Below are 144,179 nucleotides of genomic sequence, written 5' to 3'. Positions count from 1 at the left end.
TCATTATTTTACATGCAAAAATTGTTTAAAATTCGAATTTTTTTTTTGATAATTCTCAAATTCAAGGTTTTTTCAGATTTTTCAAGCATAAACTGCAAAATTTCAAGCTTTTCCGGGATTCAAGTTTTTTGGCAACACTAATTGTTCACACTATTATGTACATAATTGATATAAATAATGTTTTGAATTATATCAGCTGCAAGACTTAAAATAAAAAACATATTATAATTCAAACCAAGACTGTGCATTGAACAAAACACACATTTAGATTTAATTTTCCACTCTTTAAAGCAAAAAGGCTAACTTGAGTGACCAAAACCTAGCCTGATATTTTAGTATACAAAAAGCAATTCAAGCAAAAAACTGAAAAATCACTAAATTTGCCTGAGATTTGAAGTCTTCAAATATTCATAGTCTGAGTGTGTGGCAACTTTTAGTTATTAATTTGCTTGAATTTGAACTATTTTGATTAACAATATATAAACGTAATAAATTTACCATCCCTAAATCTAGCGTATATTAGATAGGTAGTTTCAAAAAACAGAAACTGTGTATATTAGTATGCAACGCATAAAAATCAACTTAAATTGCCAAAAACCATTGTTTGAAAAATGAAAAAGTATACAAGTATTTTAATTTATGTCTTATATCTTGTTTTAATTGTGTCTGTATACACTTAGATATTACGTGTAGAAACAATGATGTTAGAAAATTATGCATAAAATAAACTTAATCTAACTTAAGTCTTCAATAAAAATTGGTGGAAAATATGAGCATTCTCGTACATTGGTGTGCATAAGAATTAATTTAAAGTGCAAAAAAAACTTCTTAAAAATCAAATGTGTCAAAACCAAAATAAAGAAACCTTATTTCTTATTATTATGTTATTTTAAATGTTTTTGTGCACACTAAATTATAGCATTTAGTAATAAAACATCTGTAAAAATATTTAGGTATAAAAACAAGTAAAAAAAAACTAAACTGTAAAGAAATGACATCTTAGTCATCTACTTTGCATTACTTTTGTACAATATGGAAATAATTTGCACTTAGTTTATTTACTAAATAAATATTGTATAACTAACTCACTAAATCAAAGCACTTTTTACACTTTTTTTTAGATAATAACTTGATTTTGTATATAGAAAGTTATTATGAAATTGAGGAAAAAACCCTAGTGGAGTGCTAATTTATCTTTTTTACATTTTTTTGCTAAAGCAGTAAAGTCTGTTAAATGTTTTAAAATGTTATACAGAAAGTTAAATCGAAATAATAAAATAATTTAACTTGAAATATATTTTTGCTCAGCGGGCCACAAAATTTTCCTTTGCGGGCCGCATTCCACTCAAAATAAAGCGTGCTCGCGGGTCGCATTTCGCCCGCGGGCCGCAGTTTGTCGACCCCTGGGTTAGGGGTAACAGTGATAGTAAAAAAAGACAAAGTAACAAAAAAAAACACTAATAAGAAAAACAAAAGTTACCGACCGAGAGTAGGGGTTAGGGGTAACAGTGATAAAAAAGTATAAACTTATTAAATTCAAAAAAAAAGAAGAAAAAAAAAGAACAATTTAAAATAAACTAGAAAAAAGATAAAAAAATATCGACTGAGGGTAAGGATTAGGAGTAATAGTGATAGTAAATTGGTAATAATAATAACTTAAAGTAAAAAAAAACTAACTTTTTTTTAACCCGTGCAAAATTGTTTGTGCAAAAGTGACCCTTCGTGTATATTTGACCCTTCGTTCAAAAGTGTCCATTCGTGCATATTAGACTCCTACCCACAAAATCTATACTTCAACAACAGTTTTGTTTTATTTGTAACGATTACTGCTTTATGATAACTTAATATGAAGAAGAATAAAAATAGATAAGGATATTTTTCCAAAAAGAAAATAAGTGCTCACTTCGTGCTTTTAAACTTTCATTTTCTTATAAATAATAATTTACACCATCATTTCCTGTAAGCTGATATTTTTCAGCAATATGCTTGCAATAATTTTAGAAATCCGTGGAACTATTTATAGAGTATTTTTCTAAAGTAAAAACAATTTCATATGACATTACATATATATCTGCGATAACCTGAAACAGTTTAAAGTTCTTATTCTTAACGCATACAAGGCTACTTAATAAAAATACTGTAATACTTTCAATATTAGTTATAGACGTTTCTTTATTTGTTATAACAGCGATCGGCGGTTATTTAAAATTGACGGGTTCGGCCAACTAATATATTTTTAGTGAAATTCAATATAAAAATTCTTTTGTAGTAACTAGTAATTACTAATTAAGATTTTATCATAACTTTATTTATTTTAACAGAGCTATTATATATTATACTCCATTAAATCTATCCAATTTAAAAGATCTACTTTTTTGACCCTTATCTGTCAAGACTTAAAGCCAGACGACTTAATTTTTTAAAGAAATCATAGCATTTACAAGTATTAGACTTACGTCTTACTCAATTTATAGAAACTGTATTTTTTTATTATTTTTAGTAAAGTGTAAAATACAACCAAAACTAAAAGTTATGTTAAAGTATACAATTGTAAATATTTATATTTGAATTTTCAGGGATAAAATTGTTGAATTTTGTGCTAAATGAATATTAGTTGTCTAATTATAGTTTTCTGATTTGAAATGGAAAATTTGAGTTGATAAAACTTAATTGTCAGAGTTTAAGTTGTCTTGCACCTGAGCACAATTAATCAATTAATATCATAAAAAACAAAACCGGATTCAGCAGTTCTTTAAGTATATCAACAAACTTGATAATTTATTCAATTTTAATAGTAACTTTTTAACAATAAAACATTTATAGTAGAAAAAATAGTTTTTTTTCTATAGGTATGCTAGTTTTAAACTAAAATAATTTGAAACATCTCATTTAAGTTCTAGGTTCTTTTAACTACAAGGTGTCAGAACTAACATACTTTAGTTTATAGGTATACAAATAATTTAAGGTTTAGTAATCATGATAGTATCTTAAAAACATATACACTATAATAAGTATAATATCAAAAAGATAAATTACAACATTTCCTGATTCCTCATTTCAATATTACAGCTTATATCTGTGAATAGAATCAAAATCTATAAGAGTGTACTGGTATTAATCTACATAGGTAGAAATTACACTAAATAAATGTTTTTCAGTATTGGTCACCCTAGATAGTAGTAAAGTTACCATAGTTTGAGTTTTTGTAAATCTAGCTGCCATAGATGCTAAAAAAATATTTCTTCTTGGTCATCATGCAATCTTAATCATGCAAAATAAACTAAATAGTAAAAATTTTATAACCGCTAGACTTACGGAAGCTCCATGACCTTGTTTAAAAACAAAATATGATTCTCCTACAAGAAGTTCTCTGATAACTAGTCCAATATATAATAGCAGAATAGACTAGTGTTGTAAATCTTGAACAATTACAAGTGTTCTTACTTTTTCCGCTGCTGGACTACTTAATTATAATAAAAGCTTTTGTACCAGAATATTTAATTTACACTCGGTGGCTTTTATATACTTGCGTAGATAGACTTACTTTTGCCTTATTAATAGAACATTCGTTTTTCTTTTATACCTAGTTTAGGTCAATAGTCTAGTCTAGTTTAATGTTTGTTTATAATCCATTTATTATTTTTTCTAACTTTAGTTATTGGTACTTTGCAAAATTATTATGTAATAACTTTAAATTATGTGCTTTCTACTTAAATAAATTTTGTTGCATTTATCAGTTGTGTTGTTGTTAAAAGAACACAATACTTTTTAATCAGTATAACTTAAACATAAAAAACTTAATAAATTAAGTTTTGCTGTTAGATATCACAACTATCATTTATGAACCTTATTTAAAATAATTATTTTAAAATGGCAATATTCGTCGGTCTGAAAAAGGCTTACTAAAATATTTTTATTGTATTTATAAAGTATTTATTTTTTACATACTATCTCATGTTTTGTCTAAAAACAACTTCTGATAATTTACGAATAAAAAAAGCCATATCTCACATTCAAACACACATTAAACTAATAAAAAGCAACTAAAAACTTAAATAGATTCATTCAGCCATAAGTTTAAAAAAATGTTTGTAAAATTCTAAATTAAAACGATATTTTTTTTTAAACCTTATGTATAAGTAATTTTTTTAGTATCATTAGTTTTTTCTTCATTGTATTTTAAAACTTTTTTTTTGTATTTGCTGACTGTGTTTTTACCCTTTATTAAGCTGTTTTTTATAAAACTAAGGAAAACAAATGCAGTTTACACCAAAATTTTTTTAAATCATAAATTTTTATTAGTTTTAGAAAATTATAGTTACAAAATACTGACCATTTCATTACAATAGTGACATTTTAATAACTTCTTTAACATTTTAATTTTACTTATAATGATTTATGTTTTTTTATTATTGAATCTAAATACTAAAATTTAATAATCAAACCTTTATCTTTTAAAATTTGGCATTATAATTTATAAATCAAATTACTTTAAACTAAATAATCTTATTAATAAAATACATTTAAATGTAAAAAAAAAATAAAAGAAAAATTTAAATTGACACAATGCTAACATTTTAATTTGTCAATAATATCATTTAAATTAGGGGTGGGCAACGTTTTCAATCGACAGGCCAAACAATTTAGTCTTTAGCGGGCCGAAACTTTTCGAACTAGTCATTTACCGGATCTAGGTTCCGGATCCAGCCTGATAATTCCTTTTTAGATTCGGATTCGGCCGGATCCTGTTTTTAAAAAGTTATCAGGATCCGACCGGATACTAATTTTAAATCGAGAACCGGATCCAGTAGGATTCTTATAAAATAGAAGTATTGGAGCCGGCCGAAATCTAACTTTATGGATACGTCAGATCACTTTTTTGAATCCTTATATTTCACAAAAGTTTCTGAAGTCTGACAACTTGAATTGTAGTTTGAGACATGTCAGGTGTTTGTTTAATGTCTATTAATAGAATTAATAACCAATGAACTTCACCGCACGATCAACAACAACAGCATCCGAGACAATCCTACGACCGGTTTCGTCCTAATTGGGACTGATCAGGTCATAGAATTGACAAAGTAATTGACAAAGGTAGATATGTAAAACATCAGGCTTGAATAAACACTTTGCTTGGGGTAGTTTGACAAAAGGATATTCCAACTAAGTTTGAACAACAAAAAATATTAGGACAAAATTGTGAATTTATTAGTATATATGAAATTAAAGTTTATTGCAAACAAAATACAAATAGAAGTACTTTTCGGACACGCTCTTCAGTATTTTTTCGTGTCAAAACAAGCTTAAATAATGACGTACTGATATAAACTAATAGAACTAAGTATTTAAGAAAACAAATTAAATTTAACACAATAGTAATAATTAACAAATTAAGGCAATCGTTTAATCAGAAATAATATAAATGTAACACAACTTTACTAATCAACTAATTTAAGTTCAACGAATTAAACAAAATGGTCGAATAAACAAATTTCTTTTGTTTACAGAGATCCGGCTTTAAGCTTAAAATGTATATAGCTTCTAAAGTTTTTAGGTGAAATTCATTACAAGCCACTGATATTATTTTGAAGTTTTCCACTTTATAGTTTTCGACACACTTAGGATTAGTAATCAGGTGTTGGCCAATCGCTGAACTACTATTTAGTTTTTTTAAATCATCAAATTTCTTTTCCTCGTTACATGACTTTATCTTGTTTAAAAGGTTTTTTGGTATATGTTGGTTGATTCTTGAAATCAAATTGTTACTCGTTCTACCCACGTATGTTTTTTTACATAAACATACAAGTTTGTAAATTACATTGCTGGTGTTTAGGGTGGGTAATTTATCTTTGTTTTTAATCTGAAACAGTTTATTGGTTGAGTATACTATTCGTAAATTAACAGATCTATAGCCATTTTCTACTATTTTCTTCAAATTATTATGCACAACTGTATTCTGATTGAATGGCAACTTAAGGTATACCGGACACTTTTTTGGACCAAATTTTATTGACTCAAACCTTGTCTTTGTTTTTTGTACTGTGTTCTTTATTATGTCTAGGGGGTAACCTAAAGTCGCAAAGATTCTTTCCACATTTGATAATTCTGTTTCTAAATATTTTTCAGAACAAATTTTCATTGCTCTATATGTAAGGCAACTGATTAGATTTAGTTTTTGTCTCATTGGACTGTATGAATTATAAGGGACATAGTCCCCACTGAAGGTACTTTTTCTAAAAATGTTCGTATAGAACATTTGATTCTCCCTATTGACCATAACATCTAAGAATGCTAATTTGTTTTCAGTTGCCTTTTCCATAGTAAATTCAAGGTTTGCATGCATACTGTTCAATTTTAATAGAAATTCATCTCTGTCTTTATCGTCTGTAAAGATGGCAAACGTGTCATCTACATAACGTTTGTAATAAATGGGAGAGATATCTTTTATGAGTTGTTGTTCATGGAAACCAACAAAAATGTTTGAGAGAATAGGACCAAGTGGCGACCCCATTGATATACCATCAATTTGCTTATACATATGATTATTAAAGCTAAATTCTACTCCACAACATGCTAATGTTAATAATTCTTTGAAGACTGCTGGTTTTAGGTATTTTGGAGCTAATCTGTATTTAAATAGTTCATTCACAACTAAATTAATGCACTCCTTAATCGGTAAGCTGGTAAAAAGAGACTTGATATCGAAGGAACACATACTAATGTTTTCCTGACTGATTTTTAACTGTCTAATATCATCAGCGAAACTGAATGAGTCTTTAATACAATAGATCGAGTATACTGATTCTAATGGTTTCAACATTTCCACACACCATTTAGCAATCTTATGTTGCGGTGAATTAATCATTGAAAGGACTGGTCTCAGAGGTACTTTTGCTTTGTGTGTTTTTGGCAACCCATACAGTCTGGGTCTGCATGACCCGGATGGGCGTATAGCGTCATAAACGCTTGCAGTGATTTTATTATTATTTTTCAAAGATAGTAATCTTCGTTGAGTTGCACTTTCTATTTTTTGGGTATTATCACAATTATTCGCTGGACCCAATTTTACAAATTTATTGGTGTCCAGTAGGATATCATTCATTTTTGCCAGGTATTTATCTTTTTGGAGTAACACTACTCCACTGCCTTTGTCGGGCTTGGAAATAAACAAATTTGGATTATTGACTAACTGTTTTGCAGTTTTACTGAATTCGTTGTAAAAGTTGTCCAATTGAGTTGAAGTTTTGTTCTTATCTTTGTTTTAACAAAATAATATCAGTGGCTCGTAATGAATTTCACCTAAAAACTTTAGAAGCTATATACATTTTAAGCTTAAAGCCGGATCTCAGTAAACAAAAGAAATTTGTTTATTCGACCATTTTGTTTAATTCGTTGAACTTAAATTAGTTGATTAGTAAAGTTGTGTTACATTTATATTATTTCTGATTAAACGATTGCCTTAATTTGTTAATTATTACTATTGTGTTAAATTTAATTTGTTTTCTTAAATACTTAGTTCTATTAGTTTATATCAGTACGTCATTATTTCAGCTTGTTTTGACACGAAAAAATACTGAAGAGCGTGTCCGAAAAGTACTTCTATTTGTATTTTGTTTGCAATAAACTTTAATGTAAAAAATTGTGATTTTTATAATGGAAAAACCATTATTTGAACATATATGAAATTGAAAGCTAATTTTAAACATGTTTTTCAAGTTATACTCTTACAGTTTTGTTTTGTAAAACCATGATACAAAACTCTACAAACATTTTGTACTATTGACCCTTTGCGGGCCGGAAACTTCTATCGCAAGCCGGTCATTTTAGCTCTGCGGGCAGTACGTTGCCCACCCCTAAATTAAACAATAAACAATTTTTATGCTGTTAGCTGCAAATTCTGGGCTCTTATGATCTCTAATATTTGGCTATCGTTTGCTTTAAGTGTTAACTAAAGCAAGGGCGTGTTTTGAATGGTTTCCTGTTTCCTGTAAACCCCCTGAAAAATAAAAAAGAAAAGAAAAAAGAAAAAAAGATTCTTAGAATATTTTTAAAACGTTGTTTATTGACTTTGTTTTGGTTATTTGATAAACTTTGAATAATGAATGTTGAGTTTATAATACTGAAAAATAAAAAGATTCAGTAACAAAAAATACTCGTTTTCGCCCAGCTAAAATAGATTTTAAATAAAATTTTAATTGTGACATCATAATAGGTAAAAGTTTTAAAGTAGCATTTTTTTTCTAGGAAACTTTTTACTAAGATGCTCTTAGTTCCCATTATAAGTTGTTACTTAGTGTAAACAGCTTTTGATTAAGTTTTTTTTTTTTTGAACTAGTATGTACAATTTTACTTAAAAAGTGTCCAATATAATCACTAAAGTTTTATTTTACTTAGTTTATTGTATGTAATAATGTTGTGTGAAGCTTTTGTGTTATGTTGTTATATAAATGTTATGTTTGTACTTAAACATTTAAATTATTTGTTTATTTGTCAACCAACTGGGTTTAAACCTTAAAAAGTTCAATTCAGAGAGTCATTTTTCAAAATCATCTTTAGACAACTAAACCACCTGGCAATTTATTCTTTTATCATTTAATTGTATTTTAATATTTTTATTTAAGTTGTTTTATTTTTGTATATCTATTGGCAACAAAGTTGATTCTTGATTTTTAAAAATTTTAAACTCAAAGAGATTTCAAAACCATCATTAGTATACCTGCACCATCAGGTAACCATTTGAATAAAATTTAAAGATATTTTAATTTAATTGTATAAGTCTAATTATTTTTTTTAGTGAAATTTCAACTTTTATAGATTTAATTACTTGAAAAAAATATTTTCATTATAAATAGATATATAAACGTAAAGAGTTCGAAATTTAAAAGAAAAGTTTGTAAGAACTCCATCTATACTTTTATTTAAATAAAAATTTAAATTCTCTTTAAATTTTATTTAAGTGTTATGAACTTACAAGTTGTATATGAAAATTCAAAAATATAATTTAAAACAAAGATATTACAGACAAAAAATAATTAAAACTAGAATAAAATTTTATAAAGATATTTTAGTTTAATTGTATAACTCTAAACATTTTTTCAGTGAAATTTCAATTTTTTTAAATAAAATTACTTGAAAAAAATACTTCTATTATAAATACTTTTATTATAAATAGATGAAAAATGTTAAGAGTTCAAAATCAAAAGAAAAATTTGTAAGAACTCCATCTAAACCAGGGTTTCCCAAACTCATTTACTAAATCGCCCCCTTTTCAGAAATTTGAAAATAATCGCCCCCCAAGATTTTAAAAAGTAGTTTTTCTCTTGAGTACAAACTTTTGAGCCAAATAATTTGTGTTCGAAATGTAATTTAGTCTGGTATTTCTTATGCACGCACTTTTGGGCTGTGTCCAAAGTAGTTTACAGGGCTTGAGAAAATAAGTTGCTGTTGTTTTCTTATAAGCCTAGTAAAGTGTATTGAAATACTTAAATATTAAAAAGCCTTGTGTTATCAATCCTGAATAAATATCAATTGTTTTGAAGCTAATGAAACTTTTAGGGTAGTGGTGAAAAACTTTTGTAGTCAGCAATTCATATTTACTAAAAAATCTTTTCTTGTTTCAACTCGTTAAAAAAATGTAATTGCGGGCTGCATAATTAAAAAAAAATAACATATAGAAAATTAAAACTCGAGCATAATTTTAATAAAATGATTTACTATTATTGTGATCTAGGAAATACTATTGTGAAATGAAAACCAAATTAAAAGTGTATTTCAAAATCATAAGCATCAAAAAACTAAATTTTGTTTATTTTGCACAAGTAGTTTTCAAATTACTTAGCGGGTCGAAATTTGATTGGATCTGGACCGTACGTTACCGATTTGAAATCTTAACTGAAACCTGAAGTTATCACTGTCTCTCATTTAAGGAATTTCGGACATTTAGAAGTGAATACTAAGTAACTTATTTAAGCCGCACAAAATACTTAAATTATTTTATAGATAGGCATATTCTAAAATTAAATACCAGAGATTAAAAAACTACAAAAGAATGAACAGATAATTTTACACATAATAAAATAAATATTAAAACACCATTTCTAATCCAGTTGTAGAAAGTTTTACCGACTGGTTAATAATCTAAAATGAAAAGTGGTTTTATGAATAGCTTCTGTTAATGCAGTAAAATTATTAATTTCAATGCTAAAATATATTATAAGCAAGTTAGTTGCAGAATTAAAAATTTAATTTTAAACTATATGTTTTGTAGTAGAATACCATTAAATAGTATTTGACTTGGAATAACCTTTAGGAAACTAAACCTTAATTTTAACATTTTTTTCTTAATTTAAATTCAAAAAAAAATCAAATGTTTTGCAGTTAATTCTGTGAACAGAAAGTAATCGATTAAAAATTCTTTTAATTATGTTTAAACTTTGTTTTGTAACTGTAGCAGTCTTTTTGATGGCTTATTTAATACTGTTTGATTTTATTTATTCTCTAGTTATTAGCCTACAATAATTTACCAGAAGAATATAGTGAAAAACTAAAAACTAGTGTTGAACTATTAAAATAAACAACTTATTCTAATTGCTAATATATTAAAAAATAAGATAAAACAAAAAACAGTTGTATTAATAGTTTAAAATTATTAGATATATAAATTTTCTAACATTAATAAATCAAGTTAGAAAATAAATTTGAGTTTAATAATCTTTTAAATGAAAAGTTTGAAGTCATTTCAAATAGAGATATCAAATCTATACTCTTTTAAAACCGAAAAATAATTTTTAAAATAAAAACTTTAATGGTTATCAATATTTTTTTATTTATACAGATCAAACAAGTATTAACAAAAATATGTCAAACAAATTTCTTTCAAACAAATACTTTAACTACTATGCTATAAAAAGTTTTAGTGTAATGTAAATCGACAAATAAAAACTAAAAACTAATTAGGTCAAAACAAAGCTATTAACATATTTAAAACATAAACCATTTTATAAATACAATAGACTTCCTCTTCAGTTCGCGCTTTGAACAAAATCAAAAAGTTTAAACTCAAAAATTATTACCATTATTTTTACAAAATGATAAATTTAGATGTCTTATATGCAATAACGTTATGAATATACATGAAATCAACTAAAACATAAAACAAATATTCATAGAAAAAAGATCTATATAAGCTAATAAATATTGTGTATTTTTTTTTAATACTTAGTTAGTAATAGACTTCATTTAAGTTAAATTTAAGAAAATATAAATTTGCACTTTTTTTTGGGTTAAAAATGCAAACTCAAGAGGAAGTCTACCGTAATTAATATTTATTAGGCATTATGCAAACCTGTTAAAGAATAAATAACTTATAAGAATTTTTAATATAAAAAGACTACTTAAATACAATACAAACCAGGTTAAATAAGAAGTATTTTAAAAGATCAAATAAGTAAAAAAAAAATTCATAAAATAATGTCTGCTACTGAATTCTAATATAATGCGAAGGATGAAGTTCATGAATGCTTGCAAGTTTTTCTAATCTGATTCTAAATCAGTCATATAAAGCCTCAAGTCACCTCCTTTACAAATATCTAGATTATATACTTTTCTCAAGATGATGATAACTAAACTGAAAGCTTTCTAAACAACGTAGCTAGAAGGAAATAAACTATACACAACAATCTAAATTTTTCTCAAATGATTGAATACTTTTGCCTTAGTTTTTGTTAAGTCCAAAAGCTTTCATATCGTTCTTTATAAAAAATTAATTTAAGTTCAAAGTCAGCTTGTAAGTCTGAGAAGGTTTTCTGTGAGTCGTTTACTTCAAAAAGATCTGCCACGAAGGGATACATATTTTTATCTATCTGATAGCTTTTTTGTGTCAAATCGAAATTTTACTACTTAATATGTTGAAATTGTTAAAAATTCCAGATTTTTTAGACTTTTTTTTGCCTAAATTGTCAAGTTCCAGGTTTTTCTAGGTAAATTGGCAACCCTGTTTAGTTTTATTTCTTAGTCTAACTTAATGAATTTTCAAAAAACAATTGGAAATATTATTAGCTGATAGTTAATATCGATAAAATAGATTTTTACAAACCATTTATGATCCTAAATAACATATATGTAAGGTTGAAAATAGTGAGAGGATTTCCGATCGTCTATGATCTATGTAATTGTTAAATAAGAAAATATACAAATGAAAATATGTAACTAACTTGAAAGTAGGAGTCATAAGTATTTAATTTTTTTCTCTATATTTTAAATAAATACAATAGACTTTTTTGTTCAAGTTTTACCTCAGGCTCAAATATTTGATAGCAAGCTAAAATTAGTAAAATATCAAGATAAAAAGTAAAAATTTTACGACAACCCAAAATTTTAAAATCGCCCCCTTTTCGCCCCCTTACTAATTATCGCCCCCAGGGGGGCGATATCGCCCACTTTGGGAAACCCTGATCTAAACTAACATTTAGTTCAAAATTGAAATTCTCTTTATATTTATATTTTAGTTTTAATTATTTTATAATATTGTTTCTTGATAAAAAAGCTAATTTTTATAGAGTAAGTTAGTTATGTCTGCGATATTTTTGTTTTAAATAACAGATTTGAATTTTGATATACAATTTGTAAGTTCATAATTTTTTTCTGGTTCTTTTAGTTTAAATTTATCTAAATTTAAACAGTATAATAAATAAATATAATATTTTTCTATTACTACTTATATGTTTTTTTTCTAAGCACAAATAAAGTATTTTAAACACAGAGTTTTTCGGCTAAATATTGCGTACTTAACTGGCAGTGCATACCTAAGAAATGCGTACTTAAACAGAAAATTAAAAAAAAAAGTGAATCCCCCTTGAAAAAAGTCTAGACACACCCCTGAACTAAAGTAATGATAATAGTTAATTAAACGACAAAAAAGTGCTCAAACAAAAATCTAGTCTAAGAACCGTGTGTACCTAAAAACCTTTCGGCTATAAAGTCGCACACTACTTTGATACATGTTAACGTCTACAACAAAATGGAAAAAAAAATCTCAAATATATTCAACTTTTATTTAACGTTTCGTATAAATTACTAAAAACTTAGTCTGAACTCTAGATCAAGGTAACTTCTTTTAATGTTTGCCCGTTTTTCAGAAAGTTAAAAAACGATTGACCTCACCCATTACAAACCCCAGAGTATATAGTATAAACTAGATGACCATTTTATTAATCACAGCCTTTTGCACGTTTGAATCTTATCGCTCACTGAATTGTTCTTACGGCCCTTTTTAAAAAACCGTGGTCAATATTAAACATTTTTTATATTAAACCATAAATTAAAAAAAATATTCCGATACCGTACAACAAAGGAACTATAAGTTATTCACAAAATAAATGTGTTATATTTGCAAAATTTAACACTAAGATAGTTTTTTGATCATTGAATTTGATTAATTTTATAAAGTGTCATATAAAAATCTTTAAAAACAAACTTTTAGTCAGCCATTTAGGGTATTTAGTGGGGAAGGGTCTAAATTGCACGAAGACAAAATTGCACGAGGGGACTAATTGCACGAAAACAAAATTGCACGAGTGCACAAAAATGCACGAAGCCTAATTTGCGCGAAGGCACAAAATTGCACGAGGGAACAAAATTGCACGAAGACGATTTTGCACCAAGGGTCAATTTTGCACGAATTACATTTTTGCACGAGAGTAAAAAAATACAGATAAAAAGTAAAACTAAAAACATAAAAATTTGTTTAATAAAAAAAAAGATAAAAAAAGTTACTGACCGAGGGTAAGGATTAGGGGTAACATTGATAGTAAAAAAAGAAAAAAAAAACTTACCGACCGAGGGTAAGGGTTAGGGATAATAGTAGTAATAAAAAAAAAAAACAATATAATAAAATTAATAAAAAAAATAAAAAACAAAAAAAAATTTACCCATGCAAAATTGTCTGCTAGTGCAAAAGTGTCTTCGTGCAAAAGTGACCCTTCGTGCATTTTTGTACGCTCCTGCAATTTAGACAGCTACCCATTTACTGTGTACCTGACGCGGATGCGTATCTCTTAAAGTGAATACTTTATCAATTGAACAAATAAAGCTTGTGCTACCCTATTAAAAATATTAGAAACGCCACTTAAACAGATTATAACTTGTATGAGTTATAAATAGTGTACTTAAAATTAATTGAAAAGATTTTCGATTTAAAATTAACCTTTAAAAAAAAAATATATATATAATTTATTGAACGACAAGAAAAGACGCTTAAAATATTTGGTCCTAGGACCTTGTGCACAAAAAACCTTTCGGTTATTAAGTCGTACACCACTGTTACCTTTTAACGTCTTGTCCAAGACTAACCAGGTTATAATAAAAAACACTAGTTGCTTTTGATAATTTACACTTTACCGTTTCAATTTTTTCTGACAGAATTAAATTATTATCCTTTACTACTCCTACATATTTATAACTTTTTAAAATTTTTACAACTGTTTTACCTGGGTAGGTGTCTAAATTGCGCGAGCGTACAAAATTGCACGAGGGGACAAAATTGCACGAAAACACAAAATTGCACGAAGATACTTTTGCACGAAGACTAATTTGCACGAGAGCACAAAATTGCACGAAGATAAAATTGCACGCAGACAAAATTGCGCGAAGGCTCACTTTTGCACGAAGACACTTTTGCACGAGGGTATATTTTTGCACGAGCAGACAATTTTGCACGCAGACACTTTTGCACGAAGGGTCATTTTTGCACGAGTGACAACTTAGCACGGAGGGTCAATTTTGCACGGGTTTTATTTCCTTCCCAGGGACGGGTCAAAATTGCGCGTAGACATTTTTGCACGAGGGGACAAAATTGCACGAGAAGACTAATTTGCACGAAATTTTTTAATAGTATTTAAAAATAATAAATTAAGAATTAAAAAATTTATAACTTAATAATAAAAAATACAAAACAAAACTATATAATATTCAAAAAAAAAATCTGAATTATAATATTTATTAACTAAATAACGAAAAATAAAAATCAGAATTAAAAAAATTATAACTTAATAATAAAAAATACAAAACAAAATTATATATTGATCAAAAAAATAAAAGAATCTGAATTATTAAATTTAATAACTAAATAACGAAAAATTAAAAAAATTAAAAAAAAAAACAGAGATAAAAATTTTATAACTTAATAATAAAAATTACGAAACTAATTACATATTATTCAAAAAAAAAAAAACTTGAATTAAAAAATTTAATAACTAAATAACGAAAAATTAAGAAAAAAATATTAAGTAAAAAATAAAAAATAAAATAGTGAAAAATTTAAGTGAATAAAAAAATATATATAGTACTTTTAAGTAAAAAAAAAATATTTTCCAGTAAAAAAAAAATTAAATGTTAATTAGATTCTTTTAAATAATAAAAAAAGTTAGAATATAAAAAATCAAGTAACTTAATAATAAATAAGTTTTAAAAAATCAAAAAATATTTAAGATTTACAAAAATTAAAAATTAAATAATAAATACATTAAATAAAAGTCAAAAACAAAAGTTAATAAGATTAATATAAAAAGTCAAATTAAATGAAATAAATAACTAAATAAATTCAAATGAAATAATAATAAATATAAAAGTCAAAATGAACTATTTAAATAATAAACAAAAATCTATCAAAAAAATTTATATAAGTAAAAATAAAAACTAGATTATAAAATTAGATTCTTACCGTTATTAAAATACAATTACCAAAAAAAAAGATTTGTTTAAACCTTTTTTTTTTGTTAAAAATAGAAATTAACTAATTGTAGCTGTTGTATTATTTTGTTTGTTTCATTTAAGTCTAAAGCTTATATTTTCTTTTTCTTCTAAAAATGTAAAAATAAAATTGCTTCTGACAGTGCTTTTTCGCAAGTCTTGGTTAGATAAAGAGAAAATACAGAGCAGGAGAAACTTAAGAGCTAATTAGACTAAAACGCGTGCAAATACTGATGCAACTAAGATAAAGTTTAGAAAAATATAAAATAATGATATATAAATTAGGTTTAAAACTTTTATATAAAACAAAAAAGTACAATTTTAAGTATAATTTATGGAATTACAAAGCCGTAACAGAACTTTTTGTACAATGCATAATAAAAATTTCAAAAGACGGATTTTCTCTTTTCTAAATTTATTTAATTGTTTCACTATTTCGCATGCTCGTTTTTTCTGTACAAAAGTATCTTCGTGCAATTTTGTCCCCTCGTGCAATTTTGTACACTCGCGCAATTTTAACACCTACCCATGTAAAATTTTATTTATTAATTATTTTTTTATCTTGTTTTATTTCATATTTGAATTTAGTATAATTATAATATAAATTATGTTTACATCAATACATGTCTATTTTTAAATAAGGATTATTTTAAGTATGATAAAAATCTAGTTTTATTTTTATTAAAATAAGATTTTAATTTATAATAGTTTTTAAACACATTAATTTAATTTTAATTAAGAAAAGGCTATATATCAAAAAAAATTAAATAAAATTAATTCAAACCTAATTAAATTAAAATGAACTACACTAGCACATGCTTATTATTATTTTTTATAAAACATAAAGGTTTTAACATATTTTTTATTTAGTTATTTTAAGCTGATATTTTTTGTGCAAAATTGACCCTCCGTGCAAAACTGTCTGTCGTGCAAAATTGACCTTCCGTGCAAAATTGTAACTCGTGCAAATTCGACCTTCCGTGCAAAATAGTCTTCGTGCAATTTTGTCCCCTCGTGCAATTTTGTGCCCGCGTGCAAATTAGTCTTCGTGCAAAAGTATCTTCGTGCAATTTTGTACACTCGTGCAATTTTGTTGTCGTGCAATTTAGTCCCCGCGTGCAATTTAGTAACCTCGCGCACTTTTGTCTTCGCGCAATTTAGACCCGTTCCCGTTTTACCTGGGTAGCTGTCAAATTTGCACGGGCGTACAAAATTGCACGAGGGGACAAAATTGCACGAGTATACTTATACACGAAGACACTTTTGCACTAGGGGATAAAGTTGCACAATGATAAAATTGCACGAATATACTTTTGCACGCAGGGATACTTTCGCAAGAATACACTTTTGCTTGAGCAGACAACTTTGCACGATTTGTTTTATTTTTATTATTTTTCTAATTTTTTGTTAACTTTATTTTTATTTTTAATTTTCATGTTACTATCACTGTTACCCCTAATCCTTACCCTCGGTCGGTAACTTATTACTTTTTTATTTATATTATTTTTCTAACTTTTTTTTTTTAATTTTTTTTTTTACTTATCACTGTTACAACTAACCCTTACCCTCGGTCGGTAGCTTTTTTTTTTAATAAATAAATTAAGTATTTTTTTTGATAATTATTTTTATTAGTTATTTTCATTTTTTATTTTTACTATCACTGTTACCACTAACCTCACCCTCGGTCAGTAACTTTTTTTATGTTTGTTATTTTATTAATTTATCTTTTTTTTTCTTCTGATTTTTTGTTATATATTTTTTTCTGTTTTTTTTACTCCCGTGCAAAAATTTAACTTGTGCAAAATTGATCCATGGTGCAAAGTTGTCTTCGTGCAATTTTGTGCCCTCGTGAAAATTTGTTATCGTGCAAAAATATCTTCGTGCAATTTTATGCACTCGCGCAATTTTGTTCTCGTACAGTTTAGCCCCCTCGTGCAATTTTTTTACCTCGTGCAATTTTAATCCGTTCCCGTTTTACCTATCTTGACTCAAAATTGATATTTTTTCAAAAACTGGTTTAGTTGGATGAAATCATAAGATTAGATCACACAAATAGATCATCAGACCCAAAGACTTCGGTAGACTGAGACCGGTTTCGTCGTTATAAGTGAGCTTGTCTCACAGCATACGAAAGTCCAGTCTTAGGCTCTGTAGACTTTTGCTGATGTTTTCGTTTAACTAGCTGAAAAAGTATATTTATAGTTTTATCTGTATTTAATTTGAGTTTACTTTCTTCCAGCCAGCTTGAGACTTTTTTTAATTCTAATTTGTCTCAGTCTTGTAATATGTGTTTTTTATAAATGTTTGATTTAGTACGGTATCATCTGCAAAATTTAAAAATATTATTATTTTGTAAGTCGTTAACGTCTATAAAAAACTATAGAGGCTCTAGGATTGAGCCTTGTGGTACTTCTACGTCGATTTTTTACCTACAAAAGTTAACAACCTGTTTCTTTCAGCTAAATAAAACTTAATTAACAATCGCAATTTCCCTCTTATACCATAGCATTCTAACTTGTTTAGTAAAATATTTTAATCAAAACTATCAAATTACTTATATAAAATATTACTGCATATTTTGTTTCCTCCTTATAAAATCTGTTCACAACCCCTTCTACAAAATTAGACAAAGCCATGGTGGTAGAGTTACCTACTCTAAAACCAAAATGTATTTTTTTATTATTTGTACTTTTAGTAAAAAAATAACTATATAAACTGTTGGATATTACTTGTTCAACTATTTTATTAAAATAAGATAAAATTGAGATTGGCCAAGTTACCTGGTTAAGTTTTTGATCCTGACAATAATGTTGCTATTAATTTTGCTAATTTTAAACTACTTGCATCTTTACCTTTTTAATACGCTTGATTAATTGACTAATTACTTTATAAACGAGATATTAGATTTATTTGTTCCTCTACTGATAGTTGTTTTAAACATGATTTATTTAAAAAACATTTTTTTTTTGGTTTTTTATAACTTGACTGGATGTCTTATGCAACCTATGATATTTAGATAATAACTAATAAATCGGACTAAACAGGAATTAAGGCCCCGTCATCATAAACAGGAAAAACAATTAGAAAAAAAAAATTAAAACAAACAAGATTAAACTTATAAAAAATTCAGTTATAAAATGAAAGTTAATGTAGGCGAAACTCAATAAATTTTATTAAGTTATTTGAATAACAATTTCCAACTACACAAAAAAGGGAATTCAAGCATACATTAGAAATTAATCAAAAAAAACCATCAATTATCAAAAAAAAAAACAAAGATGATCAAAAAAATACTCAACAGACTGTTAAAAAATATAAGACTTTTTAAAGTTTCAATAACCAGACACCAAAGACATAAAATAACTTAAAATAAAAACACAAACTTAAATACATAAATAATAAAGGCACATAAGATAAAAAGAAACCATCATGAACAAGAAAAAAAATTCAATCCGTCCTACTGCTAGTCAGTTAAAACTGACATCAGAAAACATTTTTTACAAATAGTATACAAACATTTCAAACAGGAGAATAAACAAAATAAAATAACATGTTTGAGCAATTTAAAAATATCTTACAATTGCATGAACAACATTTAAAAATTTTCCGAAGACAAAAACGAAAATACTTAAAAAAAACAGATGAAAAAAAGAAGACACTTTGCAACTGTCCAACACAGAACAAAAGCCCCCTTAATAACAAATGCTGGGTCAAAAATTTCATACTAAAGCAACTCAGCTCAGCAAACAAATCAGAAACTACCTGGGGTCAACAAGTGGCATGTTCAAAAAATATGGTATGACCACAACAATGACGTTAAAACAGGTAAGGAAAAAGATAAAAAACTGTCAAAATATAAATAAAAATTTAACATTTTCTTTTATATAGTCTGAAAAATAAATCATCGCTCTGGAGAAATTAAAACCCCACACAGTATTAGTAACACCTGTCCTCTTGAGAAATTTGCAACTGCCAAGGCTCCTATGAGAGATAATTTAAACAAACGAATCGAATTTTTATCCATCAGTCCTTAATTCAATAAAGAAATTTTAAAATTTAAGTTTTGTCTGTACTGTTAGTATACTACATGTTTAAAATGTTATGTAGCAAAGTTCATTTTTAAACATTCTTTAAAAAAATCTTAACTAAGTTTACATATTTCTATTCTCGTAGCAAACTTATAATTTCAACCTTAAATCATGTTCAAGCAAAATTTATTTAAAGAATTTTGAAAAGTTACTACATAGTGTTAACGATAATATGTTAACTTTTATATTACCAACCCTAAACAGTAAGGTATTAGTGTTGGTTATAAATGTTTATCAACATCGTAAGTTGAAAAAAAACAGAAATGTTTAATTTTTTTTTATTGTTTATTGAACGATAAAAAGCGCTTAATAAGTTTGGTCTAAGGTGTACAAAGGAACCTTTCGGTTATCGAGTCGTACACCACATGCTTATAAATTTCCTTACGAGCTATTACACATAATTTTTTTATCATATAAATATTTAAATCTTTAGTAATAAAACAACCAATTAAACGAAATGAAGGAAAAGAAAACTAAACGAAAATTAACTGAATTTTATGTTTAAAAATATACTTAAAAACTTGTATAACAACATAAGAACTAAAAAAAGACTATATATAATTTTAAATTAATTTATAAAAGAAGATAAACAATACTAGTAGCAAACATGTGAATGCTAGAATGATAGGTTACAACTTCTCTTAAGAAGGTAAAAATGTAATACGCTGAAATGTTTTTACGTTTAATTTTATCAGTATTTTGTGCTAAAAGTGTAATTTTTCTTTTTTATTTAATAGTTTTCATTAAATCAGTATAAACAACTAAAATAAAACCTACTTTTGAATTTAGTTTACAAAAAAACCCAAAAATATTGAACTTTTAAGTTTGTTTTTTAAACATCTTTAGTCACCTAGTTTATGCTCTTAAAACAGAGAAATTTTATTATAATTTTTCAACCGTAAGCATTTAAGTTTAACAAAGACTAATTTCAGAACTTTTATCTTTAACCTATAATTCTTGTTTAGATACTGTAACTTACTCAATATCAAAATCATAACTTACAATTAACACCTCTTAATAGATAACTCTACTAAAATTCAGCTAATAAAATAATTTTTCCATTACGGTATATAAAAACTTATATCTATAATAAAAAAAAATCACTAGTATTTAAAGATTGCATTTCTTTAGTGTAAACTTAAACCTAATTTGCTGTCTTCAAAAATATACTTTTTATTTCGTTTAAAACATTTCAAGCCAAATAAAAATGTTTGATATTTAAAATTTTAATAAGTATTAAAATATGACAAATGGTAGTTGTTTTTAACTTGGTTTCTAGAAAATTAGGCTAAGAGCTGCACCTTTTTGAATTAAACTGGGTTTCTTCTTTTCATAACTAGTTTTTTTTTTGCTTTTAGTATTTAAGAAGGTAGTTAAGTTTCAATGCAGCCAATTTATTTAATTTTTTTTAATCATAATAAGTTTAAAGTTTACGTCAAATTTACACAAAAATACCTAAAACACTTAACTTCTCTTTTAACTTTTTTAATGTGGCATGGTATAACTTCCACTGAAAATAAAAAAAGTTTGTTGAAAACTCTAAGTATTTGAGTATTTTTTTGATAACAATTTTATAATAAACTCAGGTTTATTTTAAAGGAATACTGAGAATCAAAGGATTCAAAAATCCATTAGAAAACCTCTAATATATTTTATCAGGCTGTAGTACACATAATAGAGAAGCTACAGCAAGGTTTATAAGTTTTTGTTATAGGGACTACAAAACTTTTAAGGGTTTCGCAAGCAACATTTCTAAAAATATTTACATAAAAAAAGCAATTCTTAAAAGTAAATAAAGTTCTATTTTTTTAGTTTCTAAACAAGTATTTACATGTTTCTATAAACACTACATCAGAAGTCTTTTACAAGTTGCGGAAGATTTTTCTTAAAAAAGTTGCTTGCGGGTCAAAGTGATTAGAAAAAAGTCTTTTGCGCGTCGCAGTCATTTAAACTTATTGCAGTAACAAAATTAAAATAATTATATCAAACAAGTAATGTCATTTAACACGCAGTAATAAAAAATTAATAAATTTTAAATTGACCGCCTAATTGTAAAATACTACAACAAAAACATTTTTTTAGTCTAAAACTTCAAGCATAAGTCTGTGCTTTTAATTAGGTTTATAACAAGTTAATAACACTCTCTAAAGTTTTTTTGGGACAGTTTAATTTGCATTTATATCATTAAGACATATGATATATATTGGGTCAGTTTAATATATGTTCTCGAAGAGCCTCCAGCAATTTTGAAATAACCATATTTTGGAAATAACTCACGTGTGTTTGAGAAAATAGTAAACGTTTCAACAAAGACAAGGTAAATCCAAAAATTATACTTGCTTTGAAACCAGTATTAAAAGTTCAGTTGGAAGATCCGATACTAGATTTAAATAAAAGTTGCATAGTATGCAAATTCAATTGTTTTTGTAAAGAAGATATATCGGACAAACTTCGGGGCATTTCAAAACTAAGATCAAGGAACATTTACCTGCATGCGTCCTAAAATTTATAAAAGAAGAATCTGAGACTAAGACAACAGCAACCAAAAACGCAGTTAAAAGGTTTTCGATTGCAGAACATTTAATAAATAACAAAGATTGTGCTAACAATTATCAGACATATAGATTATAAATAAATTATCATTGTAATAGTGTTTTTGATGATCTTATTAAGTTAGTTAGAGGCTATCTACATAAAAAAGATATAAATATAATAAATTATATAAAAGATAATTTGGTTACAAAGTGTTTTTATTTATATAATCATTTTGTTTCCTTTGTTAGTGTTTTAGTTTAATTAAATGATTGCTTTACATCGATTATTTTTTACTCGCATTAACTATCTTGTTAGCTTTAATTTTTTTTTTTTTAATGAAAAACTGTTCATAATTTTATGTTCTGTTTTATTGTTAGTTTCTGAAAACAATATAAAAATACATAATAAACTGTCACAAAGAAACTTAAGAGTGTTATTTACTTGTTATATATGTTTTCTTTCATTCAAAAAAGTATTCTTTTAGCTATAAAGTATACCACAGGACGCATATTTTATTCGCCGACCCTTGCACTATACTAGGGGTTGGTAGCCTGATATAAGTAGCAGGCAAATTTTCTTACAAAAATTTGCTCGTGGACCGCACTGTTCAGAAAAAGTCTTCACGGGCCGCCGTTGGTAGAATATTTTAGTAATAAATATTACAAAAATACTATTTAAAACAAAACAAGCTATACAACAGTAATTACCTGAATTAAACCCTTGTCGTAAGCTTTCACCACTATTTTTTTTTCTTTTGTTTTAAAAAGAACGTTTTTAGTAGAAATTTACCTCGCAGGCCGCAGTTTGCCTACCATACGTAAGTAAAATGGTTAAAAGATAAATTACGATATTTAAGTTCTCTTTGTGTAGTTTTTGCATATCATCTATTGACAAAAATTCGAAGAACTAGTTATTTTGAACTGAAAGTTAGCATTAACTCGCTGCGTTTTAACTTATGTGGCTTCTAAAATACATAAAGTATAAAATAACCAAACCAGTTTTTGAAACAAGATATCCAGCTCTATTTTTTTCACTTAAATAATTTCTCAGTAGTCAATAACCGTTGACTTCCTCTTTTCATCCCTACTGTGTGTTTGAATTTTGTCCTAGGTAACAATTTGTTTTGTATTTTCTAGTTTTTGTCTTAAATATTAACTAATTGACCAATAAAAAATTTATTTTCCATGATTTTATTTCATTTATGCACTGACGAGTTCTTTGAGCGAAACTAAGCGTGCTTAAAATTATTTTTGAGAAAATAAAAATATATTTGTTCTTCTTCTAATTTTTTTTTAACAATCGAAACTATAGTATCAATCATTAAAATTTTATCATATTCGACTGTTTATACTGTTTCATATTTATAAATGTAATTTCTACTTCTTGTTTGATAAGACTGATTTGCAAGCCTATCAAGACATATTTTTCGAAATTAGTCTAACTATGAGAAAAACTATTTAAAAACCGTTAACTAGTTTTTCAAAAAAGATTTTATTTTTGTCTCCAAAACTTAGTTTATTAAAAATATTAAACTTAATAACCAATAATTTACAATAAGGCAAAAAAAATTATACTAAAACTCGGCATTAATAAACTTTGAAGCGCTGAAAAATTAAATTTACACTATCTTAAGGAATGTTTTACATAAAATTGCCACGCGAATTAATTACGTTTTACAGCGATTAATGAACTTTTCTATTAGAAAAATTAAAAAAAACAATTATCTTCCGTTTGAATACGCACTTTTTAGGAAAAAGTGTGGAGATGAAAGCTTGCAATTTTTAACTTAATCCTAAAAACTCTAACAGTATCTCCTCATTAAGAAAATATTCTTTGTTTTACTTATCCCATGTTTAATTAGCTGGTCAATTGAGAGTCAGTTGGCCGTACATGGTAATGTTATCCATCAAGGATAAACGGGTTTATGAATTAAATTTTCCTGTAAAAATTTATTTTTTTAATATTTCAAGATACTGACTTAATCTCAAATCTTATTAATTTTTTTTGTTTTGAAAACATTACAAACATTTGAAGTTTAAACTTTTAAAATAATTCTAAAATAAGAAATTGAATAACTACAATAAATAAACAATATTTATATGTACTAAAATTTTAAAATAAACATATTATATTTAAAAACTAATAAAAAATATGTATAAAAAATAATCTAAATAAAAACAAATTATACAGTAATCTTCCTTTATTGTAACAACATATGTTTCTGTGTGTTAAGGAATCAACATACTTCAACTGGGTTCTGTAAAAAAAATAATTACTGTAGTGAAAGAATAGAAGCATACTTGTTTTATTTATATTCAAGTGAACTTGTTTCACTAGGATCTTTTGTTAGCAAACGATTGAAAACATGTATACACCTATACTTTATTATATGCTTCTATTCTTACATTATAGTAATTATTTTTTACAGAACCCAGTTGAAGTGTGTTGATTCATTAACACACAGAAACATATGTTGGTACAATAAAGGAAGATTACTGTATAATTTGTTTTTATTTAGATTCCAGTAAACTTGTTTCACTAGGATCTTTTGTTAGCAAACGATTAAATCTATATTTTGAACAGTTAAAAATTAACCTAATCGTTTTACACTTTTAGTAACTTCACTAAAATGAATGCTTATAGTGAAATTATATTTTTTAAGGGAATTTTTGATAATCTTGATTTTGATATCATTGATTTTTTACATAATCTGATTAGGCTTAACGTATGAAATTTAAAACCAGGACTTCTTCGTATTCTTTTGTATACAGTATTTTTGGTTGTGTTATAAGTGCGTTTTCAAGCGGAAGATGGCTGTATTTTAGACGTTGTCATTAAAAACTTTTTTAAATAAAGAATTTATGTAAAAAAAAGTTAAATTCATAATATCTAAAATGTAGTACAATAAGAAAAATTCAATAATAATTATTTGGAAAATTTACACAATTTTCCTCTAGTTAGCAAAAATAATTAAATGAAACTGATATACTAACATTTAAAACACTTTAAACATATTTAAGTAAAAATCTAAACAGGTTAATAATGTAAATAAAAGTGTAAATTAGAAGTTTTGGTTGATGTTGTCAAAATGGTGCTCAGCGTCACTTTCAATGACGTCATAATCTTCTTCGTCGTTGTCGTAATGGGAATTGACGTGGTGGCTCCGCTCTTGCTCAGTATCGTCAGGGAGAAACTTGTGAGGGCATACCGGACATTCTATTATGAGGTCACTATCGTTTGTTAAAGTATCCTGAAAAAATGCTCTAAGTTAATGGTAGTTAAGTGATTCGGGATAAATAAATAACATGCAGTTTTTAAAGGTCATTAAAAAAGAAGTAAATTGCGTACAAAAACTAAAACAATAGTTTATTAATTAGTTTTTATTTCTTAAATTTACCTATACAAACCCATCAGAGCAGCTATAACCTTTTTAGCTTTAACGTATTTAAACTTTTGTCAACAAAAAAAACCTTTGAAGAATATTAATCTACTGCATACTTTTAATTAAAAAAAATACCTGGTTAAAGGAATTTTGGTTAGTACCCAGATATTGAGATCTATTTTCAACTGTAGAAGTACTTTTGACTCGGGTCCTGATAGTTGATTGGGTTTTAGGCCATTTCGCGTGCAGATGACTTCCACTGCGACCAATTGCTGGGCTGTAAACTTGTTGCTCTGCATCACTTGGTTGTGCTATAATTTGTCCAGATCGGTTAGACGGAAGTTTTTGATGGTTGGATTTGTTGTTAAGAGATTTGAGGTTGAGCTTTACAAACTTTTTGCGACTTGTGCTTGTTTGAGAGGGTTGTACATCTATGATAATCATTAAATCAATTTAAAGTGTTGCTAAAAAATCTGAATGGTTCAAACAGGTTGGATAAAACATTGTAGGAATTTTTCAAGATGTTCTAACTCTACCTCATTTTTAAATTTTTCAAATTTCCTTAAACATTTTAAGAACAAATTTTCTCATATTTTTTTTCTGTTGACTACTTACAGTTATAATATAACAATTTTCATATCCTGCTGGTAATACTAACCTTTTATGCTTTGTTATTTATTTAGATTTATTAATGTACTAATAAAGTATTTATTTAAAATCTGTAGATTATTTCATAAAATACATCAAGTTTATTATATCTTGTTTTTAAGTACATTTACTTAATGAAATGAACTAAACACTTTCTATCTACACAAAATGACATACCAATTTAAGTCAGCTTTAAGTAAAGGTCTATTAAAGCCGGGTCTTTTTTACAACAAAAATCTGGCCAGTTGTAGATCTTTTTTTCTAATTAAAATCCAGCCGGATTTAGATAGCTAATAACTAGCAAAACATTTAATACTAAATTACAATTCGATATAACTATTTTACTTGTTAATTACCTATTATATGTTCTAAGTAATAAATTACCTTTAAGCTACTAAAATTTCTAAAAACAAATTTAAGTTTTCAGTTAAGTTTAAACTTTGTAAACTTGAAGAATTTTTTTTTTCAAGCTTGAACATTCGAAACCTCTTGAACTCACTACTTTGATCATGTATATCTTAAAAACTAAATGAAAATTTGTGCTGTAAAACTTATCTGGTAGATAAAATAAAAATATGCAAAAAAAAAGATAAATTTCTAAACTATTGTGAAACTTTTCTTATGGTTTTATACAATGAAAATTTAATTGTTAAGATAATGAAAAATGAACAAATTATGAACAATATTAAAAATGAGTGAAAAGAAAAAAAAATAAAGAAAACAAATAAAATTGAATGAAAATAATGAATAGACCATCTATACATCTATAAAAGGAAACAAAATAAAAGTTTCGTATTCATGTATGTACAATTTGGAGGAAGAAATCATAATACACAATCATGAAAGTCTTAAAAACTGGAATAAAAAACCAAATGGTGATAACAAGTCTTGCAATGGCATATCAAAAGATAACTGTCCCGTGAGCGGGAAGTGTCTCACCAAAGAGTATTTGGAGCAACAGTCGGCTATAAAAATTAGAAGATGATGTACATTAGGTCCACAGGGAGACAATTTAATAAAAAATACTAAGAACACATGCAGTCCTTAAGATACAAAACAAACAGAGAAAGTACAAAACTAAGCAGATTTATCCAAAAATTTAAGATGACAACTAAAATTAAAGAAATAAAAGAATACAAAAATTAAAGATTCTCCACTCCACAAATCAAGATAAACCAGGCAAAATATGTACTCTTTGTAACCTAGAGATGATTAGAATTGCATTTACAGACAACATTAAATAAACTTGAGGTCTGAATTAGTCCAAAAATGCAAACACTTTTCAATACAGCATTTGAAATCTTATTTGTCTAACTCTAACTTTAATTTACCTAACTTTGTTTTTAAACGTAGTTTTGTAATTTGTTTTTTATATTTTGAGTTTTTATTTTTTTATTGCTGTTGTTTTATACGTTGATCTTAAAAGCTTGTTATCTAACTTAAACTCAATTACTAAATACAATCTTTAATTCTATTTAAACAACTTAAATGCCTAATTACTAAACCAATACTATATATAGTAAATATCCAATGTCATTTAGCAGTTTATTTATTTGTGATCATCGTGCAAACGTGAAACAATTGTAAAGTAATAAACTAAGTAAACTTTTGTTTTAATCTTTTTTATTATCTGATTTATGCTTAACTTAATATTTACAATAGTGGATGTACAATAGTGTTTTTATATAACTCCAAAGTTAAAGGAAATTCAAGGATTAATAAAGAAATTGATCAAAATTCTTGGATATACAATTATTTCATTTTATATTTTTTAATTCCTTGATCTTTGCCACCTTGTAAGTTGATATAAATAAGAAAATAGTAATAAATTTTTAAACAGTCTACACCAATAAACTTGAAATTAAAATCTGTAACAAATTTTTTCTCAATTTAAAACTTATAAATTTATAGTATAGACTGTAGTTATTTATTTTTACTTTGTTCATCAGGACTTTGTGGTCCATTTATATTTTCCGCTTGTTTTCTCAAGTTTCCAAAAGCCTCATCAGCAGCTTGCGAATTTTCGAAACTAATTTCGTGATGACTAGTTGTTGGTTGAACAGCTTCTTCACTGTCACTTGCAGGGTTGTGAATTTTTCTGTAGTTTACAATTCCAGTCTTACGACATATTTTACGTTAAAGATGAAAAAAAACAAACCTTATAACACTTGGAACTAATGAAACAGAGTCCTCGTTTACAGAACTTTCATCAAGTATTTGTCTGTAAATAAATAAATGAACTTTAAAATTTAAGTATTAAACGATATAAAAAGTAGTAATAATATATAAAAGATTCGATTGCCAAACTAAAAAATACTAGCTTTTTCCGTTAATGTATCAAATTAAAATCTATCCTTAACATTTTTTTTTGGTTTTAAACAGTTTCTAAAAGAAAGTAAGGTATTTATGAATGTTCCTTGATAAATGATATAAATACTATTCAAAAAAATGTAAAATAATAAATAAAAAGCCTTTCTGTGTCAAAGTACACAAAAATCAACACCTATTGTCCATAGTACTTAAAGTTGAAAACTGTCCAGATATGTTTGATGTAGAAGTATTCATTTCGTTTAATGCAGCATCTATAATTTTGAAATAAGTTTTTAGAGCACAGAAACCTTTATTGTAAATTAGACCAGTAACCTACAAATGTTTACATTCTAATAAAAACGTTATCACTGAATAAAAAAGTGTGTAAACAACTGTTATGTTAGGCAGTACAATAAAATTCGTAAAACATTTTAGTCACTTTTTTTTGCTCAAATAGTTAAACATGAAGTTAAAAATGAAAAAGTTTTCTCTTTTGATATTGCTAAAGCTTTTTTTATTCAATAGCGTACATTTAATTTTTTAAAAGGGCAAACACATAAAGAGTTTTTTAGAAACTTTGTAGAATTATTTTTAAATAATTGAAAATTAATTAAATAAACTTTAAGATTTAATAAAACGTATTTTAATAACTAAAATCTGTAACTGAGATACAAAAATTAATTACTAGCATTGAATTTGATTCAAACAAAAATTTCAGTTTAGCACAACAAGCTTATTAATAGATTTTTTCAACTAAAATCTATACTTTTAGACAATTTTTTTCATGTTATCGGGGTTGCCACTCGTTAAAAAAAATTTGATGATGACAAAAAATATTATTTATATGATAGATTTTTTGTGTCAAAATTGAAATTTTAGTACTGAAAATATTAAAATTATTAAAAATTCCAGGTTTTTTGATCAAAATTCCAGGTTTTTCCATGTTTTTTTCAAAATTACTCAAATTCCAGGTTTTACCAGGTTATTTTTGCCTAAATTGTCGAATTCTAGGTTTTTCAAGGTTTTTCCAGGTAAAGTGGCAACCCTGTGTTATTGAAGTAGATAATATTACGTTATATAAAAAAACTTTATACTTTTATATAATGTAAATTAATTTATTTACAACTATTAAAATTTCATTAATTCAAACACCATATTTCTAAATAAATTACAATAAAAATTAAAGCTTTTTAGTTTTGTATAATTTAAGACTAGTATAAGGGATAATTACAAAATATTTAATTTTTTTATTCAACTTTTAAAATATGTCTGAAATGTTTTTAGACTAATTTAAAGAACTGCAAACTTAAAGAAGAACACTTTTTTATTGATATAAAACAAAGAACTATATTTCTTCTTAAAAAAAATTAAACACTTAAACTAATAAATAATGAAATATTCAGCAATCTTTTTAAGCTCTAAACTGTGGAAAAAATAGCCTAATCTTAAATTGTAAAATAAAAGAGGTCATAACAAAAACAACTGCATATTTAATTGTATAATATAATAAATTATTGAAATAAGTAAATAAATAGTGACATGAACTTTATGAGAATAATTAAAGTATTTTGATAATTAAAACATAACTGTAAAGACATATGAACATTAAAAACAATAGGGAAAACTAAACCTATTGAAAACTTTGGTTCTTTTTTAAGAAACGTTTTCAGATCAGGATACTTAAACAAATCAGCAATAAGTTTGTTTTGCACTTCAGCTCTCCTTTTAATTTCAAGCAACTCAACGTTCAAATCAGTCATTTGTTGCAACAACGATGTAATTACCACTGATGATACGGTCTTTGTATGTACAGAAGTGGCTGTAGAATCCAACGTAGAGGGTTGCTCGAAATTACTGTGATTTTACATACATCTTATTAACTACTATATGAAAGTAAAGCTTTTTTTAGGTTATTAACAACTTAACTAACAAAACACATATAACTAGTATATTGCAACTTTTTTAATAATAAAATCATATACAGTAACCTCTCGCATCTTTACGCACTCGTGACGTTACGCACTCTCACTTAGTTACGCATTTTAGAGTTCTAAAAATTTCAAATTATTATTTTTTTTAATACTGCACAAATTAGGTTTATCAAAATATCCATTAACACATCTTCAATACAATGCAATGCAAGACAAGTTTATCCTTATGTGGGCAAAGGTCAAATAAAAAAAAAATTGTTGTAATATCACCACTTTTTATTAAACATTTTTCTTATATTTTATATATTTTTGTTCAAAAGAAGAAATCCATTACAGCACCAAATGCATATTTTTGTAAAAGGCTATAGAAAACAATATTAATATAGACACCAACGATTTCTTAATTGTAAACACATGCTTAATTATAAATTGAGTTTGCTAAGTAGAATAGAATATAAATGTTAAGTATCAAATAAGTCACATATAAATAAGGATAAAGATAAAATCTACTTATTATCAAAATTAGTAAAATTTTTCTACAAGTATTATTATTTTTATAAACTTAAATCTTTTTTTTTTAATATATGTATAGTTTTATCTTTTATTTTCATATATATAAATAAAGTAAACAAGTTGTTAAAAGTAGGAAAGTCCCTAGTCTGCTTTTAACTAAAAGCAATATCAAAAAATAGCAATTCTAGTTAGTATATTTGGTACCTCTCGTATCTTTACGATCTCTCGTATCTTTACGCAATTTTTCTGTGGACACAATGTGCGTAAATAAGCGAGAGGTTACTGTACTTATTAATTAAAATAAGGTTTAAAAAGTGTACATTTTGACTTCAAACGCAAGTACTTGGAAGAAACAATGCAGTTTTCCATGGGCAAACCAGAAACTCTCTGATACTCCATTGCCTTTTGGAGTTGCAAAATATTAATTTCCTTTTCACGCCGCAGTTCATCTTCCAACTCTAACAAACGACTTTGGAGCTGTTGAACATTTTCAGCCGACTTTTGTGAACATCGTCCTTCCTCGAATTTCTTTATTGTTGCAATAAAATGCGCTTCCTGATATGGATAAAAAATATTTAGTTTTCACTAAACTTAAAAAATAAGAAATTTAAGATAAAAATAAACCATAAAAATCTGTTGTTTGATTAAAAAAATAGTGTATTGTTGCTTAGTTTGTACAAAAGCATCATTACCTACTGTAACAAAAAAAAAACTAGGATGCAAGACGAGTTTTAATATACTGTTTAAAAAACGTATGAAGTTTCTAATTAAATCAAAAAAATGAAGATAGTGGTTATTTATTAGGCTAGCTTTGAAAAATATATAAACTTTCTAGAAAATAAACGAAAATTTGATAGAGCACTCATAAATCTTCTTAATGAAAAAAATTAATGGAAAATTTAAAATGATGAAAGTATGCATTAAAAATAGATTATACAAACTTTAGTTTGCAATACTTCTTCCAGTTTTTCTTTTTCTTGACTTGTATTTTTTATTTGAAACTCGTAACTTTCTGCTTGTTTTTCAAATGATTTCTAAAAAAAAAGCTTTTCTTTATACATTTAATACGAGTTTAACAGGGTTTCTTTTTTTCCAAGACAACAAAAACAAATTAGTCATATAGTTATATGTATATACTTAAACAACAACTTATAAATAAAACATCTAAACTTTAAAAAAAATTACATATATTAAATCTAACAATATTAAATTTTTAATTTCTAAGGCAAAATTTATTTAAAGTTTGTAAAAACAAAATAAAAACTTTTGTTAATTGTACACAAAATATTTAGTTTTTAGTGAATGTAGAAATATACATTTTTTAAACTTGTAGGTATGAAAACAACAAAAAACGTATTGCTAGAAAATATCAATTAACAAACATATTGTAAGTCAAGTTTATCTTGTAATTGCTTGTACTTTTCTTTTAAATCAATATTTTCAACTTGCAATAATTTAATTTGCTGTTTTTTTTCATTTGAAAATTTCTTACTAACTATCAAAGCTTCCGATTGACTCTGCTTTTTAAAATCGATCTGTTGGGAAAAGTAACATCCATTGATTTCTAATATATCTTAAGTTAAATTTAAAGAACTAGTATAAGTACCAAAAATTATTTCTATAAGTATCAAAAAGGATAGTATAAATTTTCATGGTACTAAAGTTTAAATATAGTCTAATCTTTAAGAAAATTGAAGTAATAATTAGAAACTCAATAGTTCACTTTAGAAAATAAAGTTTAATACTACTAAAAAAATTAAACACAATGTGGTACAATCAAAAGAGTTTGTTTTTAATATATCTCTAAAATAAAAAGCTTATGACTATTCTCTTAAAACTATTCAATGTAATTTTATTGATCAGTTATTTTAGTTATAACCAAACTTGACCGTAGTAATATATAAAGTACACACGTGTGTATATTTTTTCTTGCTTGTATGTATACACTAGAGAGGCTCACCACAGTAAATTGTACTCGTCAATATATATTATGGGAACGGGTCACTTTTACACGAGCGTCACTTTTGCACGAGGGGACACTTTTGCACGAGGGTCACTTTTGCACGAAGGGTCACTTTTGCACGAAGGGACACTTTTTCACGGCGACTCTTTTGCACGAGCGTCACTTTAGCACGCAGGGTAACTTTTGCACGAGGGGACACTTTTGCACGGAGGGTCACTTTTGCACGAGGAGATACTTTTGCAAGCGACATTTTTTAAAAAAATTAAAAAAAAAATTAACTTAAATAACATTCGCTTTTAAACGCAAGTTGTTTTGAATAAATAAAATGTGGTAGTTTTTTAATGAAATTTTAATGTAAAGTTTTAATTTGAAGTTTTACGTAGAAAAATATAATAACGTACCACAATTCATTATTAATTTTTTATTATTATTCATATATTATATATTAAACAAAAAATAGTTAAAACGGGTAAACTTTTAAAACTATTTTTATAGTGGATCAAAAAATTTCGGCAATTAACGTAACGCTATTTTCTTATGTTTAAGGCCACTTTTTTTTTTCAGGGAAAACGAGTCCGTGTTTTTAATTAAATTATGTATTATTTAAGCTGAAATTTTTCTGCAAATAATAAAGTCTAAATTTTTACCCTTAATTCACTAAAATACTTTGAAACGTAAATTTTTAATGTGTATATTTCTAAACATGATCCGATGACCCAAGTATTGCTTTTTGTTCTCCGTTGTCGCCCACATTGTCAAAATGTGTTGTTGATACCACACGTTAAGAAGCAGATATATGATTTATGGAGGTATGGATGTTCATTAAAGAACAATAAATAAAAACTTAAGTTTACCCTTCTTAAGTGTATTTTGGAACTAAAAGTCAGAATTTATCTGTGAAGTTTTTAATTGACTTTTGATTATGTCATCTTTATTTTATATAATTTAACTTTAATTTCAAATTTTCTAAGGTGTAGAGTTAACTGTTTAGTTTAGTTTATGTTCTGTATAGTACTTTTTAAGTTGTTGATTGTACTGTGACTTTTAGCTTCGATGTAAATTTAGAAATCTTTGTCTAAATCGTTTTTATAATTGATGAAGTTTGTTTTATGATTTTGGTAACTAGCGTTAGATATTGTGCTTGTTGAGTCTATGTATAACTTTGTTGTATTGTCTGTTTTTATTAAGCCTTATCAAATAATAGTCTTCAAAAAAGTTTTCCTTAAGACCTTCATAGAGGAACTTGGTAAAGTTATGCAGTGTGAAAATTTTTCAATGTTGGAATATATTTGATTTGAAAATTTCAATTTTATCTTTAACAAATTGACTGTAATCTGGTAATTTATTGTATAACAAGGGTGGGATTTATCATAATGGTGATTGATTAATTTAATTAGTTCTTTTCCAATTTTGTTTCTGCTGTTAGTGAAAATTGTATAACTTTATAACTTTTACTAACTATGTTTGTTTATTATTGGTATACTAAATAAATTTTGATGACTAAATACTAGTAATGTACCGGACTCACTATCCGGGTCCGGCCGGATATTGCCGTTTTTGTCTGATATCCGGATCCGGCCGGGTTCTAATTTGAAAAAAAGTCCGGATCCGGTTCCGGCCGGATTCTATTTTGAAAAAAAAGTCCGGATCCGGGTCCAGCCGGATCCTAACAGAGATCCGACCAGACCCTGATCTAGTAAGTAAAAAAGAGCATACTGAAAATATTTTTTCAAAACTTTTTTTAAAATTAATAAGAGTCATTAAAGTCAGTTGAAATTAAACACCTACCGTGATTGGCTCATTTTGTACACGTGACTAATCTACATTTGTTTACATTTAAACTATGAAATAAACATTTCAGAATTGCAACTCTTTACATATGTTGTAAAATTGAAAACTTTGGAATGAATACTTGCATTATTTATTGTTTAAAGTTGAGCTCAGAGAATATTTAGAGTTAATACGGTTGAATGTACGAGCCAATAAAAATCATATGCGAAATGTTTCAAACTAAATACTGATGCAACAAAACATACATCAGAACATGACAGGCAATTTATATGTAAACAGTTAGTTAGTCTGGTGTGCAGCTTAAAGCAACAAAATATCTTGAACTTTTTGTGAATGCTTATTGTAAGTAGTGTTTTGTTTTAAAAGTGAATATTTCAACTGGTGTTTAATTGTTTAAATATTTAAGCCAGGTTTATAGTTTAATAGTTTATTAAAAATTTTACAGTTTCTTGCTTACTAAAAGTTTTTTTTGGATTTTTAATTTATTGTTTTAATTTTTTTGATATAGATTTAAACAGCTTCCAGTTTTCAAAGTGTTACCAAAGTAATTAATAATTTTGTATATGCTAGTATTTCTTGTTGTGTTTTATATAAAATATTCATCACTCAAAACTGTCGTGTCTGATTATAGAAAGTAGTCTCAGTTAGAATTTAGTATTTGTTAGATATTAATTAAATAAGGTAGGATTTAATTATGATGGGTAGTACTAATAAGTTAAGTGTACCACAATCAGCCCACAACTTTACTACCGAACTGTCAACCTTTGCTAGCTGTTCTACTGATTATTAGATTAAAGTATTTTTTTCAGTTTTTGAAAACCTCATTCTGACTCAGGCTTGTTTATACTCACTCTACCTAGTTTTATTGACTTAAACAGTGGCAACCCTGCTAGTTTGAAAATTTTTGGGAATTTTAGAAAATCTTGGACTGCCTCAGGCTAGTTTAGTTTTTTTTTTAAATCAGGCTAGTTTCATTTTAGATTTTGAATGAGTTTGAGCTGATCCAGTTTTCAATATTTTATAATTTTCTAGTGTATTTTTTTCAAGAACTTGATTTCAGATTTTTAATTGTAAATAACACATAAATTTGTAAACCTTGTGGCTAGCTGTTCTACTTATTATTAGATTAAAGTTCTTTTTTTCAATTTTGAAAAACCTCATTCTGACTCAGGCTAGTTTATACTTAGTGATGTACCGGACTCACTATCCGGGTCCGGCCGGATATTGCCATTTTTTTCTGATATCCGGATCCGGCCGGATTCTAATTTGAAAAAAAAGTCCGGATCCGGTTCCGGCCGGATCCTAATTTGAAAAAAAAGTCCGGGTCCGGTTCCGGCCGGATTCTAATTTGAAAAAAAAAGTCCGGATCCGGTTCCGGCCAGACCCGAAATTGTGGGTCCGGTACATCACTACTAAATACTAATACGACAGTATCTAATTAAATTGAAATCAAAAGTGAGGTAATGCAATGTTTTTAAGACTTATAGACCACTACGCACCTAATCATATGTAGAAAGCTGCGAAAAACACATATTGCTGGTTACTAGTTGCCCATATAATTTATAAACGCTACTTTAATTTAAACTTTAAATTTATCACCATTTAGTGTGCATTTTACAATCCTTGTTTTAAAATTTGTTTTACATAAGGGAAAAGCCAACAATCTATCTGAATGCTAACTTTTTAATTTTGTTGCAATTATTAACAAATAATCGATGTTAAGTAAAATCGAACTTTTATTTAAGAAATTTAACTACTACTGATTTTTTGTAACAATTTCCTCTACCTTTACTTTTGATAATTTTTAAAGGAAATTTATGTATAACTACTCTTGTAAAATTAAGTTTTGAAAAGGCTATTTAGAATATTTTGTAATAAGTACAAAAATACAAATTTTCGTTTAAAGTACTTTACTAAGCATGATTACACTAATTTTAACAATTATTAGTAAACTTGTGTTAGATTTGTAAATTATATGTCATTTTGTCTTTGTTGGGGTATACTATATGCTAACAATTGCCATTTGCGTTTTGTGTTTGTAAAAAGTCTAATGATTATTCTGCCTGTGTATGCAGTACTCTGGTAACAACTTCCACCTACGATGCCTCAGTCGTATCTTTAGAATTGGTTAGCAACAAAAGATCACCGGTAAAGAAGTGTTGAGAAGTATTGATCTTACTACTGTATACATTAGCCTAGTCCAGCGCAGACTTCGCCTTCTTAGCCAGATAGGTGACGAACGAGTTCTGAAGTATTTGTTGCACAGCGAAGTAGTCGTTGGCAAATGCAGCTGCAGTTGTTCAACTTTACTTTTCAAGGACGCCTGCGAGCAAAACCTAAATTGCTTGAATATAATCATTGATTAGTTGAGAAGTTTGCTAATGACCGCGACAAATGGCGATTTTTCAAATAAAAAATATTGAACGAAAAAGAAAAGCAACACTATAAGACACCGAAGTATACTAAGAAATGAGAATTAATCAATTCACGGCCGTAGCAAAAAAAAAAATGCATCAATATTAAATTTGATTTTACTGTTTGTCGTATTTAATAGTTATTAGTTCGATATGTATTCTTTAAAAAACATTTATAAAATTGTTACAAGTAAAGTTAAAACATAGTTTACATATTTGTTATTTTAAAGACTTTAAATGATTACTTGAAATAGAACAAAATTCTAATTTAAGTATAATTAAAATAATAATTTAAATTTAAATAATTCTAAAATAAAAACTAAGTTTAAAATTTGATGTAATAACACTTTTAAAGTTTAAGTCTAGTTTAAGCAATTAAGTTGAATGTTTAAGACTGAGTACGATACCAAAAACAATCAACTACAACTTCAGTAAAAGTTATTTAAAAGTATATTTAAAAGTACTCAAATATACTATAATTGAACTGTGAATAGTAGTTAGTTAACTTTATTTATTATGTATCGTAACTTTTAGCTGTTATAATCTTATTCTTCTACAGTAAATAAATTTTAACCATAAAATATTTACATCGGTTAAAAATATAAAATTTTAAATTAGAGTTTTGCTTCCTTATAAACTATTTAAGTCTACTTAAATAAACTCAAATATCATTTGATAAATGTACTAAGATTATTTGTTATCTAGTTTATGTATTATCACATTTATATAGTTTTATAATATAAAATCAGAAGTCTTTATATATTTTTACACTTTAAAACTATAATACAAATCAACATTTTATAAATTAAAATGTATTGTCAAAGTTTTGTGTAAGTCTAGCAACAAAAATCCTAATAAAAATGTTACTTACCATTTCCTCGAATATATAAAGTATTCTGAGTATACTAAATTTCTATTAAACATACATAAACTTCCAAAACATACTAAAGTCAAACTACAGAAGTTAAAAAATATATATTTTACTTTCTATGTGAAATAATTTCGGCAAAAATCTAAGTAGCCAACCTTAAGTAGCTGCACCTTGCTCTGTTCTTCCTCCAAGTCAAACTTCAGTCGCTGGCACTCGCGACACTTCTCGTTGTACGCCTCCATCCACACCACTTCTTTTGGTAAATTTTCTTTCCTTTGCAAATCTTCAGGCATTTTCCAAAGGCGTGGGGCGGGCTGTTGCATACTCTTAAATTTTAAAATAAGAGATAAGTTTATAACTATTCTTAAGTCTCTTACATGTTAAACAGTTATTAAAAACATGTTTGGTTTAAGAGAGTTTTCAAAGTGGGCATAAAAAATAGTATAGTTAAATAAAAATGTTTAATTATTCATAATTTAACAACAACAAATTTACAATTGCTTGAAAAAATTTTGGTTTAAAAAATAGGGTCTGTATCAATAGTTTTTTATAAAAGTTAGTTTATTAAATTGATTTAAATTTTTTATAACATGTTAAAACTTAAAGCTTTTATATAAAAGGTAACGCAAATTTTTATCAAATAAATGTCGCTATTTCACTATGGTTTTTAAGTTTCAATAGTTTGTACTTTTAGATATTATTTTTATATTATGTAGTATTTTAACCTTAAAAGTATTTTCAGGGCACAACTCAGGTTTTTGAATTTTTAGTACATTCTCCGCAACAGAAAAATAAGAGCTACTGCTGTTTATGGGTGTTGTATGGAAATAGCTTTCTGGAGGGAAAGATGCATTAGGTGTAGATAGGCTAACATTTGCAGAACTAGTTGATATATTTGTAGGATATTGCTTTAAACTTGTGTGTTCATACCTGGTAAAAACATACTATTATATATTATTACATACCAAGTTATTATAATTTTGTAACAAGGAAATATTCTATGTAAGTGTTGGTAAATTGAAAAAAAAAATTATAACTAATTAGAAGTGATAACTTATTTGATTTTTAACATAGCAATCAAGATAACTATATTTAATAATAGAATAGTATTATAAATGGTAGTACTAGAAAAATTCGGATATCTAAAGCAAATACGAGATGTTTTTGCCATCATTCACTACGCACTAAGCTCCTTAGATCTGAAGCATTTATCTGTGGGTACAGCTAAAAAAAAATTGTAGTAGGAAATATATTGAAAAAAAAGATAGTATAACAAATTCTAATACTAAATTGTAACTTTTTGTCATTTTTCACTAATTTTTTCTTTAAACTACTTATTCAGGACTACAAATATTGTAATATATAAGTCAATGACTATTAATATTTTACATTTCTTAAAAAAACTGTTTTTTAAATCAAAAAACTATATATATCTAAACTATTTAAAAATATATTTTTTTATAAACTTTTTTATGATAATTGATAAACTTTAAGACTAGATATCTTCACTATTTAAGGAATTTTGATACATAAGTCAATGGTGGAAAACAAAACACTGTTTATTTAAAAAAAAAAATTTAAGCCACTAGAAAGCCTAGATATTTTAAAGTATATTTTCTATCTGGTATATTTAATACACTTTTTTTTTATAGGTTTTAAAACGTTATTAAGCTAAGCACAGTCACAAATAACAAATAATGTTTATTTTTTTAAATAAACTTTGTTATATTCTATTTTCTGTTTTTACAGTTTATTATAAACAAAACAATGTCTCACTCTTATATTGGGATATAAGAAATCATCAGTTGTGTCAATATAGGGTTGAAACATTGTTTTGTTTATTATAAACCGTAAAAATAAGAACATATTAAAAAATCTCCTTAGTGCTAATTAAGTTTAGAACTTTAAATTGTTAGATTTAAAGCAAATTACAATAAAAATAACTATTACAGAATCTGATGGACAAACTAGGTTCCCTTTAATAAGCAATGGTTCTTTTAATAAAAACTAAAACAACATATATGAAGTTTTGAGTGTTTAATATAGAAAAGAATATATAAAGCTAAATAAGGAAATTATATTTTCTAAAATAAACAACTGAATGCATTTACTTGATGTTAAGTGTAAACTTTTGAACTTTAGAAATAATAAATTTAGAATATTAAAACGAAGCTTCTAATTTGCTCACACTTTAAAGAACAGCTTAGTTTGTAATCATGGTTTTTTTTTTGGTCATTTAAAGATTGGAGTCACTTTTGCACGGACTTGCACTTTAGCATAGCATCAATGTAACACGGTCAATACTATTTAACTTAAAATTTCATAAATCCTAACCCTGACCCTATATCTAAAATTGACCATACACTGATGTAGAAATGACTCCTTGTGTGAAATTGACACCTGTGTTAAACTGTCAGTTGTGAAAAATTGACCCTTTGTGCAAAAGTGACTCTTTCTGAAAAAGTTACTTTATTTAAAAGAGACCAGTCCCCATTGAAATTTTTTGGATATAAAATCATTTAAAGTTTCTTCAAATGTTCTAAATTTTACACAAGGTGTTTTTGTGATATGTTATATAGGTGAAACTTTTTAGCTGAAAACTTTAAGGTCTCATTTTTTATAAGTATCATAATATGCATACACATTACACATATTTATTTGACTTTTTTAAACATGCTTTACTAAATTTTTATATATAAACTATAATTTTTGGTTATTTACATTAAGATGCTGAATTAGTTTCTAACTTGTTGAAAACTGTTTTATATACAAAAAAAGGCTATTTAATTTTTTTATTAAATACATACTAAAAAGTTAAAAACTAAGAGTATTCTAAACACATACACTTCCTTTAATGTTTTATAGTCACTTACCCATTATTTTCATATTCATGTAATTTATTTGTTGTTGGCAAATTGATACCTATAAAAATTTATTTACTAAAATTTTTAACTTTGAAATAGATATTAACAAATAAACTCCCTGCTAAACTTAAAATAAAAAAGAAATAAACTTGTTTATAAGAAAATCAATTAAGCTTTTTATTGTATCTGCTTATTTTTACTTAAAAACCTTTAAAACTATTAAACATTAGGTGAACTTAATCATATTTTAACAGATTATTAATTTTTGCAGCTTTTTTCCCTAATGAACGATACAAAAACATTTGAAATAGTGTAACTTTAAAGCTAACATATTATAGTTTTAGACTTCCTTATATTAATGTTTAATACCACTTGTTTTTTCAAAAAAAATTCCAAATTTTCCAAATTTCAAACTGTATTAAATAGTATAAAAACATTGAAAAGATACTGTAAAGCTACTTAAAATATTATTTTTAATAAAAAAATGTTTGATGATGACAAATTTTTTTATTTATATGATAGATTTTTTTAGTCATATCGAAATTTTACTACTTAACCTGTGAAAATTGTTAAAATACCAGGTTTTTTTAGTGATTTTGTTCAATGTTCCAGGTTTTTCTAGTTTTTTTTTTTAAATTCCTGATTTCCAGGTAAAGTGGCAACCCTGTAAATATAGATTTATGTTATTTATCGATAATGTTAATTTTCTTTTTAATATTTTTAAAGTTTTTAAAGTTTATTATGTATAAATAACTTTATAATATTAGCAATAAATAAAACTAAGATTATAGATTAGTTTGATAAAGCATTTTATAATAACTGTTACTAATTAAACTTTAGAATATAACAAAACACTAACTAAGTCTTAACTTTATAGCTTAACAACACAAAAACAAAATTAATACATGTCATTAAGATAAAAAATTAACCTAGTGCAAATAAATTCCATTTTTATTATTTTAAATACAATTAAACTGACCTGCATTTTCAGAAGGGTTTATAATGCTATAGTCTTTCAATTCTGAAGACACAGTATTCATTTGTTTTATATTAAGTGCATTTCTGTGGAACAAATAAACTTATTAAAGATAACTACTGTTGTGTTTAATGATTACAAACTAAGCTTAATAATTTAAAAAGCATTTTTTTCTGTACAAATATAAGAGAGCTGCTCAAAAAGCATAGTTTTAAATGTTGAGATTTAAACTAAAATGTTTTCAGTTTAACTGTACAGCAACATCAATAATTACTAACTAACTTTAATTATTTTTATTAATAATGTTACAAAATTTTAAATGCTCTTATATTTTTTGGTAAATTAATGTTCAATTAATATTTATTATGGTACTACTATCAATATTACTTATACAATTTATATATGTTTGTGATTTCATACTGTTTTATATAGATAATAAGATATACAAGACACACAACTTCAATAAAACAAGATATTTTTCGAGCGATTCTCATCAATAGAGTATAAAGCTAACAAGTAACTAGATTTTACAAACTTATACAGTAACTAAGAAATCATAAAGTCTTATTGTTAATCCAATAAAACTTGATTTACAACTATCTACATAATCTTACAGACGGAAAAGGATAAAAGAGCATGTACCAAAGAGTGTAGAGATTTTTTGCTTTTCAGATAAAAAAGATGATACACCAGACAAGGTTTTTAATACATCTAAACGTTCATCTATTGCAGAAGATTTGGTTAATAATTCAACCTGGCAAACAGTTATAATCTAAATAGATTTAAAATTATTAAAACTTGTAGTAATGTTTTCCATTTGATTGAATTAGAAGCTATTTGTATTTTGTTAAGGAAACCTGTTTTATGTAAGCAAAAAGATTTTAACTATACTGTTTCTTTATTTTTGTAATAGTTTATAAGTGTTGTTTTATTTATGTTTAGTTTTACTGTAGACCAATTAGAAACGTAAGTAAATTTAAATAATTTTAACTGTTACTAATTGCTTTTGTCTTTTATAAATCTTTTGAATAGTTTATGATTACTTGATTACTTGGTTACTATATAAGTTTGTAAAATCGAATTACTTGTTAGCTTTGTACTCTACTGATGAGAATTGCTCAAAATATATCTAGCTTTATTGAAATTGTGTGTCTTGTATATCTTATTGTATAACTACTGGTCACTTATGTTCCAATATATATAGATAAAGTATAACTATTATATAATGAGGAAGTGAGAAGTACTAATCTTACCACCATGTACTTTACCCTCAGTCAGTGCAGGCTTTGCTGGCTCGGTCATGTGCTGAGGATGGCTGCTTAGCAAATCCCAAAGTCTCTGTTATATGACTAGTTGGTTGTGGTAAAACGCAACCAGGTTGTCAAACATTAGGTTTTAAGGATGTATGCAAGTGGGACCTAAAAAGCTTGAATATAAGAACCGATGAGTAAGAGTTGCTTGCAAATGATTGCCCCAATTGGAGATCTACTGTACACAAAAGACTGAAAGAAGAAACCAAATAATATGAAAAAATGAATAAGAACTAAAATGATTTTTTTTTTTGTTTTTTTTTTTTTTGTTTTTTTATTTATTATCTGTTTGTGTTATTTATTGCATCACTGTGCTTTTAAATTTACTATTATCAGTTATTTTTATTCTCTATGCATAAGTACACATAGCCGATCCTGGCTGATAACAGGCCTTTTATAACTATTATGGGGTAGTGTTATGTATTTTATATTATTTATACAGTTACAGGGTTTGTATGCAAAATGTTATAAATTTAGTCCAAACTTTCTCAATTTAGACATACTTAGACTGAAACTTTCACAAAGTGGGCAATATTTCCCTTTGAGGGCTATTATGCTTATCAGAGGGTGCTATTTAGTAAAGAATAAAAAAAAAGTAAATTAGTAATAAAGCAATATATAGAAAAGATAGCTAACTTCTTTTAAATCTTCCGAGGGAGCCCTTATGAAAATGAGTTTAAGAAACTCTGACCTAATCTTTGTTATAGTCTAGCTTATAACCAGATGAAACAACATAACCTAACAAACCAACAAAAAAATTTTAGTTGAGTAGTTTATTAACTATTTTTATTTTAAATTTCAAATTATTTGAAAAGTTATGGAAGACAGATAGAGTGCAGTTATGAATAATACTCTATTTTAGGAAAACAATTGCACATATAGTATAGAAAATTTGTACATCTATTATTGAAAATTTTTATTAAATTACTTTTTGTTCTTATGTTGATTCATTAAATAGCTACAACAAACAACAAAAGTGTGTATACTTTTACTGTCTTTTAACTTTCTTCCAAAAAAAGAGTGTATATTTAAGGTCATTCAGATACTAAATGTTATCTTTAGTAATTACAAGGCTGATGTTGCACCAATATCAAGCTGAAATTTTATTGTATTTAATGTGGTTTTTAACCATAATTTTAGGCTAAAAATCAATGGTTTAAGCCTACTAAGTTTAATCTGAAAAGATACTTTGTTTTAAACAAAATATATAAATACATAGTAAAAATTAAATTTATTTATTATAAAATAAAATATTTAATCAATTTAATTTTACAATATTGTAATCAATATATATTATTGTAATGATGTAATTGCTTTATATTGTAAAATAAAAGCAATTAAACATTTAAATTTTATTAGTTTTTATGATAAATAAGTTTAATTTTATTTATGTATTTACAAAATACAAATTTTTAGTTTAAAATTATGGTTAAAAAAGACACCAAATATAATATAATTTCAGATTGATATTGGTGCAACATCATCCTAGGTAATAACCTTATCTTTTTGAATATCTTGTATTATGCAAACATGTAGAACAAACAAGTTTAAACTTACTGTGGTCAACATCATATCTAGAAAAAAAGTTATAGATCAATTTACAAATGTGTAAATTAAAAACCTCATTAGCAGGCCATTGATTATTATTATAGTTATTGAAGTTTATTGTCAAACGAAGGACCTTGGCATTAAAACCTAAGCCACTTAAACTAAAAGGCACTAACATAAAAAGAAAAAACAAACTACAGTGTTAGAAAAAACTTAAAACCCATACAAGGCACAATCTGAAAAAACTAAAACTTTCACAACCAAAATATTCAACTATTCCAAAGTCACTAATCTCCAACTATACATTCCAAAACAACAAATCTTTGAAACAAGCATCTCTGGTCAAAATTCTTCAAAACCTAGCTCGAAATTCTAGGAACCATCTTGAAGACCACTCTTCATCAAACAAGAATTTTCAAAACGGCATTTATTTCAACTTTATACAAAATCTTCGTCTTGAAGAACATTGATCTCAACAACTATTTGCCATTCATCATTTTTTCAAAGTTTCACCACGGCTGATTCAATCAAAAATCACTTCAAACATGTGGCAGCAACAATTCACAAATCTAGCTTACAAATCAACTGAGCATCATACAATTTTAGAATCTAAAGCCCCAAGCACATTAACAATAGACCGGCCAAAAAACGAAAATTAAAAAGTACTTAAGATCTATAAGAGGAAGGTGTTGCTTACAAATCAAACTACCAATAAACTACATACCACAAACCAAATCAATGGTTAAAGAGATGAACAAAACTAATTACTTAAAAAATTTACTGGTAAATATTTTATAAACATCAATTTTTTTTAAGTTTAATCGAAAATGTTCAAGATTTTTGCATGATACTAGTTCATTTGGAAGTTTGTTCCACATTATTACCGAACAACAGAAAAAATATTTTTGCCAACCAACATTGTTGAAATTATATTTTCATGTATATTTTCTATTATTACATCTGAGTGAGTAGCTATTTTTATAAGGTTTAAAGAAAGTTTGGGAATCAATAGTAGTTTCATTGTTAATCAAATTAAAAAAAGTAATAAGATCATATTCAAGTCTTCTGTACTCTAAAGTTTTTATATTAAGCTTTGTTAGTCTGTCTATGTAAGACGCATATGAAATGTTGCACCTATTAAAGATTGATCTCGTAAATTTTCTTTGAATAGATTCTAGTTGGTTGATGTCTGTTATAGAACATGGAGACCATTAAGGTGTGTTGTATTACATCTTAGGACGGATGTAAACTAGGTACAACTTTTTAAGAATTTCCAAATCCGTAGATATAAAGCTTTTTAGAATTTGACAAGATAAAATTGATGCAGTGCGGTAACTATAGTTAATGTGATGGTTCCATTTTAAATCATCTGAAATAAAAATTCCAAGGTTTTTAAACACTTCATTTTTAGGTAAGATTACATTGTTTATTTTAAAGTCAAACATAGGAATAGGTGTACTTCTGTGAATATTCAAAACATGACATTTGCTAGGATTTAGTTTTAATTTCCTTTCTTTTAACCAATGGTAGATTTTATCTAAATATTTTTGTAAAACTAAGTTAGATTGGCTAAACATTTTTGTGTCGTCTGCAAAAAGCTTAATGTTGTATTAGAATCAACTTCTGAGGCTATATCATTTATGTAAATTATAAATAAAAATGGGCCAATAACCCCTCCTTGTGGAACTCCACTAAATATTGGTAAGGATTCTGGTTACCGATAACTACTTTTTGTGTTCAATCCTGAAGAAATTATTTAAACCTTAAACTAGATTTCTATTAATTATTGAGCTAAAGTTTTAATTAACTTAAAATTACAAACCATTTGTTTTTAAATCATTGCATGCAAAAAAAACATATATCATAATTATTTTTGTATACAGGCAACTTATTTCAAAAACAGTCAGCAACACCCGTCTAGTCAAATATATTATTGCACTTCAACATTAAAGAAAAATAAAAGTTAAACTAAAATTTTAATTTAACAACAGTTTGTGTTAAAAAATGTATATAAATTCTGCATAAAATTAGCTTATTAATTTTATACTATATTTTCTAAAACAATAAATTTTTTATTTCTCTTTTCAAACATCTTTGCAACAACAAAAATTTTCAAGGATTAATTAACAAATAAACAGTAAAAGTTTAATAAGAATTGTTTATTGAAGGATAAATATAAAAGCACTCAAAATATTTGATTCTAAGACCTGGTGCACAAAAAAAAAACCTTTTAAACCACTAGGATACATTTTAATGTCATGTTCAGAACATATATCCTTAAATGAGATTATATATTAATAAATCATATTCTATAAGTTAGAAAATCATTATAAATATATTTTTAAATGTCTTAAAATATGTTTTCTACAAGTTTTATCAAAAACAGTAAATGTGTTAGGACATGTGGTTTTACAAAATTATTTAGCATTTATATATGCAAATTTTTTCTGTAAATACTAAATAATGATTGAGGGAACTTCCCAAATAAAACTTAGCTTAATTTTTTTATAGAGCAATATAAATTGATAAAACCACATTTATTGAAAGACTAAAATATAAGCGCTTAAAATACTTGGTCAAGGACCTGGTGCACGAAAAACATTCCGGTTATCGAGCCTCATTTCACTTGGATACCTTTTAACGTCATGTCCAGTACAATTTCATTTTTCTAAAATTTCCCAGCTCGAACACTTATTTTCTTATTTGTTCTTCCACAAGCTATAACAACAATTTTCGTTTTTTTAAGAATAATTCTATTTAAATTTTTATTACACAGACAAATATAAATTTACTTAATGATGAACTTTCAAAGCTTAGAAGGGGTTTTATTTAACAACTTAACTTTATTCTAAGTAATAGTGTTTAATGTTTAAAAAGACATATCTAAACTTTTTTGTAGATACCTGAAAACATAATAATTGAAAAATAAGCAGAGTTCAATCAAACTGTTTGAAAAAAGAAAAAAAAATCTAAGTGTTTTGTTTTTAGAATTGACACAGATAAAAAAAGAAGGTTTTTAAACTACAAAAGTATTTTTTTAGTGCATTACTATTCTAATTATGCTAATTTAAATTTCAGCAATTTAAATTTTAATAGCTCTGATTTAGTGTAAGTTGTTTAAGTTTTTTTAATAATTATAAAAATATAAAACAGTTTACGTAGATAAATTTGTACGTTAGACCTACAAAAACATTTTAGTTTTAAAATATTATAAGTTTTATATTTGAAGTTTTAAATTGAACGAAAATAGTTCTCAACCTATTTAAAAATAAGGAGACAAGTATACAATATTATATAATCAAAATTTTATTTGTAAAACTCAGTTTTACCCTTTAAAGGGATTTTCAGTTACAAATTAAATCTGAAAAATAAAAGTAAAACAAAACATTGAAGATACTAAAAAGTGAAACAAAACAAGTAAATAAAAAAATTAACTTGTGATATTTAGAAAGTTTCGAGTCTTAACCATGAAAACTGTATGCATTAGAATTACCAAATAAGTTGAAAACTTAAACTTAGGTACTGATTACTGAACATATAACAACTAAATTTAAAATACAATCAGTTTAAAGTAAATAAATAAACTAAATGACTTACACATTGCCATGAACAAAGGGATTTGAATTAAATTTATAACTTGATAAACTACTAGCTAGCTGGAGTTAAATTAAACTAATTTAAAATTGCATTGAAAAATTTTGAATAACACCGCTTCTATTATGACGTAACTAATGTATGCTTTAAACTAAGTTAATGTTATAATTTAGTTTTTACAGTTTAAAGCTGGAGTTTAAAAAAAAATTTTTAAATAGGACTAAAAACGTTTTTTACTTATAAATGAAAATTAATTTAAGTAAATAAAATGACATGCAAAACTAATTATCAAGCGCTTAAGTCTTAAATTGGAGTTTTTTTTAAGTGTGGACAACTAGCAAACGGTTCGTGTCTTTTGTTTAAGTTCTTTGTTTTATTGGCTTTGGCTATTTCTAGTTTTTTTAGGTTGCAAGTGCTGCATGTGCTGTGGATTTTTCTTACCTCCCGATGTGGTGGATGATACTCCATTTGATGTTATACTTAATATTGTTTTTTTTTCAAAACCAGATGTATTAAGCTAGTTCGGTGTTGTTTTCTATGTAGTTCTTCCAACTCATCGATAAACAATTTAAGAACAATGAATTGCTCAACAAAATTTTAAACAAAAATAATTGCAAAATTTTATACAGCTGTATGAATAAATTCAAAGTTATTATACAAAAAAATAATAAAAAGACACTAAATAATATCTCCAATAAAGAAAAAAAAATCAATATTACCCCTACTTGTAATTGCAAATCTAAAAACTACTGTCCTTTGAACAACAAATGCCTTATAGAAAATGCTATTTACAAAGCCACCGTAAAACCGAACAAGGAAACAAAAGAATGCATTGGAAGCACTGCTAACACTTTTAAAAGCAGATGGTACAAACATAATTACAGTTTTAACACCTACAAAGAAAACAACATCGAACTAGCTAAATACATCTGGTTTTTAAAATACAACAATATTAAGTATAACATCAAAAAGAGTATAGAATTTGAGATATGGGTCAAATAACTTTGGAAACTCAACAAAAAAAGTAAAGTCAGTACTTATTACTTTTATCTTCTTATAAATGTTCTTATTAAACCCTCTTTATTATCAAAATCTTATTAACAAAACTTGCATGAGCATTTTTTTTAATAAATATTTTTTTTAGATGTTGCCTAATAACTGTTTCACGAACTTTAATTGTCACAATATGAATTGTCACAGAACCAACATTCAACGACAAGCTGTTCGATTTTTCTATAGAAAAAGCAGACTACTAACTTACTTTTTATTCTGTTATCATATCAATCTACTATGATTGACAAATGCTACAAACTTTATTATGATGCTATGAACTCACTAACAGAAAATGCTTTAATTTAACTGGTGGCTGCCTGCTCAGTAAATGTTTCAATACAAATTGTTTTTTTTCTCTTAACAAAATTTTTCAACAACTTATTCTAATTAAACTTGAATAATTATTTTTTCAACAAAAAGTAAAATCAAATGTGTTCCTTCACAATATATTTTTGTTTTTCTTTTGTAGTTGAAGAATATACTTATTTAATTTTTAACTGTTTCGTATAATATATTTTTTTCAAATAATATTTTTCTCAAAAAAGAAGCTTAGACAGACCATACAACTTTTTGTGCATACTGGTTGTGTCGTATCTTGTACTGCATTTTCTTTTAAATGTTAGAAAATTTGATTTAGTTCATGCTTATATAGTCTTGGACAAGACCTTAAAGGTATTCAAGTGGTGTGCGACTCGATAACCGAAATATTTTTTTTTAAGCAGGTCTTTTGATTAAACATTTTGAGAACTTTTTTGTCGTTAAATATACAATATATATAATAATGATTGAATGGTCTGTCTAAGCTTCTTTATTTAAGAAAAAAAAATTATTTGAAAAAAGTTTGTTATACGAAGCTGTTTAAAAATAAAATAAGTATGTTCTTCAACTACAAAAGTAAAAACAAAAAAAAACATATTGTGAAGGAACATGTTTGATTTTATTTTTTGTTGATAAAATTTTATTAAAAAGTTTAATTAAAAGAGTTGTTGAAATATTTTGTTAAGAGAAAAAAACAATTTGTATTAACAGTTTTACTTAGCAGGCAGCCACCAGTTGAATTAAAGCATTTTCTTTTAGTAAGTTCATGGCAGCAAAAAATGTTTACAGCATTTGTCAATCATAGTAGATTGATATGATAATAGAATAAAAAGTAAGTTATAAGATTTAAAATTTTAATTTAACTTATGTCTTATTTTTTATATTTTTCTACTTTCTGTTCAAATATGTAGTCACTCACTGAAGTTTTATGAATTTGTGCCAGTTTATTGTCGATTGGTAACTTAATTTTGGCTTAGCCGTTTTGCAAACTTTTGACAGTTTAAAAATTACGTCATAATCTATTTATGCTTAAGTTTTAAACTTTCATTTGAGTGTTTTGTTTTATGCTTTATTTTGAGCTTTGCAGTTAAGGAGTGCATAGGCAAGAAACTCGAGTCCTGCAATTTTGCATCTTGAAAAAGCCCTTAAAGTGAGCTTTATATAACAAAATTTAATTCATTAGGTTAATCAACTTATTTCTATATATATATAGATGCAAAGGCTGTATTTATTTTCTAGTTTATTAACATATAGTGGTGTACGACTCGATAACCAAAAGGTTCCTTTGTACACCAGGTACTTAGACCAAACTTTTTGAGCGCTTTTTTTATCGTTCAATAAACAATATATATATTAATATTATTTATCAAAACAAATTTATTATGGTATTGAAAAAAAATAGAATTTAAAAAAAATGCAGTGGTAACATTCATAAATAAAACATTGTAATTAATGATTTGGTTTTTTTAGTTTAATGAGTTATTTTTTAAAACTTCTTTTATTGACTTTCACGACTTCCTTTACTCACAGTAATTGTAAGTAGTTTAAATAAGTATAAAACACTAACAGTAATACATATTAAAAAACGTATTTATTCTGGTCTTATTCGTCAAATACCCTTAAATTTTTATGTATGCAAAAAACAAAAAAAAGAATAATAAATAAAAAATAAAGGAGTAAGCGATTAAAATAAACACTTAATAATTCAGCCATTATTTTTAAAATTTGTACTTTGTTTTGTTTTTATTTTTTACAAAGCTAAGAGTGTAAAAAAGAGCTTCATATAAGTTTCATCGTAGTAGAAAATTTAGATAGCGTATAACATACAATACTTCTTAACACCAAAAGCCTGCTGTACACATTTAGTGGACGGGCTTAAAGTGTTGAAAAGTTTGTAGGACTGCTTCATATACATTTTTAACCAAAAATCTTGTTTCAGGTTTTTCATTTGATTATATTTTTCGTATTAATTTTAACCTTTTTTAACCCTTTACCTAAACGCGTACTTTAACCCTAACATTTACCATTACAGAAAACAAGTGACTACGTAGCTTATTTTGTATGAACCAACATCTTGAATTTTTAAACTAAAAAAGTTGGCAAAAGAAAAGTTTTTATTTAAATATAATAAATATAAATTTGCATTTTTTTTTTCTTTTAATTGAACTGTTAAACTAGGGAACAGTAGTTGAAAATGTTTTGAAACTGTAATGTATAACTTACCATAAATTTAAACTGAAATACTCTAATACTTCACCAGCAATACTCTATAAATAAGTTAAATAAATTGTAAACATTAAAACGAGTGTTGTAAAAATTTAAAATTTTCAGATAAGTCAGTAAACATTTTATAGTTAGTAGGTACTTGTCAATAGTTGAAAGTTAAATATAAACTTCAAAAATATATTTTTTTGGAAGTTACAATTCTTATAATTCTTGTACAAATTTTTTTAACGGAAATATGTAACAAATTTAAATTTAAGTACCCTAGTTTTAAAATTTTTACTCTCTATGTTATGTCCGTAGTATACATTTGCTAATGTGTTAGTATGTTTTTTTACTAGCTTGATTGTGTTGTTTTACTTTTTTTAATGTAATTTTTGTAAAACGATTCAACAGATACTTTATCAATAAAACATAAATATAAAGTATTTGGTAAAATAAATAAATAATGCTAAGATTTTAGGTTTATAGTACATTTTCCTTAACTTAGGATGTTTGAACAGATTCGAGCATGTTAGTTTCTTTTTTTATATTTAAGGCTAGCGTTTAGTTATATGACTAAGTTAGTTATGTTCAGTTTTACTGTATAAACCTTTATATTTTTTTAAATTCCATTTTGATTTGCTAAATTAATAATACCCTTTAATTCTTATTTCTAAGATTAAAAAAAATCCAGCTGATTCTAATTATTAAGACTGCATTAATGCTAGTTTTAGGTGAATGTGCTCGAATATTTTGTTTAAAAAAAAAAGCCTAATGAAATAAAGACCTTAATTTTTTTGTTACTTAGCAAAAATTTCATTGTTTTAATGAAACTATTTAGTTTAAGGAGTAAAAATGGTTGTGTTTTTAAATACTACGAGCTACTTTAAAAATTGTAATTAAAAACATACAAAGTTTTAAAGTTTCTAAAGCTAAACTAACTTTCCCAAAAAAGTAAATACTGTAACTTGAAATTAATTTTAAAATAGTATAAATTTAGAAAATCTAAAAGAGTTAAAATAAACTCTAGCTGAGGATCTTATTTATCTCATCGATTAACTGAGTGAAATTTGTTAAACAATTAGTAAAATAATAAATTTATAATTTTTGACTATTTATCTTAATTCGTAAAATAATCGATCAGGAAAAATTTTGGTAAAATAATAAAAAAATTGGAACATAAGTGACCAGTGATTATACAATAAGATATACAAGACACACAATTTCAAAAAAACTAGATATATTTCGAGCAATTCTCATCAGTAGAGTACAAAGCTAACTAGTAATTAAGATTTAACAAACTTATATAGTAACCAAGTAATCAAGAGATTAATAAAAGACAAAAGCAATTAGTAAAAATTAGAATCATTTAAGTATACTTACGTTATGTTTAATCTACAGTAAAAGTAAACAAAATAAAATAAAAACAACACTTATAAAGTACAGTAACCTCTCGCATATTTACGCACATTGTGTCCACAGAAAAAGTGCGTAAAGATATGAGAGATCGTAAAGATACTAGAGGTACCAAACATACTTACTATAATGGCTGTTTTTTGATATTGCTTCTAGTTAAAAGCAGACTGAGGACTTTCCCATTTTTAAAATTTGTTTACTTAATTTATAATTATGAAAATATTAGATAAAACTATACACTAAAAAAAAAAGATTTAATTTTATATAAAATAATAATACTTGTAGAAAAACTTTACTAACTTTAATAATTAATATATTTTATCTTGATTTTTACTTATATCTGACTTATTTGATACTTAACATTCATATTCTATTATTAACTTAGCAAATAAATAAATAATACAAAGCAAGTGTTACAGAAGAATAACTTAAACTAAAAAAACGTCAAATGAAAATTAGTGATATGTTTACTAAAAAACGATTGAGATTTGTTTTAAGTGTGAGCTCTATAATTATTAAGTGATACTGCTACTTTTTGCTAGGAAGTTTCATTAAATTTATTTTTTAGATGTTTATTTTTATATAGTGTAAGAGTACTGTATTATTTATTATTTTATTATACTTTTATTATTCAACACAGTCATATGTTTTTCAGAATTTTAATTTAATCTCTTATTGCTAACTAAATTTCTGATATACTGAGGTATAACTAAATGTTTATCAATTAGTCAAGGAACATAAGATTACAAAGTATAAAGATATAAAGAGGTGAGTTAGTGTTTAAAAACATATTTTACATTAAAAATATACAATAAACCTAATTTGTGCAATTTTAAAGAAAACTAAAACTTTTATTGTTTGAATATTTTAGAATTCTAACATTCGTAACTAAACGAGAGTGCGTAACGTCACGAGTGCGTAAAGATGCGAGAGGTTACTGTATTACGAAAATAAAGCAACAGTATAGTCAATTTTTTTTTGCCTACATAAAACACGTTTTCTTAACAAAATACAAATGGCTTCTAATTTAATCAAATCCAAAAATTTAATACAAGTTTTGATAATTTTAAATCTACTTAGATTACAACTGTTTGCTTATGTTGAACTATTAACCAAATGTTTTGCAATAGATGAACGTTTAGATGCATTTAAGACCTTGTCCAGTACATTATTTTTCTTATCTGAAAAGCAAAAATTCTCTACACTCTTTTGTACATGCTCTTTTATCCTTTTCCTTAGATGTCTTATTGTTAGTCCAATATAGTTTGCTTTACAACTGTAGCTGTATTTGTAGACTACCATACTTTTATTTATTTTTGATATTGGATCATTACCACCTGGTGTTAATAGTGGCTTAGAGGTAAGGCAATTCTAAGGTTTGCTGCATAATAAGTATTTCTTATCAATTGTCTAATTTTCTTTTCTAACATTTCTGAGCTTTTATTAATGAATGGAATTTTTAAAGTAACTACACATTTTTTCATTCCTATTGTCTTTGTTCTATCCAAATTTTTTAAACGTTAATGAATTGTTTTGTTAACTAACTCTTGTTGGTACCCGTTTTTGTTTAATACTAACTTAGTCTGTTTGATTTCACTTAGTAGCAGCTCTGGGTAACAAATTTTATGTGATTTTTAAATTTAAAGTTTTGATTAGATTCACTTTTCTCTTTAAGCTACAGTTAGATTGAAAATAAAAATAACAACTTGTAAAATTTTTCTTTCTATACACCGATGTTAAAAATCTGTTTTCTTCTCGTTTAATTGTAGATCTGAAAATGCAAGTTCATTATTGTTTTCTTTTTCCATTGTGAAACTGATAGTTATGAGCATTATTAAATATTGAAAAGTTCATCCATAATTTTATCGCTTATGACCAACACAAAAAAAATCATCAATATACCTAAGGTACAATAAATTGTTTTTGAAAACTTTTAATTCAGTATAACCAATAAATATATTAGCCAATTTTGGTCCCAAGAGAGTTCCCATGGCTATCCCGTCATGTTGTGAATAAATTAAGGAATTAAAAGTAAACTTAACGCAATAAGTTGCAAGTTTCGAAAGTTCCTTAAAATACAATCTGTTAATTGTAGGTTTACTTATCTTATACAATGTATCAACACAGATTTCAACGACCTCTTCCAACGGTACGTTAGTAAAAACACTTTTAAAATAATTTTTTTTTTGCATTAACATAAAAGTACAGTTAATTATAGTTAACTTTTGTTTTACAGTTTAATTATTTATAGATTTGATTTTAATAATTAGGTAAATATTTTAGCCAGGTTTCTATTGTAGCTTAACCTAACATTTGGTTTATTTATTCTATTTAGAATTTGCTATTGGTCCAAGTATATATTATGTGCTGAAGATTTACAAGAACCATATAGTTTATCAGCAAAACTACTTTTACTTATCAGTAGGTCTTTAATCGATAAAAACTTAAAGTTTGTTTTTAATGCCTTTTTTACAGTTATAAACTGTATTTTTTTTGAAAGATGTACCTTGATTTTTTCTAGAAACGATAGTAAAAATATTTGGCATTTGTTATTGACGCAGACCCTTTTTTTAATAGTTACTGTATATTACTATTACTTTATTTAGGTTGATTTAAAAAACTAAGATTGAAAGTCTGACTAGAAGTTTTTAATCAATGCATTAAAAAAAACGCATGGAAGACTGAGGAAGGTAAAATAAAATACTCGAGTTCGAACAAAACAAATTGCAAAGTTCTTAAAGAGTTAATGGTGTTGTACAAATAAAATCCACAATTGAAGTTAAGTTGTCATTCTTCGTTAAAATAATATAAAAAAAACGAGTTATAGAATTAAATACTTTTTATCTACGTTAATTTAGCAGTTTTTTTATGTACTTACGCACAGTGGTGTGAATAGAAAATATTTTATCGTTCACAGAAACTTTATAGCAAATTTATTTTTTATGTTAGTTTTTAACCTTAACAAAGTTTATAAGTTAAACTTCGGTATTTGAAAGTTTTAATAACGTGATAAAGTTTTGAAGTTTAAGAGGACCTGTGACAAGCAAAACAAAGTTAAGAAAATTCAAAAAGTTTATAGAAGTTTAAAAACGTGATAACTACAAAATTCAAAGTTTTTTAGAACATGATCTATCTCCCTCCCTTCTGGGATCGGTATCTATAACACTTCTAAAAAACGACTATTAAGTAATTCATGTTTTCTAGTCTTTCAAGTAATCCAAATCCAGTTATAATTTATGACGTGTTTTTAAAAATTTATCATTATGTCCAGCTACTTTTTTATTTAATCAGTAAAAAAATTACAGAACTATTAGCTATGGACCAAGCTTTTCCTTCTACCGAAAGCACTCACTGCCGCACACGAAAACTAAAAGTTTTTTTTTATTAAAACATGTGTTACAATCAATATAATACATCCTTAGAAACACATTCGATGTAGAAAAAATAAGCAAGACCTTTATATATGATAAATAAATCTCAAAAAACAATCAATTAATGATACACTCAACTATTTTTAAGTTGTAAAAAAGCCAAACTTTGTAAGCCCTAGCTTTAGAAATTTATCAACAGTTAAAAAGAGCAGTTTTTAATTCATAGCTCAATTAGATTTCTAAATTACTTTTAGATTGTCTTGTTTAACAACTTTGCGTCAAAATTCTAAAGGTGTTCGTTTTTCATAAAACTATCACAGTGAAACTTTTAAGCGCTAATGTTTCATATTCAGTAATTTTTAATGTTAGTCAGATTTTTAATAAGCAAGGACGCCACAAACCTAATAAATGCATTAGAAGACCATATAAAGAATTGTGTTTTTTTTCAACCATTGAAAGTGATAAAAATAACTTAATAAAAAAAAATCTAAGTATACAAATAGATATTCAAGTAAATGCAAAGCGTTTACACAAAGTTTTTACACGTCAAGTAATGAAATATTTTCATGTATTTTTTTGGCAGTTATGAAATGAGTAACTTGTTGAAACCCGTTCAATCAAATTTGTTTACGAATCAGAACTTTAAAACAAACACTTTATCAGTATATCATTCCAAACTTTACATAGATAAAAAGTCTATATTTTGGGTAGCTTTGGTGCTCGCACGAGAGGGTTGTTACCCTGCAGAACTTTCCTCCCCTGACTTTTGTAATCGTGGGTGCAATCATGTGCTTCCGCATAACGGTGTTGTGCGCAAAAATTCAACCCGCATCTAAAGTATATTTACTTTAAAAAAAAAACAAAAGAAAAATAAAATGAAAACTGTAAAACTAATGTCTATTTACGATTTACTAAAATACAACGAATAATCGATCTGTTTTAAAGACAAAAAATATTTTGTTATTATTAAATTAAATAATTTTCATGAACTACAAAAAAGTATATACAACCAGTTAAGTTAAACCTGCAAGTGTATGAAGATGCAAGTCCGGTTCTCTTGCCACACAAGTAGCACCTCTTTTTACTTTTCAAAGAGTTAAGAGGAGGTAACATTCTTGGTTTTGATGATACTACTGTGCTTGAATGGGGCAAACTTTTCTGCGATAGAGTTATAAAAATATATTATACTTACTAAATCAAGTAAATTAGTAAAAATTCATTGTTTTAAGAAAGATATACTTTAAATTATTTTTACTATCATCAATATGCATTACTAGCAGATTAAATTTTTATATAATAATTAAAAACTTTGTAAAGAGAGTACAAATTTTTAAATACATGTAGTTTACTGCAGAAAGTAAACATCATTTGTGGTTTAACTGAAAATTTTTGAGGAAATAACTTATGTAAACTAAAAGAAATAACCATAACTTTTATTTCAATAAATACCTGTAATATACTAGATTGACTGTCTTTTTTGACAAACGATGTATGTCTGATCGGCTGTAATAATTTTCCTTCTGTTTTACAAGCTACATATTAATGGCCGAACAATTAACTTTAGTAATAAAATTAAAGAAATCATAAAAAATCAATTGCACTTTAAAGATTAAAAATAAACTAACGTAAATAGCTACAAGTATATATAAACAACAATTTTCTATTGAGCTTATATTTAGTCTCCACTAATAAAAGAGGACTACTTCAAGTAAATTAATTAAAAATAAACGTATTAATTAACAATAAGATATAATATTTAAAAAATTTACTAAACATATTTAAAACAGATAGAGTAGTGTTGACACCAGTGGTGTGGTATTTTTGTCAGGTTGTGTGCAATTTTTTTAATAAATCCCCTAACTTAAGACTTTTGTAATTAGCTATATAAAGAACATTTTCTAAGTAATTTAATTGAATTAAATACATAAAGTAAATTCGAAGTTACTGTTCTAGATAATACTTATACATTTCAAAATTTAACCATTAAAAAAAACTTCATTAGAATTACTTATACTTGCACGAATATAAACTAACTTAGGAAAAATTATTTAACACGAATTACAGTAAACTTTATATCTATAAAAATAAATATATTCAATAAAATGAAAATATCTGATTATTACCGAAAAAAATATCAATCTCTCTTATATACAATACAACAGTGATAACAGCACCTCATTGCACACTATATATACTACACAAAATTATTTTTGAGTAAAAGAAAGTGAAATGTTATAAATAGTTAAATGTTATAAACTTCTTCAAAAATTCAAACTTAGTACCATAATTTAACTTGTTTTGCTTTAAGGTAAAAATTTGTTTTAACTGTAAGCTTTCATATAAAGCATTTGAGCGGGAATTTAAATTTTAATAACGATTAAAAGCACAAGATTGTTCAAATTTTCAATAATTACGTCACAATTAAAATAAGCTACACCAATTTTAATTAAATTTTTAGCTCATTTCATCAACTACACTTTTGCTTAAGCAATGTTTAGTCTGTAAATTATCTAGAAGAAAAAAGAAAGCTACATACAGCTTTGATTATTATTATTATTGTTGTTATATTGATTTTAAAACTTAGCTAAAAATTTAAACTTCTACTAAAACTCAGTCTTAATATTAAAATTTGATTTGTTTAGTTTCTTAAGTAAAAATTTTCAGTAATAATTTGTTTTTATTTGAATTTAATTATTTAAATGCTATTTTCCATGACTGCCACATATCTTTTTTTAGATTTATTTAAGCACTGACGAGGTCTTTGACCGAAACTTAGTTTGCAAAATAAATTTTTGAAAGAATAAATATATGTTATAAATAGAATAGATTACTAGCTTGTTTAATGTAGATTAGGTATAAAGGTTAGAAAATTAAATTTAATCATAATAAATAAAAGCAAGATGAATTTAGCTTGTTGCATATTTTTAAATTTTAATTAAATACAAATCAAAAATTTTCAAAAAAAGAAACATATTATTAAATGACAAATGTAAAACACAAGACATAGTTGAAAACTGTTGACTGGCAAGTTTGAAACCCAAATCTTAATGACAGTTAAACTAAGTATATAACTTTGAAGATATCAGGGTTGCCTTGCCACTCTTAAAGTTGAAAAACTGTCCTGAGTTAGTTAAAAACTGTGCTGAGTTACCATTAACATTCTAAATTCCTTTAAAGAAGAATTTTTATTTTTTCAAAACTAATAAAAACTGAGCTCTTCAACAAAATTAGTTAAAAAACAACAAAAAATGTAACTAAATTAACTAGATCTCATTCATAATCTATAAAAAAAAACTATTCTAAAAACTTTAAAACAATCTTAAAACTATTCTGAGTTTGTTTATAAAAAAAAAACAAAGCTATCCTGAGTTAAAAAAAACTAAAAGTATTCTGAGTTATCCTGAGTCTGTGGAGTTGTAACCAATTTATAAAAAGCTTCTGATATAAAACAAAATTTTTAAAAGATAAATTTTTAAAGGTCAATTTTTTTTGAGTTCTAAAAAGTGTACAAAAAATATTACTTTTCCTTTATATTAAAATCAATTTATTTAAGATCTTTAGGAAAAAGTATTTTCTAAATGTTACATACAGTAGGTAGAAAAAAGATTTTTAAAATACCATTTTAAATTTAATTAAAACTAAATAAATTTAAATCTAAAATTAATCAATTTTGTGTTTTAGATTAATAATTAATTAAAAAAGGTCTGTTTTCTACAAGTTGCTTAAAATTTATTCATGATTTGACTTCACAAACTTTAAAATAATTTGCTACAAATAATTTTGAATTTTTTAAATCTAATGGTTGATAGAATTAAAATCTTTGATGTGTTCATTATTTTAAGTAATTAAGAAACTACTTTTACTTAAAATTTTAAGTTAGCTGAAATTTAAATAAAACTTTTTGTATAGTGAGGTTATACTGTAATCACAGTATGAACTGTTTATATACTATATGTTTTATTTATTATTATTATTTTTATTTGTATTTTTTTTTCCTTTTATTATTTATTTTAATTTTTTTTATAATTAATATTATTATTTTTATTATTAGTTTATTTTTACGTTAATAGTAGTTATTTATTACTATTTTTTTTAAATTTATTTATTCTTGAATCATTATCATCATAGGATAGGTTTAGCTTGACGGTTGTTTACAATGCGTTAGCATATTTCTTTGTAAAAAAATTGTTCATAATTGTTATACTACTAAAGGTGCATTACAAAAGCTGTGCAAATTTTGAATCTAAATTCTTATGAAGTTTATGAATTAAAAAAATGTTTCTCATGGAGTTTTTCATCAAAGCCGGTACACAATGATGCTTACGCACCGAATCTGTATATTTGGTATTCGAAAAATTTGTTTAACTTTTCGAATACTAAATAAACATAGTTTAGAAAAAAAACAAATTAAGCAGGAAAATTAAATGATTAAAGGATAAAGATAATACTTTTTTTTTTCTTTTTTTAGGAGGCACGCATGCGCTAGTGTCCCTCCTCACACTACGCCCCTGGTTGACACTATAAAGTTTACAAATAACTACCAATAAGATAGCGTAAAAAAGTTTAAAATTTATTTTGCAACACAAATGCAAAAAACGATTTCTCTTGAAATAAAAATACAGAATGTTAGAGTAAATCATAAAACTCAGTTGCTGTCATTTAAATTAAACACTTGTATATAACATTGATTTTATGTGTTTTTGAAACGTAAATAGATATAAGAAACTAAGTATTCTTTTACTTATATAGATTTGAACCAGAGTTAACCAAAGTGGTCCATATAGTCCTTTTTGGAGGTCATTTTAGCAAGTCAGAAGGCGATAAGCTGCAAAGGGTTCAAAGTGAAGGGCCGTGACTAATAAAGGGGTCATAAGGGGGTACTTAGATACATTTCACAAGAAATTTGAAACTTACACTGATGTTCTGGGGTTGGTAAAGAATGGGGGCGAAAATTTCTTATTTATTGAAAAAGGGGCATTTATGAAAAGGAGTGTGGAAAATTCTGTTGTATATAGTATTACACAGACTAAATTTTCCTTTATAGTTCTTTTTTCAACTAAAAACTATTTCATTAGCTATACAGTATTTGGTTTGACGAAAGTATGAGACACCAATGCTACTACTAGTAACTTGATAGGTGTCAGTTTTAAGGCACTTCAAGAATTTCAAAACAAAATTTCACCTTCTATGCTTTGACCAGGGTTTGTATTAAAGTTTTGCGATTTTAGACTGACATTCTACAACTTAGAATGACATTTTTTCTAACCTTTGTTGATTAGCACCAAATTTAGTTTATAACAAAATGAAATGCTGTAACTTCTTAGATTAGTTTTAACTGCGTAACCCATTGATTATAAAACATTTTAGCACGTTTTTTTTTTATAAAAAAAAAAAAAAACTTAACTAGATAAAGCCCACCGAAAAATACCAAGAAAATTTACTGATAAATATATCCACCTGTTTGCAAGAAATCCTTTAATGTGGCAACTGAAAAGTACATTTCTGATTAGAAAGTTATAATATCTACTCAAAACAAAAAAATCTTAAATTTTCTTTAGAAATTCAGAAACTCCCAAGCCAAGTACGGACATATTGCATACAAAAACCAAATGCTCAACAAATAGATACACAGTTTAATATTATACTCAAAAAATAAAAAATCATATTCAGATTTTTTTTAGAATTACAGACATTTTGCTAATATTACGTTAATTTTAGTAAAATTAAGGCTACAAAAACCAAACAATTACTTAAAAATAAATTCACAACTTAATAGCTTATTCAATAATACTGACTTTTAAATTTTAGAGCATTTGAAGTGACAGACAGAATTTTTGAAGTATTTTAACTTACAAAAACTGACATTCTGCCAATTTTTCAAAAAAAAAGAACTGATTTAGGCTGGCGCGTATGAAATCTATTTGACCAATTACTTTGAAAACAGAAAGTAAAACAGTTACAATGTTGCAATTTTCTATTACGTTAGTCAAGAACAGTTCATGTTTACATTGCTCCAAAATTCAGCATCACCTGACCCAAAGCATTAAGACTCCACAGTTGCTTGCTCTTTAGATTTTTTTCCTAATTCAAAGCTAAAAAAGCATTCTTAAAGTCAATAGTAGTGATACTAGCAAATTGGAATTGTTATTGTAGGTGATTAAATTTCAGGATAATCATCAGATATAAAGTTTCTTCCTGCCTTTGTCAAGCTGAAGATTGAGGAACATAAATTTATTGACAAGCGTATTTTTTAGCCAAAATACCATATAAGGCGTATTTTGAAAATATCAATCTGATCACTTTCTAAATATTAAGAAACTTCGTTATATCTGTTAAAAAGGCCAGGAATTTTGAAGTTTTAAACATTTACTAGAATATATAAACTAAGAAAACTTTCTATAAACTTAATGAGTTTTTAAAGTACCTCTAGTAGTAAATCTGCCCCAAAATTGTCTATACCTCAGAAAGATAGATTTCCCTCCACTGTTGCTTTGACAAAAGTGGAACAGTCATTACGACATTCAGCAAGCTAAAGTTAATTTACGGCTCAGAGAATCAATCCACAGCTCTTCAGCGCGATTGATTGACCGTCATTGTTAAATAACTTTCGTAAGAAACACACTTCATGACCCCTTAAAGCATGATCTTCTGGAATGTGCAGCAAATTTCAGGATAATCAAATAATAATCAAAAACAAGTTTTATTGTTGCTCAGGAAGATGAGAGAAATGTTTATTGTGATGCCACAATAAAAAAATGGAACCGTAAACAAGAGAATGATAAGTTGTTGCGGTTGAGTAAGTAATAATAATTTAGTTTTGTACAGAGTTCATAAAAATAGACAACCATAGTCTTGTTTTTAATTAGTATAAGAGTACTCTACGATTTGATTTATGTAAACATATTTTAAAGACTAATGTAAAAATTGTTCAGATTTTTATGTGTAAAAACAAAAAACGTTCACTACAAATAGTTACATGAAAATTACGAAACATAGGTAAGAGAAATTAGTACATTAGCAATGCTATTACTTGTATATGTATAATCATAAGCATTAAAGCTTAAATTACTTTTCAAACTTAAATAAAAGAGGAAAACATGGTTGTTAATAAAAGTAGGATGTATCTAAAACAAATAAATCTCAGCACAATTATATACTACATAATTTTTTTAGTGCGTAGGAAAATTTACAAGAAAAAGTCTTAGCTTGCTGCACAAATTTCAAAAGTTGTACTATAGAAATTAAGGATTTAAAAAAATTAAAATTGCAGTTAAATAACTACATATTAAACATTACATTTTATAAAAAACGAGAGCACCTTTAAAAACATTTGTTATTAAAAACTTAATTTATTTGATCAACACAAGATGTTTTCAAGCTGAGAAACAGCCGGGCCACAGATTTCCTTTGGTGGGTTTGATCTGGCCCGCGAGCCGTACCAGGGGACGAGTGAAATATACACGAAACGTCACATTTGCACGAAGGGACTTTTTTTGAATGAAGACACTCTCGCACAAAGGGTCATTTTTGCGCAAGAGTATAAATTATTATTATTATAAAAAAATTACCAATCAAGGGGGTTAAGGGTAACACAGATAGTAAAAAAAGTACTAAAAAAAAAAAAATAATAATAAAATAAAAAGAAAAAAATAATAAGAAAATAAACTACTGACCAAGGGTCAGGGTTTACTAATGACAGTAAAAAAAAGAAAAATTATTTAAGGTATAAATGAAATAAATAAAAACTATAATAAGGCAAAAAATTTACGACCTAGGGTAAGGGTTAGGAGTAACAGTGATACTTATTATAATTAAAGTAAGATTTAATACTTTAAGTAGTAAAGCATGCAATTATTTTTTTTCTATTTCTGTCAAGGGGGCGAGAATGAAAATGAGTTTGGGAAACTCTGATATAAACTGTTAGCAACATCTGTCATGGAAAAACTCGATTTTGTTTTAGGTTTAAAATATTTTAAATAAACTTATTATAAATGTAATAATGAGTGGTACTAATTAAATCTAAAATATGTTCTCGTGAAAAATAATTTACGGATATTAATGGAAAAACCAAAATTATACCTCTATAATTATCGATTACACGACTATTTAAAAGCTTATCAAGTTGTAATACTGAAATTGTATTTCCACAGAAAATGTTAAATCTGTTGACGTTTAATCTTTCAGGTACGTTTTTAACATATTTAAATTTATGCCTAATTAAAAAAAACTTTAATAACCTAGTTTTATATAATAAAATGTTACCCTTTTAAGTTTTTAGACGTATAAAAAATTTAATTATTAAATTTCATAAGACTTTTTTCTATAAAGATTTGAAGTGTTATAAATAGGTTTTAAAAAATATTTTGGACTTGCCAAAAACAAAGTTTTAAAGTCTTATTATTAACAAGTAAAAGCTTTCTATAAAAACATGTCTCCAGTTATAGTATTTTTAAATATCACAAAGTAAAATTTTCATTATCAGCAAGAAAAAAAACCTAGATAATCAAACTAAATAATGTCGACTACTTAATTAAACTTAAGTTTTCATTATTAAAGTTTTAATATACTTTGGTCTTTTACCTATTCAAAACGTAGTAGACACTTAATCTAAACTTATACAACTTAATTTTTGCTTTATAAGCCTTAAGTCGACAAGCTAACCTTAAAAACAATACAAACAATTTTAGACACAGCAAATACAATATTTTTAAACAAAGTGAGAAAATATTAAGTTGTACAAACCATTTTCAATGTTGAACATTTTGTTGCTCGTTTTCAAACCCATCTTGTGTTTCATTTTTTCATTTATAAGATTTAACATTTGTTTATGTTCTTGAACTTCTCGCGAGATGCTGAAATTATCCCAGGATGGTTGGTTTAAAGTAGGATGTTGAACGTAATTATTCAAATGCTTAGTGGGAGTCTGTTGAGTAATGATTATTCCAATAAACATACCAGGTGTTGTTTGAAAAAAAAAGTACTTACAATTCTTAATTAAAGACTCCTTAATAATTCATTATTTTAATTTAATATTACAATTGCGACCGTTAAATTTTTCTTGTTTTTGTACTTAAAGGTTTTTTTATAAGAAAAAGTTATTACTAAAAGCTATATTCATTAGAAACTAATAACTTCAGTCGCTTAATAAATATTTTTTTTAAGTTATTTTGATTTTTTTTTTATAAACACTAAATCTAAGTGTTACTCTAATCTAAGACGTAACTAAAGCGAGTCAACGCTTTCTAAAAATGTTAATGTTATAAAAAGTCAAACTATAATAAGAGTAGTTTTGTAAATATGTAAACTGTTAAAACCCTTATCATTTACGAAGTGCATTTGAATTTGTACTAAAAAAATCGACAAACTAAAACAAAAGTAAAAAAACCTTAGGAAGAGGAGAGTATGTTTTATAGTTTAACTTTTTTCTGTGGCGGTCATAAAAACTCTTCTCTATTCGGTTTTTCATTAAGTATTGCTGGAAGTTATCTTCTTCAAAATCACTACAATTCTCTTTTTCTTCATTCACAGCAGTTTTCTGATGAGATGTGTGGGTAAAACAGTTGTTGTGCAATAAAGAGTCAGTGTTTTTGCTGGCAGAGGTTAAATTGTCACGTTTTGGATAACTTTGACAAGTTGAAGATTCTTTTTTTACTTCAAAACTAGTATTTTGATCAAATGAAATACCTCTGCAATTTGAAATAACTTTAAGTTTATTGAATCAAGACATATAAATAATAAATAAAACATTACAAACAAGGGGGGTAGAGGATTTTTTGGTTGGTGTTCGTCCAGATACCCATATAAACTTTTAGACGGCTTCGCCATGTTTATTCCATAAGACTGTAAGTACAAATCATGACGATTTAGTCGCAGTTTCGAAGGCTTCCTGTTAAAAGAAGTTGATATTGAAGAAAGTTAGTTAAAAAAACTGATAACTTGAAGTTAAAAATACCTTTTAGTAATTTTAGAAATAACAACAAAGTTTTTAATGTGAATATGTAAAAACGACTTTTATATATAGTAAAAAGTGTCGTCTTATTTTAAGTATTAACAACTTTTGTTTTACAACTAGGATTTAAATTACTTAGATGCTTTACAATTTATGTCTCTTTAAATAACAAAACTCATCACCTTAACTTTTTTTTTCAATAAGCAAACCGTTTGATTTTTAACCAAATCTATCTATATCCAAATTTCACCATCTTACATGAGCAGAAGAAACTAAAGTCAGTAAACAACAGTCAAGGGCCAGACCCGGCCGCTGAGGCGTAAAATATGGACTGCAACGTATTTTTGCACGATCACCGTGTGTTAGAACGTGGACATAGACTTTTTTGGTGACTATGTTTGGATAAGATTGTATTTAATTTTTTTAAACTACAGTATTTTTTTTTCTGCTCTAAGAATTTAAAAATTAGGTATGTCGAATAAGGCCAAACATTGTTTTTTAAAGTTATAAATTGTTCAAAAATATTCTATAATTTATTTCAAAATTTAGACTTTATTAACTACATAAAAATATAAAAATACATTAACTACTATTTTATTGGACAAGAAAAAACAATCCTAAAAAAAAGACAGACTGTAAGAAAAATAAACACTTTTGATATTTTTCTTTTTTAAACTAAAATTTTTTTTCACAAAAAATAACATTGAATCTAATATGAAAGCTTAAAGTACAACCTACAAGCCAGTTTTTATAGAATCAAAAAATCTTATTTAATTTTTGAGATATTGTAATTTTTGTAAAAATTTTCCGATACAAACGTATGGACCAAAAATATTTCGGGGTCATTTTTTTCGGATATTTAAAAAATCACTAAAAACCTATCTTATTCTTTATTTTTTGATCAAGAGATCTCAAACTTTCAGGAAACGTTCCTTTTATAGTTTAAAAGACTTTAAAAGTTGGAATTTAAAAATATTATTAAAAAAAAATTTAGTTTAAAAAACAAAAAAAAAAGTTGTTTTTTTTAATGAAAATTTTATTTTTCAAAATTAAAAAAATTCCTGCATTCAATCTTTTTAAAATTTAATAATACACTTTCTGTGAAAATTTGAAGAAGATTGGTTGAAAAATGAAGGAGATAGATTTTTAGTGAAATGGTCTTTTTTCGCGTTTTTAGTTTGCGCCTTCCATAAGTAGCCTATTGAGGTCACCGACTTTGATCACTCATATCCCGAAAATTACTTTGAATTTTTCAAGCGGTTAAAAATTTCTGATAGCTCAGATAAAACTTTATAAAATAAGATCAACTTGTAAAAATCAAGGTGGACCCCCCTATGCCCTTAAAGTTTGATATAACTTTTTAAAGTTAGAGCGGCACGCAAGGACTTTTTTCTAACGAGTTTGGCCAGTAAAATAAATTTTCTATTATTTCTGGCCCTTTTAAAAGCATTTATGTTAAAACTAAATGAGATAATACTATAAAAGTTTACTTTACATTATACAAGCTAAGCTCGTATAAACTTGAAGTACACATAATTAAAACTTTATGTAATAGAACAAGTTAACATAATTAATCAGTTAAGTGAGCGTTAATCAGGTAAAACCCTAATCAGTTATTATATAAACCGCTAGCAAATAAACCAGCTCACCTAACTTATCCAAGTGTAAGTTAGATTATTTATTTACAAACAAAGAACTAACACAAAACAAATAGTATCATAAATAAGAATGTAGTGTAAGTACTAATAACCAAATATTAAATGGTAGTAATAAATACAAAACAACAAAATGTTTACTTAAGGTCATAGGAGTTTCCAACATTTATTTTTACAAAAATTAACATTGGCTTTTACACGCTTAGAGTATGTAGTACAATATTTAAACAAAATCAATTAACTTTTGAGATATAACAAGTTTTGTAAAAAAATCCGATAACCTGTACGAAAAACAAATTTCTTGGCCGATTTTTAGGAAATCTGAAAAACTCACTAAAAAATTGTTCAACTTTAAAGCAATTTACTTCAAATTTCAGGAAATGTTCATTTTAATATTACAAAAAACTTGTAGGAAGCGGATTATAAAAATAAAAATTATAAACTTTATGAGTGATTTATTTCATAGACAAAAAGTATATAAATTCTTAAATTCTTGTTTGAATGAGACTCACCTCATTTCCGAACATTCAGTCAATAATTTTAATGCATTAAAACTTTTTTATTTTTAGTTATTCACAACCTTAGAAAAACTAAAGCAATATAAGTTTGATATTAATTTTCAAAATACAATACAGCTTTAAAATAAAAAAATATGTATTTATATTGATTTCCACATTACAAAAACCTTTATTCATAAACAGTGATGACATAAAGCAAAGACAATGACATTATATTAAAAAAAATATGGTAAGATGACAAACTTAATGGGATTTTGCAATGGACTGTCGTCAAGTAGTTTTGTAGTAGCAAACTCATCTGCGTCATCTCTATTTAACTGTATTTCATTTGAACTGGGTGTTGACAATCTCTTCATTACAGTGGCTATAATTTATAAAAGTATAAGTTAAAGATTGAATTATTTTCAAGAGTCACACGAAATATTGCACGAAATGTCACTTTTCACGGGTAGCACTAACCGTTAAAAGACACTCGTACAATTCAGTCATAGTTAACTACCTGTTGTTTAATTATACTTAATATTTTTATTTTTATTATCTTTAAAACGGGCGCAACAAGTTTGAAACGAAAACTAAAATTTTTAAACTATAATGTTTATGTTATCATCATTAAGTTTAATATTAGCTTTTAATTGAAAATTTTGAAATTTATATAAAGACCAGCTAACCACAAACGAAAAGTTTCATATTTTTATCGAAGATAAATAGTAGAATAAAACTTAACTAAAACTTAACAAAGCATTGAAATCTGAATCAAGCAATTGTCATTTTAACTTTATCAAAATCTGGCATAAATTTTTTTTTTTAAACAACCTGATTTGGCGGGAGTCATCGCGCGAATATTTTTATAAATAAAACTTTTACATACCTTATACTTTCTTTTAAACTTAAATTAAACATAAGAAACTGCATGGTGAGAAGACTTTCTACAAAAAATAAAAGAAGAAAAGTCAAACAAATTATATTTAAGCTTGAAATAATTTACAAAAGATGTTATTTTTAAAAATTGCTTTACTTCCTTCCGTGCCAATAACAAGCATGTTACTTTAGTTACTTCAACCATGGAATGTGTATAACTAATTTTATAAGAAAATATGGGTTGAAATTAGTTTTTAAGCCGGAAAACCAAAAGAGTTAGATTTTAACAATGAAAACGAGATTCAAAGGTATAAACCAAACATTGTACAGATAACCCCTATTTAAAATTTATAAATTATTTTGATGTACTTTTTTGAACCTACCTGAAACTTCAGAACTAGGCGTTTTTTCATAATTTGAATATGTTGGTGCGTTAACTTCATTTAGCATTGTTTCTTCGTCCTGCTTAAATAGTTAGAAATAATAACTTCATTTCTTAACTAGTTCTTAAAAAGCGGAACTATTAGATAATTTATAAAAAACATCTAGAATCAGAAAAAGATTATTTTTAAAACCTTGGTCAGAAACAAAGCTTTTCACTAATATTTTACTTTGATTACTTAAAAATAAACTAAGTTTATTAACAATAAAATAATGCTAATATCATAAGTACTGAAGGTCAGATTGAAAAAAACAAATATTTAGCTTTTACCTGAAGACAATATTTTATTTTGCTTTTGCGTCTAGTTTTGTTTTTGCCCCATATTTTAACTAATTGCTTTAAGACATAAGGTAGTCCAACATATTTTTTACAAAAATTAAATTTGCTCTTATTTGAAAGTTATTAATATATACTATAACGTACTTTTTATAGAACAAAATGAAATCAATTAACTTTTGAAAATTAGTTTTGTAAAAAAAATTCGATACAAATCAAATACGTATCAAATCAAAAATATTGTTTTAAAAGTTCACTAAAAATCTATCTCATTCTTCATTTTTAAAGCAAATTTCTTTAAATTTTCATAAAAAGTTGTTTTTAATATTACAAAAAACGTAGGAATCACATTAAAAAATATTATGACAAAAGTTTAAAATATTTTAAATTGGGGTCCAAAGTTTTGTACCGAATACTTTTTAGAAAAATGACTATACCTCAATGTTTAATTAAAACAATTTAATCATATAAAAACTGAATTATAATTCATACTTTAAAGTTACATATAAAAGTCGATGTTACTTCTGTAAAAAAAAAATTGAACTCCCTACTAAGTATATCAAAATTTTGTTAACTTAATGCATCAAAACAAAAAATAATATCAAAAATATTTGAATAAAAGTTTAGAACAAACCAGTTCGCATTTTAATTATTTGAACTTTATTTCTAAGGTCATTTTTTTAAATTAAACTTTTAAGCAGTATTGCTAAGGTTTAGAAATCACTTAAACATTTATACTGATTTTAACGTTAAGTATTTGGTTTAGTATATAACAAGTCATTAAAAAAGTTAAACAAATCACATATAAACATATAACATTTAGAGTACGTCAAAAACCTTAAAACACATTTAATATAATCTTGCATTCTAACTTCGATAAATTTTAAAACATCAAATTTATACATATAATTTAGTAAATCTAACATAAGTTAGTCTTTTCATACACTTTATATTAATACTTTGAAAGATTTTAAGGATAAAAACTAACATAATCAGGTTTCTTCAAATCTAGAGAATCTTGTAAAGTTGATCCATATAAACCTAAGTTTTCAATGCATGTTGTCAGATAATAAAAGAGTAAAATAATAAAATAAATAATATTTTTTTAATATTATTAGCTTCAAAAAAACTTGGTTTACATTACAGTTTAATTAAAGTAAGTTAAAATAAGCTAACCTTTTATTTTTCTATGACGGACTTGATTTACTGGTTTAGCCTAAAACATTTTACACTACCGTTAAAAATTACGTTATTGCTGTTATACATTATACACTTTACATTAAACTGACATCTATATGTCTCATGTAAGAGAAAGTTTCAAATATTAAAAAAGATTCTTAATTTTTAAAAGAAAATATTAAAAAAACAAAAGAATTAGTACTGCGATAATATTTACTTAATATTCTCAATTACGTTGTTAAAAAAAAATAAATACTTTCAAAAACTTGCATCAATTTAAAACTAATGCGAAATAGATCATTATCAAAATAATATATTCTATTGTTTCACTTTATTAGAAAACCTAAATAAAGATACTTGTTTTACTCAATATAAAACCTGTATTATTTATGAAAGTATAAATATTTAAATCTCAATACTTAAATAGTATTTTTTGTTTTACAGTGTAACAAGTCGACATTTGTTTCAAAATTCAGTTTAAAAAATAACATATTAATGATAGGTTATTAATTGTTACAAGTATAAAAAAAACTATTTAAATTGAAATAGATCTTTTTAAGTTTTAATTATTGACTTATAAATAAATAATAAAACATGCAACGTTTTAGTTGCAGTAGTGAAATTTACACTAACTAACACTTGAGTAGTATTTTAAAACTCATCAAAAAGTTTTTGGTTATTTTAAGCACTTAAAAACTTTGCTAAAAATTTATCAGAACTAGTTACAAAAGATTTGAAGTAACGTTGATAAAAAACGCATTTTTTTTTATTATAGCGCAATTTTCAGTCAAGAGTAAAACTTGCTATTTAGAGCACAAAAAATAATTAGATATATTACACGTGAAGTTAAATAGTAATCAAAAATTTTATTAAAAAGTTTATCATCCTAACTTATAAAAAAAGGCATAGATAGATTTTGGGTTCACTACAATATATCTTGAGCCAATAATGTTCTAAATTTAAATCAAACTTGAAAAGACTGTTAAACATGCCTTTTTTAAATTCTAAACTAACCGAAGGTGGAGGCTTAGGATTCATAATTCCTTCTTTATTTTCAAGTTGCAAACTTAAAATTCTGTTTGAAATAACATGCTGTTCTGATTGTATACTATTTACTTTTGAATAATCTTGAACAGGCAGACAGCTTTTGTCTCTATCATTGTTTATTGATGCACGTTCAAACTTTTTTTTTCCTTTACACACGTCGAAGTTATTTTGTACTTTATCAGCTTCACGATGACTGGAAAATTCTGTTCTTGATTGTTCGTGATTGGCTAGCCTGTTTCTTACAAGAGCCATTTTGTTTGCTGTTATCTTGTTCTCCATGATCCTTCGCATTTTGTTCACTTGCTCTTTGTATGATGATGGCAGCTTTGCGGGAGGAATATGAGAAGCAAAATCATCTTTACTGGACACACTAAAAATAAATTAAATTATTAAATAATTTAAATTATTAAATATAAATATTATTTTTAAGTAAACATGTACCAACAAAATAGCATTTTGACGTGTTACGGACAAAAGTATTATTACTAAGTTCAAAAAAACTTAACTTTTATTTCTAATAATTTAATTTTATAAATTTAGGTTTTTTAGAAGCAGTTGTATATTTTCGCAATTGTAGAAAATATTTTAATAATTTAATCACAATTTTTATTTAGTTATCAAGTGGTCAAGAAAAAAAAAGCCATTGATAAAAAAAAATACTTTAACGTACATAAAGTAGAACTTTTAACTCCCATTTTTATATTAATAAGACGAACTTAAATTTTATATTAAATTTACAGCTCAGACAACTCAACAAATTATATGAAACGTAAAGAATTTTTTATAAATAAAATAGAAAATTTCGTAGCTAGTACAAAATAGGCTTTAGTTTTACTAATAAAACACCTCATAATAGATAAAATATATAACTTTACATAAGTTTAACAGTTAAACCAAAGAAACTTTTAAAATTTACAAAAATACGAAAAAACAATTATTTTTAAGGGAAATTATAAAGATTTGCGTAAATTTAACACTATTGACATGTAAAATGAATAATCACGAAAACATTTATTTTATACTTAATCTAGTAAGAAAACCAAAACTAAACTTTAATTAAAGTACTTTTTATGAAAAAATCAAAACATATATAAACTACTTAGTCATGGAAAAATATCTATATATAGCACAAAATTATCAATAAAACTAAAAATACAAGTTACTTTTTAAAACTAAGATTGAAATTAGTTTCATAAATAATAAATGCACCTAAAAAGAAGAGGCTAAATATACAACTACTTTGTACTTGTTTTAAACCGTACATAACAAAAATAATGAGAAGCGCATTAACTAAAACTTAGAAAATAGTTTCTATGTTTCATACTTAAAAATTTATAGCCATTTAGATAACAGAATTACATGATTTAGAATAAGGCACTAAATCAAGTTTTCAACATAGCTTTTTTTAAATATTACTAAATATTATTTTTTAATTTGTTGTTCAAATTTTGGTATAAAAAAAATATTCAACTTAAAATACAAATTAAATATTTACGCTATATAGTACTTGTTTATAGTTAAGCACTTCATCTTAGACCTAAAAAAAATGTTTTGAGTGAAAAATTTAAAAAATGCATGTAGCAGTATTTGGTAACTAAAACATCAGATTACCTCACAGTATCTGAACAAGGTGTGAGAGTTCCGTCGCCACGATCTACTACTCTGAAAAAGTTTAGCTGTTCACCATCCCTATACAGAAGAAGCGTTACCTGTAATTTGTTCTACTTAAAAACTCTAATTTCAAAAATTTAACAAGTAAATGACTTTTTAGTCATCGATTTTTTTTCCTATGTTTAAAATTTAAATTAAAAAAAAAGGATAAAAACTGTAATATAAAAAAAGAGACTAAAAAAATGTATTTATCTTACAATAGTATTCAAGTAAAAATAAATGTGGTTAAACAAATGAATTTTTTGAATACATGAAGTTTATTGCACTTTTGAATTAGGATATACTAAAAATAGTGAAAAAAATAAAATAGATTTATTTTCTAAAATATTACATAAAAAAAAACAGACATCAAAAATTATGTACTTTTAAGATATTTTCACCAAGTTTACTTATAAAACAAATGTAAAAAAATAAAAATTATTTATACAATTTATCAAGACTACCATCTGCTTAAAGTTTATATTTATATTAAGTGCAAAAAAATCTTTATCTAGCATTTAACTGGTACCTTACAGTTGGAGTAAATTCAAAATATAATAACAAATTAGCTCAAAAAGAAAAAAACATATGGCCTTAGGGGGTCAAACACTATTTTTTACAAAATTAACTTTGGCTTTTATATGAAAGCTTTAAGCACAAACTACAAGCAAGTTTTTATAGAATTCAAAAATATCATTTAACGTTTGAGATATTTTATTTTTTGTAAAAATTTTCCGATACAAACGTATGGAACGCAAATTTTTCGGGGTCAATTTTCCCGGAAACTTTAAAAATTTCTAAAAATCTATCTCTTCCTTCATTTTTCAAGCAATCTTCTTCAAATATCAGGAAATGTTCTTTATATTAAAAGAAAAAAACATTTCTTATGAATTTTAATAAATTAAAAAAGTAGAATTTTATGACAAAAACTAAAAAAATAGTTTTTACTTAAATTTTTTGAAAGTCCAAAGTAAAATTTTTTTGTTACTGTATAAAGATTAGACTATGAAAGTTTGAAGAAGATTGCTTCAAAAATGTAAGAGGAGATAGATTTTAAATAAAATAGTCTTTTTTCGCTGTATTAGTTTTTCCTTCCCATAGGGAAGCTATTATGCGGCCCGAATTTGACTGGTTATATCTCAGAAAATGATTCGAATTTTTTCAAACGGTAAAAAGCATCTTGAAGCTTAGAAAAACTCTATAAAATAAGATCAATTTGCAAAAAAAAAAGGTTTGCAAAAATTTATGTAAATTTTTGTATATAGCCTTAAATATTTAAATACTTAAGTATGAACAAAACAACTTTTGAAAACGTTTTACAATATATGATATTTTCAGTTTTAACAAAACGATAAGATACGTTAGACAGACAAAGTATACCTTTAAAAATGAAAGGTGCATAATTTATTATGAACTAATTTTTTACTATGTAATACTTATATAAACTTAACTTTTATCGTTTTTTAAACTTTTGTAAAAACATAAGACATCATAGCTTTTTTATTTCACTTTTTACTTACTGCTTTATAATCGCTTAAAAAGTAAAAATATGTTTGTAAAAAGCAGGGTTTCCCAAACTCTTTTTTAGAATCGCCCTATGGCAGAAAAATAAAAAACAAAAATCCCCTTTTTTTTAAAGGGATTGGCAGGCATTTGGTGGTCTATGGATACGTTTTGGGCTGCATCTTTTCGGGCTGCATTTGTAGTTACAACGTGAGCTTTTTTATTATTCATTACAAACCCCAAAATCCCTTATGTAAATTAAATGTTACCCCCTTACTAGTTTCGCCCCATTTTTTTCACTCCATAAAATCTAGTGTAACTTTCAAACTTCCTGTCAATTATCACTCAAAACTTTTTTTACTCTTCATTACAAATCCCAAAATATCTAGTGTAAGTTTGTTTTATTAAAAGTTGTATAATTGCTTCCAATTTTGCTAAATTTTTCCAAAAATGGCCGACATCGCATTCTTTTGGAAAGTCTAATCTACATGCTTGAATAACAATTATTAAAAAAAGTACTTATAGTTGTAGTGATTGCCTGTTCTTTAAACAAAGACTTAATAAAAACGATCTTTTTAAGGGTATAAAGGCGTACAACATTTCTTTTACAAAAGTTAACATTCGCTCTTAGATGATGCTCAAAGTATAAAACATCAGTCAGTTGCATATAGAACATAAAAATTTCAATTATCATTTGAGATACTGTAATTTTTGTATAAAGTTTTAACACAAACACATGCATAGCAATTTATTTATCATCAACTTTATTTGAAAATTATAATCTCATAAAAATCTACCTTGCTTTTTTTTGAGCTAAAAATATCATATTTTCAAGAAGTGTTCCTTTCAAAATTTCAAAATATATGTCGAAAAAAAAATTTAATAAATGAAAACGAAAACTAATGACCAAAATAAAAAAAATGTTTATATGCAAAAGAAAAAGTTAAAAATTTGAAAACTCATTCTTAAATATTTTCAAAAACTTCTAAAGATTAGGCTGAGAAAGTTTTAAAAAGATCGCTCGACAACTGTAGGGGACAGATTTTTATTGTAATAAATTGGTTTGCGCCTTCAAGAAATTTATCTCATAATTTACTTTAAATTTTAAGAAACGGTAAAAAGTAACTGCTAGCTAAGTTATTTACATCTTTAAACTGTTAACAAATACGAAACGATGTAAATAAATACCTTGTACTATATACATTTAAAATTTATGACCTAAAACAAAAATACCTGCTTTTGGTGGTTGTTTTTGTCAGACTTTAAAGTTGGTTTATCATGCAAGCTACTTACAGGAGAGTACTTCGGTGATCTATATGGAGTTTCGACCTGTGGTGTGTCTAAATACCCTTCCATTTCCAAGTCGTCTTCAACACCAACTAAAACATAACAAAATAGTTTGAAAAAAGTTATAGGATATGTTAATAAAAGGTTTTTTAATAAGGTATGCATATAGTTTTCAAAAAGTGAGATTATTTTGATTTGTTTTTAAACAACTTTACATCTTTCATAGAATATGACCAGTTCTGTGAAAAAGATTTTTTTTTAAGTAATTACTCTTTGAGAGCAAAAAAATCTAAAACATAAAATAATAATACCGAACTTGTTAAAGTCAATAAAAGTTTATGGTTGAAATAAGGTTAAAAAAATTCAAAAAAAGAATGACAATTAAATATGCCAAAATAATCTATAACTTAAATATTTTCAAAACATTAGCTTCTACAGTAAATAACGAACACATAAAAAATGCAATTAAAAATCTTTGAGCAAGGATTTTAAACGTCATTACAAACACAAATATTTTTGTTAAGTTTTCGTATTTCTTAAAGCTGAACTTAATATCTTGATTGGCTAATATTTTTAGATTGTTTTAAATTATTTTAAGCTTACGGAAAGTCTTAAAAATTTATAAATAAATTGCTTATTGCAACCTGCAAAGTTAAAATAAAATAAGAAAATTATACCCTTAAAAGTAATTGGAAGTAAAAAACAAGACTGTAGGTTTTAAAAACATCAATAAATCCAAAAAGCTATGTAAAATAAAAATAGTAACAAAAATTCTAACTGTTTAGACTTAAAATATTAAGCTGAATCTTCGAAAACTTAGAAACTAGGCTGAAAATCAAACAACTTCTTATAGGTTTTAAAATCAGAAACTACTCAAAATAAAAGTTTACAGTACACAAACATTACAACTGTTTTTTTTTAAGTAAATACATCGCAACTATTTTAAACTAGCGCCGCATTTTTTTAGTTTATGCAAAGTTCTTCAAAAGTGATTCTATATCAAAATAAAATTTATTCAAAGAAAAACAATGTTAGCCAGAGAAATCAATAAAATAGAAAACATTATCAAATGAAAAGAAGGAAAATATAACATAATTGAATAGCAATTTAGTTACATAAAATAACAATTTTAATCATTTTGTACACATTTAAATTGCTAATCCTTATTTAATTTTATATATAGTTAACAAAAATATATCCAAAAAACTTTAGAATAACCTCTTAAAGAATCTACATTTTTCACACGTTTTTTAACTTTAAAATTAGTTGTAAGTGATAAGTTCAGCTTTAGTATATAAACTGAGACAGAATTAAAAGCTGAATATAAAGTGAATTGTTATTTAACACATTTCTAGTATGAAAGCTGATATTTTAAGAAGTAATTTAAGTAAATAGTACAAATTATAAAGTTTTAAGGAAGCAAACATGTTTAATGAAATAAGTAATAGTTTGAAAACTTTTATAGCGAAATGTAAACTTAAATAATAAAATTATATTTTAGTTAAACTAGACTATTAATAGATTAGTTACATAAAAGTTATTACGAGTGTCAATAACAGGGGCGTATTTTGACTGGTTTCCTGTGAACCCCATGAAAAAAAAAGATTCTTAGAATATCACTAAAAACGTTGTTTATTGACTTTGTTTTAGTTATTTGATAAACTTTGAGTAATGAATGTTGAATTTATAACACTGAAAGATTATAAGTTTCCGTAACAAATAATGCTCGTTTTTGCCCAGCTGAAATAGATTTTAAATAAAATTTTAATTGTGACGTGATAATACGTAAAAAGTTTAAAGTAGCTTTTTTTTCTGTGAAACTTTTTAGAATGATTTAGTATCAAGATTTTACATTCTGTTTTACTAGTATTTTTAGATTGTTTAAAGTTCAAATTTTTTTATTTACCTTAGAAAATTTTATTCCAGCTGTGCTTTTTATTAATTCTGTTCCAAACAAAATATGAAAATTAATGATAATGCTCGTAAAAATGATGTTCTCAATTGTTTTATTTAATTTTGCAATTTCATTTTTGACAACTTCTAAAGGTTTTTTATTGAGTTTTGTATTATACAACAGATTTATTAAGTTTTTTTTTAGTTTAAACCAATGGTTATAATATACTAAGACTACCTGCAAGTTTTGGTTTTTAATTACCTATATTAGTCATAATACAATGTTCGTTGTTTTCATTAATTAAATAAACTGTATGTAATATATTTTTTTTAAATAACGGATTTGAATTTTGATATACAATTTGTAAGTTCATAACTTTTTTCTGGTTCTTTAAGTTTTAATTTATCTAAATTTAATACAGTATAATAAATAAAAAAATATAATATTTTTCTATTACTACTTATATATATATTTTTTTCTAAGCAGAAAAAAGAATTTTAAACACAGAGTTTTTTGGCTAAATATTGCGTACTTAACTGGCAGTCCATACCTAAGAAATACGTACTTAAGCGGCAAATTAAGAACAAAAAAATTGTGAACCCCCTATTGAAAAGCGTCTAGACACGCCCCTGGTTAATAATAACACTTTTTTACTTAAAAAAGCTATAGTTTACATAAAATATGCAAAAAAAGTTAGGTATTTTGTAAATTTTTTTCTTAGATAAGATAATAAAACTTCAATTTGAGGTCAGCTAATTTACAATTTAAACGGTTCTGTTTTTTTATTTTTAACATTATAAGTCTAAAGTCTACTCTTCTATGCTAAGTAAATGTTTTGGAAAAAAAATAAAATTTTAGCAACAAAAATTTTATATTGACATGCGCATAAACATACTTCTTTACAGTAATAAATATTTAGAGTTTACAAATAAACAGTATAACACAACACATAAATATAAATCTAAGTTATAACATGAGCTTAATTATAAATAACAGCTTGAATAATAATACAAAAGTAGTACAAAATAAGTTTAAAACAAAAAAATTGCCGGTTTTCAAAATACAGCAACTGACTTAATTAACAACTTTTTTATCAAGTCTATTTATTTAGTTCTGTTTAAGAAATCAGAAGACGCACTACTTAAACTAACTTTAGTGGTTAAATGTTTGTAAAATTGTTATAATTTATTGCAATTTTTCTATAATTTGTAATTCTTTATATTAGTTGAGCTATGACATTTTTTTTAAATATTAAATTATGAGACAGTAATAAAAATCAAAGAGATAGATAATTAAAGCTTTTATACAAAAAGCTGAAACAGCACATTTAAGTCTAACGAATTTTTTCTTACTTAGTTATATTAATTGCTTTATTTTAAGTAAAAATGTTTTTAACTACACTTACTTCTTCTAGTATTTATGGGACCTCCGCGCATAGCAAGTACTAATTTCAATGTGCATCCTGTAGTAATTCTATTGAAATATTTTTTAATTTGTTAGCAAAATTAAAATTTACAATATATTACTAAAAACAGTATATGTTTGTTCTAATTTAAAAAAGAAAAATGCATAAAGCAGCTTTAAGATTTAAACAAAGTTGCCAAATATTAAAAAAAATATTCTTACAGATCATCTGAATTCCGTCCCAGGTTTTTAGCTTTTAGGTATATTTTTAGTTAAAAATAAAGAGATTAAAAAAACTTTCTTAAATGGTATAACAATATTTAAAATGTACTGTTAAGCTATTTCAAATGTGTTTTTTAATTTTAAAAAAATTTTTTATAACAAAAATTTTTACCTTTACCGATAGATGTTTTGTGTCAATTTTAAATTTCATTACATACATGTTACTTTTTTTTTAACTTCAAGGTTTAAAGTGATTTATGTTCAAAACTATAGGTTTTTTTCAAAAGTTCTCAAGTTTCAGGATTTTTAGCCTAAATTGTCAAATTCCAGGTTTTTCCAAGATTCTAGATCTTTGGCAACTTTGTTTAAAATATGATTTAAAATATGTTATATGAACAATTATAATTTATTCGTATTTTGTTTAAATACAGAACTTTAACAATTATTAACAATTGAATACACACCCATGATCTTTTAAAGAAGTATCATCATCCAACTTGTTATTTTGCCATACTAAATGTTGTTGAGAAACAGGAATACCTTTAAAGAACTTATTTCAACATTTAGAACAATTTTAAAACAGACAATTATAAATTAAATTTATATTTTAAACTCATTAAACCAAATCTATAACAACTTACATAGATAAATTCAGAATAATTTTAAAACAGACAATTATTAAATTACTCTTAATTATTTTTAAATAAAATATAAAGTAAACCAAATCTTTAAAACTTAAACATGATTATACAAGTATTTCCACTTAAATTATAAAAATTTTATTCGATTAAGATATTTTACTTTATAAACTTAAAATATGGAAGGTAATGATAGCTACATCAACAAACTTCTGTATAACATAATACAGTGTTTATTCACTTATCCGGACGCTCACTTATCTGGACAGTTTCGGCCATAAGAAAATTCAAAAAACTTTAAATATTAAACAGTAAACACTAACATTGTGTATGATACAAATATTTAATCTTCGATGCTGTAAGAAAATTTTAAGTGATTTTATAAATTTTTCAATTTTGTTCATTATTATGATGTAATAATACTACTAAACATTACATTCTATTTTTGTTCAATATTAGTTTAGTTATCAGAAACCTTTGCATGTAAAGTAAGTCAGTTTAGCAATTTATAAAACAATGTTATTTAAAACATAACTTTTAGTTTTTTATTTAAACTCTCAAAGCTTTTTGTTTATAGATAATTAAACTCTGAGTTTTTTAGAAAATGAATGTAAAACAGTTATTTTATTTTTTATTTAAACAATTTTACAAAAGTTGTTAACTCATAAACTTTTTGTTTAAGATGAGGTGCATGACTATATATATATTTTTTAAAGTTATAAAAGTTTGACACACATACCAAGTTTTAGAAATGAACAACAGTTCTAAAAAAGAACGAGTTGTACTAACCATTAAAAACAACCTAAAATTTTTAAAAATGGTAAAAAACAATGTGCCAAAGTCTTTTATAATGGAGCAGTTCAGTAAAGGCTTTGTAATATTTTTAATGCAAAAAAAAAGTTCAAAGATAAATTCAATTTATATTTTTTCCAAATCAAAAATAAATCTTTTTAAAAAATTAATAGTTACGGCAGATGGAATTAAAAATGAAGAATTTTACTTGATTGATCCTCAAAAAACGTATATCGTTGCAGAAGGTTAGAAAGTCTGATGTTTTTCTACCTTAGAATAACAAATTAATTAACCTAAAATTTAGCTTTTATTATTTATTATTTTATTATATATTACTCACAGTTACTATGTATTTGTTTTTACCATAACACTTTTATTATGCATTGCATTATATGCAGAAGTTTAATTATTTGAGAAAAAATTCAATTTTTGTACTTATCCGGAATTTTGGTTATCTGGACATGTTTACAGAAAAATCTTGCCCAACGTGTCAGGATAAGTGAATAAGCACTGTATACAGGGTTGCCACTCATTTTTTCAAAATTATTTTCAGGTGATTTTAATTTCTTCCAGGTTTTTAAAAATACACATTTTTGGGTCTATTTTTAGTTTAAAGTTAAATTTAAGGTAAGAAACTGTGTTAAATAGTATAAAAAGATTGAAAAGATAGTGAAAAGCTACTTAAAATGTATTTTTTAATAAAAAAAATTTAGTGATGACAAATTTTTTTGATCTATATGATAATTTTTTTGAGTCAAACCGAAATTTTACTACTGAAAATGTTAAAACTCTTAAAAATTCCAGGTTTTTTAAGGTTTTTTGTTCAAAATTCCAGGTTTTCCCAAATTTTTTCAAAATTTCTTAAATTCCAGGTTTTTCTAGTTTTTTTTTTGCTTAAATTGTCAAATTCCAGGTTTTTCCAGGATTCCAGGTAAAGTGGCAACCCTGTGTATAGGAATAATTGTAAGAAGTGATTAAATAGCTCTACATTTTATTACACAAAATATTGTAAAGATAGAAAATAGGATATCTAATTTCTAGTAAAAGATATATATCATTTTTAAATCAAAATTCTGTCTATTGCAATTGCCTATCAGTTTAAGTTAAAAGCTTACGTAATACATAGTTAAAACATACTTAAGATATAAATAAATTTATGACTTATTTAACTTTTTTTTGTTATATCCTGTCAAATTATGCAAAATACAAATATAAAAGAAAATGAATAGTATCTTTACATGAAACACAACTTGAACCTTAAAAATTGTGATCTAAAGGATGCAAAAAATTATGGTCCGGATCTGTTTTTCAAACTAAGACTGTAATTTTTTTAATCAAGCTGTAGCTGAATCTAAAACCATATTTGGATCCAATTAAGTTGTAATTTTTAAAATTAAATTTTTATTAGACTTTAAAGTTAGTTTATTTTAATTGATGATACCTATAGTAGGAAAAAAACTTATCTAGTCGATAGGTCAGACTTAGCAGAAAAAATTACGGGTCAGAAGCATCAGAAAATATATCTCAGAGGGGAGCGTAATTTTATAAAACTGTACAATATATATTTTATTATTTAAACAAATGAATTAATGCAGACTTAAGAACAAAGTTCTACTAATAAACTACGAAGAAACCAACAAGTTTTCTATAGAAATATAAATATAGTTTAATAGTAGATAATTTTTTAACTCATTTGATTAAAAACTTTAAAAATCTCTTTTGATGTTTGGTTTTTTTTTTGTTATAAAAAAACATTATATTAACCTATTTTAATCTATAATTCATAAGGAAACTTTAACTTTTATTAAACTTAAGATATACTTATTTCATAACTACTTGCTGAAGTATACATTTAGAGACTTTAAGATATTAATATAACTTTTATTGATTTTTCACTGATTACAAACATCACTCATATTTTTAATATATATTAGTTTTTTATTCATAAATAATTTCAAAGTATATATCAGCGCCATTGTTTATTTACCTGTTTAATTATTGTTTAAAATTAGTTATTCATCCCAGTAAAATAAAGTAGCAAAAAGTAACAGTAACAAATATTCATTTAATAAAAGAAGAATGAACACTAACAAATATAGAAAATTTATAAACTACAAAATGGTTATGCTAACAGTTTTGTTGTAATAATTACAATATAAGTATAAATAGAAAATTATATAAGTAGAAATTAAACAGCATGTGTTTAAATGAACCCTGTTTATAAAACTGTACTTTGTTTAAACTTAGGCTCCTATTAGTAAAGCTATCTCTGTAGATATTAATAACTTTATAAAAGTACTTAGCTTGAAAAAAATAAAGCGTCAAAGTAAATAAGTGCAAAAGTTTGTGTTGAACAAATCTGACTTGTTATAAAAAACATACCACCAAAATTATCCTACCAATTAGAGAATCGAATCCTATAATAAAGTGTTGAAAAAATTTTAAAAGACTAATGTAATTAGGAACATAAAAAATTGTTTAAATTTAAAACACTAAAAAGTATCAATTTGTCATGAATAGAGGGAAGTAAAACAACTTTTTAATCAATCAAAACGATTTACAATTAGTATATGAGTATGCTAATTATAAGCAAGTATATAATTTAGTTTATTTTACATTTTAATTGAAAATTTTTTTGTTTTCTATAGCAACAAGAAAGACTTATACAGTTTGTAAACCTACAATGTAGATATATATATATATATACAAAATAAGGTTAATATTAAAACTTGAACACCTTCTACTGAGCTAACTTAAAGGGCTTTTAAATAATTTATTAAAATGACGATTTTAAAAATACTGGAACATATGTTTCATAAAGACAAAAAAATTGTCTTTAATCTTCAGTTCAAATTTAAAATAAAAAGCACTTTGGTAAACAAAGATGCAAAAGTTTACAAAAAAAACAAAAACAATATGACGTAAGAATTGAACATTGTACATTACAAATATTCAGTACAAAAATCGATCTACCATCTAACTAATCAAACAACTAAAATTAACGAAAACAACAGGTAATTGACTATAAAATACTTCAAAATTTGTTGTATTTTAAGAGGAGCTTTTTCAAATGTCAACAAGACAATATGAATTCACTCCTCTTATCTTAAAAAATATTAACATATTTTAGACAGGATCTTTAATTTTCACAATAATATTTTTTTTATAATGCAAAGAAGACTTAATGAAAACTAAAAGTAAAAAAATTGCTAAATAGTTCTAAAGATAGATTTTTAGTCATTTTTTTTTTAGTTTTGAGCAAATTGACTATGAAGAATGTATTCTTTATATGTTCTAATCTAAAACTTTTAATTAAACTTACTTAATCTCAAATACTAATTAAAGCTATTATCTCCCATAGATAAACATTTTATATCATATAACTTAAGCTTTTAAATAAGGACCAATGTTAGAGTTGTAGAAAAATGGGCACTCCAATGGCCTAAAGAATTAAGTATCTTTATTTTCAAAATAAAAAACACATTGTTGTAATAGAATACTACAAATGCAAATAAATTATTCTAAACTTTTTTTATTGGTCATTTTTAATTATACCAGAGAATAAAAACCAGGAAGCTGTCAAATTTGTACAAGCGTACAAAATTGTACAAAGTAATAAATATAAACTTTTGCACGTAGACATTTTTGCACAAGGGGATAAAATTGCACTAAAACACTTTTACATGAGCAGAAAGTATTCTACGGATACATTTTTGCACAGGTTAAACTTTTTTTTTTTAATTATCACTGTTACCCCTAAACCTTACCCTTGGTCGGTAGCTTTTTTATTCTTTTTAATTAATTTATTTTTAGTTATTTTTATTTTTTTAATAGTAATTTTCATTAGTTATTTTTTTTACTTTTATTATCACTGTTACCCCTAACCCTTACCCTTGGTCAGTAACTTTTTTTTTTTATTAATTTAATTTTTAGTTTTTTTTTTTTTTATATATTTGTTTTTTTTTTACTCTTGTACAAAAATTGTAACTTGTGTAAAATTCACTCTTGGTGCAAAATTGTCTTTGTGCAAAAGTATCTTTGTGCAATTTAGTAACCTTGTGAAATTTTGACCCGCTTTCATAAAAACTATATGTTTAATAAGATTAGTCTGTAAATCCCATTGTAAAAAGATCTTAATGATAAACTATTCTTTTTTTAAATTCAAAAACTTAAGTTTTATAGGTTAACATTGTGCAGTTACATTTATTTGTAGACTGAGTATACACTAAGACTTTATACAAAACTAACTGTATAGTTTGTATATTTTGTAAAACTTACTCAAAGTTTAGACTTTAGACTCTAATAAAGTATGTTAGTTTTACATTATTTAAACTAAAGGCAAGTTATGTTTACTACAATAACTATTAACAAATTGAACTTTCATATAGCTGATGAAGTTCATATAATAAAATGTTAACTTACTAACCTTCTAAGCGCTGGATTTTAGTTTTAACAGACAAAATAGTTTCAAACGGTGATACAATCAACTCAAAACAAGTACCAGTGAGCGACTCAACATATATTTCCATTACCTGTAAGTTTGTTTAATATTAGTACTATTATATTATTAGTATATTGCAAGTATTAAGTAAATAACTGTTTATTTAATACTATTAAATTTTATTTTTGACCTTTTTTTTTTTAACTTGTATTAACAAATATAATTAACTTTGATACTTCTAAATCCTTGAACAATAATAATTTGATTAAGACTATTTTTTCTTCAATGTTTATAACTCATTACCACTACAAATAACTATTACCACTACATTGAGTTTTTTTTTACAGTAGGGTTTTATTTAATCAATAACACTAGCTGTGGAAAAGTAAGGAAGTAAGTAACAAAATTCACTAACCAATGAGTACAAATTAAAATGCTTTACAGCACATTGTTTATATCTGTTGTACCCAAAAAAATCCAGTCTGTAATAAAAAGACTATAAATGAAAACATAAAACTTTTAACTTTGTAACAGTTGTTAAACAAAAGTTATGCTTCAGTATACTACATAAATCGTAATTACAAAACATAAACCATAGTTTATTTATTAATTAAATGACAGCATCTTATTAAACTGTTTATAAATATAAAAAGTTTGGTAACAAATCTTAATATGTTACTAAAGGTTTTTAAGAAAACATTTCTAAATTAAAAATAACACCTTACCTGCCATCATATAACGATGGAAGACTAATTGCAATTTACTAGTTTCTTAAATTCATCTACTTTAGCAAAGAATACTTTATGCTTAATTGTTGTTGATTTCTACAAAAACTAATATAAGAAAAATAATACAACTAATATAGAAATTTAAACTATTAAATATTATTTTTAAATAGTTAAATGACTATAACTCTAACTTAATCTTCAAACAAACATTCATATTTTGTAAAAAAAATAAATGTTTATTTATTATATATAAAAATATTTTACACAAATTATAATAAAATTTCTTATCTTTTCTTACTAAACTAAAATAATAACAATAAGAACTTCAAATAAGTTACTAAAAGAAGCTTATATGTTAAACTGAAATTAAACTAAAAAACACTAAGGACATAGGGGTTTCAATTTTTTTTTTACTAAAATTAACACTGGTTCTTTTAAGAAAGCTTTAAGTATAAACTACAAGCCAGATTTTATATAAAAGAGAAATATATTTAACTTTAGAGACATGATGACTTTTGTAACAAGCTTTTCAGAAAAAATGTGAGACGCAAATTCTTCATTGTCAATTTTTTCCAAAGTTAAAGAATTTACTAAAAATTTATCTTCACTCTAATTTGTAACCTAGAGACCTCAGAATTTTAGGAAGCATTCCTTAAATAAATAGTTTAAAAGAAATAACACATATTTTTTTATTTAAAAACATATTCCAGATTAAAAAACAAAAATATTTATTTATTTAACTCTTTTATAAAATTAGAAAGTTTTATGCAAGTGAATTCATATACAGTAGACTACCGCTTAAGTACGCAAATTGAACCCAACCAAAAAGTGCGTACTTAGCACGGGTAGTGCGTACTCTTTGACGACATAGTATAATATGAAATTTAGTTATTTGTTTTTTTCTTACAACTAGCCACCAAATAATTAAGCCAAATAAACAAGTGTTTTTATTTTAAATAAAATTTATACATAATTCTAATATGCAAAATGTTTTAATAGATTTTAAAATGGTTTATTTTTTATATAAAAAGTTTCTACATAATTAATACATACATTTAATATAGAAAGTCAATGTCTTATCTGAGCAGGACTCGCACAGAAAGAAACCCAAGCAGCTCACACTTTTTGACATGATGAAGTAGAGCTAAGATTTTATTTTTATTTTTATAGATTGCTAGTCAAGCTAAGTTTAGAATAAACCTAGTTTTGTTTTTTACAGCTGAGATTTTTATTAAACATTTAATTTAGAAAGTAATACATTTTTTATAATTTTCAATTAGCTAAAAAGTGTTAAATTTTTATTTATTTGAAAGAAATACGTTTCAGGACTGTTTTTGTAAGAAAGTTTATATCAGTAGAAACATTTATAGTATAAGTGCACAACGATGAGATGCTTTTTTTTTTAAATATTTATATATTATAATATTATAACTAAAAAATATATAAAAAAATTAGAATTTTTTTTTATCTTTCTGAATAAGTGCGTACTTAAGGCGGGGTGCGTACCAAAAAAAAGTGCGTACTTAAGCGGTAGTCTACTGTAGTAGTAATATTCTAACTGTAAAACTTTTAACCAAATTAATTTAAAATGGAGATGATAGACCTTTAGTGAAAGTCTTTTTTTTTTCCTTTTTTGCACTTTCCATTAGGAACCCATTGAGTTTACCTAACTTGCTTGTTATACTTGTTATGAAGTTATTTCAAATTTTCTAAATCACTTAAAATGTCTAATAGCTAAGATAAAATTTGAAGCAAAATAAGAATGACTTATAAAAAACAAGGTGGACCCCTTTTATAGCCTTAACAGATTTTAAATCAGAAGTTAGGACATAGGGAAAAGGAAAGGAATTTTTTTCACAAAATATTATGCTATTTTTTATTTTTAGGATTATAAATGAACTCTTATAAGTTTTTTTTTATAGAATATAAAAATATAGTTCAAATTTTGAGATAATGTCATTGTTATAAAAAGCTTTGATACAAACTTATGTACAGAATTTCTTTATTGTCAACTTTTTTTGTTTATTAAGACTTTTCTTTATATCTATCTAATTTTTAGTTTTTGAGCTACAAATTTCAAAACTTTAGGAAGCATTTCTAAAATAGTTAAGAAGCTTTTGCATGTTGGGATCACTAAAGTATAAAAATTATAATGTTATAAAAAAAAATTTTATACAATTATTGTTCAAAAGTAAACATCCTTTGATAAAATTTTTAATAATATTACTGGCCAAACTTATAAAATTCAAAAATAGTTTAAAAAGTAAAAAGATAATTGGTTTAAAATTAAGAAGAAATGTTTTAGAATTTAGACCAATGTTTATAAAAAGCAGATTTGTTAGGGTCAGAGCAGGCACACAACAAACATATCTCATTATCATTTATAATACATAAAATTGCCCTCAAGTAACAATCAGCATCACCACTTTGGGCTGATATACAAAGATATTGTTTATTGAACAACAAATAAAAGCGCTCAAAATGTTTGGTCCTAAGATCTGATGCACAAAAAAAAAATTTGGTTATCATTTTGCACACCACTAAGATACTTTTTAACCTCTTGTCCAGGACAATACTGAAATTGAAATAAAATTAGCCACAAACTTTTTTGAAGTAATTGAATCCAATTAGGATTTCAACTTAGACTAAACAAAACAGCTTCAAAAAACTTTGTTTACAAGACCTTAAATGTGTTCTTTAATTTAGCTTGTTCACCTTAACATGTTCTTAATGTTGTATGTATATTGTATTCTTATTAATATATTAAACTATTTATATATTATGAATATTGAAAAACATAAAAATTAAAAAAAAATATATCAAAGTTATTTTAAACATTAAAAATTCAGTCTAAGACACTTTTTGAAGTGAAAAAAAACAGCAAGATTAACTAAATGTGTAGTTTCTGTTTGTAACATAACCTAAAACTATTGAAAAGCTAAATGTATTTGATTTTAATGCAATAAACCGTTACTCAAAACCTTCCAAAAATCATTTGGGTTAAAGAAGCAAATTAAAGTTTTTTTTTTTCTTATGAAGATTTTAATTCATACAAATTTAAAAATCAAACAAAATCAAAAGTAGAACTTATATTTTATAACTTTTAAGCTTATAAAAGTATGAAAAGCATCAATCTGGATGTAGTCATTTTTTATCTTATTCATATTAAACAATGCAATCTTTAAATTACAGATATTGAAGAGCTCTTTTATTAACTAATTCAGCATTAAGCATACCTGTTGGATTGCCATAACACCCACCAAAACATTTTGGTCTATTACTTTTCTAAACATCTCTAATTATAGTGTAGCTAAAAATTATCATACCAAACTATTCGATTTACTATCTTATTTAACTTTTTTTATCGATTTACTATCTTATTTAACTTTTTTTATTTTAAACTCGCCATTTCTAAATTATACATTACTAGCTTACAATGTTAGCTTTTACAACTCTTTTATGATTTATTTATAGTTTGCAAGTTTCCCGATTGAACGAACTTAAATCATTAATTTAAGTAATTATTAAATAGCGCTACTTATTAATGGATAACCAAAAACTTCTTCCTTATATATCTTAAATAAATCTTGGATTTCTACTCATAATTTTCAACTCTAACATTCTAAACTCTTTTTTGAAATTTAAACGAACACTTGTAGTTTGCCTTAAATTCTCAACAATAATTACTTAAAAATATTATTATACTTTTTTACACGCTAAAAAAAGACGCTCAAATATTTGGTCCTGTGACATGGTGCACAAAAAACTTTTCGGTAATTGAGTCACACACTTCGAATACCTTTTAACGTCTTGTCCAGAACGTTAATTATTTTTTGTTATTAGAACAAAATAGTTATTTAATTATATAATAAATTTCTATTGAAAAGTTAATTTAATATTAAAAACTATTTTTTGAGAATTTTTTATGTACCTATTTTTTATTAACATAAAACTTAACTTCTACTATAATATCAAATTTCTGCTAAATTATAAAACTTAAGCTTATCAGTTCTATTTAACTCAAACTATACAATTTTAACAAAAGTAATCTATTTTTGAGTTATGTATAATTTTTTTTTAGCTTAATAGTTTAATAGATCATAACTATTAATAAAATTAATAAAAGGTTTTTTTAACAATAAAATTGTATAAATTTAAATTTACATTTTACGACTGAACTACAACTAAATTTAAAAGTAGTAGTTAGTTTTAAAAGATAATAAAACAAAATTAATACTGAGTTGAGTACTAACTGACTACTTCAAGTTATAAAATTTAGTTAGTTCAGGGTCAGCAACCTTATATAAGTCGCGGGCTATTTTTTTATATCAAGTTTGTTCGCTGGCAGCACTTGTTTTTAAATATTTGTAAAAATCTGTACAAAAATAGTATTCTAAACAAAAAATGTCATAAAAAATAAGCACCAGTATAAAGAAATTATTTAACTGAAAGCCTAATTGTAAATTTTTACCAATGATTTTTTAATTAGTTTTACAAGTATTTGATTTTAGCTGAAAATGACCGGCCTGCAGTTATTAAATTTATATAATTTGCTGAAAAATTCAAGCAATAGCTTGTATAAAACAAATTATTTTATTCTAATTGGACAGTTTGTAATAAACTATTTTAAAGCTCTTAAAGTGGACTCTGTAAAAAATGATTTAGTTTACCTAACTTGATTCTTTTCTATATATATGCATACTTTATGGACACAACTGTTATTCCTAAGCTAATTAGTAAGTAGAAACTAATTTGTAAAACATCGATAATAGATAGTGAAGAAATTAAATGCAATAAAATCATAAAGGATTAAACTAAAAATTTCTTAGTAAAAAAATTAAAATACTGGGCAATGAAAGTTGATTTATTTTACCTTATTCCATTTTTATACATATTCTTAAATAATACTAACCTTAATAGTTATTAAATATTAATAAACCGCAAACTACAAATTCAACCTAACATACCAAAAGGCAAATGAAAAAACAACAAAAACAAAGAAATTAAAAAAATTGTTTATTTCAACCCACCTTTTTCCTTAACTGTAGCAACCAAAATAGGCAAAGAATTCTTAAACTTGGTAAATAAACACTTTGACACAAACCACCCATACCACAAAATTTTTAACAAGAACACACTCAAAATTTTTTATAGCTGTATGGAAAGTTTCAAAACAAAAATTCTTAGACACAATAACAAAATATTAAACAGCCTAAACTTCATACAACAACAAAAAAACCTGCAACTGCAGGAAAGAAAAATGCCTTTTAAGCAATAACTGCCTAACAAAAAGTATAATCTACCGAGCTAACTATAAAAACAGACGATTTACGTGGGTTCCACTAGTTACTAGTACAACATTTAAAAACAGATATAGCAACCACAAAGCAAGCTTTACTAACAAATAAAAAAGACACAATACAAATTATCGAACTATACTTGGGAGTTAAAAGACGCAAACAAAGACTATAATTAAAAATGGGAAATACTCTGCAGAACCAAAACAAAAACGAAAAACAACAAAAAATGCCATTTATGTTGCTTGAAAAAGTACGAAATCGAAAAAATAAAAAAATATTTATTATTAAATAAAAGAAAAAAAAGGCAGCACTCTAGCCTCCACAATCAAAACATGTATTTTAAAAGAACAGAAACTACTAATTAATAACAAAAAATAACAATAAAATAAAACAAAAAACATAATCAACAAAGCAAAAAATAAGTTGACTTGTACATAAGTTGGTTTTAAAATAGGCTAATTAAAATTATTCAGTTTTATTCGAAACGTCACAATGTGTTTTTTGTGTGATTCTTTAAAATTTTTGCTATGTACTTAATCTCGTTCTTAAGATATGTCTTAAACATTGAAACTGAGTAAACGATTCGAAAATTATTTGATTTCTTTATATTATAAATATTCTTAAATATATATATACTATCAACACAACTATAATTGCTAAATAGTTAGTAAATAGAAACTAATATGTAATACATCGATGATTAATAGTGAAGAATTTAAATGCAATGAAATTATAAAGGATTAGATTAAAAGGTTCTTCGTAAAAAAAAATATTGGGCAGCGCAATTTGAACTATTTATTCTTATGTTATCTTGAAAATTATGTATAGTAGTTTAAACTTCTGTTTATTAAAGTTCCTTTACCAAGTTGGTCACAGAGTTTATAATAACACTCGAGGAGAATATCGAAAGTACTGATAACTAAGCTGATTATAAACTGTCCACATAAAAACTTAATTGAATTTTATTTATGTTTAAAACTAAATAAAGGTTGAGGTATTTTATGAGTTATGTAGCATACAGTTGCTTTTAAGTTAATTAATAATTTGTTTAAAAAGTTACTGACGCTAGTGTTTACTTTTGAAGTAACTTTTTTTAAAGTAATTTATTATAAGTCTCGATAAAATAGTAAAAAGTATACAATAATGACTTTTATATAAAAAAATTAGTTTTTATAAATACAATTTTAATGTTGTTATTATAAATATTTCATTTATTAATACGAAATTGTTTAAGATTAACTAACGTTATAATAAATTAAAAAGAGCTTTTTAAATTAATGTAATACTACTAAAGTTGTTAGCTTATTTACTTATTACCCAACTCATATTTGCTTATAACCCAACTCTATTTAAACCAAATTTTCTTGTTAGACGGGTTAAAAGATATCTTTGGTTTAAATAGAGTTGGGTTATACAGAGACAATGGTCTAGCTGTATTGCCCAACTCTTCTGGCTTTAAAGTTAAGAAGCTAAAAAAACAAACTCATGCCTTCTTCAAATCTATGGGGTTGAGAGTCACTGTGGAATCTCCACTAGTGATAACTGACTTCCTAGATGTGAAGCTCAACTTGAATGATATCTCTTTTATGCCTAACAGGAAACAAAACGCTAAAATTATGTATGTCAACAAACAATCAAGCCACCCTAAAAACATTATAAAACAAATTCCTAACATAATAAATCAACGCCTAAATAAACGATCAAGCAAAGAAGAAAATTTTCTAAAGACTAAAGATGAATATGAAAAAAATAATGAAAAAATGCGGATACGACAACAAACTTAAATTTGAAAAACCTGAGCAACAACCTAATAATCAAAAACACAAAAGAAAAAGAAATGTAATCTGGTACAACCCTCCTTTTAGCAATTCTGTAAAAACTAATATTTGAAGAAAATTTATAAATCTAGTCAAAAAACACTTCAATAAACAAAATCCGCTAACAAAAATTTTCAACAAACATAATATGCGAATAAGTTATTCGTGTACGGCAAATTTAGAGAATATCTTTAAGGCAAACAACCAAAAAATTTTAAATCAAAACTCAGGAATTCAAAGTCAATGTGGCTGCGCTGGTAGCTGTAAATATAATTTGAAAGGGAGTAATTGCCGTTCAGAGAACATTGTCTACAAGGCCACAGTTAACTCTGGCGTTGAGACGAGGTTCTATGTCGGCTTGTGCTCGACTCAGTTTAGATTCAGGTATGCCAATCATAAAAAAATCTTTTAAAGGCGGCATATATGAAAATGACACTGAACTTTCGAAGAATGTTTGTGGCTTAAAGCGCAGTGGCATTGACTTCGAAATATCCTAGGAAGTTATAAAAAGAGCACAGTCTATAGCCGACGGCAATAGCCCAATATGTAGGCTGTGTCTCAAAGAAGCATCAGCCGTTTTATATGCACTGAAAGACAAGAGATGCCTAAACAAAAGAAGCGAGTTTGTATCGTCTTATAGACATATAAAAAAGTCGCTTTTAAAGTTTAACAAGTTTTAATTTCATCTTAAAATAACCTAAATTTCAATTTGCATCTTAATTTTATCTTTATCTCTTTCAATTATCTGTCCTAGTATATAGTTACTCACTGAAGTTATATGAATTTTTGCTAGTTTATTGTCGATTGGTAAATTAATTTTTGCACAAGCCGTTTTGCATGATTTTTGATAGTTTCAAAATTACGTCATAATCTATTTATGAAAATTTTTTTTAACTTTCATTAGTGATTTTGTTTTGTGCTTTATTTTAAACTTGTTTTGAAGCTGATGAGTGAATAGTCACGAAACTCGAGTCCTTTGAGTTTTGCATCTTTAAATAAACCTTTTTAATAATAAAGCCCTCAAGCTGGGCTCAGTGTGAAAAATTTAGTTTATCAAGTTAAATAACTTAATTCTATATATATATATATATAAAGTAAGGTTATTGTTCAAACTTGAACGACTTCTACAGAGCCCATATTATATATATAATATTTAATGTTAACAAAAAATTTCACACCTAAACCCTGATTTAATTTGAATATCTTTTAAGCTTTTAAGTTTTGAAGTACATTGAGATGGAGTAAGCTATATATATATTGCTTATTGAACGATAAAAAAAGCGCTCAAAATATTAGTCAAAGGACCTGGTGTACGACAAAACTTTACGGTTATCGAGTCGTACACCAAAGCTCTTAAGAAGCAGTTGTTTATTTTTAGTGAGTTACATGTTTAAAGTTGAATATACATAAACTATTGACTTAGCTTTGATTGACCTCGTAACCTAAACAATAATGCATTTATTCAAATAAATATTTAACGACTTTTTTTTATTCAATCAGCAAACAAGGGTTTCTAGGTTCAAAGAAAATAAGATTAATTAACAGTTGTTTATCTGAAGTTGTATGCACCTATTCAAAAAATAATAAGAAGGGATAAATAGCAATAACTATAACACTCAAATAATAGAAAAACAATAAATTGATGAGTTTCTAGAAAGTATTAATAAATAGAATAAATTGAAATTTTGTAAATATTTTTTTATTCAAAGTTATTAAGCCTATTTTATGTCTATTTCAAACAGCTTGCGAGATTTTGTGTTAATTTTTTTTTTGTATAATTTAAATCATACTTAGCTGTAAAAAATTGTCAAAAAGGAACAACTATTATTAATGTTTCAATTTAATTTGTATATAGATGATATCAAAGGTATAAAAAAACTGATTTATTAAACTAATTATCTTTAGCTTGTTATTTTGTTTTTTGTTCAATTGCTTAAATTACAATTAAGACTCAAAAAAGGCATAGAACTTTCTGTATAATAAGAAAAAAGTGTAACAAAAAAAAAGATATATTAAATAGTATATCTGATAGGTTTTTGTAGATTTAAACAAGTTTTAAATTGCTAATAACGATCAGTTTATAGTTTAAATAAAATAAACAATTTTTGATAAATTTGTTCCAAAAGAACAACACTAAATCTAGAATACTCTTAAGTTTAAGCAAAAAATTACACTTTGCAACAAGCTTAATAATAATTGACTATTACATTAATAACTAAGGTCATATATAAAAAAAAAGTGATATAAGAAAAATGTTTTATAGTCAAAAGAACTTTAATAAATATAAAATGATTTAATGCTTTATAATAAACTCTTCTCTTTTATTTAAACTAGTTTTTATTTGGTGTTGCAAACTCTTTGATTTAAAATACTTGTTTTTTCTAATCAAAACGTTTTTTAATAATCTAAACGTTGTGTATTATGCCTGACTAATAGCTTATAAATTAACATTTAAATCCAGCGAATAATAAAAATAGTTGTTATATATTTGAGTAACTTGTATAAACTTTTAAAGACTTCACAAAAATAAACTTTACAAATTTAATTATTTTTAACGTCTGTGTCAAAGGTTAGGTAACATTAGGTAACAATGATATTATATAGTAACTTACAAAACAAACATTTACTTAGTTGTTTGAATAAACAAGCCATATTTTGTTGCAAGTAAATTTGTAACTAAGAATAATATATTAGTGTACTAAAGTAAAATAACTTTACTATAATAAAAACAAAATTTTTAGGAACATTACATTTTTATAACAACCCTATATTCTGAAAAATTACAAAAAATATTTTTTTAAAGCTTTATTTTATATCGTTATCTTTAATGTATAGAAACGAAAAGTAAACTGGAAAACGCTGTCGATATCTATCTTTATAGCAAAATATATGATAGGTTACCAATTAAGAGTTTATTAACTACTAAGAATTCCATTTTACAGGAAAAGAATAAAATGATAAAGTTTCATTAAGACTAATATTATTTGTTTTAAATTTTTTCTTCATTCTTGAGATATTTGATTTAAAACATATTATTTAGTTTTTTTCGCTGTAGTGCTATGTTAGTTATAAATTTTCAGAAAATTTATTATGATAAAAGTTTTGTACCTTGTACTAAACAATTAATCCAATAACTTTTGATAAAATTTATTAATCTTGTTTAAAACACGCTTAATATAATTACAACGATTGATGCATAGTTTTGGTATAAACACGTGATTGAATTTTCATTATGTGCTCAATACAGACACAAACAATTTTGGTTTTATGGATAAAAAAATTAATTTCAATTATTAAATAACACCAACTACTTTCTTTTATCTTATTAATATTAGTGACTATAAAACATGTTTTTAAACATATATTTCTTCCATAACGTTCGTTTCCATAACTTGATGCATAACTTTACTTTGTAATTTTGCTTGTAACAAATATCCTTTACAGTCAAACTACGCCTTTGAAATCGTTTTTTTAATAATAATTTGTTAGAACTTATAAGTTTATTTTTAATTGTATCTAATTTTCTCACAAACTTTTTAACCTACTAGTTTAGCATTGTTGTTTAAAAACAATACTCTTATATAACTTTAAAATTATCAAACGTTGGTCTGTATAGTTAAAAAAAACAGAGATTAAAAATTTTATAAATTTTAACTTTAAAACAATCGGTATCAATATTTGAAACTAAAAAAGCACTAAAAAAGTATTTTACAACAAACCAAGTTTGTTTATATTTCAAAAGAAGTGGCTACTAAAGCACAGTATAAAAGTTCAAGATATACACTTTAAATAAAAAAGTAAACCTAAAGCTCAGTCTTATTTGCATATTTGCTGAGTCAGCATTTAAAAAACAGCTTTTTTATTTTCATTTTTTATTCATAAACTTATCCCTAACCCATCTTACCCAAACATATAAAAAGTTTATCATAAAATAACTTTTTAATAAATAAAAACAAAAAAATTATGAAAAAGAAAACTTTTTTATTTTGCTGACTCAGCAAATATGAGTGACTATTATGGCCACGACAGAGCTTTAAGTTTAATAGCCCTTTAAATCTTACCTTATTTAGTAAAACTTAAAGTCTATAATTAAAACTCTGTTTGATTTAGACCTTTTTTACTTTTTTTCAATGAAACAAAAATACTCGTACGAAAATTGTATAGTGAAATTGAATCGTAATACAACTTATTGCTTGTTATATTAAGCTTCATAATAAGATCGTGTAATACTTTCTTTGTTATATAAGTAGTTCTAGAAGTACTTTTTAGTTATTACGCTCATAAAAACTGTAAAAAATAAGTTAATTAACTAAAGTTTATACTTAAATATTAAAATAAATAACTCAAGTTTATTTTTATAGAAAAGTTTTAAAGTAATTTTAAAGAAATATAAGTAATATAATTTGTGAATAAGGTCAAGTTTTCTTTAAATTCCTTAAGTAATAGTTATAATTTTAAAAGATTAATTTTTTTTTGAACTTATTTGTAACTTAACTTCTTTATAACTGATCAAAATATTTCTTATAAATTTTAAGTTCTAATTGTAAAAACTAAATAACAAACATTATTTTTGTTGTAATAGCATTTCTACGTGTTAATAGAATATATTCTCATGGTTCCTAGTATTTAGACCCGTTAAATATGTGTAATTTTTTTTTTAAGAGTATTGTACACGTTTCTTTATTTAAGTTTGATTTCACAATACTAAGTTTTTTTATACTACCATGTAACTAATTGTATTAGAAAAATATTCGAAAGTTTGTTTATGTTGTACTAACTTAAAACTTACTTGTTTAATTCATGGAAAACCTGCTTTAAAAAAACTCATCTGTAAATCAATTAGAACTCGCAAATTAAAACTATGTGTTTTAGTGTGTGCTTATTTTTTTTTCTTTCATTGACTAACAATTTAGACTTTTGAAAAGAGAAAAAAAATAAGTTTTAAAATAATAAGATAATATGTGCTATTTTCAAAAACATTTTCAAGTTAAATATTAACCATACTGTGTAACTGTAATAAACATCAACTGCTCATATATAAGTTGTTGCGTATGTGTTGTGAACGATAAATGTTTACTAGTTTACTAAAACCTAGGTACGACTTGTTTAAAAAACTTATTCATAAGAAAATTTATACATAGATTTATATTTACACAATAATTAAATGTCTCAAACATCAATTGAAAAAGAAGTCGAAAACGAAGAAAAATTAATATCAAACAGCTTTGAAAGTGATGAGCGTAAAAAATGTTCGCTAATTTATAGAATTAACGAAAATCCTCCCATTCATTTAACTTTCTTGTTTGCATTACAAGTAAGACTTTTAAACTATATAAATCATGTTTAAAAATATCTACATTATTATTTTTTGAATTTTAAGTGAGACAACATGTAATAAAATGAAAATTGTAAAAGCGTTCTTTTTTGTTTGAAGAGTATACACTGAAAAAAAAAAAGTTTTAAAGTTTTGTTACCTAAAAAAACTATAGTTTAAATTACAAAGAAAACAAAAATTAAAAAGCTTTCAAGTACTAATTGTATTTTTAAGTACTGAGTTGCATTTTTAAACTTACTTATATCAATATATTTTATAAGTTGCAATAAATAAAAAACATTTCGAACGGTGATTTCAAAAAATCATAACTAAGATAAAAACTAAAAGTATTCATTATATTTAATATAAACTTATAAAACCAATAATGTTTATTTTCGTTTAAGCAATGCATGCTGTCTATGTTTTCATCTATGGTATACCCGATGCTTTATAGCAAAGCTGCATGCTTGCCTAGCAACGAAAAAGGTGACTACGTTCTGGCTCTTTTGGCAGGTTCTGTACTTGTAGGTGATGGAATAGCAACAGTCATACAAACTACTTTTGGCACGAGGTTAAAAACATAAGATAAATAAATAAAAACTGATACGTTTAAAGAGATATTTTTAATTAAATACCTATAAATAGTTCTGTACGATATAGAAATAAAAATTTACAATTTTTTTTTGATGTATTTCTGTTTATAATTTATTAATCATAAAAGTTTTTGACAATCTTAAAATATTATAAAAACATAAATTTTTAACTGTTTTTGGTCTCGAGTATTTAGTAAAAATTTTCAAGCTTAGGAAAACTGCCCTTTAAAATTTTATAAACGTTTGAAGTTTGCGACGATGTCAAATATAAACAAAAATAATAATTGACAATTTTTTTTCAAATAATATCATTTGTAAAGTATAATAAGCTACTTTAGATATTTATTTAGTCACACATTAAAATTCTTAAAAAGAAAAAAACTCTTGACGTATACTCATTATATAGAGATGAAAGATGTTTGAATAAAAATTATCAAATGTTTGTAATAGACAAGAACAAACTATATTAAAAAGCAGAAAACCTATAACAAACTATAACTAAATATAAGCTTTACTTACTATTAACCAACAGTTTACATAATTTTTTAGATAATTTACAAGTATAGACCAAACTCATAAAAAACAAGAAAAGTTTTTTAATCAAAATAAATACTAATTTTAACTTTATAGATAAAAAAACAAATTTTCAATACAACATTATTATTATTTTTTTGCAGATTACCTATAATGCAAGGAGCTTCGTTTGCTTTCCTTCTTCCAACTCTTTCAGTTTTAAGCCTTCCTCACAATTTGTGTCCAGAACCATTGAATGAAACCATGTCAAGCAATTTTAGTCAACTTACAAACACTTATGGTGAAGAGGCAACCGTCAACGAAACGCTCTACTTGGATACAAACGGAGAAGTAGTAGGCTATGATGGTCTGTGGAAACGTAGAGTTAATGAAGTTAGTACAAAAACTAAGTATATGAACTTCCTTCAGAGAAAATTATCAGTAGGCTGTACTGAAAGTTTAATTTTATAAGTCATTAACACTAATATTTCAAAACTAGTTTCAAAAACAGTTTTTTTTCAATCAAAACAAACAGAGTTGCTACATTTAAAAAACAATTCAGTTATTGCAAACAGTATTTAACATATTTATTTTGATTTTGATTATGCTTAAGGTTCAAAAAGCTTTTAATAACAAATATTATTGTTCTGTAAAGTAGATTTTATTATTCTTTATATCTTTGGAAAACGTATTTATAAAACGTACTAAAAAGTAATGTATTTTGTATACATATTTAAAGTTAAATAAAAATCACTGTTTTTGTTAAAAACTGCAAGCTAAATAAGCTACGAACTTTTTTTTAATGAAATAAGTTAGCATCAGACTAAAATATTCAAATAGGAAAATACTTCTGAGAGTATACTTTTGTTAATGTAATAATTAAAACTTTGTTTTAATTGATCAAAAAAGAGATATATTAAATCGAAAAGTAATGTTCCGTTCATGTAAATATAACTTGTTTAAAATCTTTAATACAACAATACGTTCAAGATAACGGGAGGTCTTATTCTTTCGGCTTTGTTTGAAACATTTGCAGGAATGTTGGGGCTGATAGGCCTGCTAACCCGGTTGATCGGGCCAATAACAATAGCTAATTGTATTGCGATGATTGGTTTAGATCTAGTGTATGTGGTACCTAATCATGCTAAATACAGTTGGTTAATGACAGTTTTGTAAGTTTTTTTTGAATTTTTGGAATAAAATGTTTATTTATTTAAGATATTTTTAGTTATATTTCCTAGATTGTGTATAAGATATCAAAAAAAAAGTTTAGATTTACAAAATTTTATATGCTAGATTTTTTAGTTATTGCTTAAAAGATTACACAATTTTCTAGATAGTAACAGCCAAAAAAGATTAATTGTAATGTAATACGTTTGATTTTATCAGACAAAACAGAAAAATATACTTCATTGTATAAACTAAAGTAGTTTTTAAGTTTTTAAACTCAAAAGAGAAAATTCTACTAAGTCTATAATATTATCTAAAACTTTTAACAATCAATCATTTTACAATAAAGTTTAAACTACTCTCATTTAATTTAATATTAATTGAATTAAAAAATAGTTAATCATTGTGTCTTTAAAATTAGAAATATTATAAGGCAATCCTAACTGTTTATATAGAAAAATTCAATCATTTAAAGAAGTAAAACATTGAATATTATTAAACATTGCTGTTTTCAAAAAATAGTCATATATAAAAATAAGTATTTTTTTATTTACTTATTATACAGCTTAAACAGTGCTGTTTTAAATTTTAGTAAATTTGATTTTAAAAAATATGTATATTTTTGTTGGTTTATTTTTCTTTAAGTTTTAAAACTGACTAGTAGTTTAATCCTATACAATTTTTTTATACATTTTTAAACTATCATTTAAGTTTTTATCTCTTATTTGATTATATAGCATAGTTGTAATAAAACAACTATAAGTGCAAAACTATTTTAAATATTTTAATTTTAATCAACTAAAATTATGTTTGACGTGTAATAATTTTTAAACTTTACTTATTTGTTGTTTGTTTGTTTATGTTAAAATTTGTTATTATAAAAAATATCAACTTAGTTTAGAAAAGAGTATTTTAGCTTAAATTTAAAAGAAGTTTTCACAATTTCGTAATGATTATAGTTTGTTTTGTTATTTATTTTAAAATCTTCAGTTAATAAATAACTAAATAACTACAAAAAACAACTTTTGAAACTTGTAAATTTTATAAAATATTTATAGTAGAAGAGTAATCAGATAAAACATAAAAAATTAACGTATTCAGAACGTTAGAAAATTCTTTATTATTATTTTTAAACCACAAATAGCTTTATGACTTAAGTTTTATATTTTAGCGTTGCAGTAGTCCTCATAGTGACTTCACAGTACATTTCAAACGTATCAATTCCATGTATTTCTTATACAAGGAGGAAAGTTAAAATAACTAAATTTCCTATATTCAAACTGTTTTCGGTATTAGTTATAGTTATTTACTTATAATATTTTTTTGTTTACGCTTTAGTTTGGCTCATTTAAAGTATAAATATTAAAACACTTATTGTTTAACAGATAATTTTTTTAAATGTTAAGAATGAAGATAAGCTTTAGTAAAATACTTTACTAAATATGTTTTATAATTTTTTTTAACATCTAAATAAACTTTTGGTTTAGTTATTTCACAGTTTAAAATTTTAAAGTAATTATTATTCTTTGCAAACAAATTTAAACGATTAAAACTAATTAAATGTTGGCAAATGTCGTAGGTTCTAGTCGCAATTTCATGTGGATGGTTCTTGTCATACATACTTACGATAACCAACTATTTTCCAAACGATCCAAACCAACTTTCATATTTTGCGAGAACAGATGCTAAAATTGAATCTGTACATACAAGTCCTTGGTAATTATTACAGTATTTCAAAATTAACATTTCTAAAAAATTATTATAGTAAGTTTTTGCAAAATGTTTTAAGCATATTTTTGAAACTGCGTAATAAGTTTAACTTTTGTGTAAATAAGCATTTACAAACTCAATAAAATCAATATTTAAATTTTTTGGACAATATTAAAAAGTTTTATATCATTTTGTAAAATACTAAATTAGTGGCAATATGTTATTTATAAACACTGATACTAATTATTTTAAGACTTCAATCGACATTATGATTAAAATAATTTTGCAACAATTTATCAAAATTTATTATTAGTTATCTACTATAAATAATTTGAGTTTAATCAAGTTTCTAAGTATTTCAAAGAAAAAGTTAAAAGCTGTGTGTTACCCTACATAAAGTTTATAAAGTATAGTTGATAAAGTAAAAACGAATATCTGAAATATTTAAAATATCTCTTAATCTAATATTAGAAGTTTTTATAGGTTTAGACTTCCTTACCCGTTTCAATTTGGTTTACCAACATTCACTGTAGCAAGCTTTGTTGCTATGTTGTCAGGGACGATAGCTTCAATAATTGAATCGATCGGAGATTATTCAGCATGTGCTTCCTTCTGTGAAGTTGCTTCACCTCCTCCTAAACATGCTGTAAACAGGTATGGTTTATCAGTGAATTGTTTAGAAAATTTAAAAAGCTTAATTAAAAATTAAGTTTTTGTGAAAAACCAAGTTATTTAAGTTATTTTATTTGATATATTTAACAATATTTCTGTACATTGTGTCACTCAAGTAGTAACTTTAACAACTGATACATTACAGAGGAATTATGTTGGAAGGAATTGGTTGCATAGTAACTAGTATCCTAGGCACGGGATCTGGAACCACTTCTTTCAGTCAAAACGTTGCAGCTATACAAATTACTAGAGTTGCTAGTCGTCGAGTAAGTTTTATTTTTAGTTTTTTATTAATCACTCTTATTGCTTTATCAATCTTTTTGGTTAGCGAAAAAAAAAAAACACAGCTGACAGTTTTCTTTTTCATACAAAATTTTAGGAAATGTTAGGTTTAGTTACAAAACGTATATAACATCATGTAATGCAAGTAAAAAGCTTACAACCACCCAAGGACGCCAATTATAACCAACAAGGTTGTAGGTTACTTAAATTAAACTTTGTTGTTATAGTGTAGTGTACAACCACACTACAAACCATTATAAAACTTAAACATAATTATAACTAAATTTTACTTAAGAGGGCTTCTAAATATTATTATATTTAAACTAGGCATGACAATCATTGGTTTTATTTAATATGAAAGCACATATCAATCACTAAAAAATAAATAACCGTGCACAAAATAATATTATCAATAACTCTATGCTTTAGAAATTACTTTGAATGTTATTATAACTTTAAATCACTATTTTGATTTAAAAAAATATTTTTAGTAACGTATAAAATAAAACAAAACTTAAATACTTAGAATTTAAATTTTAAAAAATACTTATAAGAATTAATAAACATAGTTAAAAAAATTTACAATAAACAATATAAATAGACTTAGTTCAATTCCGGAACTACATCTGGAAGATCTTGACTCGAATATCTCTGTGGCTGGTTTATAAGTCTATATCTTGAAATTTAAAATTTCATCAGATCAACTTGCTTTCTAATTGACTGATTTTGTATTATTTAATATCAAACAAATGGAACATCAGTGATACTGGTACTCCATCAAAAAAAAAAAACAATAAATAAATAAAACTTTAAATTGTTATTTAAATCTAAAAAAGGTAAACGATAAATAGAGTAGTTTAAGTTGGTATTTCAAAAAAAAAAACACAATAAAAGACTTATAAAATCACTGTAAAATTGGTTTGTAAACTTGAAAAAATAAGAAAAACATAAAAATATTTTGTAGTACTTAAGTTGAAAAATAAGATTTAGAACATTTCAAACGTAAAGCTACAAGTAACACTTAATAATTTTTACAAGTTTTAATGTATATTTAAGTACGAATTAAATCCAGCCCGTCAAGCTTTGCGGCAATTTTTTGAAGTTGAGATAGCTTGCAAAAAGCAACATAAACTAAAACTTGTTTTTGATAAAAGCTATATGTTGTTATTTTTAATAAGTAGACCTTAGACCAAACTTTTTGAGAGCTTTTTTATCGTGTAATAAACAATGTTCGAATAACGGTTAAGTTATTAAAACTTTGCAGTAAAGTTAGTTTTTAACAAATATTTGACAAAACTATAAGTCGCTTAAAAATTTTCATTTAAGCTTTCCCTAGAAAAACTTGCTAACAAATGAAAAAAATATACCAACAGAGATCCACAATGTCCTCTGTCATAAAAACAGCTTACTTATCTATTTCAACTTTTCTTATGATATATTCGTAAACATTTTAAAGATCATTGGTCTAAGTTTGTTTTTTGTCACTTATCAAAGCTTTGAACTGAGAAATTACAGTTTTTACGAATGATATAAACTATTAATTCACGTATAGGACTTATTGCTGCTTGTTAAGATGCGGACTAGATAAAGGTTTTTATGAATATCATTAATATTTTTCTTAATTAAGCATGTGTAGTTTTTTTAGTGAATAAATTTAATTTAAAGTAATTTTAAAGCAAGTATATTATAAATTAAAATTATACTTATATTGAATTATACTAAAAAAGGAAGCTTTAGTATACTTTAAGATTTAAGAGTAGGCTATTCTAACAAATTTTAATAAGACTACTTTAACAGTCGTAATTAAACATTACGTTTATTAGCTACATACAGAAAAACTGATAATGCGGACATGGCTAGTCTCATTGGCCCCGTGCTTTCGAACATATTTGTTGGTTACTTTGAATTTAAGTAGTTTCAAAACCTCAAAATTGATATACATGAATTGATTATATTTTATTTAATATAAAATTATTCCTAAACTAAGAACAAATAAGAATAAAATTACTTACACTTTAAATTATCACTATGACTGTATCGGAAGTAAGTCTCAAAAATTTAATTAAGGAGATAAATGTATAAGTATTTACCTAGTTTAACTATGTTTTGTATTACAGACTTTATTATTCTTGTAATTAGTTTGTGAATAAAGATATATTTATTTATGATAAAGTCAAGCTGAATTGAATCAACAATGCCTGTGGTTAAATGCCCTCTTGAGAGTTGCACATATGAAACACCAGACGTCGATTCTTCTGTAGTTGCCTCTTTGCTTATCATTCACAACAATGTTCACATTAGTGCAAATTCTAAAAAACCAAAGCCTCCAAAGATGGACCGTCCTCGAATAGGGACAGACTGCAATGAAGAGGGTTGGAACATATTTGTACAAAAGTGGACTATTTTTAAAGATAGCATAGAGATGACAAATGTAGAAAAACGCCGTCAACTGTACCAGTGCTGTGAGGAAGATCTAGGGGATGCTATTCTTAAGGGACATGAAGATGTAGTAAATTTAAGTGAGCAAGAGCTTTTAAGGAGGATCAAGCAGCTTGCAGTTATTCCTGTTTCAGTTGTTGTACGACGATCAGACTTTCTTAGTGCAAGACAGGATTTGACTGAAAATACTAGATCATTTGCCGCCCGTTTAAAGGGAAAAGCCAGTACATGCTCGTACACATGTAAATGCCCAAAGGATGGCTGTAATCAAATGATAGATTTTACAGACATAATCCTAAAAGATGTCATGGTAACAGGTTTAGTGGATGAGGATATCCGTAAAGAGGTGCTAGGATGGGAAAGTCTAGATGAAAGAAATGTCAATGAGACAATCGGTTTTATTGAAGGAAAAGAGATGGCACGTGATGCAATGTCGAAACCTGCTGTTACAGCCTCAGTTTTCTCATACAAATCCTCAAAGAAAACCACACTAAAACCAAATGGTAAAATACCCTGTGGCATATGTAAAAAATCAACTGATAAATTTGTTTGGAGCAGTAAAAATATGAGGTATATTGAGTGTTCTGCCTGTAAACAATGCTGGATAAAGTCCCGTAAAAAAGTTTATCAAAGTCACCAAAATTATGCTGATGAGTCAAATGCACTTGTAGTTGATGGATTGTATACACAAAAATTTGATAACTTTTTCAGCCGAGGTCGTAGGAAAAATATGTTCGAGCGTAAAAACGTCAAGAAGAAAAAGGAGGTACAGGGACAGAAAAATGTATTTCTACACACTGGATGGCGACCAAAACCGCAAAAATCCCAATGCAATCCTCACCTACCACCAAATGATAAGAAGTCATTACCTTACGTCAGAAAGAGTGTTATGACTTACAATAACCTGCAGATCTCAAAAACGTGGCGTGATATTTGGAATAAAAAGAAAGAATCTCTCAGTATTCGTTTTGTTAAGTCTCTGGAGAATATAAGTGAGAACACAAAATCTTTGCCACCTTTGAATTGCGGTGATCATGTCGTGATACTAAATCAAACAGGTAACTTTCCTAGCAAGTGGGGGAAAAGTGGAGTGGTGGTGGAAGTGAAGGACTGTCATCAATGTGTTGTCAAAGTTGATGGATCAGGTCGCTTAAGTGTTCAAAATCGTAAGTTTCTAAGAAGATTTACCCCTCCTGTTTGCAAATGTCTAAGTAGTATCCCTTATCTGAGAAAAGAAAACATACCACTGTAAAGTTTGTCTTTTCTGGTAAAGTTGAGAAAAAAGATGTCAAGAAAAGTTTTGATTTTCTGTGTTTCCATAAGGAAGATTCTTTTTGAATAAGCATTGTGTAATTTCCCTCTGTACTAATGGCTTTCTTCAAAATTGATGTTGAACTGGAATGGCTCGGATTTGCTTTGATCTATATTTTCTTGACTTATATTTTATACAGAAAAGCAAACAGACCACCAAAGTTTAATTGCAAACAATAATGTGTCCGGGATGAGTGTGTGAAATTATCGGATTATTTGCAGCGTTTCCGTGTAAGACTTTATGATATTTTTCAAAAGCTTCGTGACACCGATGTTGCTGTTATTCATTTATTGTCAAGTTGGAATGTTGACTGTAAATTAATGTTTTATGGTCTAACTAATGAATGAGTTTCAGTCTAATGGTGACGTCATAAAGTTTGTAGTTGACTTTGCAGCAGACTTGTCTAAATCTAAATCTAAATCTGTTCAAAGTAATCTTGGATGAGGACGCAGGGATTGACTTTCAAAAATTCGAACTATTAGTTGGTATCGAGTATTTGGAAAATAAGTGTAGCAGTATTTCCTCAGTGTTTGATGCCATCAGTAATGCACATTCTACTTTGTTTGAAGTCAAAATTAGGATAAAGATGTTTATCGGCAAATTAAGTTAAGTTTCAAGTTAATTATATGAGTGGCGTGTGGTTTCGTTCTTCAAAGCTGAAAAGTTCAAATCGGTGAAGCAATTAAGTTTTTGAATGCTTGTATTCAGCAAAGTGAAGAAAAGTAAAGATTAAGTCTCAAATTTTTGTTACTGTTTGTTTGTTTAAGTTGTAGTTAGTTTTAACAAATCATTTAATAGTGAACTAAGTTAATCGTAATTTTTTAAATGTTTTTGTCTTCTTGAGTTTAATTTCGTTGAATTTTAGACCTGAAAAATGTGTTTAAATTGTAAAAGATTGTTTTAAAATAATTTTGTTTCGCTAGGTAAATTTATCGTTTTATCTCCTTCGTAGATAAAATCTGGGGGGAGATGTATAAGTATTTACCTAGTTTAACTATGTTTTGTATTACAGACTTTATCATTCTTGTAATTAGTTTGTGAATAAACTCAAATAAGAAAGATATATTTATTTAATAAAAGCACATTTCTATATTTTTAAGAATTTATTTGATAATTGAAACTAATAAGCCATACAAGAGTACACCTGCTATCGCAGAAAGTTATTCAATAGTTAACATTGCTTTAAAAACTACCAAAAGGATAATATTAATTATTTGCTAACGTAATATCTATTATTTTAGTGTTACAGAGACGTTAATTATTAAAACTTATAGACCAAACATTGGTGACCAAACCTGTGTAAATTACAAAAAGTCATATCTAAAAACTAAGACAAATTATCATTTAGGATTTTTTGTTCATAAAAACGAAGAACTATAAAACTAAATAATTGAATAAAAAACGTGTTTACTCTTATTTCAAAAAACTACGTAAACAGTTACAGCTAGACTATAGGGTCGTATTTTTTTTTACTGTTTCACTTAATCTAAATAAAAATGCTAAGTCTATAGATCAAAACTAATAGTTTAATATTTTTTTTAATCTAATTAGAAATTAAGCATGATTTAGTATTTCAAAGTATTGCAAAATTGTTTAATAATGTTGTTCACAAACGTAACAAGTTAAGAACATTTTACTCAATACCAAAAAAAAATATTTTGAATCGTAAATCACGCTTTTCAATTATAACATTATGAAATATCCCTGTATTTTAATTAGTTAACGTTAGAGGAAAGTGCTTACTAACAGACCTGGTCTTACTAAACATGCTTACGGCAGAGCAAGTTAGAATCACGCAGGTGTAACATTTTCTTCGGTAGTCTGTTTTTATTCAAGTTTTTTATGAAAAACAAGCTAAAAGTTTACGGTAGTTTAAGGATACAAAGCTACAACAAAGATATTAATAGTAAGTTTTTAATGAGTTAATTATTAGAACTTGAATTAAAGGGTTATTATGGGTACAATATTTAATAATAAAAAAAAATATATAAATATATTTGATAAAAGCTTAAGTTGAAAAGTTAATTCATTTCTTTTTTTTAACTGCGAACATAAAGCTAATGGCAATAGCTTAATGTAAAATGAGCTTGGGTTTCAAAGCTAGTTTTTGAAAATAGTTTTTGACAAGTTGTGCACAGAAGTTTTGACAAAAAATATACATTTTTTCTTTAAAATAGACTACTTATGCAAAATAGACGCTTAGTATAAACCTAAACACCTATTAAGCTCAACTACCGTTACTGAGAACTAAATTTTGTTGACCTGAGAAAAATTGTCAAAACTGCTTTGAATATTTTAATTTTTCCAGTTGACAGCCTTCAAAACTTAAAGACGATTATAGAAATATACATACGTTTTGTTTCTGTAAAAAAAAAACTCTCAACTACAAAGTCTGTATCGTAATAGAAAATATCGTTTTTTTTATTGAAAGACTTTCCAATTTCGAATTATTTTTTCTAATTTAATTAGTTTAGTGAATATTGTTGATTAAAAACAGTTCTAAATTGTATTTTCTGCAAAAAAATACAGGTGGGTCAAGTAGCGGGAATAATTTTGATTATCATAGGTTGTTTCACAAAGTTAGGTTCAATTGTTTTAACGATACCAGAACCTGTGTTTGGTGGAGTTTTTATTATTTTGTTTGCTATGATACTTTCTGTTGGTCTTGCAAACCTTAAAACTGTTGATCTTGATTCAAACAGGTTTGTTACTATCTGTATTTACTAAAAAGTAATAATAAATTTATAAAGTCACAACTTTAAAAAAAAAACTTTTGTTTTAACTTTAAGTTAAAGCGCCTTAAGTTTAGGATAACACTTCAAGTATAAAAAATAAAACTAATAATCTATGGGTATTCAAGTTTATTATAAAATGTTCAGTTTCTAGATTCTGTTAAAAGAACATTTAAACTAGAATTAAAATAAAAAGTTTAAACTCATATTATTTTTTTAGAAATCTTTTTGTTATTGGCATATCTTTTTTTCTTGGTCGCATGATCCCGGACTGCGTTATGAAGGGGTACTTTGTTATAGAAACAGGGATTGAAAGTATAGATCAGGTACTTCAGGTATTGCTGATTTCCTCACTATTCGTTGGATCTTTTGTCTCAGTTGTATTTGACAACACATTACCTGGTTATAAATGTTAAAACTATTTAACTTTCTGAGTATAAATAAAACTAGTTTCAAAAATTTTAAGTACTGTCTTATGATAAAAAAAAAGAATTACAGTTAGTTTACAAAAGAAAATTATGTTAAAACCAGGTACTTTGAAAGAAAGAGGATTCATATCAAATTCAAAAACTCTCCAAAATTCAAAAGATTGCAGTGTCTACGAAATTTCATATTTAAAGAACTCTTGGTTAGTTATAATGAAATAATTTAATTGTTTTTTGTTAATTTTTAACTAGTATAGATCCTGACTTATATTGCTGTACAGCTTTAGATGAAATATAAAAATAAAAATCAAAATACTTACAACCTAACTGCAGTAAGTGTAACACTTTATTAGGTTTTACTTTAGAACTTTACCAAGCTTTACTTCTTTTAAACTCTAAAAACAAAGTTTTATAAACCTATATATATTTATACCTGTTTTTTAACTATCTGATGAAGCAATGAAAAACATATAAACATTTTAAACATTAATTTGTTCAATTTAACTTAAATAACCGAAAAAATATAGTATTGAACTTTTTTTAATTAAAAAAACTGAAAATAACCTCATCAATAAGACACTTTTTGCGCGTGAAAAGTTTCCACTGTTGTTAGTTTTTAGATATGTTGGTAGGTTTTAAATAAATTCAAATTGAAATTAAATAAGTATAAATAAATTGACTGAACAAGTATTTTCTGTACTGCAGAGTTAGCAGCTAGAAAAAAGTTATTTTTTTACTTCTGGTTCTGTCTATATTCAAAAATAAAAAGACCTTATACCCAATAAAGTTAATAGGTGCGAGGCTTACGTATTCAAACGCTTTTGTTGAAACAGCTAGTAGGTACCTCTAAATAATAATCCAAACTAATCCAAATTGATTCGGATTCAAGTCAATAATCAGCCAATATCGGAACTTTGAATGGACTGAATGTATTATAAAATGCTTAACTTTTGTAAAAAAATCTAATCTGTGCAAAGAACTATACTGATTTTGTTTTAGAATAGAGAAACAACATATTCACTTTTTGAATCTAGATCACATTTAAGCTATTTTTGATTATAATTACAAGGCCTAAGTTGTTTAAATAAAAAAAATTAAATCTTACTGATTATTTTTAAAGCGTTTTTGTTATAATTAGTAATTTAATTGTGTTTTCTTTTTACTCAAATTTTAATCAACATTTCAATAAAACTTAAAGCAAAAACTTTAAGATAATTTTTTAAAGTGAATCTTTTTTGTAAAAAAAAAACTGCAAAAAAGATTAAACGCAACACAGTTTATAAGCAAAATTTGTTTCATAAAATTAAAAAAGATTTAATATAGTAATAAAAATTTTTTATACTTAAATGTTTAAAACAGTATTTTTGCTATTTTAGGATTGGAAAGTATTTTCCTATATGCCAAAGTAAAGTTTCATCAGAAAAAGAAAACAAAACAAATGATGAAGTATTTGAAGAACTTGAACTATAAGTACAAAACTTTTTTTCAAACTTTTATTTTAAACTGCTAATGAATATTTATTTTTGATCTTGCATCTTACTTTTTTAAATTGTTACATGAAAAGTAAGATATAGTTGATTTTTTTTTTTTTTTTATGATACACAACTACTAAAAAGATATAAATACTTGTTTTTTGGCTTTTTATCAGGTTAACACTTTTTTCTTCTTTTTGCAAATTTCATAACTATGTTAAATTTCTATTGTAGGAACGCTTTTGTTAGTTTAAGGATATTATTTAGAATACAAAATATATACGCATAAACTAATCTTTTTTTTTTTAATTTCTTTTTTTAACGTTGTAATTACTCAGTGAGTAATTTTTAACTATCTTTGTTACTTCATAAGGATATATAGTTTTTTCTGTCGAAAACGTTTGTGTAAAATGAAAATTCTAAATAAAAAAATAATGAGTAATTTCTGCTTTCATACTTTATGTTGCAAATAATAATTCATATTAAACTTTATATAGTTGTTGATAAACTCTTATTTTTTACAAAAAACTGTACACCACACTAAAAGCAGTTTCTAAATATTAAACCAGATTTTTAATTAAGGTTTACGTACTAATGACATAATCTAAATTGACTAACTCCTAATGATTTGTATCAATATTGTAAGGAGTTGATTTTAAGACAATAGATTATTTAAAATAATCGACGTACTAGAATTTAAGAACAGAGTATATATCAGGGGTCGGCAAACTGCGGCCCATTATGTATCAGTAAAAATTATACAATTTTCAAAACAAAAAAATGAATCATTATTAAAACTTGCAATTAGATTCTTAATCAAGTTACCAGTCGTTATTGTTTCATACTTTATAACATTCTTGGTTTAAATTAGTAAAATTTTATTGATAACATATTACAACTATTTTAAACAATTGCAGCCCGGAAGCAACTATTTTTAGAAAGATTAACTCTTTACTTTTAAAAGGCTGTCGAACTCTTATTTAAAAAGACAAATAATATAAAAAGATACTTTTAGCAACTATTTAAATGGATTTCAATATAGTGACAGTTTATAAAACAAAAAGTAATAATATAGGTAGAACTGTATTTAGAAAAAAATTATGTACACTAAACTAAAAAAATACTAGTACTTAAGGTACTCTTAACACTATAAAATTTAAACCTAAAAAGACAAACAAAAATTAAGCTGAGTTTAAGATAGAATCATAACTTAAATTGTTTTTGCTTATAATGAGGAAACTTTTCGTAGAATTCTTTCCGGAATTATATTGTATATTGTTTATGGTTATTGTTTTCTGAAATACATTCATTATCTAGAGATTAAAACTAGGGTACTGTCTGAAAAAATAAGCACAAGAAGAATTTAAAGCTTAGTATTAAACATTTTTTTTGTAATTTTATCTTAAGTTCTTTTCCGGTCGTTCTTCGTCGAGAAGATTTTGTTAGCTCAGCTACGATCAATGTTTTCACATAAAAACTTAAATTACCGTAATGTATACAATGTTGTAATTATATACCTAATTTGATTTTGAACTTTATCAAACTTTGGTTTTGTTTGCTTTTTGTCTGTTTTAACTGTTTGGTTCGTTGAAAATTATTACACCTAAAGTAAACCTATTTAAATATTCGCTTTTTATCAATTGAAAAATACAAGTTATGAAAATCAAGTTTTTATACTAGCTACATTCGAAAAAAAATTTCTAATAAAATTTTAATTTTACTACAATAAAATATTTTATTAAAAGCTTAAAAATTTTATGTTATAAATTTCTTTTTGCGTAGAAACTTTATAAGTTTATTGTTTATATCGACACTATTTGACTAAAATGGAAACATTTTTGTTGTAGTTAACAAAAAAAAAGCGATTATTTATGGTAAATAAAGTAATTAAGAAAAAGATTAAATAAAAAATTTAACAGTTAAGTAGGTCTACTTTATATTTCAGTAAGAAAATTTGTATCTATGGATGAAAATCTAAAGTTTAATGAGTGTTTTCATTAAAGTCAATAAAAAGTGAAAAGTTACATTTATATTAAGTTATAGCTACCTCCTAGCATATCGAAAATTATTAACTTAAAGTTATTGTTATTCTGAATGTTAAGAATAATGCTTTTCAAGCAAGTGAACTAAAATAGGCTTAAGCTACTTTACATAAAGTGACGAAAGTCCTTCTTACCAGTATTCCATCAAAAAGTTAGGTAGCAATTTTCGCACTATTGAAGTTTGTTTTATAGAAGCATATAAAAAATGAATAAATAGAAAATGTTTTTCTTAATTCGTTTAAGTGCTGTTTGTAACGTAATTAATTGCAACGTAGAATAAGCTTTCTCAAGCTATGGTGCATATGTGCACACTTGGAAATTGTTAACCTAAGGTAAGTTAATATAAAGCTTCTCAGTTTGGTTTTTTGCTTTAAAAAATTGCTTATTTTAGAATTTCAACAGTTTTTAGGTATAAAGACTTATCAAGTTTTTGAAATGTTAAACAATCAAAGCTAATCTACTACTATGGGGATGAAGCGGACAACGTACGACCCGCCAATAGAAATATTTGGCCCACAACGTATTGTTTGGGTTAAAAATGACGTAAACATATAAATTAAACAAAAAGCTTTTTTTAAATAAACACTTTAAAGTTGGAATTTAATACACAGCTTAATTTTAGAGAGTTCCAAACTTAATTGTTTAAGTGTTCAAAATTAGGTTTAGATTTTATTTATTAAAAAACTTATCCTTCCCGCAAAAGTTTTTTTTTTTTTAATCTGACACGCGGACTAAAATAGTTGACAACCTCTTAACTACGAGTTCCTTTTAGTGGCTATTTTGTTTAAATTTAAAATAAAACCTAGTAAGATTTATAAAAAAATCTTATATATAGTATATGCTCGCTTATATGGCCCTCGCTAGCCCGGTCGGTCTTCGTCGAGAAGTAGATTTTGTTAGCTCAGCTACGATCAATGTTTTCACAAAAAAACTTAAATTACCGTAATGTATACAATGTTGTAATTATATACCTATGTTGATTTTGAACTTTATCAAACTTTGGTTTTGTTTGCTTTTTGTCTGTTTTAATTGTTTGGTTCGTTGAAAAAAAAACAAGGTAATTGAAAAAATAGAAAATTTAGCGTACGTTTTATCATATGCATTGCACAATACAAAGGATGTATATTAAGTTTTAAATCAATGTTTTGTTCTTATCCGGCCTTAATTACAAAAAAACTTGCCCAACTTGGCCAGAATAGGGAGGATGCACTGCACATTTTTTTTTCTAACTCTCGTTATAACCCGGTTTATTGAAATTTAAGACGAGTAGAGACTTAATAAGTAATAAGTTAGTTTTAGCTTTTGTTCTTTGGTTTAAAAAAGTTGAAGCCTTGCATAAACCGAACGCTATACTCTTTCTTATAATATAAAGCTTAAACAGACTTTTAAAAAGAATTTTAATTAGAGATAACACTTTTGACGTAGATGTTTGAGATGTATTTTACTACAAGTACAAAGTACATATACTATTTACGGGAGCCGATCATTTCTAACCCGATATCACTTCTAACCCGTTCACTTCTAACCCGATCAATTCTAACCCGATCATTTCTAACAAGTTCATTTCTAATCCGACTATTTCTAACCCGATTTAACCCGATCATTTCTAACCCGATCAATTCTAACACGATCGTTTCTAACCCAATCACTTTAAACCCGATCATATCTAATCCGATCATTTCTAACAAGTTAATTTCTAACCGATTATTTCTAACCCGATCGTTTCTAACCAATTATGCTTGTTTATTTTATTTTTATTATTTAATCTGGATTTCATGCAAAAACAAACTAGTCTTAATAAAGTTGTTAAAATATTTATTGATTTTATTTTTAGTTTCTTTAAAACATTATGATTTTAATGTGTTACGTAAAAAACATTGTTAGTATAAATTTTAATTTTAGTATTAACTTAACATAAGTTTATTTTATTTTTATCACCTTATTTTTTGATATTTAATTCTACACATAATTTCAATTTATTTACATGATTTCATATGTTTTATTTTTTCAATCTACTTTAACAGACGTTTTTCGTTAGTCATATACAATTCACTAAATCGTTTACTTTACAATATTTTGAACTATTCTTTTTAGGATTTTAAAGTAAGCAGCTATAACTATATTTAAGTTGGATCTTATAATAATTCACGTGAATATAATAATTTTAACATAAGCAAATTTTAAAAAGTAAACCTTTACAATTATAATATTCAGATACAAAAACTTTTATACTACGGTCTAAAAACTACATTGTAAGTCTGTTGTAAATGTTGTATTATTGTTGACTAATGTATTAACGTTTTATAGTAGATAAGTTTTAAGTTTCATTTTAACAACTATTACAAATTGTTATACAACTTGTATAGGCCTATTAAGATAATGGAATTCAAACAAACACTAGGAGAATTTAAATATTTTTGTTATATAAGTTAAAAAGCATGATTTTTAGGTATAACCTAGCTATTAAAACAGTTATGTCATATAACACACCGCAAAAGTATGTTACGTCGATTGACCGTCTTGATTTCACATTATTAATAAATTCCTACTTAGTCCTAGAGCAAAAAAAAAGTCTTTATTTGTATAACAATGTTTAATTGTATAACAAGTGCGAGGTTAATCAAATCTCGCCCAGGTAATCTTCTTTAAAACCTTCACTTAAATCTATATAATATACAAAATGCTTAAATTACGACTTAAATTAGTACTTTAGTTTACAAAAATCTCTTTAAAATTTACTTTATTATAAACAATTGAAATAACGTAAGTAAAAACGAAATAACTGAAAAAACATTTTGAAGTAGAGTAATAAATTAATTATAGTTAGATTAAGCATAACTAAGAGCAAAATTTTATAATAATTCCATCAAGTTCTTTGTTTCTTTTAGTAAATTTTTCAGACAATTATTACACGCAACATATTTACTTTTTATTCATTACAGTAAAGCCAGCTTGAAGTCTATTGACTTTTTTATCTGCACCGCTAAATTTCTATAAACATCATAGTTTGAAAGAAAAAAATCAGAATATTAAGTTTTCGACACTTAACTTTTATAGTTAAGTTTATTGTATAATATATCTTATTTAATCTTTAAATATAATTTACCATTGGCTAAAAGAAAGAAAATTAAATTTAAGGTCTAGTAAATGACATGTTCTAAACATCAAAAAAACGTCTACCTCTACTTTTGAATTATTAAACAGTATACACTTTTGTTTTAAGAACTTAGAATTAAAAAATGATAATTTTAAATGAAACCAGCATACTAATTACGATTGCTAAATTTTATCATTAGTATTATTTCAAGTTTCATATATACTGTTATTAATATTTTTAAAAAGTTTTATTTCATATAAATTCGCCCTAAATTTAAATGCAACTTGCCAATCTGGTCTCAATACTTGAAAAATATGTATTAACCACATAGAATCTCTTCAAAGAAAAAGTACGGAGTAGTTATTAACAGCTGCAATACTCATTATACTTCTTACATTGACGACTATTAAAACTTAATATTTAATCTTTACACTTCAAAAGACTTATACTTTTCCTAATGCTTTTTAAAACTAATTAACTGCAATTAATTATTAATCCATTTCTGAACCTTTAAAAAATAATTAATTACCACGAAAATAAATCAAAAAATTCATGCAGTCATAATTATCTTTCAGTTTAAATGTGGAATTAGCTTTCAAACAAAACTTTTTTTTTAATAATGAACAACTTTGATTTAAGTTTACTTGACTAAGATAAGATACTTTATACTAGAAACTATCAGTAATTTAACAAGTTTTTAAACTTATAAACTATTGACTTAATATGTAGAATTTGGTTCATTCTATAGTTTGATTTTATTAGCAGCGTCTTTCCTCTATAAATAATAAACCGTTTTTCAATATTTTCGACAGATATTTATTTGATCTGTATTCTAAATGTGTTTGGACATTAAATTTTAAATTTAGTGGTTAGTCAATGCACTAAGATTTTTTATTTTATTTTACAATTGTCTATACCTTAATTCCAATAATTTTTATTTTAATTGTATCGATTATGCTTTGGCAAAGCGACAAAAATAATTGATAAAAAAAAACAATGAAATACCAAGCGGTTGCACAAATGTACAGAACCTAACTTTAAGAGTCAGGATGTGTATATCCGGTTGATGTTTCAACAAGAATAAATTTTAATCATGAACTTTTGTAGTTCGTTTGAATTCTGACATTCTAGTATGTTCTAAATGAATTTGATAAAAGTAACCATGAATTAATTTAATGAAGAAGTGCATAATTCAGACTATTTTGCTGATTGCTGCACTAAAATCATTGAAATAGTTTACTAAATCGTCTCAATATGTGTTGCTGAATTTTAAGAAAATGTTTTTTTGTTGAAAAGAAATCGGAAGTAAATTCTAAATTCAAAGATTGTGCAGCTGTGTTTGGTTTTAATGGAACTCTCTGATCGATGAAAGAATTGATGTTAAAGTTGCTTATTATGAAGTTAAAACCAAATTTGTTAAAAACCTTCTCCTTCAAATCATCAATAATTCAATTAGTATTATACTGAAATGTTGATTTCTTTTGCTGTTAATCTAAATGTTATATAAAACTATAGTTTTTGATTTTAAGGTATATAAATTTTCGTCTCTTTGTTAAGTGTCATTCAGTTTAAGTGGCTTAGATTTTGATGCCTGGGTCTAGCGTAAAATAACAAACTTCCAATAGCAATAAATATCAAGAATTAAATTTTAACAAAAGCTATGTGAACATTAAGTTTTATTTTAAACAAAACAAACTAAATTTCATAAAAAAAACAATTTTGTTGAGATTAATTTATTTTTAAAACAAACCCTTATTTTTAAACAACAATAAACAAACATATTAGTACAGATCGGGTTAACAATTGTCGGGTTAGATCGGGTTAGAAACGATCGGGTTAGAAATGATCGGGTTAGAAATGATCGGGTTAGAAGCGATCGGGTTAGAAGTGATTGGGTTAGAAATGATTTGGGTTAAAAATGGTTGGGTTTAATCGGGTTAGAAATGATCTTGTTAGAAATGATCGGGTTAGAAGTGATCGGGTTAGAAATGATCGGGTCATAAATGATCGGGTTAGAAGTGGTCGGGTTAGAAACGATCGGGTTAGAAGTATTCGGGTTAGAAACGATCGGGTTAGAAACGATCGGGTAAGAAGTGATCGGGTTAGAAATGATCGGGTTAGAAGTGAACGGGTTAGAAATGATCGGGTCAGAAATGATCGGGTTAGAAATGATAGCGAGTTATAAATGAGAGTAAACCACTGTTTACATTTTAAGAATACGATTTTGAAAATCTAAATTTATCTGAGAAAATAGCTTTTGGTTGTTATCTAAGTATTTTTTTAAGTAAAACATTTACTTAAATTTACAATAATATCTTAAAGTATTTATACTAACTAATAAAACATTTTGAATGACAAACAACGGTTAAAAAGACAAAAACGTATGTAATTACATATATTTTTTACGTCAGTTCAACTCAAATAACTTGCAAATGAGTAGGCGAGGCTTTTACTTCACAATACATTCGAACTCACTTTTTAGTAGCTTTCAAAAATACTTATAAAAAATTTAGATTAATTTTGTTTTCAAAAATGACCGCAATTTTAATAACTTAATTAAAATAAATAAGTCATGTGCGAAGAAAATTAAATCGAGTAAGTTTGGATGTTTACACTAAAAATTTTATGACGTACGAAATATCACTTTTTTTTTTTTTGCTTATATTAAATTTTTCTTTAAGTTTAATTCACGTATATTTATAATTTTTTTAGTATATTTTGACAGTTTTGTACATTTTAGCTTCAAAAACAAGGAAAGTTTAGAATAGATATTACCAGACAAAAGCAAGATAGATTAGTAAAATTAATTTTATCTATCTAAAAAACCTGTAATTTGTTGTAAGTTAATATAATATGAATATGAATTTATTCTTTTAAGAATTTATTTAAGAACAAATTAAGAACAAACTAAGTTTCGGTCAAAGACCTCGTCAGTGCTTAAATAAATCTAAAAAGATATGTGACAGTCATGGAAAATAGCATTTAAACAATTAAATTAAAATAAAAACAAATTTTTACTTAAAAACTTTACTTAAACTTTAAAACTTTACTTAAAAACTTGTTTTCTTAAAACCAAAACATATAATAGTATGGATATATAAAACTTTCTTTGGCAAAGCTACGAAAGTTAGCGAAACATTTTCAGCAACACAAAAAGTATTTTATTTTATTTAAATGACTATTTATTTTTATATATGTAACGAAACTCTATTAATTTGTTAATAAGCTAGCTTAAAGAAACGCTACATAAGAAGATAATGTTAAAACAAAAACGTATAAACGCATCCGTCTAGATAAAGATCACTAGAAACGATCGAGAAAAAGTAAACCCAGTTAGCAGAATTTTTCTTGTAGTGAGTAAAAATCTAGTAAACACGAATATTGCATAAAAAGGGTGGCACTGTAGAAAGCGCGCGCATGAGTGCCGGGAAAGAATGTGCTGCACACCACCAACAAGAGGCAGAAATTCGAAGTATTCGTTGCGCAAGACATACGAGAGAAATGCGGAAAAATAGTTAAATCCGAAATCGGTACTTTTGTGCTACCGATATGTCTGAAGACTCACTTTTTTGCACTTACGGTGTACATTTGACGTCCGCTTTTTTCTCAATCTATTTCATAAGACTTATATTTGTTACAGTACTTACAGTTTCAATATTAAGAAGTAATTTTCTATTGTAGTAGAAACTTTGTTTAAATTTTTAGGTTGTAAACAGGCTATTCATAAAGTGGCAAAGAAATAAATTTGGTTTAATATTGAGTGCTAGTGTCAGCTATGTTTTTAGTTACACTCAAATCTATTTAGTTTTTCTATCTACTACAAAGAGATTAAGTTAAACTACAGAAAAAAAAACAATCAGATATAAAACAAAACTACAAAAAACTAATACAATAATGATAAAACATACTATTTAAGTTTTCTAAATAAAAACGATCACTATTTCATATATAGTAAATAAAGTTTTATAACTTAAAAATTTTTACTTTATATAATAGTTCATTTGCTAAAAGCGTTTATGTATTTAGACTAACGTTTTAATTTAATTCTAAGTCGCTTAGATTGTATGTATTTTAGCAGTGCTCAAGTATTTTTTAAACTTTTTGTTCAAAAAATTACAATGTATCAAATTATTTTGTTACTATTTTGGTCATAAAAATAATTTGTTAGGTATTTCTACATTCTAAAAGTGAACTATTGATTGTAGCATTTTAAAACTTAGACTTTATACCGAATAAAGCGCTTACTTAACTTTATTTTAATTTCAGAGTTGCATTTTAGCAATTTAAGCAAAGTTAGTAGGTACAAAAGGACACTGCTTTTTGTCGAATAGAAAAAGCGTAGTTTGAAATCATGGGTCAGGCATTAAGCAAGTCACCTAAAAAGTATAGCGTCAAAAAAGAAGCGGTGGCGGAAGATCTAGTTGCTAAAGTTAGTTTCTTGAACTCTTCTTTTTTTACAATTTTTTTAGATGTGTATATAATTTAGATAGTTTGAAATACAAATATATTTTATTTGAAAATATATTAAGTTTTCAGTTACTAAATTTAATTCTTTTTAACGGATAACATTTTATCTATTGTAATTAAAAGATCAGAGTTCGTCGATTTTCGAGAATAGTTTTGTAAACAAACTAGTATTTCTAAAAAATAAATTTAAAGTTTCCATTGCAAACTGAAAAAGTTAATATAAAAAAACATTTTAAACAAGTTTGTTTCGGGTAACAAATTAAAGAACAAACAATGTATTACTTTTATATAAATTCATTTTGTTTCATGTATAAAGTAAAAGTTGTATTTTGCACCGCATATTAAAATAATTTATGTTTAATATACTACGTTGTAACATACTATAGATTTTTCTTGCGTTTACAGTCTAGTTTAATATAACATGACTAAACCAAGTTGCTTATAAAAATATCTTACAATTTATAACAAATATTATATTAAGTTGTTAATAACTTGTAGACACTTTATAGCATAAGTAGACTCATAAAAGAAACTGTATTAAGATAAATCTTATAAACTACTTCATCTTTAAGATTTAAAAAAAAAAAAAATTATGAAATTTGTGCTAATTAAATTTCTGAAAGATTTTATTCATAAGATACAATTTTAAAAAATAAAAGTTTATATCGCATGAAGTAAAAAACGTTTTTTTGCAAAGATTTCCGACAATCTTTGCTTGTTTGGATCTATAGGGTATAATTTAATATATATTATTACGTTAAGTATTATAAAACTATAGCTAAATTAGAACAAATATTTAGATAACTAATTGTTCAATGTTTTGAAGATCTTTACAATGTTTTTATATGGAGCTCTAGGTAATTTTTGAGCACATTATTAGTTAAAATTAAATGGAACAAAACTTTAGAAGAAACTTAAAAATTACAAATAGTTCCAGTGTAAGTAACAATGAAATTTATAAACTTAACGATTTTGATTTCTATAGGAAGAAAATGAAACAGCAGTAGAAGAAACAAATGGTGAGGTTGCGAACGTTGAAGAAGCTGCAAGTCCTTCTAAAAAATCAAAGTTTAAGTTTCCATTTTTCAAAAAATCTAAAAAGGAAACAGTACAAGAAAGTGTAGAAGAAGCTGCTCCAGTTGAAGAAGCCGCTCCAGCTGAAGAAGTCGCTACAGCAGAAGAAGCCACTCCAGCAGAAGAAGCCGCTCCAGCAGAAGAAACCGCTCCAGCAGAAGAAACCGCTCCAGCAGAAGATGCAGCTCCAGCTGAAGAAACAGCTCCAACAGAAGAAGCTGCTCCAGCTGAAGAAGCATCTCCAGCAGAAGAAGCTGCTCCAGCAGAAGAAGCGGCTCCATCAGAAGAGGCTGCTCCAGAAGAAGAAGCTGCTCCAGCTGAAGAGGCTGGTACTAGCTCAAAAAGAAAAACACCTAAAGCTTTAAAAGGCTTTAAAAGTTTTTTCAAATCGATCAAGAATAAAGCTATTGGTAAGAAATCAGATCCTGCACCAGTAGAAGAAGCTGCACCAGTAGAACAAACTGCTCCAGTAGAAGAAGCTGCTCCAACAGAGGAGGTTGCACCAGCAGAAGAAGCTGCTCCTGCAGAAGAGGCTGCACCAACAGAAGAGGCTGCACCAGCAGAAGAAGCTGCTCCAGCTGAAGAAGCAGCTCCAGCTGAAGATGCTGCTCCATCAGACGAAGCTGCTCCAGCAGAAGAAACTGCTCCAGCTGAAGAAGCTGCTCCAGCAGAAGAAGCTGCTCCAGCAGAAGAAGCTGCACCAGTTGAAGAAGCTGCTCAAGCAGAAGAAGCTGCTCCAGCTGAAGAAGCAGCTCCAGCAGAAGAAGCTGCTCAAGCAGAAGAAGCTGCTCCAGCAGAAGAAGCTGCACCAGTTGAAGAACCTGCGCAAGCGGTAGAAGCTACTCCAGCTGAAGAGACTGCTTCTGTAGAAGATGCTGCACCTGCAGAAGAAGCTGCACCTGCAGAAGAAGCTGCTCCTGCAGAAGAGGCTGCACCAGCAGAAGAAGCAGCACCAGCAGAAGAAGCAGCTCCATCAGATGAAGCTGCTCCAGCAGAAGAAGCTGCACCAGTTGAAGAAGCTGCACCTGCAGAAGAGGCTGCTCCAGCAGAAGAAACAGCTCCAGCTGAAGAAGCAGCTCCAGCAGAAGAAGCTGCACCAGCAGAAGAGGCTGTTCCAGCAGAAGAAACAGCTCCAGCAGAAGAAGCTGCACCAGTTGAAGAACCTGCGCAAGCGGTAGAAGCTACTCCAGCTGAAGAGGCTGCTTCTGTAGAAGATGCTGCACCTGCAGAAGAAGCTGCACCTGCAGAAGAAGCTGCTCCTGCAGAAGAGGCTGCTCCAGCAGAAGAAGCTGCACCAGCAGAAGAAGCTGCTCCAACAGAGGAGGCTGCACCTGCAGAAGAGGCTGCTCCAGCAGAAGAAGCTGCACCAGCAGAAGAAGCTGCTCCAACAGAGGAGGCTGCACCTGCAGAAGAGGCTGCTCCAGCAGAAGAAGCTGCTCCAGCAGAAGAAGCAGCACCAGCAGAAGAAGCAGCTCCAGCAGAAGAAGCTGCACCAGCAGAAGAGGCAGCTCCAGTTCAAGAAGCTGTTCAAGCTGAAGCGGCTGCTCCAGCAGAAGAAGCTGCCCCAGCTGAAGAAGCTACTCCAGCAGCAGAAGTTGCCCCAGCAGCAGAAGTTGCCCAAGCAGAAGAAGTTGCTCCAGCAGAAGAAGCTGCACCAGCAGAAGAAGCTGCTCCAACAGAGGAGGCTGCTCCAGCAGAAGAAGCAGCACCAGCAGAAGAAGCAGCACCAGCAGAAGAAGCTGCTCCAGCTGAAGAAGCAGCTCCAGCTGAAGAAGCTGCACCAGTTGAAGAGGCTGCTCCAGCTGAAGAAACTGTACAAGCTGAAGAAGTTGTCCAAGCAGTTCAAGGTTAGGCTTCGTAATTTTTTTGGTAAATTAAAAAAAAAAAGTTTTTTTAATGCATGCTCAAACTTTTATTTTAGTTTTACTAACCAAACTTATTTATTTTTTTTATTATAAGAAAATTTAGGTAATGCGAGACTGCACATGTAAATCATTAAAAAATTTAAATTACCGTCTAGAAAAGCCTAAACAAAATTTATAAATATATCATTTTGTGTACTTTCTTAGCATTTTTTTATTTTCTTTTAATATGTACACAAACCTTTGCTGACACCAAAATTAAAGGAAATGTTGAACAAGAATTTTTACTTTTGTTGGTAAAATAGTTAGTTACAATTAGCTATAAAAGCCTGTTATAAAAAAGAAGTAATTAGTAAGATATAAATGTAGGTAAAGCCTTGATTTAGAATTGATTCATAAAGCTATTAAATTTTCAAAGTTTATTGATTTTTTATAGACGATTATCAAAGCCGTTTTGTTGAGTTAAAGAAATTCTGGGACGAAAAGCAAAATTTAGAAGGTAAGAAGCAGTATTAGAAGCCTGTAGTAGCAAATTATCAGACTGTTAGCTTGACAAATTAGTATAAGTATTGTAACTGCGTAGGAATTATCTAACCAAAGTTTGTAATATATAGGCTGTTTCTCGCTTCAATAATAAGCTGAAGTTACTTTGTTTTTATCAAATACCACTTATTTTAGCTTTTGCATGTAAATTCTAGTGATTCGCATGTATTTATTTTATGTCAAACGTCTTTGTTACGCATGTTATTGAAACTATTTACTTCAATCAAATATAAAAATTACACTTTAACTTTTTTTATTTCATGCTTTAATATCTTTTTTTGTAAAACCTTAGCTCAAAAGTCAGAAGAAAAAAGTTAATACTAATTTAAACATCCTACGATAACTAGTACATTAAACTTTATCTTACAAACAAAAAAGAACTATATAACAATTAATTACAATGTAATAAATTTTTACCCGTTTTGAAACTACATAAAATATAGAATAGCTTTCTGAATAAGATGAACATAATTATTTAAAACTTTCCTTTTTGTTTGTAGTTTCTGATTTATAAAAAGAGTAAAATTAATTTGTGACTGTTTAAGAAAAATATTTTATATATAATTATATAATTAGTATGCAATTGTTTGCATTTTAGAAATAAGTCATTAAAATGAGATTAAATAAAGAAAATTATATTCAAACCTTTTTTTTAAGCATACTGTGAAATAAATATAACTAGCTTCGACATTTCTTACTTACTATTCCAATAAAATACTTTGTTAATTTTTAAAAAACTGAAGAGTTTTGTAATTAATTTGTAACTAAGCAGACTTATAACAGAAACTTGTTCGTTAATTTATATATGTTTAATACAGTTTTAGTAAGGATTGCAACTTATGAAGTATTACAACTAACTACATTGTTTTAAAAAAATTTGTAGTTGATATTTTTACCTGCTTTTTTTGCTTTGGAAACTATGACTTTAAACATGTTACAAAATTTCATTTTAAAGTATTAACTTTTGCTACAGCTTTAATAGTACAATATATAAAATAAGTATCGATACTAAGTTATGCAACATAAACAAATAATTTAAAATATATCATCTAAAATATAAAAAAGATATTTTTTTTTGTTACTAAGGATTAAAACTTGGTAGAAGTTTTAACTTAACAAATTTCATAGTATACTTTTCAGTTTTAAATATAAATTCTTATTAATACCTTTGATGTGTGTAAACTTAAATTTATTACATAAAACCTTATATATTACACTATTAATAGACTATGGGATTTATAACAACATTTTCTTAATGTATCTACAGATGAAGCTACTCCAGCAGAAGAAGCTTCACCAGCAGAAGAAGCTGCTCCTGCAGAAGAAGCTGCTCCAGCTGAAGAAGCTGCTCAAGCTGAAGAAGTTGCCCCAGCTGAAGAAGCTACACCAGCTGAAGAAGCTGCACCAGCTGAAGAAGCTACTCCAGTTGAAGAAGCTGCTCCAGTTGAAGAAGCTGCTCCAGTTGAAGAAGCTGCTCCTGCAGAAGAAGCTGCTCCAACAGAGGAAACAGCTCCAGCTGAAGAAACTGCACCAGCAGAGGAAGCTGCTCCAGCAGAAGAAGGTGCACCAGCAGAAGAAACTGCTCAAGCTGAAGATGCCACTCCTGCAGTAGAAGCTGCTCCAGCAGAAGAGGCTGCACCAGCAGAAGAAACCGTTCAAGCCGAAGAGACGTCTCAAGCTGAAGAAGCTGCTCCTGCAGAAGAAGCTACTCCAGCTGAAGAAGCAGCTCCAGCAGAAGAAACTGCTCCAGCTGAAGAAGCTGCTCCAGCAGAAGAAGCTGCTCCAGCTGAAGAAGCTGCTCCAGTTGAGGAGGCCGCTCCAGTTGAAGAGGCCGCTCCAGCTGAAGAACCTGCTCAAGTAGAAGAAGTTGCTCCAGCAGAAGAAACTGCTCAAACAGAAGAATCCGCTCCAGCAGATGAGGTTGCTCCAGTAGAAGATGCAGCTCCAGCAGAACCTGCCCAAGCACAAGAACCTGCACAAGCAGAAGAAGCTGCTTCAGCAGAAGAAGCTGCTCCAGCTGAAGAAGCTGCTCCTGCAGAAGAGGCTGCACCAGCAGAAGAGGCTGCACCAGCTGAAGAAGCTGCTCCCGTTGAAGAAGCTGCTCCAGTTGAAGAAGCTGCTCCAGTTGAAGAGGCCGCTCCAGTTGAAGAGGCCGCTCCAGCTGAAGAAGCTGCTCCCGTTGAAGAAGCTGCTCAAGCAGAAGAAGCTGCTCCAGTAGAAGAAGCTGCTCCAGTTGAAGAAGCTGCTCCAGTTGAAGAGGCCGCTCCAGTTGAAGAGGCCGCTCCAGTTGAAGAAGCTGCTCCAGCAGAAGAAGTTGCTCCAGCAGAAGAAACTGCTCAAACAGAAGAATCCGCTCCAGCAGAAGAAACTGCTCAAACAGAAGAATCCGCTCCAGCAGAAGAAGCTGCACCAACAGCTGAAGAAGCTGCTCCATCAGCAGAAGTTGCCCAAGCAGAAGAAGTTACCCCAGCTGAAGAAGCTGCTCCAGCAGCAGAAGTTGCCCCAGCAGAAGAAGCTGCTCCAGCTGAAGAAGCTGCTCCAGCAGCAGAAGTTGCCCCAGCAGAAGAAGCTGCTTCAGCAGCAGAAGTTGCCCCAGCAGAAGAAGCTGCTCCAGCTGAAGAAGCTGCTCCAGCAGCAGAAGTTGCCCCAGCAGAAGAAGCTGCTTCAGCAGCAGAAGCTGCCCCAGCAGAAGAGGCAGCTCCAGTTCAAGAAGCTGTTCAAGCTGAAGCGGCTGCTCCAGCAGAAGAAACTGCCCCAGCTGAAGAAGCTACTCCAGCAGCAGAAGTTGCCCAAGCAGAAGAAGCTGCCCCAGCAGAAGAAGCTGCTCCAGCAGAAGAAGCTGCTCCTGCAGAAGAAGCTGCCCCAGCAGAAGAGGCAGCTCCAGTTCAAGAAGCTGTTCAAGCTGAAGCGGCTGCTCCAGCAGAAGAAGCTGCCCCAGCTGAAGAAGCTACTCCAGCAGCAGAAGTTGCCCAAGCAGAAGAAGCTGCCCCAGCAGAAGAAGCTGCTCCAGCAGAAGAAGCTACTCCAGCAGCAGAAGTTGCCACAGCAGCAGAAGCTGCCCCAGCAGAAGAGGCAGCTCCAGTTCAAGAAGCTGTTCAAGCTGAAGCGGCTGCTCCAGCAGAAGAAGCTGCCCTAGATGAAGAAGCTACTCCAGCAGCAGAAGTTGCACAAGCAGAAGAAGTTGCTCCAGCAGAAGAAGCTGCTCCTGCAGAAGAAGCTGCCCCAGCAGAAGAAGCTGCTCCAGCAGAAGAAGCTGCTCCTGCAGAAGAAGCTGCCCCAGCAGAAGAAGCTGCCCCAGCAGAAGAAGCTGCTCCAGCACAAGTAAGTTAACTTTTATACTATTATAAAAAAGCTTGTTCAAAAGAACTAAAGATAAATTTATTTGTAGTATTCTTGAAGTTTTCTTTTTAAATAAAGACTATTTTATATAATTTTAAATATGATATATAAACAAAGTAAATTTATGTCACTATAAGCAACTTTTTTTTCTTCCAATCAATAGTTATTAACTCTCCACTTTTAGACTTAAGCTAAGGTAAAGTACTACTGATATATAGGACACGAAATTTTTCTCGAAGTTCTTACAAATCAATTTTTTTACTAAAGGATTTGTTAGATGTATGACAAGTGATAAATATTCAAATTAATTGTATTATTAGCAGAATCATTTATAATACAAATCTAGCAACTAAAGAAATTTAAAACTCTGGTTTTCTGGTGTTGCTTTTATATAACTTACTAAAGTGACACTAAGAAACCACCTTATATTTTACTTTTGAAATAGCTACATATAAATTTTGTTCGCTTAGAAAGATTAGTTAATGTTTCTTATTTATGAGCTAATATTTGAAATCAATCAAGTTTAAAAGTATTTCAGATGTCCAGATAAAAATTTTTGAATACTTAAATCTGAAAAGTGTTTTGACGAAACTTGAAATGTTTTATAACAAATTATCGTAAATTTAATGATGTTATAAGTACAAAACCGCTCTATATACTTTTGTTTTCTAAAGCGATATTTTGCCTTAAGCGAATTATTTTCATCTTTCTACTTTGTCAGTAAACTTTAGGGGTGTGGCGCCTGCTTTTCGCTAGCGCAGAAGACTTTTAAATCTGGAAAATATCACCGTGCGTGTTAGTTTAGCTACAACTAGAATTGGCAACCCAAGTTGATTAAGAGCTTAACTCGCATAAAACGTTATACTAATTACTGTAGAATTTTTTTTTTTTTTATGAAATAGTGCTAATATACTAAAATACCGAAATTAGTTATTCAATTTAATCACAGTCTTTAAACTTTTAATTTAAATTAGCTGAGTTCCTTTCACAAAATAATATTTACTTAGCTAAGCTTAGTTAAGCTACAGCATCAGCGTATCATAGACTATAAGTAATGTATTTAGATTTTTTTAAACATGAAGTCTAACTTAAAAATTAAATAAGTACTTAACTTTTATAATCTCTAAAGATTTAAATTAAGCAAGAATTACTTTATTATCGTGTTAAAATTAAAGTAGATTAATTGGAGATAGTGCATTAATTTAATTAGCGTTTGAACAAAATAGTGTGATATGAAATCATTAGCAAGTTATTAAATTCATCCAAAGATTGTCAAAATAAAAATTTCTACATTAACCATTATATAAAGCTAAAATTTATTTTCAACGTACTTTTAAATTATTGCATTAAATTGTTTAAATTTGCGTTAAATTTAAACTTCTAAAACAGTGGTTAAATGTTTTTTAATTTTTTATATGAAAAAAGTACTTTTCATGCTTTCGGACATGATAAAACAGTTTTTGTAAATATTTTTAAGGTTTTATAATAAGTTAATTATGTATAAACTTTTCACTTGTACTATTTTTCTGACATTTTTAATTTTTCAAAAAGTTTACAGAAATTTTTCGAATGATTTTCTTGTCGAAAGACCTAATGACATTAAGTTAAAGATTGTTCAAAAACAAATTTCAGAACTAGTTCATATACATAGGCGAGCTAAGTAAAGCGCAAACCCCACCCAAACATACTTTGGTGCTCATGCATGCATGTAAAAGCACTTTAATTGACAATTCAAATTTTGCAGCATCGTTCGTTTATAAGCCAAGTATAAAACAAAAGTGTAGTTAAATTATTTCATTTATTGGTAAAATTTTGTCTATAATTTCATTTCAGCAGACTTTTCAATAACTTACAGAATAATACTTTTTAGACTTTTATCGAGCGAAATTAAGCTTAAAATTAGCTTATGTTTTAACTTTTAAAATGTTTTTAAATGTTAATTTTCACGTAAGTCTATCAGTAAATCTAATTTTAATATACAGCATAGTATGGTCATTGCTCAAAATATATCAAAACATTTAATTAAACTAGCTTATCGAAAGTTTAGAATGAAATTCAGAAATTTTAGCAAGTTATACAAAACTAATTAATAAAATTTTGTTAAACACTATTTTAGTTATGTTAGAAAGATTCTTTATTTAATTTTTAAGTTTTATTAATAAATAAGATGAATCATAACTAATCTCATTAAGTTTAGTAGTAATATTTTTAATTTTACTTTAAACAAAAAATGTTTTTAAACAAATTTAGTAATTTATTTTTCACTAACTGACTTTAATTTTTTAATCATTAAGCAACTCGTTACAAAATATTATAATTGTTTTGTTAGTTTATTAAAAAAACCAAATTTTTTTTATATCATTTATACGTTTTGTTATACTAAAATTGCTTACAAAATTGATATTTAAAATAAAAAATAAAATAAGACAATAATACTTTTAAAACAAAAGAGGAACATTTTGAAACTTATACAAAGTTAACGTTAAGTAAATTGTAAAACGTACTTTAAAGCTAAAAAATAAAGGAAGAAGAAAAAGTTCAAGAAGCGGCTCCAGTAGAAGAACCTGTCAAACCAGCAGAGTCTACTCCAGAACCTACTCCAGAACCAGCACAAGAAGTAGCTCAAGAGGTTGTACAACAGGAAGAAAAACCAGCTGCAGAAACACCAGAAGTGTACGAAGATGCCAAAGAAACACTTGACGACGAACCTGCTCCAGCATCAGGAAGTTCTGTAGACCCAAAACCAGTTGAAAGTTCTGTTGATAGCGCACCAGTACAACAAGTGGTAGAAAAATAAGGAAACTCTACATAGTTGATAAGTACTTAAAGTAAGTTTTGTGGTTTTTAGTTTACTTAAAACCTATTCTGTAACTGAAATATTTATATAGTTTTTTTTTTATCAACTAGTTTTTAATAACTAAAAAAAACTTGTCTATGTTTTTATATTTGTTGATTCACATACTTAAAAGCTGCAAAAGACTGACATCAACGTTTTTTTTACAGTACTGCAGAAGTGATTTTCAGTCGTTCAACTTATTAGCCAGGTGTGACCAGCCAGTAGTTGACGCTAATAAAGTCCGTTTTCTAACTAATTTCAACAAACTTCAAACAACTTAAACAGACAAACAAAATCAAATATTTAATCTGTTTCTTGTTTATGATAAATAGAGGGTTGTTCTTTTGGGGAGTAGCTATACTTACTAATTGCTAAGTCTTTTAAAAGCTGCAAACTAATGTTTTATTTTCCGGTATCTTAGACGTTACCTCTCAGTTATTGCAAGTTGTTTTTTTTTTCATTTTTAGACCCGAAGTGCCTCCATACGTGTTAAAATTGTTTTAAATATGACATACTCTTGTAAATTAAAGAAACAACCCAATTTTTCAATGTTACGATTCTCTTATAAACAACTTTCTGCAACTTAACCGTTTCATATTGATTTAAAACATTTTTCATATTTATAGTTGTTTATCTATTAGTTTAAAAGCAAAAGAACTATTGAAGCAAAGTAGTAGTACAGAATGCCAAAAAAAAAATTCTTGTTTACAATAAATAAGCACATTTGAGATTTTGTATATCAAAATTGCATTAACTTTTGGTAAAAAATACTCACATGATTTTTTTCTTTTCAAAATTAATCTGTATAAAATGCATTTTTTGTAAATAAAGTAATTATTTCGTGCATAATTAACTTGCCATGTAGTAGAATCCAGCAGCTTTTGTAGGGCTGGTATTACTCTTTTACTTGTAAATATTGTATATTTGTCTATATTTTGTTCTTTAGTAGATTTAGCGGCTTTAGTAGTATTTTTAGTTACTTGGCTGCAGTACAACGTATAGTAGTTGTGTCAATTCGTGGTTAGTCCTTCACAGCTGCCTTTTCAGTGTAATTTGTCTTATTTTAAGTTGTTAAATTGTTTTGTTTTTGTTTTTTTTTTCTCTTAAACAAAAAAAGTTTAAGTTTTTCAAATAAAGTGTATAAATTTAGTTTTTATTCCTTATTGATGTTTTTTACTAATTTTTTTAATTCTTACGTTTTACTTCTTTCTCTTTTTATTTTATTTTTCAATGCTTCTTTTTTTTCACCCATTAAAACTTACGTGACTATAACTGAGTTTCAACTGAACACATTTAAATAAGTATACATAAATTTTATTTATTACTGAATACTAAGCTTATAATTTTTTTCTTTATTTTGTAAAACTAATCGAAGACTTTAAGTAAAAATAAAAAAAGTTAACCATTTAAAAAAATAAGTTTTATTTATTTACTACAAACAATATTTTTCTATAATACAAGTACTTCAGAAAGGTATCTTATACATTATAACATAAAAAAAATTGAGTACAGTTATTCATATAAAACTAATCATTGTTTTTTTTATTTGTTTTACAAAAGTCTTCAGTTATTCATATTAAACTAATCATTGTTTTTTTTATTTGTTTTACAAAAGTAAAACATAACTTTTAAGTTTTAATTTAGCAAGTATAGTAAAATATTTAAGTAAGTACAATAAAGTAATTCATCAAATAGTGCTAGTTTTCGGGCTGAAGCATAAAATATTTAGGACAGCTTAGATAGAAAAACTAGGCGGAGTATGGAATTCTTGGTACGTACGACGATGAAGATATATTTATATATAAATTTTGGTATGTAGAGAGTGCACAATCAAGGCAGTGTTATGTTTCTGATGTAATAGTTTAAGTTTGAACGCGCTGCGGTCATCAAGCATTAATGAAATTCTTCTCGATGTCACTAAGAAAACACATAACAAGTTGTGTTGTGTGAGAGGAGAGCAGCTAACAGCCGATTGAAAACAAATACTTCTGTTCTGTAATCCTACTTACTTTAATTGAATTCATGAATTTGTCACGGTTAAGTCATTGTTCTTACTAATTCAAATAGAAACTTAGTTTATCGTTTTAATTAACACGGCAGATTGTAAACTAAATATAGTGTATAACTTTTCCTTTAAACATCAGTAGTGCTTTTTTATGTTTCTGTCATCAGTTTTAAAAGTTTGAAAGGAAAAAAAACAACTAATTGTGTTGTATACTAAATGTACAACTACTTATTGTTTTTAATAGATAATGTATATTTAAAGTTTTAACACTTGTTATAGTACAAATTTGTAACTGAAATTGATTAAACTTAGCTTTAAAAATAGAAACTTTTTTCTGTTTTACGTAGTTTATTGTAGTAAATAAGCAGTTATACGAACGTAAACCTTATATTTTTATATAATTATAAAGTTGTTTCATACATATAAGAAGTTTACCACAAAACTTCACTAAAGTTTAATTTTTACTTAAATGTATGTAAGTGTAACTAAATCTTTAACTTTATGTGTTTTTGTTATGTACAAGTTTAAAATTATTGACAATTATTGTAATTAAAAAAACTAAACGCTAACCCACTTATATTTTTCATAAATTGAAGACACTGTTAATTTTAAACAAATAATAATTTTTTTTTACAGTCAAAAGTTATGAGATATTTATTGAATTTATTACATAAACTTTGATTATAACCACCAAAATTATTTATACATTATCTAAGTTCGTCATTTGTTCTTAGTTTCTATTTTACTTATCTCACTTATCAATTTTATAGTTTTGCCCCTGGCAGCAGATAAAGAAATATCTTGTAAAACAGTTTTTTTTTCAACTTTCTTGATCAAAAAATAGCTATTATGTACTCCTAAACAACAAAATTGTGTATAACATACATTTAAAACGTATAATTAAGTTAAGCTAGTAGTACTTTAATACATACTATAGTTTATTAAACGATATAAAATCGCTTAAAGTGTTTGGTCCTAAGACCTGGTGAACGAAGAACTTTCCGGTTATCTATGTTTAATCATATAGTTCTATCATGTTTAATACTAAAATGTAAAAATTAAGGAAACTAAGTAAGTTTTAGATATTGAAGTTACCAAATATAAACATATTAAACATTGGCCTGCTATTGAACTTAATAAAAACAAACAAGGTCTTTTGCTAAACATATGTTTATAGTAAAAGACCTTGTTGACTTTTTTCAAATATAAGTATACTATTTAAAAGTAGCGTCTTTGTTTAGCTACTAAATATATATCTTAAATACTATTTAAATTTTGCCTAAAGTGTCTACATTTTATAATTCAAATACTATAAGCTGTTTTTAATTTAATAGAAAAAACAAAACTTTGTAGGTAATGAGAGTTTGATGTGTTATTTCTATAATTATTCAATTTTCTATTCTGTTTTTGTTTGTAACAAATTAGGCTTTTTAAATTAAATTTTAGTTTTTCAAAAACAATTCTGTTATAATAATTAGCTATAACCATTATTTTGTTTTTGTTTTTAAACACTATATATCGACAAGCTTGATTCTATATAAATTGTAGTTATATTTAGTTAACAGTTTTTATGTTAGTAATGATGATATATACATGGTAAAAAAAACATGTAGATAGTATCAACTTAAACTTGGTTTCAAACAATGCTGAAATCTATTTTGTTATCAATACAATACAGATTACATAAAAACCTGTATTTATATTTTCTGTAAACAAAAAATATTGAACTATACAATACAACGAAAAAAAAGGTCTACTCTATTTCGATTACATTATGACTTGGTCAATTTAGTACACTAATTGTATACTATATCAAATCATGTACGTTTTTAGGGCATAAATACTTTACTTTAATAGGAAAAAAATCTAACAAATACTAAATATAAGTTGTTCTGTCTTTAAATTCTAAGCGAAACCATAGTAAAACTAAAAAATCATATTTTAGTAAGCAAAATTTAAGGTTTTAAGTTTTTATAAATTAAGGTGTTATTTAAAAATATAAAACTTTTCTCACTTTTTTAATATAGTATTTCTAATTTGAATACACCATTTGATTGTTATCAACTTATTTCACCAGTTGTTAATTAAAATTTTAGCTCTGGTCACTTTTAGTATTTTGATAGGATGTTATGGTTTTGGTAGTTAGTGAAATGTCTTAATAGTAAAAAAAGACTTAAAAAACATAAAAGTTATTAAAATTGTTTATTAAATAGTAAAATAATAAAGTTTGATAGTTACCTAGTGTTTAACAATAATAACAAGCTTGACTATTTTAGTTACAACTCTTTTATTGTATTGAAATGTTATCTTTTATTTAATTTTTTCTTATAAAGCTAGTTTAAAATCTAAATTTAACTTTAAAAAATAAAGCTATTCTAAAAGAAAGTAAAATAAGTTTTGAGTTTGTTATATTTAATTTGTGGTTATAAAATTCTTCTGTAAATTTTACGAATTCCTTACCATTCTTAAAGTACAATCATACGCATGAAAAGTAATTTTTTTGTTTTGTAAATTTCGTAACATAGCTTTAGTTCGACATAGATAAAGATTTAACAGCGCTAAAACTGTAAGTGTTTTAAACCACAAACCTTTTAATATGATAAACTATTAAAAGACAAAATTGCTTGTTTTATAACAAAATTTCAACGTTTTTATAAACATAATTTGATCAAAAATTGTATTAAGTTAGTTTGTTCTTAGCAAAATAAGATATCAAAAGTTCAACTTATAATTTTTATATGATAAAAATAAAATAAAAACCTTAAAAGTAATGTAAATAAATTTACAAAATAAAAACAAGCAAAGCTTTTTAAATATTTCAAATAATTTGATTTTATGTTTATCTTCAGGAAAAAAAAATTCAAAAAAAATTTTAAACTTCAACAACTTTATTCCCCTATAAATCATCTTGTCAAACAATTATTTTTTGATTGATAATACAATTCTGTTCATAATGACAGTTAAATAATTTAAACGTAAAATTTTATGAAGTGTAGTTATATGTATTATGTAGGTAACAAAGTACCTATTTTTAGTTGATTAATCTTATTTTTCTCGGTTTCGTTAATGACCGCACACTTTATTTTTACTAGATTTAACAATGTGTTTAGTATATTTTTTTAGTCATTTGCGTTTAAGCATTTGCTAAACATTTTAGTGAAAAGTTTATAATTTTAACTCATCAAAGTTGTGTTCATCTGTCATTTAGTTTACTGCAAAGCATTACTTTTCTTAACTTTTTTCTAAATGCGTAAATTTTAAATAAAAAAAATAGTATATAGTATTATCTACTAAAGTTATCCGATGTATTAGTATTTTTGCATGATATCGTTAGAAAAGTAGAATGTTTTGGTACGTATACATGTCAAAACTACTACTATACAATAAAAATCAAATTTACAATAACTCAAATCGAACACTTAGTGTCTATTACATTTACCTAGTTCAATCATTCAGTTTACAGAGCCAATTGCTATCGATCAACAACCGTTTTCTGCAGCTGTGATGTATGTATGACATCACTAACAGAGTATGCGACAAATTAGTGGGTTTATGCTTGTCACTAACTTGTTTAGTTTTTAATACTTTTGGTATAATAATTTGAATACAAAAGTTTTTACATATAAAGCGAAAATGTTTTAAGGTAACTTCTAAAATAAATGAGATTAAAACCTTATACTAGACTTAGGTAGAAAAATTGTAAAATATAATATTTTACGCTTACGCGATACTATTAAATAAATATATATTAGATAAATTAATAAATGACAATAAATGTTTGTTGCATATAGTTCTAAAACCGTTAGCGATTAATAATAAATTTGTAATTTAAAACTAAATTAAATTTATTAAGTTGCATAACGGATAACTTTCAGTATACAAAATTATAAAGTCAAAATAATCAACAAAGTACAATACAAAATTAAAAAAAGTATAAGTGTGAAAATAAATTAAACAAAAATTGGTTATCCGCGAATGCGATCTCCAGTCTCTCTAGATTGCATCGGTATATTGTTTGGTTAAGTTTGCCTAGTGAATGTTATAAATCCAATCTTACTGTTTTTCCCATCAAAGTCGTCAGTTTTAATTTTGTGGATATGGCTGCTTAATTTAGCACATTCTGTTTTGTATTTGCTTTTGAATTTTGAATGTTATTGTTATTTTCTTTAATTTTCTCTCTGTAGATCCTATGTGTATCATTTTTTTATCATTTTTTTTACTGTTGCTTTTTATACTACCCCTTTGGTAAGATATTCCAATTGACTTGGCAGTTTTCTATTGATCTACATTTACATGTTCGACTATTATTATTTTTTTATATAATTATTTATTGATTCTTAATATCTTATGTATATAATTAAATTTTTTATTAACTATATCATTGTTTAGTTTAATTCAATATTATAGTTAAATTTATCCTAATTTTCTATTTTCGTATTGTATCTTGTAGTTTAGATTAGTATTATAACTATTAATTTCTATATAGTCTTTATAAGTTGCTGTAATTGTTTTGTCGCTTGTTTTATTTTACTTATTGTTTGTTTAATTTTTGTTTTTGTATGTATGCTTATCTTAGTTAAAATATTGATCAATTTATAATTATGTAATTAAAACTGTGAACCTATTTTTAAATGATGTTGCTTAACTATTTTAATTGAGTATTTTCTGATAAAACCTATAACTGTTTACTTACTCAAAATTTATTTTAAAACTAGTTGCTAACAAAAGTGATTGATATGGGTTAGCTGAAATATATTTTATTTTTTTGCTTAATAAAAATGTTTTTAAATGAACCATGTCTCAAATTTCTGTTTAATAGGTAACAATAATTTCAAAATGTTTGGTAACAAAAAACATTTTTTTCTTATTAATATTATTGTTTGATAGTGCTTTTAATTACTGTTTTTTTTTTGTTTAGATTTGTCCAAGGTTTTTTTGAAATTTATTAGTAAACGTTTTTACTTTACTTTACTTTGTTATATTGTTTTAAAAGTAGCAAAACATTGCATGATTAGTGTTGCGTAACAACACTCGTTTACATAATTTCATCGGGATTTATCTCATATTTTAGCATATCTTCATGTTATTGGAATTTCAGCTTGTCATCACTGACGATTTTCAGTACAGAAATATTTTCAGAGTGAAATAGCTTTATACAAGTTTAGAATTCCTTTGGGATGATTACTAATTATTACACAACTAAAGTTTTTCATACAACATAGTTGAGGTATAACAAATATTCCAAAACTTATTTATGTTTTTAATTTTCTTTAAAAATGACATATTAAGTTTTTAGACAAATTTTAAAAATCCAGATAACTTTTTTTAACATAGTCCTCAATCTACATTTTAATCGATACTTATTTGAAACTTAAATTAATAAAAATAAAACTTATTTTTCTTTTGTCAAACAATTTTTTTCAAAAATGTGCAAAAAATGTTTTTTAACCCTGTTTTATAAGTATATCTTTTTTTTTTATTGCTTTTTTTTCTAAATTATTCAAAATAGTGTAAAACATTTATAGTAACAAACTCAAAAAGTTTACTTTCTTTCAATCAAAGAGTTTCTTTCAATCAAACTTATCCTTCTGTAACTGTTTTTGATAGATATCTGTTTCTTAAAATGTTCACCTGAGTACATATGAAAAATCCAAGAGAAATTAGATTGAAAAAATAATATTTCTAAAATAACTATTTTTTATATATTTATTTGTTAAAAATGACTAATTTGTCATAGTTTTAACTAGTTATTTTAAGTTCTACAGAAGTAAAGTAACTAAAATATAATAAAATAAGTTTTACTAACAATTAAAATATACTGAGTTGTTTCATGTGCAAAATATTTTTAATATGTAACCTATTGTGTACTGTTTTTCAAAGTTTTGAAAATCCTATTTCAGATAACAACGCTTACATGCAGGTTATCGTTATTTGTCCTACAACTAGCTTTGATTGATTTAAGTATAATTTTATTTGTCATCAGTGGTTTTGCTTTTTTTCCTTACAATATACTTATTTTGTTATTGTTTTATAAATCTATTAACTTCTTTTTTACAAAGTTATGTTCGATAGTTAAGTAAAATTTTTTAAGACTAAAAATATTGGAATGGTGTTTATTAAATCCACAATTAGTTTATAAAACTTTTAAAGCTAATTGGCTAACTGAAAACATAGCTACTTAATGTTAAGTTGTTTTTATAATTAATAAACAAAAGTCATTATTTTAAAACACTTTTTCTAATTAAAACCACTACCGATTTTGAATGTAAGTTTACGCTTTAGATTTCTAGGATTTTTTTTTTCATTTTTATTTTATAACAATAATTATACAAAAATACAAAAATTATTACTAAATAAATGACACTAAACTCTTTATTAAGCCTTAGATCACATCGTCAGAAATATAACAATAGTATTAGTTTTCGCAATGTAAAAACTAGGTTAAGTAAAACAAATTCTATAAAATTACTAAATTTTTATTTAGAATTTTTTGAAATATATAAAATAATTTCTTTACATACACCTTATTTTCTCCTACTACATAATTTGTTAAACACTTCGATATTCGAACAACAAAAACTAATACTAAGTATTTATACACTTTTTAAAAATGTTGTTTAGTTTTTGTTTGTTGTTTAGTTTTTGTATTAATAGGTTTATTTGAAAGCAAATTAAACTTTAATGTTAATTTTGTAGAAAAAATAAACAGCATTTTAAAAATATATCTCAGTTAAAGATTATTTAGACACAAGATAAACTCTTACACAAAGTACGCAAAACAATAGTTGTTTTTGTTCATTCCTTAAGTTTTTAGAAATAAATAATAAGGTTATTACTTATTTTGGTGTTTTTAAATATTAAGTTTAAGCAATTGTAGTAGTAATATGTTTTGAGCAAAATGTTAACCTATTTTTTTTTACTTCTAAATTAGTCTGCTGTAAAAACAAATCAAGTGCGCCTATAATTTAGCACAGAAGCGTGACAAATTGAACACAAAGAATGCTAATAATTTGCCTGCATAAAAATATGCAAGTGAGTTTTACAAAAAAAGTTTAATTCAAATGATTTAAGTTATTACTCAGCTTTAGACTTGTATTTAGCAAAAATTTAATCTTATTTCTTAAATAGTTTTCAAACTATAGCTTTAAACTTAAAACTGTACGAAGATTTTATTTCAAACTTTAAAAGAGTTAATTTAATGGTTGTTTTTATTGACTTCGAACGTTAACTTGTAATAGTTTAGTACTTGCTTAATAAGTATTTAACTTACACATAACACTATGGTTGTAGTAAAACTTGAAAACGACCATACTTAACGTTTTCAGTTATGGTTTACTGTCAACAACGTTTTTTTAGATACTATAAATTTTCAGCATATAAGTATGACTTTTTAAAGTATTTCTTTAAAGGTTTAGTAAATGAAACATTTATTTTTAAAAACTATTTTGTTAACTAAACACTTTTTTTTAATGCATTGTTGTTGAGTATAACTACTTTTATTCAGCTTACCTAACAAATTGACCGATATTGATTAGCTTTAAATCTCTGAGCTGTAATTTTTTTGATATTACTTGTTTGAAATTAAATGATTAGCTAAATAACGTTTTTTGTCTTTTTATTCTTAGATAATACATAGTAAGTTATTTTTTTAGATAGTGTTTGTTTAATACTTTTTATTTTATTTTAAGTCTTTAAGTTTATTCGTATTGTCTTCTTCATTTTCTAAATTTAAGTTTTTTTCAGTGTATACTATTTAGATATAACTAATCAGAACATTTTATAGTTTTTAGCTTATTTAAAACAAAAAAATCATTGCTTAATAGTTTTTCTTTAATAAAAGCTGAAAAATACTATTGTTGTTTTTTTTTACTTTTGTTCTTGATTTATAAATGAAAATAGCACTTGTTTTTTGTTCATAACATACATTACAACTTATTTGCATAAAAATTAAAACAACATAATTCGACAAAAATATAAATATTCTACTATAAATTGTAGACACTAGTAAGCTTTGTAGCTTAGAATTGTGTTTGAATACAAAATGTTATTTAAGAGCAGAATAGAAATTGATTGTCCAAGTTCACGAAACTTACAAGATGATATTTATTACAAGCAAGGGTAGGGCAGCTCTAGCGTGCGCTTTGCATTCCATGCGCATTTCTGTAAAAATTTGCTCTTTTATGTAATAAGCCTTGGAAAAAGCAAAGGCGTTGCTACTACGTGTTTCCTGATATGCCAGTATATTTTTCGAATAACTGTGGTTACCGGCTGAGTTTCCTTTGATTTAAGATGCCAGAGCGGTTGAAGGGGTTGGGTTGATTTTTGTGTCGGTCTTATGTAATAAAGATATTTTCTGTACAATTTTCACGCCGCAAGCTTTTTCGTTAAAGGATTTAAAAACTGGGCCACGCAAAAAACGCAACATTTTTTGAATTTTGAATCTTGTTGTTTAAAATATTTTTATTTTTAATTAGTATTTGAAAAGCTTTTTTGGAACTGCGTAAAAAAATTTTTAAGTATATAACATAAATTCAAACTAATATCTTACACCTAAACTAAACTTTACAGTATTTCGATAATTTTCCTTTTTCTTTCATTTAAATAAAAAGTTTAGTTTGATACTTTTATACATAAAAATTAATTTTTGTTTTCTCTATATAATATTTTGAAATAAATTTTCCTAATAAATGAGGTTTTGACAACTTGGCATTTACCAAATATTTTAGTTTTGTTTTTCAGTAGCATGCCCTTTACATATAATACTTGGTTTAAATTGAAAAGTATTGTTACATTATTAAGCCTTGGTTTATAAAATTTAAATGTTTAGCTTTTTAAATACATTTCAGTTATAAACATAATAAGCAGTTTAATGACAAATCATTAACTATTTAAAATGAAATAAGAGCAACAAATAACTTAATAAAAAGTTAAGAAGTAGTACACAGAGTAACTTCAAAATTAAAAACCTAAATTTCTAAACAGAAATATTGAAAAATATTTCAAACTGTAGCTTCATTGTTTATGGTTAATGTTACGTCAGCTCAAGTATCGAAAATAATAAAACAAATTCAGGATATATTGAATTTTCTAGAAATAGTTAACGTTTCTTTTTAAAACTATATCAGCAAGTAAAATTTGTTTAAGATTAATTGGTAAAGACCATAATTTATTTAGATTAAATAATATCTGACATTTTGAAAGATTTTTACCATTAATATAGGAGATATTTTCACGTAACAAATTAATTTTTACCGGTTAAAAGTACATACAAATCATAATTTTATTTTAGTGATTTATAGTATTATTTATCTATGTTATTAAACTATACTAATTTAAAAAGTAATATCAGACATAAGTAACTGTTTAAACTCTTATTAACTTAATTAACATAAACTGTTTGAAACAAATGATATAAAACTTGTAACTAAGTATATGATTAGAATAATAATTAATACAAATAATAAATTTAAAAAAACATTCTAGTCTTTTACAATTCATTTTATTTAATAAAAGTTCCTAAGTTTTGCATATATATAGAATAAGTAGTAACCAATTGCTTGTTATAAAATGTAAAGAGTGTATACGAAAGGTAAAAGAGAACAATCTTGATATATTTTTAAATCTTTATTTTTAATCTTTTTTTATTTATTTTTTTTACATGATTAACCTCATTTATTTCTAAGTCTTCAATCACAATTATCTTTGCTTTTAATTTTGCACTAATAACAGTTATATTAAACGAACAAAACTAAGTTTTTTCTTTTTATATAGTAACTATTTGATAATATATTTTAAGTTTACATTATAACATTTTTTCTTCCTAGAAGCTAGT

The 144,179-nt window shown here is 26.0% G+C and overlaps 4 protein-coding genes and 1 non-coding gene across 9 annotated transcripts; 2 read left to right on the top strand and 3 right to left on the bottom strand.

Moving 5' to 3' along the window:
* Positions 1-23,931: 23,931 nt before the first annotated feature.
* Positions 23,932-42,115, bottom strand: LOC145834173 (uncharacterized). 4 transcript variants are annotated; one of them, XM_082941541.1, is made up of 13 exons: positions 42,037-42,115; positions 41,067-41,115; positions 38,919-39,123; positions 38,349-38,519; positions 32,537-32,689; positions 32,096-32,188; positions 31,498-31,709; positions 30,341-30,564; positions 28,904-28,982; positions 28,559-28,621; positions 28,338-28,498; positions 25,888-26,183; positions 23,932-25,620 (listed from the first exon to the last, which is right to left on the bottom strand). In XM_082941541.1, exons 1-13 carry the CDS (start codon positions 42,095-42,097, stop codon positions 25,432-25,434), a joined length of 1,956 nt encoding a protein of 651 aa, XP_082797667.1. In that variant the 5' UTR covers positions 42,098-42,115; the 3' UTR covers positions 23,932-25,431. The 4 variants fall into 4 exon arrangements, with proteins under 4 accessions (XP_082797667.1, XP_082797669.1, XP_082797668.1 ...); XM_082941543.1 differs by having other exon boundaries at positions 32,651-32,689; XM_082941542.1 differs by having other exon boundaries at positions 38,349-38,507.
* A 14,801-nt stretch (positions 42,116-56,916) lies between these two features.
* LOC145834172 (AN1-type zinc finger protein 4-like) lies at positions 56,917-87,429 on the bottom strand. Its single transcript, XM_082941540.1, has 18 exons — positions 87,329-87,429; positions 87,019-87,085; positions 86,589-86,694; positions 81,197-81,272; positions 80,512-80,579; positions 77,159-77,304; positions 74,384-74,481; positions 72,740-73,142; positions 71,723-71,762; positions 71,535-71,587; positions 70,212-70,290; positions 69,214-69,334; positions 66,603-66,734; positions 66,234-66,534; positions 65,591-65,771; positions 58,298-58,368; positions 57,873-58,006; positions 56,917-57,680 (listed from the first exon to the last, which is right to left on the bottom strand). Exons 3-18 carry the CDS (start codon positions 86,689-86,691, stop codon positions 57,545-57,547), a joined length of 2,142 nt encoding a protein of 713 aa, XP_082797666.1. The 5' UTR covers positions 86,692-86,694; positions 87,019-87,085; positions 87,329-87,429; the 3' UTR covers positions 56,917-57,544.
* Positions 63,304-63,496, bottom strand: LOC145835322 (small nucleolar RNA U3). Its single transcript, XR_014369856.1, has one exon. It is a non-coding gene; the product is annotated as a small nucleolar RNA U3 (small nucleolar RNA).
* A 12,183-nt stretch (positions 87,430-99,612) lies between the features above and the next one.
* LOC145833409 (solute carrier family 23 member 2-like) lies at positions 99,613-111,601 on the top strand. Its single transcript, XM_082940588.1, has 10 exons — positions 99,613-99,762; positions 100,167-100,333; positions 101,033-101,261; positions 101,859-101,992; positions 103,210-103,288; positions 103,618-103,754; positions 104,232-104,402; positions 104,566-104,686; positions 110,983-111,155; positions 111,406-111,601. The coding sequence occupies exons 1-10, from the start codon at positions 99,613-99,615 to the stop codon at positions 111,599-111,601; spliced, it is 1,557 nt and encodes a 518-aa protein (XP_082796714.1).
* A 10,890-nt stretch (positions 111,602-122,491) lies between these two features.
* LOC145834168 (uncharacterized) lies at positions 122,492-133,608 on the top strand. 2 transcript variants are annotated; one of them, XM_082941533.1, is made up of 6 exons: positions 122,492-122,650; positions 123,674-125,609; positions 126,061-126,123; positions 127,435-129,488; positions 132,031-132,334; positions 132,510-133,608. In XM_082941533.1, the coding sequence occupies exons 1-5, from the start codon at positions 122,573-122,575 to the stop codon at positions 132,301-132,303; spliced, it is 4,404 nt and encodes a 1,467-aa protein (XP_082797659.1). In that variant the 5' UTR covers positions 122,492-122,572; the 3' UTR covers positions 132,304-132,334; positions 132,510-133,608. The 2 variants fall into 2 exon arrangements, with proteins under 2 accessions (XP_082797659.1, XP_082797660.1); XM_082941534.1 differs by lacking the exon at positions 126,061-126,123.
* Positions 133,609-144,179: the final 10,571 nt, after the last annotated feature.

Source organism: Thalia democratica, chromosome 4 (assembly GCF_965202585.1).
Source record: "Thalia democratica chromosome 4, ktThaDemo2.hap1.1, whole genome shotgun sequence".
NCBI classification, from domain to species: domain Eukaryota; kingdom Metazoa; phylum Chordata; class Thaliacea; order Salpida; family Salpidae; genus Thalia; species Thalia democratica.
This window is presented reverse-complemented; position numbering and strand designations above follow the sequence as displayed.

Bases quoted from the DNA above. Each gene is read 5' to 3' on its own strand.
- LOC145834172 (XM_082941540.1), bottom strand. From the start codon at position 86,691: ATGGAAATATATGTTGAGTCGCTCACTGGTACTTGTTTTGAGTTGATT. The intron at 77,305-80,511 runs GTAAGTGTAGTT...GTTATGTTTTAG, and splicing joins TCCCATAAATACTAGAAGAA to TTGGTGTTGAAGACGACTTG. The intron at 66,535-66,602 runs GTTTGTAATGTT...TTCAAATTGCAG, and splicing joins AAAAATCCTCTACCCCCCTT to AGGTATTTCATTTGATCAAA.
- LOC145834173 (XM_082941541.1), bottom strand. From the start codon at position 42,097: ATGAATACTGTGTCTTCAGAATTGAAAGACTATAGCATTATAAACCCT. The intron at 32,189-32,536 runs GTTTGTTAATTG...CTTTTTTTTTAG, and splicing joins ATAAACTTGACTTACAATAT to AAATCATTTGAAAAACAAGC. The intron at 28,983-30,340 runs GTTTAGTTTTCC...TCAAAATTATAG, and splicing joins AGAACCAAAGTTTTCAATAG to ATGCTGCATTAAACGAAATG.
- LOC145834168 (XM_082941533.1), top strand. From the start codon at position 122,573: ATGGGTCAGGCATTAAGCAAGTCACCTAAAAAGTATAGCGTCAAAAAA. The intron at 126,124-127,434 runs GTAAGAAGCAGT...ATGTATCTACAG, and splicing joins CGAAAAGCAAAATTTAGAAG to ATGAAGCTACTCCAGCAGAA. The intron at 129,489-132,030 runs GTAAGTTAACTT...TAAAAAATAAAG, and splicing joins AAGAAGCTGCTCCAGCACAA to GAAGAAGAAAAAGTTCAAGA.
- LOC145833409 (XM_082940588.1), top strand. From the start codon at position 99,613: ATGTCTCAAACATCAATTGAAAAAGAAGTCGAAAACGAAGAAAAATTA. The intron at 101,993-103,209 runs GTATGTGGTACC...TTTATATTTTAG, and splicing joins ATGATTGGTTTAGATCTAGT to CGTTGCAGTAGTCCTCATAG. The intron at 103,289-103,617 runs GTTAAAATAACT...CAAATGTCGTAG, and splicing joins TTTCTTATACAAGGAGGAAA to GTTCTAGTCGCAATTTCATG.